This window comes from Corvus cornix, chromosome 12 (genome assembly GCF_000738735.6).
Source record: "Corvus cornix cornix isolate S_Up_H32 chromosome 12, ASM73873v5, whole genome shotgun sequence".
NCBI classification, from domain to species: domain Eukaryota; kingdom Metazoa; phylum Chordata; class Aves; order Passeriformes; family Corvidae; genus Corvus; species Corvus cornix.
The window spans coordinates 1-101,637 of record NC_046342.1 but is presented as its reverse complement, the minus strand read 5'-3'; the positions used below and the strand labels follow the sequence as shown (position 1 = coordinate 101,637).

Genomic DNA, 101,637 nt, shown 5'->3' with positions numbered 1-101,637 from the left:
TCAGTGCCACACATTAAACCAGTCTGATCCAGGCCAAAACTAATCCACGAAGATCTCATGGAATAAGAGAGGATGGTGCCCCCTGAATGTGAGCACAAATAATTAATTTTCTAATTCTGCAGAAAACTTCATGTGAAGTATTCCGTTTCTTTCAGATAAAAATTAGTATTTATTTGGCCCCTGGCTGAAAATCCCTTCAGCAGACTACTTAAGCCAGCACCTTCTTAAACCACAAAACCAACAGGCAGAACACGCAATTCCTTTTCTCTTTTATTGCTCCTGCCAATGTGACTACCTTTACGCAGGCACATTGCTTTCCTAGATTAAAAACTGTTTTATTAATCTGGAAGCAATGTTTTGCCCTCTACCCCTTCTCCTAAGGTTATCCAATTAACACACAGTTATCCTTTTAAGAAGTTTCCACATTTTCTCTTTAACTTTTTTGTTTTTCAGATCTGTGTAAAGGTTACTTGGCAAGAATACATGCACAGGACGTTAAATGGAGACCAACCCACCGCTAAAAGGTAATGCACATAGAACATAATACAGTACTTTGACATCATTTCAAATAAATACCCACATACAAATGTAGTAATTTTAAATGCAACAATATTTCTTATGACTCAATACTGTAACAGAAGATGGAAATATAAGTCCCCACATCTAGGAATAATAACGCTTTTTCCAGCAAACAGAAATCTTTTCCGCACTGTCAATATTAGGTCAATTTGTACTTTTTTTGAGAAGTGGGAGGGCTCCCCTCCGGAAGTACCAATTTAATCAACCACATGAGCCTCACCAAGCCATTGAGAGCCTGACATGGCTTGTTGATGCGCTTCTCTGTTTCTGTTTGTTGAAATCACAAATAGATACAACATGCAAAGGACATCCCGATGTGTTGCAGTTCACATCTGCACACAGCGCCGTGGTTCCTGCACCCATCACCGCACACCGCCCACAGGTAAGAGACATTCCCGACGCATTCCTGGACTGATACCATAAACGTGGTCATACACTGCTCATCTGTTCAATATAAGTCCATTTGGTTCCCAAAGTGTAGTCGGGTTTGTTCAGGTTTGTAGTTTTGTTTTTTTTCCCCTCTATACCCCTGAATTTGCAAGGATTTGCATGATGAAATATCATTGACTAACAGAATTTTTTACAATTCCTTGAATATATAATCTCTATAGTAAGACTACCATTAAAAATGTGCGAAATGGGAGTTCACTCAGCACTTATTGCTCCACATCTTTAACAAATTCCAAACCAGCTATTCCATTCCTCCTAAGTGACAGGACTTAGCCTACGCTACTCTAAGAGTCTCCCCTCAAATGATCAAAGGCACTACTGGCAATAATGAGTGACAGAAAGGCGCTGATAGATAACACCCTATCACTGACCACTTTAGAATTTTTCTTTCTAAATGTACCATAATTTGGCACAATAAAATGAAAAAAGTAACAAAACAATTCCAATTTGGAATTTAACTGGTATAGTTGTATAAAATTCTGTTAATCGATAATACTTCAACTTCCTAAAACCCAGGAATTCTGGAATTTATAGGTAATACTACTTATTTAATATTTTTCAAGTGCCTATTACTGTTTTAACCAGAGCAAAGTCAAGTTTTCTTCTTGTTACATTGAACTATTCCTAAGAATAATAATACAATATGAAAAAAACCCCAGAATTTGAATACCCTGGATTTCTTAATGAACATGGCAGTTAAAAAAATCAGTAATTTAAACATATAAAGCATAACATTTTAATTAAAAAAAAAGATGCTGAAGCACAGCACGTATTTTAGCAGAGCTCCTGCTTTTTTGTTGAAACTTTTCTAATCACAATCTAGAGTCGTTCCCCCCCAAATCTCTGCCACATGCTGATATATAATTCATAAGTCACAAGTTTCAAATTGGAGAGAGACTGTGAGCACAAACCACTGCATTTATATAAACTCTTCTACATAAGTAATTAAAGAAGCTAAAGAAAAATATCAAAAGTGCACAGGTTTAACAATCAGGTAAAAAATGAGCATCTGCAATGAAGTAAATTCCCCCATCCGACATTTCCAGGAGAGCACAGACTAACATGGTGAGCGTTACACTTGAAGTAGGTTTCTTCAGCACTTGTAAGGTTTCTTACTGCAGCAGCACTTATAGGTAAAGCTTGTTTGTTTTATAGCTTCAGGCAGAAAGGGAAGGTTTCAGGTAATATATAGGAAAAGGTGTTTTCAAAAGTTAGGATCAGGTCAGTGGTTTCCATTCTGTGTGCAATGGGCCACCACTTTGAACCAGAGTGAGGAGGGCTAAGAAATGCTGTTGCACTGTTGGAAAGGCCTTCTTCAGGGACTACTCTATAGCTGAAAAATGGAAAAACAAAATAGCATTAGAAAAAAAAAAATCAGTGTTTATTTCTCAATCAACTGAAAACTTAACCCCATGTGCTGCACAGGCAGGTTAGTTGGCTGAGGGTCTGTTAGCTGGCTGGGGGAACTGCAGCCACTCCAGCTCACAGATGCCTTCCCACTGGGTGAACAAGGCTTTGTGGGCTCAGCCTGGAAGCAACAGCTTTGCAGAAAGAAGGATTCTTACAAGTACTGAATAAAGCTTTGCTCTTCAAGCATAAGTTAAAAGCAGTGAGTGTGCAAGAAGTGTTTTCAGTGAAGCTTTAGGTTCTCCAGAAACATGCAGGTCAGTATATCATGCAGGCCTATGCAGAGAATCATCCAGAAGAGCCTGCTTGCAGAGGTAGGTGACGGCTTAAGGAATTTTCCATGCTTTACCCCAACCCATTGAGACTGATACGAAAGACTTACAGCAAATGAACGTCTCAAGAAATTGTTAATCAAGAATTAAAAGACTCAGTCTTAAATACTACCTAAAAATACAAACAGCAGGATCAAGTCACTTTACACCATTCCTCAGTTCTTTTCCTGACAGGATAAACCATAACAGTGATAGACTCAAACAGCAGTCAGGCTGGTTCTTAGGGTTTTTTAAATATTTGCAGAGATGACTGAAAAGGGAAATGATCACTAAGGGTATTGGGCTAATAGCAAAATTGTTCATACTCGGAACTGAAAGAATGAGCCAAGCCTCACAGCAATAGTCACTGTCTGGTAACACCGAAATTGTTACAGAAATTCCAACTAATTTGAAAAAAAACTTAACAATGCATTCAATTAGTTTTCCCAGTTTACCTTTTTGCCATTAGTACTTTTGCAAAAGTACTGTCATTAGGGATACGGAAGCAGCAAAAACTGTGTTAAAGCTCCCTACTATGGTGGAAGCAGAATTGTTACTGAGTCTATTAGTGCAGAGAAAGTTAGCACTCAAAAGCTTGCTTTCACCATGTATTTTTAAATTGTATTTAATGCAGGAATGAGAAGAATAAAGGCCTTTTGGAAGATTGTGCAGCAAAGAGAAAAGCAGGATTGAAAATTATAAAAGACATCTCTTCCAAAACATCAAACCTGCTATTTAGCAATATTAAAGCTCAAATTCAGGAGAATTCAGTATTTTCTAAAAGAAGTAATAACAGACACACAGGGCCTAGTTTCTAAAACCAGAATTGAAATTTGTTTAAACCCCAACCAGTCATGTTTTAGAAATGAATTAGAATTTAATCACTTGGGGGTTTTTTCTTCCTCTCAAGATCAATAAATGCAATTCTGGCTCTGGGCTGCAGCATTTCCATGGTTCCCAGCTTTGTAGCAAAGTTTCATTTGTTTAAAATCTCACTGTATTAATTTAGAAGACTTCCCCCCAACACGACTAAAAATACCTAGGAAGCCAAAATCTCCCATGGTTTCCCCTCAGTGGGAAAACCAGCCATGCTCTTATTAGCTTCTGTTAGCACTGGGATATCTCCTGAGTGTGCACGGGCAGTGCACGGAGCAAGCTGTGAGCATCGACAGGGACGGGCAGAGGAGCACAACCACAGCACAGGGTTAGAATGGCTTTGGGAACCACACTATCCAGCACTCACCAGCACAGGCTCGCATTGCTTTTAGTAGCACTATAGGCATACAAAAGTATTCAAAAGAGTACAAAACAAACAGGGCTTTACATTAAAATAAAGTCTGAGGCTAGGCACTTCAAACTCTGGGTTAAACAAAGAACTGTGCCTTTTAGTGCTCCACAAATTTTCCTCAATTTTAGAAGCAACATTTTCAATCTTTTTCTCTTATGTAGGCACCAATTATGAAGTACACTTTTATACTATCAAACTTATTGTAATTAAGTGGGTAAAAAGGCCCCTTAAATGTTCAATATCAGACAAAGGTTTATTTGTTTTTAAAGATTAGTATGTGCACTAACCTACTTCATAAATCATTATTAGCAGGATGATCTGGATAAATTTCCTGTGCCTCTAATGTAGAGCCCTGTGAAACACATGGCTTGCAGACGGAATGCAGTATCATCTGTGTACTTAAATAAATGATCAGAGCTCTGAAATGCTACCTATTCAGGTTAATACTGAGAGCTGAGAAAAACTGTTTGTGACCAACAATGCTAGACCACAGTCATATTAATTCTACACATATATATTGTGTGGCTACAGCTTCTTTCCTGTACAGGATGTCTCAGACAGGTTCTTTCCAAAGTGTTATGCTTGCAAAGAGCAACATAAGACCACAAAGATCCTTACAGGACATAACTTCTTAAAGATGTACTGTCTACCAGGTAGGATCCCAATTCTTAACATTTTAAATTTTGTATCAGATGGAGTAAATATTGCATATTTTTAATATAATTGTGCAAGTTTCTTCTGATTATCCCTCTGAAGAGAGGGACGCAGAGTGTAAATAATGTACCAAGGTTTTTTCTAGCTTTTATAGCCTATAAAAGCTTTAGGACTTTGGTTAGTGGTGATACAATAGCAAATATTTAACATCTGCTACAACAGGCAAATTAAGTTTGACTCTAGTTTCCAAATGCTCTGCATTCCCAAGACATAGTTCTAATTTTAACCTTTGCTTTTCACCACTTAAGCCAGAGTAACAAGGAAGGTTTTCTGTTTGTTTCTGCCTATAAAAGCATTTATTGAAGTATGCTGCAACCCTGGAGGAAGGATCACATTTGTGCTCTACAGACTACAGTAAGTAACACCAGATACATACTCTATCAGGTGTACTCTTAACACTTACCATAAACAGCAAACCCCAGACATGTTAATTGTGGAAAAAGCTAATTGCTTTCCACTATTAACTTGTTAATAGCATCCCCATACTTACGCATTAGTTACAGTTAAGACCACCATAATACAATCTGTATTACCTGGTTCAACAACATACTAGTACAAATCAACTCACTGCAACGTTAGATAGTGGGGATTTACGCTGACAGTTACAGCATAAAATAAGATGCAGAATATGGTTTTTCTAGACATGTGTCCTAGTCACAATAGATTTTATATTTCTCACTACAAAACACCTGGTTGTTCAGGACAGATCCTTCAGACCTGTCTCCACAGGACCGAACGTGACTTACACTGGGGTTACTGCCCTTGGCTTTGGAGGCAGACTTTGTGCGCACCCTTTTGGACTGCTCATGGTCCAGTTCCAAATGTTCCAGGCGCTGGGTCAAGGCCAGTTTCTGCTGGATAGCCATCCGAAGCAAGGAGTTCAGAGTCTTCTTCTCATCCTCAGCTGCTGCAAGTTGTCGCTGCATTTCATCCAGCTGTGTAACATATTCATCGCATCTGCAATGAAATACATCAATCTTTAGCAATCCTGGTTCCATTATAAGCACCTTCCAATATAAACCCCTGTGTCCCACCTGCACAGCAGTGATAGCTTTGCAGCTGCTTACATACACACTCTTAAATAGGAACTTCAACCAAGCTTATAGACAACCACAACTACTTCTCACTGGGGTTCTTAAAATCCCTTACTCAGCACTTCATGCTCATGCCTTTCAAGATGGTGTATAATTAACAGCATCCTTGAAGAGCGGAAGTATGCAGCCTGATGTAACTGTATTTATGTCTGAATGTCAGCGAGATGTCCTCCTGCAAGTAGACCCCATGCAGTCATACTACTTTTGTCTCTGCTTAACAGAGATCACAGTGGTTCTAAGCTTCAGGTTGGAAAGGGTCTGAGGGCAGCAACAGGAGTGTTGTGAAATGGCCAGTGCTAAAATGGCCATTAATATCAGTTGATGAACACCTGAACTGTGACGTTTGTCACTTTAGACAAAGTCCAAGTAACAAATCTCCAGTGAGGACTAACCAGCACTATTAAAAACAAGCATCTTTCAGAATTCTACTTTAACCTACTCTGATCACGCTATAAATAGTGGCTGTCTTCTCAATAGCAAGTGGCCTTTATATAATTGTTCTCACCATCAAAATCAGTTTTAAAAGAATTAGAGGAACTGAGTTAGTGGGAAGGCTGTGGTAAAGCTGTATGAATGCCTCAAGCTGTTCCATCTACAGTCATTGTCACTGAGCCTGGAAGCTGCTTAACTTGCACCATGAACAACTTGAAAAATTTAAGTCTACATGTAGGTGCATATTCACTGCACAGAGACAAACATTTATGCAGATAGGTAGAGAACTAAATATTCATAGGTACCAGCTGGAATTTACCATCTGTAAAACACAGCTTCTTCATAAAAGCAAAAATATCAGCAGAGAAGTTCCTTCTAATATTGAAATGGAAAAGCCCCTGACTTTAAGGGACGTATATCGTTAGGTAATATAAAGCAGACTGAAAAAAACCCACCAACAAAACAAAACTGGATTGATATGCAGATTCACCAGCTGTGCTTATTCTATCAAGCCTCAAATTCTACTCTCCCTGACTTTAAATACCAGGATTACACCGACATTCCTAATTATATTTGCTTGGGAATAGAAATAGGAAAAAGAAAAAAACCCAGTTTTTTATTTTTGAATACATAGAGAGATTAAACAGTAACTCAGAAATATAAATATAAAACTGCATGAACTATAACTGCACTGCAGCTTTACAGACCAGGAAGTTTGTATGAGTTTAGGGCCCCCACATGCACAGCAATCTGCCCCCTTGCATCTCTGGGCATCCTGCTCTGGAGCTCCTCACAGCCTCTCTCACACTGTGCAGCCTCGGGGAAACCAATTATGTGAGGGGTCTTTCTTTAAAAAAAAAAAAACAAACTCAGGAACCTTAAACTTGTTGGAACACCAACACCTGCCCTTCTCAGCATGGTCAGATGGACCCTACACCAACTCCTAGACTCCAGAGACTGGAAGCCAGACTCAGGGCCAGATCTTGTCCCATTAATACATTTCAGCATTAGAGATGAAGAGAGATGGAAACAGCCCTGGGAAGTCTGAAAATACTAAAATAATCTTGAAAGCATAAGAGCTCTTCCCCTCTGAGGGAAGGTGCCACCAGCTCCAGAAGGAGGGCGTGGCCAGAAAACTGAACAGCTCCCAGCATCCTACTGACTCTGTGCCCTGCTGCTCCAGAGTGTCAGAGAGGTGTTTCCTTCCCTCAGGGGTGGGAGCAGGGCACAGGCTAAAGATTCCTGGGAGGTCTGAGAGGCTATGGGGTTTCCCCCCAGCTTTCAAACACACTCATGACATGTGAGGTGAAAAGCAAGGTCTGGCTATATCAGAAGTGACCTTTCTGATTTCTTTTCTGCACACACCTCAAAACTGATTCCTTCGAAGCTCTGCTAGTGCAAACCAGGGCGCTGTCCAGAACAGCATTACCAATTCCTTGAGGAATGGAATGTGATTGCTTCAGCAAAATATGATCTGTCACTGGAGTGACCTGGCCCTGTTCCCCTTGTTTCACGCTCAGTATTGCTGTCCCAAAAGATTTGGGCAACATAAAAATATGGGGAGGTTTCCCCCTGCCCTTTTCCAGCTTCTGTCTTGTGAATCAAAACATATCCACGTTTTAGTACAGAATATGAAGTTAATGTAGCCCCAAAACTTTCAGCTCAGTGAAGCAGTGTCAAGATTGCTGCTGTCTCGATCTGACATGCAGCAGAGAAGTGTTAATCCAGGCCAGCCAAAGCAAGGGGGGGCAGATCTCTTCATCCCCACCCCACTTGGAACAAAAAGAGGTAAGAAAGAGAAAACAAAACCATTGCAGTAAAGCAGAACAGGGACTTCCCACACTGTCTTACATACATTTTGGTAACATTCCTGCCTCTTGACCAAGCACAGACAATTGTGCCAAAGGCTGACTGGTGACACATAAGCCTGGCATAGTCTAGAAAGCAGTGAAGTCTTTCCCATGTGAGCCAAGCTGTAATTAAAGCCAGAATTTTGACTCCAAAAGATTATTGTAGCAAGTCATTATCTCACAGAGCTTCCTGTCAGCATGAAAGTTTACAACATCAATTGACTGTCCTTAGAAATTACAAGGTATTCACTATTTCAAATACCTATATTGGTTGTTTGGTTTTTTGTTTTCCATAGAACTCTATTCAGGAAGTTCTTTTTTCCTTCCCAACAAAAGGGAAGTGTTATCAGTACCATATATGCAGCTGCAGTTTTTAACTGTGCCTGAGCAACTGTTCTCTCCTATAGAAGAGATGACTGGGGAGAGGCAGGAGTGTTAACTACTCTACCTACACACCATCCTGCATCCTGAACCTGCTTTCCTAAATCTTTAATCCAAAAGGAATCATATAGCCTCAAACTCAAACCTTGTTCTGGTGCACGTATGGCTGTCCAGAACACCACACTGTACAAAGCACAGCAATCATTTACTGGAACAAAGGGGCGAGAATTTTCCTAGAAGTGGCTCAAGATGTTGCACACAGAAATGGACTGGGATCGGCCCCACTTTCTTCCTTCATGCTGCTCGCTGACTCTCAATTTAATTTTCTCAAAAAAAAACCCCAGCAATGTTGCCTCCCTAAGCATCTAGGATGACATAGGCTCTGGACCTGCTTTAGCTGGCAGCAGCAGTTATGGCAGCTTATCTTTGTTCTCTGTGTATTTTTACTGCTTTGTTTGATTGAAAAGAAAAGCTCCTTCCTTTGACAATTCCATTTGCCATGTGCTAGGCTACTTCCCAGCTATATATTCAATAAAATCAGAACAGAAGATGTATTTCGTTTAAAAACACCTTTGAAAGAAAATAATTTAGTTTTCACGCTTTTAGTAAGCATATGAAATTAGTATAAGCCTGTTGTATTTTCACATATTCACAGCTTTAAGTAGATAGTGAACTCAAGGCTTGGATGCTGCCCATTTTCTTACTACTGGTAATTAACAGCATCAAAAAAAGAAGCTTAAGGAAACAACAACTAGAATTTCAAAAACAAAAGAAGCTATATACAAATATGTGGAGGGATGGCAATACTGGCCTTCTGCCTTGCATCTAACCATCCTTCAAGGACTTGAACCCAAATTGCTGGTGGATGAACCTGTGGACCTGTGCTTCATCAGCACCGGCATTGTACTCTGGAAATTGCAGCTTCAGAGATGTTCTCCAGAAAACTAGCAGAAACCTACCGTTTTCTCCCTCTCTCCTTCCTTACTGAAAAGTTAACCAAGACAAGTCTCAAGCTGAACTTCTAAAGTCAGATTTTTCTCATCTTTTGATTTGTGATTTTTTTCCCCTGCAATCAATTTTAAGAAACCTGTGCTTTGATTTGCTTGTAAGGTTGAATAACAAATTCTTACATGCAATCTAGAAATGTATCTTTACCTACAAGACAAGGAGATCATACCTCACTCCCATGCTAAATCATTAGAAAACAGGATATATTCATTTCAAGTTCCCTCAAAGCACTTGGGAGCAGCTCTTTCATCTTGCAAAGAAAGGAATCAGTCTTTCTCCTGACAATATTTTAGAGGAAGATGAATTAATTGATGTCAAATCTGCCACTAACCCTTCTTCTTACACTTAAGTAGGGCTTTATATTGTTCTGCGTTAAAAAAATCTCAATTTTCTTAGCCTACTAAATGGGACCTTAAAAAAAATAACGCAAGCCTACCATAAAATATATTTTGAAAATTAAATATTTTTGCCAGGAAAAGCTACTGGTAGCTCCTAGCTCTCTGCTCTCTACATCACTCTGAAGTGATCTGAATACCACCAGCAGTATCAACCCTGATCTGGGACCCACCGTTCCCAATCACTGTATTCCTATTTGCTGCTGGTGGTCACAATAAACATTGCACAGCACTGGGCACAGCAAATTCAATAAATACTCAACACCACCTTGAAAGTAGCCTTTTGATTCATACACACTTGAACAAAGACCCAAGTGAAGTGAGTTAACTGCAAATATGTGCTCTTTGTACATTACTCATAACTTGACTTACCCTCTGTACAACAATTTTGTTTTAGACATACAGTGTTGTCTAGAGCGCTGCGGCAGTCCATCAGAGCTGGGAGCTGTTAATCCGTGTTGTGCAAGCCTCCCCTTGTCTCCAGCTGAGGTGTTACTGTATTTTCATTACTTATTAAAAATAGCTGATAGTATTGTCAAATTAGTAGGATTAACCTACTTTGAAAAGGAAATTAGGTCAGTTACTATATTCATGCCCAGCCTCCAACTCTCATGTATTGTTACAGTTCTCTTACATCCGACAAAATGAGTATCTTCCTGTGGAAAATACGTGTGCAGCAATCTGCTTTGTCCCACACTTGAACGCAACATTGAAACAAACATGGAGGGGTAAAGGCTCCATCACTCGTTATTAGTCTCTGCTGATACAAACCTCTTGGCCAGAGAAGAAACACAACTCTTACTGTGGGGACTGCTAAGAGGTGCTCCTTTAGCAAGCTGTTTACAACAGTGAGGACAAATTGGGCTGTTACATACTTCTGATACTTGAAAAATGACTAAAAATCAGACCTCAAAACAGTTTTTGAACTTATCTCCACCAAAGCACCTAGGAACACCACTTGCAAGCTTACCCTACCCAAAATGGAGACTTAAATGAAACAGTCACTGAGAGGAATGCACTTGGCCAACCACCAAGCTACTAACCCTCCTTGACCAGGGATCAGGAGTGAAAGGGATGACAGTACCCCACCTGCAGTACTAGGTCGTGATAGCTACTGTGGCATCTGAAACACGGGGCACACTGGGAGAACAGAGCAACTCTTCACGATCTCGTGTAACTGTCACCATCTCAGGCTAGATGCAGACTCCAAGGCCAGGCTGCCATGCTAGGCTCAGGAATGCTCCTAAGACAAAAGGCTCTGAAGGCCACATCTCTACTCACTCCATCCTCAGTTTTTTGAGTCCTCCTTTGTTCCTGGCTCATTTTTTTCACTACAGTTATCAAGCATATCATAATAACTGATAGAAATTACAATTGTTCATTTAGGCAGGGGAGTCTGTTGTACATCTCCAAACACAGCTCACTCTACCTCTATTCACCCACAATTCCCTGTGAGAATGTCAGGACAGAGCTCCTAAGTCTGTTTCTTTCAGAAAAGCTTTTATTCTGCTTCCAATTCCTCCCAGCTTGAAGCTGATCTACAACTAACAAAGGTATTGCAATTTTTGCATATTAATTACACTCCAGAAACAGAGAGGGAGAGGAAAGAAAATAGGACAAATCCAGACTGTACAGGGTATTCCATTCCTTGGCAGAACAAACTGCCACAGTTCAACCTTTAGCATTCCTTGGTTTCCACACTTACTCTATGCATAAATACAGCTGAGGAAGGCTGAATCACCAGGAAGCCAAAGATTATTCAAGGAACATGAGAGCTGCTGCAGAAGTACCTCTGAAAATGAGGAATCCTCATTTGCATCCTTGTGATTCCTTACTATGGTGCTCCTTAGCAGGTGACAGAGAAAACCCTTCTTGGCTTTTTGTTTCCCTTTTTTGAAGTGTCCAGAGACCGAAAAGAAAGAAGCAGCACAGAGCACATACAGACTCCCCCAATCCCTGTGGATTAGCTTAAAAGCAGGTGTCTAGGTTACATTAAACAGCATTCTAAGGCAAGGCCTGGAATGCATTTAGGGACTCATGGCAAATGAACACTGCCAGGGGTGTCCCTGTGAATCCCCCCGAGCTGAAACTGACCATTTTTAGATAAAGTGTACTGGCTCTGTACTGGGCACTGGTGAGGCCACATCTCGGGTACTGCATTCATTTTTTGGGCCCCTCACCTCAAAAGGGGCATTGGAGGGCTGAAGCACATCCAGAGAAGGGCATCAAGGCTAGTGAAAACTCATGAGGAACCGCTGAGGGAGCTGGGTTTGTTTAGTCTTGACAAGAGGAGGCTCAGGGGGGACCCCATCGCTCTCTACAACTGCCTGAAAGGTGGTAGTGAGGTGGGGCCAATTTCTTCTGCCATGCCTGCAGTGAGAGTGAAATGGCCTTGAGCTGAGACAGAGGAGATTCAGAGTAGATATTAAAAAAATGTTTTCACTGTTCAGGTAGCCAGGCATTGGAATAGGCTGCCCAGGAAGGTGGTGGAGTCATCCTCCCTGGAGGTGTTCAAAGAGCATCTGGATCCGGTGCTGGGTGATGTGGTTTAGGGGTTAAGTGGCAGTGCTGGGTTGACAGTTGGACTTGATGATCTTAAAGATCTCTTCGAAACTTGATGATTCAGTGATTCTACGTGTCAGCAGGGTTTTAGGTCTGTTAACACCACAAAGCACAACTAAGAAGCAGAAGCAAGTTCCAAAGACAAAGCAACCAAATCAGCTGACGCAGGTCAATGAAATGACAGACGCCAACTGCAGGATGGACAACTTAAGAATACCAAGATGTTTGCAACATCTTTACCTTTTTCTAGGTCATCAAGGTAAAGCAGAGTCCCATCTTCAGTGTACAATAAATGCTCATTTTGCATTGTTAAATATCACTCCTTCTCAGAGCTAACGGCTTCAAGAACTAGGAATAGCAGGTAATCTCTCAGCCAACTTGAATAAATACTGCCACAACAGCTTTATGTTTTGTAGCAACAGGAGCATATCACAGACACACACATTTGCAAGCAATGACCTTGGGAAAAAGAACGCACCACTCCACTCTCTGCAGGGTGGATGGAAAGGATGTTCAACTCTTCCTCACACAAGCAAATAATTAAATTTTGCTGAGTTCATTATACTCTTTACCTTGTAGCAAACATAGCTCTCAGGGAAGAGAAGGTGGCAGCATCTTCTTTCAAAGCCTTCAGCTCATTTCGCAGCTTCATCATGGTCTCCGTAACCATCGCTTTCTCATTCTCATACTTGCTTTTTAAGTTGGCAAGGGCTACTTCTGCAGTCTGTTGGTTACCAGCGAGAACAGAATCATAACATTTAATGAAACTCTTAATCAAATGGCTGGCTAGAAGATTTTTAATCACTATTCACATAATGAAACATTTACTTTGTACTGGAACTTTAAATTTGTGGTCAACTTTTCTTGTACAGATAAAATAAAATTTCATTTCTGAACACTGGGAACAGACATAGCCATCTCCTACTCCCATTAACCATGTAGCAGCATCAAGGAAGTTACATAATATAGATGTAGTGAAACCTATCTACTAGCAACACAAAGGAACAAAACAATCTACTTAGTATCTCGATATTTAAATGCGTTTGTCAATCACTAGCACAGTTCTCTAACCCTTATAGCATTCTGCCTATCATACATTTGGGACATCTTTATTAAAATGTGAAAAAGAAAACTTAATGTGTCTATTTCATTCTTAAACAACACTACACTTTTTTTAAAGACAATTTCAATTTAACTTTAGAGAAGCGAAGCGTGCCATGTGGTGCTTTAATGGCAGTTATTTTCATCTACTGCACTGCTAATGTTGTTGAATGTGGAATCCCCAAAGACTGATTTTACCTTTCACCCCTGTTATTTTGACCACATTCTTGTATCACATTCTCTCCTTGAAAGGCTCTCTTTTATTTTGCAGTTTGAGAGAGAACAGTACTTAAATTTCAGAACACTTCTAAGGGTAAGTACTAGAATTCTTTCAAGTAGAAAGCAAGATTACCTCTTCATTTTAGGTGTCTTACATTAAATATAACCTGATCTAATTCAGACAGACAGTAGATTGAAGCTACCTTAACCTTAATGAAGTCTCTGGAGTATGTGAGAAGCTGAAGTCAGTTACAGCCCCAGTGCTCGGCTTTAAGTGGGACAGCTGGGTCCCACTTAATGGACCTCTAACGGAACAGCCGGCTTCAGCCTCGGACTAGCTGAATACCAGCAACGAAAGCTCCACAGAGCTGAGGGAATGGCAGAATGACCTCAAAGATAAATTCTCTTGTGCTTATGACCTAATTCCCTGACACTGTAACCTTCAAATCCCTAAGACCTGGTTACCTGTTTGTTGGCTTTCAGCACGGTTCTCAGAGTTGCTATCTGTTCCCTCTTGGTGCTCAGCAAGGACTTCAACTTCAGGATTTCTTCCATGAGAGCTTCCTTGTCTTTGTCCACCACCGGCCCAAGTTCTTGAGTGGCAACGCGCTGCCTGGACAGCTCAGTTGTTCTGTCCACAGCAGCCTGCAGGTGTTTGATCTGATCCCGAATTATAGCAATCAAGTTGTAAATGTTCATCGGTTCCTTTCGAGGATCTGACACAGGGGATGGCAAAGATGACACTGGGGATGGACTGCTGTCACCACTTCCATTCTCTGCCTTTCCCAGCTCAATAGTTAACAGCCCTTTAGAAAGAAGAATGGGAGACCTTCTTCCCTTGGCCTCTGGACTACTGCGTCCACCTTTACCTTCCTTGTAGTAGTCCAGCATCACTCTGTTTGGAGTTTCATTGTTGCACATGCAGACATGGTGGTATAAATTGGCCAGCTCTTCACTGAAGGTGACTAGTTCATCTTGGGCCACGCTGAGGCTGCCCTGTGTTTCTCCAGCAACATCACTGACTTTCTTCAGCTCCTTCTCCAGCCTGGTCATCTGTTCTCTATCGTGCCTGCTGGACTTTTCCAGTGAGGTGATCTTTTCAGTGAGAGCTTGGCTCTCAGTCTCGTATCTACTCTTCTCTTCCTCATACTTAGACTCACATTCTTTGTATTTTGCCTTCAAATTTTTGAGCTCTTCTTTCAGGTCAGTAATTTCTGCCACAGCCACTTTGTACTTGCACTCCAGGATCTCTGGCCCATTGATGTCAACTTCATAATAGTCTCCATCTTCATGGCTATCTCGGTCCTTTTCATTGTCAAGGGCAGACTGACGCTCCTTACTGGCCTGGAGCTTCTTCATGGCGTTCAGATTTTCAGTGAGCCTGCCAACTTTCTCATGCTGCTCTGAGAGGGCTCCCCGTGTATTCTCCAGCTGCTTCTGAGATTCCTGCAGTGTTGTTAACAAAGTAACCTTTTCTCTTTCCATCTGAAATGCAGGAACACAGACATCTATGTCAAGGGAACTGTATCAACTAAATGGTTTTACTCTAAGAGACAACAACTTAGCCAACGGTCCATATGGTTACAGAAAACCAATCACTTGCACATTATGGGACAGGCTATACAGTGTATTCTAAAATTATCTCAAGTACAGTGTTCATTGCCAGTTCTTTCTTATCTCCACTTCAAAATGCACATTTATTCCCTAGCTGAAGGTCTCACTGTGAAAACTTCCTTTCAGCTAAAGACAAGCTGAAGTTTATTGCTATCATCTAAATTATCAAGTAAATTCTAGAAAATATGCAGCTAGTCTATGGTGAAAGCTCAGAACTTCATGAAAGACTCAGAAATACCAAAACTTGTTCAAGCTTCTCCTCTTAAATTTCTCATTTTTAAAAACTGACAGTATTTTTGCAAAGGGCTTTTTCTTATAGAAGATCATTTAAAACATGCTTGACAAAATATTAGTAGGAAACAGAAATGTGTACCTTGTTCTAAACTCTCCAACCTCCTAATTGCACAAATGTAGCACAGAAATGCTTGGTGCTGATTAAGACTTCATGCTCTTTGAACTAATTACAGAAAATATAAGTACAAAACCTCTTTTTGATGAAGGTGATTGGAGTAACTTTCAATTTTGAAACAAACCACTATTGTTCTTGCTAGTGACATAATGAAGTAGACACAGCAAGTACTGCACAGGAGATGCATTAGAACTTTCCACCAAGGAAAGGACATGACTGCCAATTTCACTGCATTGAAAAAAAGGACGGAAAAGAAAAACCTGCGGTTTTTCACTGACAAACATTTAACATCCCGAAATTCTAAATCAATTGAAACCTTTAAAAATACAGTATGAACAGTATGGTGGCCATGTGAGATACTGAAAAGACTGAAATTACATCCCAAATGAACTTTAGGAGCTATTTGGAAGTGCACAGCTCTTTAGGAAACCCATTTACCTGCACAAGCTGCTGTTTTAGCTTCTGGATTTCAGAAATGTTTAATTCACTCAGAAGATCTGAAACCAGACTTGGGGCTGGAGGGAAGCTTTCATTTTTCTTGGGCATTGAAGTACTGTTCTTGCCATTGCTGAGTTTGCTGAGGCAGTTTTGTTCAAATCCATTCATGATTTCATCATTATTGGGCTCTGTGACTTCATCGCTGAACTTCAGCCCATCCAAAGAGATGTTCAGGTGGCTGTTGTACATGGAATCATTGATGTTCATGTAGTGAGACAGCTCCTTCCGAAGGTTGTTCTTCTGCTCCCGCTCTGTCTTCAGTGTCTCCAAGGCCTCCTCAAGCTGGCGCTCAGAGATCTCCTTCAGTCGGATAGCATCTTCCAGCTGACTATTGAGAAACTCTGTTTCCTCTTCAAGCCTTTTGATTTCATGTTTCAAGCCTTCAAACTCCACCTGGAGATATACAAATGGGGGGGAAAACCTCTAATGAAAATGTCTGCCTGCAAGGCAACAAGTCATTTTGCTTTTGAATGTTTAATTTCACTTAAAATATTGTACTAATAGAATACTTTTTCCATTTCTGGAGTCTGGTTTTAGCACTATGACTGTAAACATGGCTTATGTAATTTACCTTCACAGAGCCCATAGAATAAATTCACTAAGCAAACTGTCAAATGAGCTGATCTGTTCCAGTTCAATTAGGACAGGTGGGAGATACAGTGTGTCTGATACAGAGTCATACCAAAACAGGCTTTCCTAGCACTGCATGCAAACATTTGTTTGATTAACAAATTCCCTGGCCAACCTTCCCACAAAGTCAAGCTTCACCTTTCCAAAACCTGGCATGACCAAGGTACACTTCGACACTCTGCTTCACTGCCTTTCGAATACACCACTGGGTTAAAACTGTGATCGAGCTGTGCTTTTATACATTCAAAATAAAATGCTTTAGCATTTCTCTCATCATCATTTCAGCACATCTTGAAAGGGCTACAATTCAGACTCTACACTTGAGACTCATGTTGATGAGTTTGACGGCATGCTATGTATTACCTTTAATACTCCACTTTTCTAAACCTCTCTTGCATTGAAATTATGTACACAAACGATTAATGTAAAATTTTTATTCATTTGGGGGAAGCAGGGAGGAAGCAAACAAAGAATATTTTTCCCTACCCTGAAAGAAAGGAAATCATACCACATGATATGTCACATTATTTATTTTTTGCCAATTGCTAAATGAATTTTAGATGTCAACATAGAGCAACCTGGGAATGGTGAACCACACCCAACTTACAAACCAGGAATCAAGTACGTTAATTCAATGTTGCCTGGGAAAACTTGATGGCTGCTTCTAGTTACATCAGTAACTAGAATAATTAAAAACTAGAATACTTAAAAGTTCATCAAGTAGGATTAGGACAAGGTAGAAAATTAAATAATCCATTGCCATGAAAAGAATGAGCTCTTGGTTCCGTATACTTCCACTGAGATAAAATATTTCAGATTGTAGTCTATTTTCAAAGTTTCCAGAATACAAATACAGCAGTCAATAACTACTAGCAAGTATCAAGATAGCATCTGAGGTTAAATTCAGCTCAGCCCAGAATGGCAGCATTCTCCAATATTGTTATTCTAGAATGTGAACATGGAGCTGGGAACTTTCACCTGCTGAATATGATGAACGAGAAAAAAAGGTAAAACCCAAAAGTAACCAGCTACATAGGTTCGATTTTACCATTTCCCTCTCTCTTCCAGTGTGCCTCTAGAGTACAACAGCCCCTTTTGTCCCTACTACACGATGTCAGGGCACCCAAAACTGCATAATTAGACCAAATATATGCAGGTGAGAACAGGTCCAACCTGGAACCCCATTTTGGGTAGTGAGGCCCAAAGTAATAAAACCTGACATAGAGTTTCACTTGGAGATAAATAAAATACATTCAATATCCCACATATCTAGTTTGACAGGGCAGCTTTCATTGAGAACACTGAAGGAGTTCTGCAGCAAAACCTAAAGAGATTTTACTATGTGCTGACTACAACAGATGATATTAACATTGAGTTTTCTCAAGAACTTTTATTTTAGGAATATTATCATGGAATTGTAAAATCAGAGAATAGTTTGGGCAGGGAGGGACCTTAAAGTTCATTTTGTTCCTCCCCCTGCTGTGGGTAGGAACACCTTCCACTACACCAGGTTGCTCCAAGCCCTGTCCAACCTGGCCTGGAACACTTCCAGGGATGGGGCAGCCGTAGCTGCTCTGGGCTACCTGCGCCAGGGCCTTACCACCCTCACGGCCGAGAATTTCTACTCAATATCCCATCTATCCCTGCCCTCTGGCAGTGGGAAGCCATTCCCCCTAGTCCAAGGTCGCTTTCCAGCTTTCTTGGAGTCCCTTTAGGTACTGGAAGGTCTCCCTGGAGCCTTCTCTTCTTCAGGCTGAACACTCCCAGCTCTCCCAAACTGTTTCCAGAGCAGAGAGGCTCCAGCCCTCGCAGCGTCTTTGCTGTCTATGTCCTTCACTTTCTCAGTTGAACCCTGAGCTTTATTTATGCAATGGGACTGACAAGCACCTGAAGAATAAAAATAGCAAGTCCCACACTGATAGATAAGTGAACCATGCCAAGACCACGCCTAAGCTAATTAGCTCCACAAATGATAATTCCGGGAAGTTCTTAAGAAGTTCCAAGAATGCAGTTTTCTAAAACTGTGGAAATAGCTGGAACTGCACAATTAAATGTGACCTTTCAGACAAGCAGTCACACAGGTGTGACAGTGCAGAGCAACTATAACAGCATTTCAAGTTTATTGAAAGTAACTAGAAGAGAAGAGGAACGCAGAAATGGAGAGAGAATGTAAGGATTAAGCAGCAATTGAAACATACGTTTCAGAAACACCCCCATTTCCAGATACTGTAAAAGGGAAAGGATGGAAGACAGATGGATGGAAGGCATTGTAAAGAGACACTGAAAAACTGCTGTAGCAAAAGGACTAAACCAAGTAACAAAGCAGAGTGATAGAGACTTTGCTTCCATCAGAGAGAGAGAAGGTGATGGAAGGACGTGGAAGTCAAAGTAGATGCAATAAAGTACTATGACTGTATAAATAGTCAGAAGGGACAACTCTTGGTGCTAAAGAGCTTACAGTCTCAAAAGTAGTACAAAGGTAGAAAATAAGTAGTTGGGTGTTCAAATGAGACAGAACCATACTGCAACACAGGAAATTAACTGGTGCTACCGAAGCAATGCTCACTGGTTGGAAAACTTGCCTGATTTTGCTTCAGGACAGACACTTGTTTCTGGAGACAGATGTTTTCCTCTTCAAGCTCAGTGTAGTCTTGGAGCAAACGTGCTTCTCGGAATTTATATTCCTTGATATCATCTCGCAGGCGGGCCCTTTGGATCTCCACATTCTGGTTGACCTGGAAAAACGAACAAACCCCCAAATGATGGCAATTTGGTCAACTACGATTAAATTCCAAAACTTTGTATCTTTTCTTATGTGCGCTAATTAATTAAGTTATATTGAAACAAACTCTTCCCCTCACCCCCTGAAATTACAGAACACCAAGTCATTTACACAATAATTAGATTTTGTTTTCTTGCTTTTCTCACAAATTCTCACCGTTGACTCAGAAAAAAGTCAAGAAACAAGCAAGGAAAGCAGCATTCACACCTGTGTTGCTGTAGTAACCATCAAAAGTTTTCCAGACCAGAAGTCAGTGCCCAAATCTGTTTCCACTTTAACAAGAAGGACCTCCTCACAAGAGAAAGACAGATTCAGATGACTCCAGATGTTCTTATTTGGATACGCATTTGTTGCTGCTTTTCAACAGACATTTTCTTTATGCCCAAAGCAATAAGTGGAAAGTACGATACAATGAATCCTTTTGGAGAGAGACACAGAGTTAAAACTCATGAAATCTAAGATCTCAGGTAGAAAAAATTAGAAACTGGCTGACATAAAATATTCCACTCCCTCAGTTCCAAGACTTATGCAGGACTTAATGAAAGACTTCAAAGAAAAAGTTACCATTGTTTTGAGATAGACAAGAAGTAAAAACCAATATATTGCTGTAGTATGATCTTGGGATCTTTCATGAATATATGCAGACACTTAAATAAAATGAGCTGGAACATATCCAGCTATGGGAATGGCTCACTGTACTTAGCTTTTATTTTTTCCAGTATTATTTTCCTTCAAGCCCTATCTTCAAACACTTAATTCATACAAAGTGAAAAGTATGTTCTAAAACATTAACAGAATTAGCTTCAGATAAAGGCAAACGGAATACAGTTGCCTAGAAAAACAGTATTTTTGCAGCCGTGCCCATGATGCAATGGGGTGGTTTTCCACAGCTCTAAATCAAAACCACTGCTGCCTGCTGACAGAGGCAGCCTGTCACTTCAGCTCGGGCATGGGGACCTGCTGCCTGATCTCACCCATCCTGCAGCCCAGCCAAGCAAGCTTCAGCCTCTGGCCTACAAACTCAAATTCCCTCCAAGCTCTCCACTCCTGGCCAGACACAGGCATGCCAGTGATGGCTAAATATAGCCTCAGCCCTTGAGAGCGTGCAGCAGGGATCCACTGAGTAACCACACAGGTATCAACAGGCACCTACAACACATTGAGATAAGGGAAATGTTTGCAGCAGGAGCATGTGCAAAGATTTGAATCTGGCATGTTCTGAACACAAACACTGAACCACCTGCAATCCTCTAATAAATTTAAATTACAATTCCCTCACATATCAGGTAAAGATTAGACTCCATAAAACTGTCTGCCTGTTTTTAGCCACAAAGAGAGCACAGCTTCACAGCACACTGAGAAATCAAAATTGCTGCAAGCAGACACTACAGTACACCAGTGCAAATTACAAGTTGCAAGTTGCTATAGCCCATATTCCATGCCTGAGCAAGTGTTGTCTGTCTACCTTTGCACAAACCCAGGGTCACAGGGAAAGCTGAGGGCTGACATGAATTCACATCTGTATGTCTCCCTAAAAACTCCAGTGGAGACCTCTTGCCTTTGGCAGAAAGCGCCTTCGGCCAGATAATCTAAACTGTTTAAACCGATTGCAAAAGCCTCGATCAAACAAACCATCATACTATTTTCCCCATTCCCAAGTAAGTGAAATGCAATGGATGACCTCCCACAAAGCTACTGGTGAGCTTCTTTCGCCACCATTCAGGCTGCTTTGCTCTTCTTCCTCCCTGGATGATCTAATCTTTGCAGAGCTCAATGCCTGGAAACTGCCTTTCGAGACTGTCTGGTCTGAGGAAAGAATGGTTTTTGTCCAACCCTGCCTATTTCATTTAACGCAACAGCAAGAGCTCATTATTTAGTGTGAAAGTATTGTCCTGTTTGTCTAGCACAAGAAAAATCATTCTATTTCCATGTGTGCAGGAAAGCCAGATTTAAAAATAGCTCCCTTGTCTCCTGACCAGAGACAGGAGATCTGACCCAGATTTATTGGCTGTTAGCAAGCTGTGCATTTAGCTTACTCTTAGAATTTTTTTGTCAAATAAATGTGCGTGCTTGCAAGCTGCAAGATTTAATCGGATGCCATGTGATCTCATATAGCTGACCAAAGAGTGGGATTTTTCCACAGGAAAGAGAAGCTAAAGCTACTACATCCTTCCTAGATCAGATTTTTCTATTACTCATATAGAAAGTGGTATTCATGTACTTTAAGACAGACGTATATTGCATGTGTTCTCTCTCACAGGTTTCACAGTTCCTCTAGTCTCTATAAAAGGTGAGCTGACCTACTGAAGAGTCTGAACCTTCCTTTGACCCTTATTGCTTCAGCAACTAAGTGGCATCTTTCTTCTTCCTCTGCCTTAAGAACAGCAGAGAAGAGGGGCTGGAATACATGGGAATGTCTGACCAGGTGCTCAGCTGGACCAAGTCACACCTCCACCCAAAAAAACCCCATACAGTGATAATGATATATTAAAATGCTGGGTGGAGAACTCATGGCCCTAAAATCATACTGAGTGTTCATCTACCTGACAAACTCCTCAGCTTCTCAACCCAGAGTACATCGCCACTATGCAAAGCCTCCCATCCATCCTGCCCAGGAAAAAGACCATGATCTGAAAGTGATTTTGCCTGATCAAAAGGCCACAGACTGTCCTGTTCCTGCTACTAGAGAGACTGTCTTCAGCCTTTTCACACTCTCAGCTCAGCCTCAGAAGGGTTCTGCAAGAGGCCCCTCCGAGCGGCACTGGTACTAGAAAGAGCAGGGATTCCTTCAGGACCAGTCTGAATCTGCCCTTGCCTGCATGTCAAAAACACAACTACTGTCCTGCCAATACTGTCAGAAGCCTGCTCCTTAGCACCTGCTTTTTCTATTACACCCCAGCATATAAACAAAGGTGCATGTACTTTGACACTGAGAATTAAAATAATTGAGAGAAAAACATCAGCTAGCTGATTCCCTCCTTTGTTCTGGGCACTACACAGCAGCCTCCAGGTCACCAGGCAAAGAGTGATCTGTCAAGACAAGGTGTGACATTGATATGGGTTCTGGTACTCTGAACTCCATCAGTTCATGATCCGCGGGTCAGTTTGAGCTCTCCGCTGTAGTCAACACACTCACACCTGATTTTACATGTCATTATCATCATCAAGAGCCAAAGCTTAGTTTGCCCAAATTTATTACTAATTCTAGGTTTAGATTTAATTCTTAATGCAGTAAGTATTTCTAGGTATGATCATTCCCTCTTGCGTTATTCTTGGATAATGGAAAAAAAAGATGCAGAGACTTTGGAAGAAACAACAGTGCAGTCAGACAGGACAGCAACTCCTATATATTCTGTTGCTGTGGGTAGAAGAAAACCATATAATCATTTATATTGGAAAAGACCCTTAAGATCATCACCAACCATTAACCTAAAACTGTCAAGTCCATCAAAATCATCAATAAAACATCATCTTACCAACCCACAAACAGCCATTTTTATATTTGGAGCATGTCCAGCAGCTGACTTCCAGTCATGCTGCTCAGTCCAGATGTAACTTGTGTATTTTCACATTATTTTTAGCATTATTATTTTTCTTATACACGTCCATATGCACAGTTCAAAAAAATCAGCAGTGAATCAAGAAGTATTTTCTACACTGCTGTGGGGTATTGTTTGAGCATTCCATCTGGGCCCAGAAGGTGCCAAAAAACCCACAGCTAATCAGTTCTGCAAGAGCCTTTAAGCTCAGACACTTTTCCATTAGAAGGGTTGCCACTGAATCCTTTAACAAGAAGAAATGGGAGAGGTGGAAGAACAAAGCACAAGACAACACTCACTCTGAAATCTTGCAAACCCACATGTTTTGTGGGTTCATAAAGAAAAGGGCTTCATAAAGAAAAATGCAGCTCCAAGCAAAGGTGACTGGAATGTGGCAGTATCCAGAAAGAAAAATCGCCTCCAGTTGCAGTGACACTGGGAGCAGACTGGAACTCTGCCACTTAGCAGACTTTGAGAAGTGACCGGAATCCCTCACAGACACCATGCTACCTCTGAGGTGGGCAGCTTTTCTGTTAAGCTGGTCTCAAAGGTTGGGAAATATAGACAAAGGTTGTGTCTGTGTTTCTAGAACTGCTTCCCTGTCTAAGGACAAGGCTTGATTCCAATTCTGTTCCACGAAGTTAAAGGAGAAGTTGACTGGCCTGTTTGATCACTTGTGACAGTTTGCACCACAAATCTTCTCTGTCATACCCCAACCAGAGGCACCAGTGAATCCACCCACCTCCACAGAAGTAACTCACGTTACCTCATTGATTTTAACACCAAGTATTATCCACATATTTGTTACTATGTCCTAAAAAATATTACATGAGACACTTGCGGCTGAGGTCGCATGGAATAAGTTGAGATTCAGATGTGGGCTCTTAGATAGCCTCCCCTCCTGGCAGGGGAGGCCAGTTGACTAGCTCAGGACTAGACAAGACTAGTCCCCAGTGCTTCAAAGGAAGGTGTAGGAAAGCTCAGGCGTAATAACTGCTGACTGTTTAATCCATCCATCTGTGTCTTACACTCTCGGTAGTTTAACCAGTCTGAATTTAAGCAACGGTTTGAGCTCTCAAAACAATCATTTCTGCACCAGTGCCACAAAGACTTCTGCTGAGCTACAGATTTTATAAGTAATTAAACTCTTTAAGTAACTTCTCAGTGATTATTTCCCCTTAAAAATATGTGGTTTCAGTAGTAAAACACTAAAAGGTCAAAGCTACTTTCAAGTATTATGTTAAGCAACTACATAAAAGCCATCACTTCATGAGAGAAAACACAAGACTAGAAACTTTACTATCCCTCTCTTTGCGCACTTCAGTGTTTTGTTATAATCCCACACCTTCAGAAAATAGGGAGGAAAAAGGGATAAAAAGGGAAATTATGCCACAAATATTTTGCAGCAAGAAAATCTGCTCTGGGAATGAGGCAGAAAAAGTACATCCAAGGGTCTCTGTGATTGGCCTAAACAGGTTTCTCTGCTTTTTAAGGCAGCAATTCTGGAACTGGTACTGCTGGGCAGTACCCACAGCACCAGCATGGCCAAACATGCGGCCATGTGTCTGTCAAATCACCTTTCAGCTCAAGAATCTTCCCCTTTTTTTGGTTACATAGCACCAGAAAATGTAACAAATCCAAGCTGCAGTGCACCCTGTGCATCTTCACTCACCTCCTTCAGTTCCTGTGCAACAGAATTAAGGCGTTCATTCTCAGATTGTGTGTTGGCAAGGACATTTCTGATCTGCTTCAATTCTGTCTGCAACTCCATAACCTTCTTCATGTAGTATTCTTCTTTGGTAGCTGATTCTTGAATCAAGGTCTCCTCTCTGCTCTCTCCATCTGCTGCTACTTTCTTGTGGTTGGTATGGGCCTGTCCAAAAGCCTAGGACAGTCAGAAAACACATCTTTTATCAGTAAACCTATAATTCTGCATAAGTAACTTCAATTTTAAATAGTTGAAAACATTTACCCTCATGTATTTCTTTGAGGCAAAGGAACATAACCTTTTCCTACACCCTCCAGTTCTGGGGTCAGATTTCCAAATGCTACTAAGTGGCCAACACTGTGCCCTTGAAAGTAAACCGCAGCACCCAAACAGCGTTTTGTGATGCAGAATGCTTAAGCAGAACCTTATATAAACCCTTGTGGGAGGAAACAACAATGTACTGACTTGACTCTGCTGTTAAAACAAGACTGGCTTTCAACCAGACGACTGCAAGATGACCAGGCACTGCTGCACGCACATATTCTCTATAGTGGGGTCAGATTTGCTTTTACAAAACCAGAATCACTGACAACACATTTGGTATTAGCAGCCTGTTTCCTTTCCCAGGCTGGGAGCTCCCTGCAGCTGCTCCTGCCTGGAGAATACAGCCCCTCCCCTGGGCTTGGCGACATCGGCAGAGCTGGTCCGGATCCAGGCTAAGCCAGTGGGGTCACGCTGGCTGAAGTAGGTCAGCGGACAATCCCCCAGCCAGCTCGAGACATCAATCGCCAGCAGTGTGCCAGCAAAGGCACTCAGAGGCAGGTCAGAAATCTAACCCACTCAGCACAGCCTGCCTCTGGCTAGTCCTGAAATTGGCATTATTTTGCCTCCTCACATTTCTTTTTGGGGGTTTTCATTTTGCTTAAAACCCTTTCCGGTGATGGCCCTTGTGGTAGTGTTCTCCACATGTGCCCCCAGCCCACACAGACACCCCAGCTGCTGTGGTACGGAACAGCCTGTGGCTATCACTGGCACATGTTGGAGAGCAGAGCTGGCCACTTCCAGCAGTTATATTTGTAACACACTGCCTGGTAGATCAGCCATACTCAATGAGATTAAAAATGCGATCTTCACTCTTGCACCACAATCCAACCCAAGGTGTATTTGGAGCTTTCAGGTGCCCTAGCATCTTTTTGGGATGCCAAAACGTGGCAGATTTTCCTAGACAACATTAATATCAGGCCAAGTCAAGGACAGAGAAGCATCTCATGAAACTCCTTATCTAGTCATGCATTTTCAATTTATCATCTTTTGCCAGCTCTTCAGAAAAATACCGTCAGAGAAGAAAAACAAATCTGCTTTGAAGAGAAACAGATTTCAGTGTTTTATTACTTCTGTGTATTACAGCAGGCACATTAATAACACAGAAACTACTGACTATACCAGGGCTGAAACAGCTGATCAAGTATGCTAGCTCTGCCTACAATTAAAGGCACCCAGATACTGCTCCTATCAGACTAAGTTTTTATCTCCGATAAGCAAGTCAGAGATACAGGAGACATATCCATTGCAGAAATTCTCGCCAGATTCATCAAGATGACCTAAGGGAAATTAAAAAGTATCATATTTCAGACAGAAAGCACCATCTGTGCGAGTCCTTGTCAAATGAATTTCAATAAAGCAGCTTAAAAGCCTAATACCCAAGATCTCCATAAATGTTAAAGGGATAACCAAAAGCATGCCAGCTCCTCAAATAACTTATTACAGGAAAAAAGAATAGTGTAAGATCCACCTTTTATAGACCAGCATGAATGACAAATCTCTGGCACAGAGAAAGGGACAATGGGCATCTCCTTGCCCAGTGAAGTAGCACAATTTGCTCAGCTGCAGGATGCCAAAATAGCAAATGGAAGCTCAGGACACTTAAAGCCACAGCTGATCAGCCAGACCTCAGAGTCCAGGCATAATTCCATCAAGGAGCTCAGTAATGCCACTAAGGGAGGGATTCTTAAGAATAATGACTAATTTGCTTGTGAAAGTTCCAAGGCAGATGCTAGGCCTTGGGTTTCTTTAACATCTGGAAAGAAGCTATCATCATTTTGCCCAAGTCACAATTGACAGCAAGTATTTAAACACAGAAACTGCCACAGAGGATGAGACTGGGCTTTTTTTTTAATCCAATATCCTGTCTTCTACAGAGGCTAATGCCAGATGCTTCAGAGAAAGGTGCAACAAACCACATAATCTCCCCAAGCTGGGGATTGCCTTAAGCCTCGAAGGAGAATGCTTAATGTAAATTTGGAAGAGCTACTAACATTGAGTTATCCATGTAAAATACCCCTTTATTTTTCAGAGGTTTATGCATTTTTGGCCTCAGTAAAATCCTACAGCAATGAATTCTGTATTTAAAATCTTACTCTTACATGACAGTTTTTCATCAGTTTACAGGTTTCCCACATTTCCGTATAAGAATGTGTATTTTTGTTCAGAGGCTTGAAGGTGTGTTGTTAATTCCATGGTCCACTGTCAACCATTCACTGTTTTTTGAGACATCAATCACAACTCTCTTATTCTCTGGTGATGGCAAGGTGAAGTTCAATAAGTTATCACTATTTTTATGTGTGAGAGGTTTTTCCATTCACTACAACAGTGAGGCTCCCATTTCAGAAACTGCCCTTTATTATGGCTTGTCCCAGCTGGCACAGTTGACCCAACCAAATCAGAACTGCTCACACACACTAACAGAAACAAGCTCATGGTCACTCCCACCGAAGGTAGCCGCTGTTCTCTGTGGGCTACAGTTATTTCTGTGCAGTAAGGCTATTATTTGCTTTCAGCCAGCGTGCTTGTGAAGTGTCAGCAGAAACCCTGCCGTTAGCTTGAGTATGACTGTTTGGAGTACAGAACTGTGAGTAAACGGACTCTGACACACAGAGAACATCAGAAACCTCCTTAAGAGCCGTGGTCATCAGGACAGGCAGGCTGGAACAATTCAAGCTGCATGCATTTAAAAGAGAACACTTGAAAAGCACTCCCATTCTAACCAAGCTTTGTTATCTTTCTTGTACGTACTTAGAAACAACCTCAGACATCACTGTTACAAACCATTTTCATAATTCCTGCGTAGAACAGGAAATGTAACTTTTAACAAAATTGTGCAAAATTACAGGGTAATGCAATTACCTGCCATAGCTACAGCCCAGACCTGTCTTAAATCAAGCTAGTAAAAGGAAAACTCACTTTTTACTGCTATGCATGAAACCCCTAAACCTTCATACATCCTGGAGTCCAGCACCTGCCCATCTATTTTTACTTTAACATTATCTAAAACACAGAAGCAGAAGTCAAAGTTACCCTGTTCTTCCTCCTCTTCCAAAACCTCTATTTCCGTCTACTAGGGAAGAAAACTATTCACAGTTGTATTGGAATGATAGGCTTTGGAATATCTCTTCACAAAATAAAAGTTTCTGATGTGAGGGCTGCAAAATGAACATACCAAAAAGCTCACTGTTCAGGACAGTCTTTTCGATAGATGGTTTCAAGGGACCTTTGGAGGACTTGGAGTTTGGGCCGTAAGTCTCATAAAAGAAGGTCTTAGATCGGTCGGCATCATACTTTTGCTATTGCTTGGAGCACGCATTATATTTTCTTGTTTAGCCAAACGTGTAGATCAACTAACTCAGGGAGTTTTGCTTGCTCAAACTAATATAAACGGGGGAATTGTGAGAGATTGGTCACGTGAAAAGGGACATATAGATTCAGGATATACAGATTCTTTGCAGCTTACTGATCTGAGAAGCTGGCTACGTGAGAATGGGCACATAGGCCCTTGCAGCTAGCTGAGCAAGGTCTCATAAGACAATGCACCACACATCCTATGTAACAACTGAAGTTACAGAATATTACATGGATCTTGCTCAGTAACTGAACCACCATTGAGTCTTACTGCTGAACTATGGGTTTATTTGCAGAGCCAGCAAGGTTAGGTTTTGGCAGCAAAACAATGGACATCTGTGGTTAGAAGGCCAGGGAAAAAGGCAGAACTGCTGACCACGAAAGGGGGTCTAAGGAGGGGTTTAGAATCAGCTTAATCGACGTGAACCACTTAGAATGCGCCGTTACGAATATGCATAAAGCTTATTATTGTTAGTATATAAGGAGTTCTGGTACAATCAATAAATCGGATTCCTGCTGATCACTCATATTGAGCGTCTGGGTTTCCCCTCTATCGCGACAGCAAAACACCATGTTCTGCTCAACAGCTGCCTCTAGGAATTACGAGACACTAATGTTAAAGGATTATCAAAGTTCTTATCTTCCAGATTCCCAAGATCAGGGCAAAAGCAAAATCAAAGAGTTCATGAACCGAAATGCTGTCTTGCTATTTACTCAGCTGTGCTTGTCAATGCATGGGAAAGCACTTTGCTGGACAAAGGTTACAATTTACTCACAACTATCTCTTCAGAAAGCTGCACGGGACACACATCAAAAGCCCTCCTTGGGTTTAACACCATCTGAAACCAACATAAATGAACCTCTAACCCCCAACACACAACCTCAAATTCTGTAACAGATAACCCCAAATTCTGTATAGCCATTTACCTCTGGACCAGGCAAACATGAAACACTTCCCACCTGGGGGCTCGCATTTATGTGGTCTGAGGGCAGCGAGCTTAGAGAAGTGCACCAAATCATTTGGATGCTAATTTTTGGCTCTTGCTAATAACCTGCTGCCAAAGCTGCAAATCGACTGAAACCCTGACAGGTTTCCTTTGGTCAAGCTGCCATCCCCTACCAGACATGCCAGTCCACGAGGTCCTTCTCCTCTCTTATTTCAAATACACTAGGCAGCCTTTCCCAAAGGCCAATTATAACATGAAACCCATGGAAAATTTACCATAATTTGCTGGTGAAGGTTTACCAAAATTAGTACTGAAAATGCTATTAAATCAAATTTCACGTTTGCTGAATTACTTACATCAGCAGACTCAAGGCATGTAGAAAACACATGCCAGCATATTCTTAAATAGCCCAGAAAATATTGTTGCTAAATCAAGGAGATTAATACAAATTTAATCTTCAGACAATGATGTCTTAAATCTCAACAATTCAAAGCTCTCCACAACAATTACAAATGGAAAAAAGGATCTGGACAGCAAATGGATGAGGCAGACTCATCCAAAAACTGCAGTGTTACGCAAAATGGTCAAACCCAGCTCACTTCAAATGAAGCCCTGGATCAAACTACATTTAGACTGAGTTTAAAGTACTGATTTCCAAAAGACAGACTTAAGAAAAGGTTAAGCTTCCTCTAGGTTTGATGATTACACAGATTCATCTATTTATGTTGCAGGAGGAACAAGATCTCAATCACGCAGATGCAGATAGTTTTTTGCATGAAACCCAGCACAGTGAAGGATGCTTTCCTATAAAACTCCAAGCTTTGAGAAGAAAGTTTTCCCAATTCTGTGAAGTTTAGCATACTGCTAAGATATCAAGTTCTTAAAAAGATTGTTAAGATTTTAAACATGACCTTTTGAAAGTTCTTTATCACAGCACAGCTGTTCACTGAACGCATGAAATGTGAAGAATCTCTGAAATACGCTTCTTGGAGAATTCCAAATGCTTCTCTCAGAACAGCTGCTGTGATATGGGAGATGCAAAGATTGATCTCAGTCTTGCTCAAAAGCAAGACTCCAGGGCCTTCAGGAAAATCAGAACAGCTCTGCCTTATTAGCCTCTGTGGTCTGTCACTCCTGACCTCTACTTAGCCCAAAAATCATCCAAAGTATGCTGGTTATGGTTCCATATCTTCTGGGACTTCCTGAACTAGACTGCTAAAATCAAGACTAACACAAAATACTGGGATGCCACTATCAAATAAAACCCCCCAAGGTGATGCTGGAAAGGGCTTTTTCTCAACAAACCCAGTGTGATCTCAAACGCTCTACGAACCTCTGCAAAGAGCTGGTGTCCCTAAAGGCCTGTTGAGAGCTGACCAGAATCCAGGTGCTGGACAGGGATCATTAGAGGCTCTGGAGGCTGCCCTGCACTGTCTCTAGGGCACTACCTTCACTCTGTACCTATCTTCTTACACACATTGAACCATGGCAACTAGGGAAGGGCAAAAACAAGTCTCATAGCTGCTTAAAGCAGATATACTGACAGGGAAAGTCACAGCCCACCTGCCCTCAGATGACACAGATGAGGAAACAGAGCAAGTAACATCTCCCTCATACTCAGTCAAAATGACAGGGAGGTTCCTGTGCCATGCAGAAACACACCCAAGCAAGCAGAAAACAACACAAATATATCAGTGAAGGAATTTCATAAGATAAATTGCTTAAAAACTCATTTGTCAAGTAAACCCAAGCTTGTGTTCTCCATTTAAAGAAGTAGGGAGGGGGCAGAGAGACACAATTGCTTATATATGAGCTGAAAAACTAAGGAAGAGGGAGGAAAATCTTAAAAGAGCACAGAACTCCACAATACAAATCAACTTCTGGACATTATCGATCCCCATGCTCATTTCTTCTCAAATGAAGCCTCCCTTACCTGTTCATCTCCTCATTTCTTCCCATTTTCTAGGCTGCGCATCCAGCCACACATGATGCTGAAATGTTAAGCAGCAGGGGCAGTCATTAGTAAATGCCACACTGGCCTTTTCTCTGCAGTGAAACATTGCTATATGATGGTAACCACCCTCAACAGATGAAGCAGCATGAGGCATTAACCCTTTCCTTCACTCAAACAATGATGTTTATGAGATGCTTCAGCACTTCTTGCTATCTCAGTCACATTAACACAGCTGCTGCACCACCACAAGCAGACCAGAACATGGACACATTCCTCCAAGATGCGTGTTAGGAAGAAGAGGAATTAGTTTCAAACTCATTGACAAGAAAAGCCGACATAAATACATGAGAAAGGCAATAAAGGAGAGCTTGTCTGAAAAGAGTTCCTTGACTTTCTCAATCAAGTTTGAAAAGCAGAGTGATGCATGCATGCACCAGGAGAGCAGCACCATGTACATCCATCACCAGAGGAAACACACACAGAGGTGCCTACTCACCTTTGTGGTGAGGTTTGGGAGCACTCTAGCAGATGCGTTTCTATTGCTTTTGTGCTGAAGATCAAGAAGGATTTGCAGAAACTGCCCCTTTTAGAAGGCTATCATTAGCTACTCTCGCAGTAAAAAAATGGTTTACCCATAAAAATTAAACAGAACCCAAGCCCCCAATAAAAAGAGGTGCCATTAATCAAGATGTCCTTTTTTTAAAAACAAGGATAAAAGTCATGAGACTAAACATCAAACAAGACACTTTCCTTCAGTTGCTCTCTACCACTACTCAAGAGTGATTCAAGTCTTTTTTATTTTCAGGAGGCTTTGTACTGATTAACAGAGATCAGCACTCATCCTCCCTTCCATCAGCTGCAGGCACCAAACTGTGATCAAGGTACACATGCTCTCTCCCTTTGGTGTCAAGAGAGCAAAGCCAGCCCTGCCAGGACTCATTACTGTCCACTCTGACCTCCAAGCAGTGGTCTTGGAAAGCTTGGAGTTAAAAGCCAAGGACATTCTTCACAGGCTATTTCATTCACCACTGTCATTCATCACTGCCATGAAAGACTGTGGGCATCACCACCCTCGTGGATGTGAATGCTGCTTTTGATGTGAATGCTACTTTTGTTTCAAAGCTCACGCTATAAATTAGCTAAATACATATCCTCCCAAAATGTGGTCTCTGTCACTCACAAACACATGTGACTACTGACATCAAAAGTACATTTACTGACGGTGTGGAGCATTTCCTCATCCCCAATGTCCTGCTCTGGAGACAGTGGGCAGGACGGTGTCCCCATGGCCACCTCAAAACCTGCCGCTGCTTTCTTCCTTAGTCACCTTCCCAGGAAAGCCACACAGCCAACAGCCCTCTGCACAGCCCTCCAGCAAGTACCAACCAGCAGCTACTCCAGTTGTTCTCAGTGACTGCAATGGGCACTCAGCCAAGGCTTGGGATTCTGGTTTTAGCTGGGGTTTTTTTGTAATAAAAATTACTGTAACTGTAGCAGGGAAGGAGAATTAGAAAGGACCCGATCGCATTCTACTGAGTTTAAACCAGAGAGGAATGGAAGTTTTCGTGAGCATACATTTGTGCTTTCTTATAAATAAAGAAAAGGTGCACGTGAGAGCAGAAAGTCGAGGTGGAATGACACACAAGCCAACAGAAAAAAGTACTCCTTTCAGGATAACTTTATGTCTGATGTGTTAAGGAAAAACATAAAACAAGCTATCCTGAGGCATCCTTCTCTGCTGTGCATCATAACAGATCAATGAACTGCTGCCAGCAACATCTACACAGCTCCAGATGAGACCTCAAAGGAAAGAAAGATGGAGATGTGCAGGAGAAAGAGTTAATGCTGCTGAACATCAGCACCGTTTAGGAGCTTGACAGCAGAGGAGGCTAGAAATTTCTACTTACAAGGGCAAAGGGTGCCCTTACCTGCCCATTGTGGTATCAAAACGCAGCTCAAACTCACTCTTCCCAGAAGTCATGCTGCAGGAAATTTGATCATCAATTGCTAATTTTTAAACCCTTCTGCTAAATTTGATGGAATTATTTATTCATACAGGCCAGTTCACAACATCAGCTGATCCTGTTAAGCAGGTCATTGGGTCATCTTCCCCTGCATATGAAACAAGAAGTGACTGCAAATGGACTCTGAACGGTGGTGTCCTGTTAAGACTGTCGCTCCTCTGCAGGCACTCGAACTAAGCACCTGTCAGGACATGCATTACAAATGACAGTGCAGAAACTTGATGTAGGTATTATCTATAATGAAATAATTTTTAGAAACTGAAAACCAGGAGCAGTGATCTCTAAGTATTACACGCAGCTGACCTTTAAGAATAATTTCACTAAAGCCCATAATTAGTCCTGAGAAGATATGTTATGAACCTTCAAAGGGTGCAGTGGACACTAGAAACTTAGAAGCAGCCTGTTCCTTCTTAAAATGTTAGCTCTTTACTTAAAACTCAACAACATCTTACTGAAATTACACATTTCATAAAGGACAATGCAGGGTTATCTTAAGTACATGCCTCACACAGCCTTTATTGTCATAATTCATAGAAGAAAAAACTTTCTTCTAGTGCTACTAATCAAAAGATACCCAGTGCTATTCAGTAAGCACCTGATCAATAAATCACTGGAAACTGAGCAAACGCATCATGGAGTACCTCTGCTGACATCACTGCCTTCCTCCTCATCTTCACCTTTGATAAGGATAGTAGAATAGAACAATTTTTTTACTCTTATCAAATAAAGGGAACAATGCAGCCTTGCAGAAATAGATAAGGCTGACAAAGCAGAAGCCATGCAAAACAATGATATTGCACTTACTCAAAAGCAGTGGTTGAGAAACAGCCACCTAAAAAGACAACAGAAATTGAAGACCATCAAAGAATACCCCAAAGAACATACAAGGACTTCCAATAATGGGTGCAACTATGTAAAATAAAGTAACACGTACACATGATGTAAGCAGGGATAGCTAATGAATATGTAACCAGTGCGTATGTTAAAAACTCTGTTTACCAGGGCACTTGACAGAGGACGGATCCTCCAAGCGACCGCGGCTGCAATAAAGAATGCCTGCTTTCTAATACTCAAAACTGTGTTAGAAGGTTTCTATCTGGCCAATTTCAATATCACCTTCAACCTACGGACATAACCTGACAGTGAGGTATGTGCTAACTATTGCTCAGTAACACCAGCCATGCACATGCTAATGTGTCCCCTTTCACTGAGCCTTGTGCATCATAATGCTATCTTCAGGGTCAGCTGAAATTTCATTATGGTGCTTGTTTCAGCTGGAGTAGAGTTAATTTCCTTCGCAGTGGCTAGTAAGTGGCTATGTTTTCGATTTGTACTGAACAGAGGGTTGATATAATTTGGTTTTGTTTATTGGTAAGCAGGGCTTACATAGAGACGAGGCCTTTTCTGCTTTTTGTACTGCCATATTGTAAAGAGAGTTGGGACACTAGGAGAAGACACAGCCAGGACAGGTGACCCAAACTGACCAGAGGGATATTCCGGACCATGTGACATCATATTCAGATACATACTCAGGATATAAATCTGGGGGAAGAAGAAGGTTAGGAGGGACATATGAAGTGAAGGCATTTGTCTTCCCAAGTCACCATTGCGCGGGATGGAGCCCTGCTCTCCTGCAGGTGCTGAACACCTGCCCAGTCATGGGAAGCAGTGAATTAATACCTTGCTTTGCATTGCTTGTGTGCACAGCTTTTGCTTTTGTTATTAAACTGTCTTTATCTGAACCCACAAATTTTCTAGCTTTTATCCTTCCGACTGTCTCCCTGATCCCACTGGTAGGGGAGTGAGAGAGTGGCTGTGTGGGGTTTGGAGGCTGGATAGAGTTAAAACACAACAATACCACTAAAAGATTCTGCAACAGCATGAAAGAAAAATCAAATGAGATCTCAGTCCTCTAAACGTGTATGTAGCTGTATTTAAAGTTAGGAGGACTTATACTTACCAAAGACAACTTATAAACTTACTAAAACCAACTTATATTTAGCAAAGCCAGTATATGCATTCTGTCCTTCACATTAGACCAAAATGGAAATAGTTTAACTGCCCCACATATGACTCGCAAGAAAAATCTTTTTTTTCTATTTGAACACAACGGTTTTCCTGAAGTCTGTCGGGCGTATGCACTGGGAATGTGTGTGGCCCTGCAAGTAGCAGGTGTGACCAAGTTCCTCCTGGCAATCTTGGATCTCCAGCCCAGCACCACCACCTCCTTCATCCACAGCCCCAGCCCATGCTCAGCCTGGGACCAGCCACCACTTGGATGCCAGTACACTCATACAGGCCTCAGCTCCTCATTTGTTCCTCACCATGGCAAAAGCTCTCACATTTTCACAAGTTTAGGAGTAGGACTCAAATATCCCCAGGGACCAAACAGAAACCTTAACTAAGCAGCAGGCATAGATTCACAAACAACAGCTCACAGGAGATCTGGCACCTTCAGTGAAATTGTGAGGCTTTTCAAAACATTACATCACTTCCCACCATGTCAGCCCACTCCATACTGACAGCAAGCACTTTCCAAGAGGTCATGCAATGGTGAAGATTTGTGCACACTCCAGGAGAGAGTCCAGTCCTTGGTCTGGCTTTCATTTTGTTAAAATAATGGTTTACACTTTCTTTGGTGAAAGCCCAGCTAACACACAAAATAATTCTACACTGCCTTCCATAAAATGCTGTGGTGTGAGCTGGAGAAGGATTACACCTTCCAGAGTGTCACTGCAGCGCAACCCTGCAGCAGAGCTCACTTATCCTTAGGTGACCATTAAGTAATACACAGTAAGGAAACAAAGTGATGTTGTAGAAATTTGGAGTATCAGGCTGCCCATCTACTGGCGTAAAAGCCTGCTGAACGTGCTTCAATGTGATTAACTCCAGAATTAAAAAAGAGTTACTGCAATATTATGAACTACTTTTCTATAAAAGGAGCATAAAAATAAAGCATAAGATAGAACATCCTTGTTCCCACACAAGAAAGATTACTTACTACATATGAGCACAATCTACTTACGCAACCGATGTTTAATTGCAGGCTTCTACAAGGTCAACCAAGAGTTTAAATTGGCACCAAAGGAACCGCTCCCTGGCTCCGCAGCCAGTGCCAAGAAATTAAGTTTAACCTCTCTCTCACCTCCTCTGCCCCAACCCAGCATTTGAATAATTAGAGAACCGAGAAGATAATTGTTTTAACTGGGAGCAAGATTGAGAGTTTAGGGATGCGAAGACACAGCTTCCACTCGCTCTTTAATTATTGGTAACCAAAGGACCACACACACACACAGAGCGGTGATAGAAAACTCTTTCCATCCTCTTCACTGGCTTTGCTCCCTAACCAAGGACGTTTTATCTGTATGGCTAACAGTAAGCACGAAATCCTTCAGTGATACTCAAGTAAATGTCTTCCTTTTTTTTTTTAATACAATAGCTAATAGCATTAGCATCTCATTGCATGAGGAATCCTCCTAAGAACAATGCTTGCCTGCTGCGCAGGCACACCCACTCTAGAAATAACACAAGGAAGTAAGTTGCATCCTGAAAAACATATGTAATGTACAGCTTATTACCCTGCTGCTTGTTTACCAGCATAGAGGCTTCCTCTGATGTGACAATAGTAGAGGCTTCTGTGAACAAACCCTGCTCTACAAGGAGTCAGAAATACGGCTGCATAAACACAGCCCAGTACATATAAATACCTGTTAGTTGTTGGTAGCAGAACGAACCAGGACATGAGGCACTTTGGGGGAAAACAAAATAAATTTTAAAAACTCAGACTAATTGTTTAAAATACCTGAGCAGATTTTTAATCACTGAAGTATTAAAGGAGACTAATGCTAAGTGTGGAATCACTTCCTGAATATGTCAAAATTACCTGTGCTCATGTGAGCTCTGCTGTTCATGGACCTTTGCATGAAGAGCTTTATAAAAACCTAAACTACTAGTCAGGCTTTTTGGTTTTAGTGGTCTTCCACCATTCTCACACGCACATGCGCACACACGACTGCACAAGGCATATCATCAAATGTACCACTGGTAGCTAGTTCTGCATGGCAAAAGCAGACACTTTCTTGTTATCTAATTGACCTCTCATTAAGGATTTGTTACACCTGAATAACAAACTCATTTCCCCCCTAGAACCTAAGCAAAAATCCAGAGAGTTTAACCCAAATACAATGGCATAATCTTTTGTGTCCTACTAGCACAGTATTTACAACTCCAGAGGAGTCTCGATTCCCTCTGCTTGTAGCCTACGTCCACGCTTCACAGTGAACTACAGCTTGTTCACTTACCATTGCCCATTATGGTCGTGTATTGCTTAAAAAAATAAACATTAGACATATTTGAGCCTCTGTTTTAAGGTCTGGGTTAAAAAGCAAGAAGGGAGAGGGACAAAACTTCTTCTCATAATGCAATTTCTACAAACACCCTGTAGCGAGCAACTGCCAGCTGCAACAGCCACACAGCCAAGTCACTGGTGTGCACCAGTTAATCCGGAGCACCCAGCTCAATCTATACTCCGTGTGGCTGGTGAGGTACTGCCCAGCGCCCTCAGATGTCTGCCTGTCAGTGGTGTCAGTGTCAGAAACAATTCAGGGACAGGGTTTTACCATCACTTAAAAAAGGGAGGACAAGTGCATTTTCATCTGCTCAACTCCATGGGACACTTTCTGGAGTAAAGGGGAGGATTAGGAAAGAGAGAACTACAAAATACGGGAGGAAGTGAAGCCCCGGTGCATGACTTAAACACTGGCAAACAGGAAGCAGAGGCTTCCCTTAGGGCCCCGTCTCTGGAGGGGTCCCAGCAGCACCACACAGGAGGGGAGGAAGCCCCCCAGCACACGGCAGCACAAGCAAGCTGACAGCTATTTTTACAGGGCCCTGTCAGGATTACAGCAGTCTCTGCTTATTTTGGAGCAGAATACCTGTCAAAACAGAGCAATAACAGGCACTTTCCTTACTGGCAAGAGCAAGAGTTTTGGCTAAAACAGCACAACAGAGGGACCTGCACACCGTCACATACGTGCTGAAGATGTTATGGATCCTGCCCCTTTGTCCAAGCCCACTCTAGCAGCATCCAGCGCACCTAAAGTGACCGCACCTAGGTTATCCTCAGATGTGTCACTGCTCTGTGGCCATCTGAGAGGTCCTACATCACCACTTTCTCATGAGACTATCAGCTGCAAAGCAAGTGCCTCTTCTCTCCAAACATTGAAACACTTTTCATGATTTAAGTTCAGTTTTGTTTTCTACCTTATGAGCAAACCCACAGTCTCCAAAGTTCAGGCCTGATGGTACCTTGGGCAGTTTCAGTACCTCTAATGTAGACTCTTTCAAGTGCTATCTTGTTTTAATAATTAAAGAATGTTAGCAAGTACTATCATCAGAAAGATTCCTGCTTGCTTTTTATGCTCCTGGGCCATTCCCTGAAATATAAAGTAAATTCTTGTTCTGTACTATAGATAAAAAAAAAATTCCTTATACCAGTTTCACATTCATTTACCTCCATTTTGTAGATACATGAACACTGTATTTCCAGATACTCACTTTCCAACCACCTGAGGAATGATAAACAGATACCCACCTACCTGGCATCCAGACCTCAGACTTCATCACATACTCCACTCAAATCATAAATATGTCCACATTTGGCATCAAGTAACAAGCAGACACTTATTTCCTGTTATCTCTCAGGCAAACACAAACAACCTAACCTTCCAGCCCTGGGCTTTGTTCATTAACACTGGGTTCTTCGATTACGACGAACAACTTCAGTTCTGCAGAATTTCAAAGGTTTTTTTAAGAACACCAAGGTACTGATGAAATCAAGATTAACACAAGCCTCTTCCTTTATTTCCTTGACATATAATCATCAAAATGAACCTTGAAATTCCACATGAAGCCAGAATAAAATGCATCCCTAACCGTAACCACTTTGACATTCCCAAACAAAACTTGAGGTCTGTCTAAAGCATGGATAAGCTACATTCCTTCTCTAATGGCTGTCAGAGCAACACATTAACTAGCTGTGCCACTGAGAGGGAAAGGCATTCCTCCTCAGTCTACTCAGTAACTCCACAGCCTCATAGGAGCAAAAAGCAAGGGCCTTCCAGCTAACTTATTGACAAGTACCATTTTTGCCATTTTCAGTCATATTTGCTGGCTCAGAAATACAACTTTAGAACAAAGTCTTTCCTGCTTCCACTACCTGCCCTAAATTTTATACCAAGGGCTTAAGTTCTGCTATCATTTACAGGAATGTAAGTGAATGATAGTAGAGATTTTGACTAATAAACACAAGTATAGAAAATGGACCCTATAAAAAGAGATACCTAAGCCATTTTGCATGCTACATAGCTACATCCTGTTTGTATCACGGAAAAACACAAGTACTCAATATATTTGAAATCTTTCCCAGATGTGCAAGTATGCCATTCTGTTCAGGATTTTTTGACACTTTTTTTTTGTACTATTGCTGGTTTTAATAAAACAATTTAAACACACTCAAAAAACCTCACTTAATACAGATACTAATTTTTTTCCATGGTCAGTGCCAAAAAAAAAAAAATTTCAAACCAAAGTCTTCATTCTTCAGCTCTTAATGATTTTAATAAGCATCGTGTGTTGTTCAGTTACAAAAGACTACCAGTTCCAGGCAGTGACTGCAGGGGTCGTGCTGCTATGAATTTCAGATCTCCATTAAGAACCGTTTAGGGCTTGCCCCTCTCGCACTGTGCAAGGCCCTTGTGTTTATATGCCAAGCATTCCCTCAGTTAGAACTCTCCAAACAACCAAAACCATGTCACTTTATGAAATCTTGCAGCTCCTTTGGCCAATTCACGTTTCTTCAATCAGATCTATGTTTAACCCAGAATCTTACAAATTTCCAGTTTATCTATTGGCCCTAAGTGTAGACATCTCCTCACAAGGTTTTAGTCTAACACACACACACAAAGATTGCCATTGTCAATATAGCACAATCTTCACCAGCACAGAACTGCTGCAAAAGCAAAGCTGAAGCAATGCAAGTCACCAGCTGCAGCCAGTGTCCAGCCTGTGCTCTGCACACATGCTGCCTGACAAAAGTCTACACCGTCAAACTGAGAGATCAGTAGCCAAATCTAGCCCAAAGGCAATCTTCCCTACTGCTGAAGGTTCTCCTCCCTGACAATTCAGCAGCATGGCATTGATCCAAATGGGTTGCACATTAAAGACATTAAAGCTTATGTAATTTTATGTATCCTGCCCAAACTATAAGGGAATAAGGCTGTTGGAAACACAAACAGGCTAGAGTAAGAATACAGATGAACAGCCAAGGAAGCTACAAGCTAGAATGCAAAATACAGAAAATCCATGCAGCCAGGTGCAGGGTGCACAAAAGAAAAAAGAATTCATGACAGTATTGGATTTCTAGCTATGAAATGCAGCTACACCAGCAATATGCTTATGTAACAGCAATCAGCTGGCAATCAAAGCACAAAGCCCTTCAACATCAGTATCTTTAACTGCTCCAAGGATAAATTCAAAGGCCACTTGTCACCATAACAGCTGTCCAGCCAGCTCTTCTGTTTTGCCTATGTTTTTGTTTTCTTAGATGGGGAATGTCTGTCACAGATTCATTCATGTCTGTCACCATCCTCCAGCCAGGGGCCCTTCACGTGGTTGCTAACTGAAAATGCATCTTAAAACAGATAAACACGTGACCTCATGTTCAGTAGGAACATAATGCAGGTTTTGTTGCCTCTAATAATAATTTAAACATCTCTTATGAAAGTTCAGTTGCCCAAGGTCACATGCCTGAGAAGGTGATAAGTGTGAACCCCTCTGCCAGCATCCAGCCAGAACCACTCACTCTTACACTTGGGTGAGGACCATATTATTCAGGAGCCACCTACTTCTGGGCTGCAGACAGATCAAGAAAGCCCACACCAGGTCTGATCTTTGTAGTAATGCTACAGACACTGCTATATAGAATCATAAGTGAACAGGATGGTAAAAAAAGTCTTACATAATAAGGATTTTAAGAGGATTTTATGTAATAGTATATTTCAGATCCTGTTGCTAGAATTATCCCACTGAAATTCTCCAAATTATTTTTTTCCCCTCAAGGAATTTGTGTAAAAACATGGAATCAAAGCAAGCTTCTGGATATGTTTCACAGATGAGCTGCCCACAAACTTGTGTCCCCATTACTGCTCCCTCCCTCCATCCTATTTGACTGCACTTTCTTTAAACAAATCCATGTATTTATGAGCAAATAAACATTTTGACTGCATCTTGCTCTACAGACACAGTAGTTCCCCTATGGAGAGGCATAAAAGACTAGTCTTAACAAGGGCTCAAAAGGCAGTCTCCTCCTGTCCCCAAAGATGAAATTTGTTGTTTATTAATCCAGATCAGCAATTGCAAGAGAGGTGAAAAGTCAACCCCCTCGTTGATTTATATTGTGGCAGCAGCCTTATGTAAAATAACAATAATTTTAACTACAGTTTTATGCACACAGCTGCCTTAATCAAAACAAACCAACCCATACTGCCAGGACTGTTTGCTTTGATGCAACACTTACACAGCACACAGCTGGTGGCTAGTGAGTGGACAGCCAACAGCACGGACCCAGCACACACAGTCACAGGCAAAGTCATCTTCCACCACCACAGCATCCAGGGTAAGGACTTCAGCAACAGGAAACCTTCTCGCAAGTTTCATACCAGAGACCATACAAGGAAGTGGTAAATAACTCCTCTACTTCTCCATACACCTCATAGGGGACTTTGGAGTGGGATCTACAGGCAGATGGATTAAAAAGTGTGAGTCCTCTCCACAGACAAACCATCCAGGACCATTGTTGTATGGGTTGGCTGGACAGTGGCCCAAACAATAAGCTGTTTTCATAAAATCAGGGATTCATCCTCTTATGTGGCATGAGGGAGGGATTAAGCCTTAATTTAGCACCATTTAGAAAAGATTACCCTTTAATTGCAATAGGAGTTGGCAGACACTGGCAGCAATGAAAAGCCTTTATCCTGCAAAGCTTCCAAGCGGTCAGTGACAGCTCCCAGGCCAGCAGCAGAGAGCCAGCCCGTGCTGTCCCCAGCCAGCTACTCAAGGCCGCTAGCTGGAATGCAGGGGGCACACAGCTGCATCACAGCTGCAGAGACAAACCCTTCATTCATTGGCATTCAGACTGGGTAGGGCATGTGGGGCTGCCACAGTGCACTGAGGAGCCAAAGCCTTCAGAAGGGCTCAGCTGCCAGTACCACCCAGAGCTCTGCCCGGCAGGACCCAGCTGGTTTGGGCAGAGATCCAGTATCAGGGATATGCCCGCTTCCTGCCTTCTGGTATCAGTCTGGCCAGGTCAGCAGAGGAAGCTTTCCACTGACCTCAGCTCTGCCATTCTCTGGTGACAGGGCAAGAGAGGTGTCATGCTGTATTTTTTGGCAACAAGAACTCTGCTAAAGCAGATGCATGACATGCCTCAGACAGAAGATTGCCAGATCCCTGACAAGGGCTCCCAGTAGCCCATTCCAAATGTCTTCTAATTTGGAGGAAAGCTAAACGCTCTTCCAGAGTGGCACCCAGGAAAATGTAATTCTTGTTCAAACAGATTTTGCTGCAGCAGTAATGTCTGTTTTACATCTGTGCTGGATTAATCCCAGTTTAGGCTGGCATAGGACATCCCAAAGCCTACTTCAGCTTAACTCAACCCAGCTTTATTTTTAAAAGTTCAATGGAAAGTAGTGATTTCTACGCACAGACAAGGCCTTAAACCAAGGTTTAACCCTCCTCCTCTCTACTCCTCACCCATGCCTGGCAGTGCCTGGCATTTTTGACAGCCTCAGGCCTGAAAGATGAAGCCACTGCCCAGCTGGCTGAGTCATCTGAACTTACTGGGAACCAGTGAGGGGAGAAAGAGTTCTACAGGAAGAAGGCTGTGAGCTGGAGAAGAAAATTGTCAGAAAAAGACCAATTAGATGAGGAGCCATGAGAAGTACTAGGTAAAGGGAGAAAGCAAATCTTGTAAGGAGAAGGCAAAGAGTATTTGTCCAAGGGAAACGATAAGAGATGACAGCCAAGACAGTGGCATAGGGTAACAGCGGCAGCAGGATGATCAGCGACTGCAATGGAATTCAGCAGAAAACCAAGGAAAAGGAACAAAACCAAGTGCAGGAGGAAGTAGAGTGGGAAGAAGAGACATGAGCCTGTAGCTGCTTGTCCACTTCAGATATGAATGGGCAGGCTCATCCTCTTTGTGCCCTAACTGCTTCCAGTTTCTCAGCCAAAGGCTGAAGTTTGTCTCCTATGCTGGAAGAAAACCTGACCAGTAATTGTGTCATTTGCTCAGGGCATTCTTTCCTAAACATTTAAGTTTCGAAAGTTCAACACCAAGTAGCCTAGCATTGCACTCAAAAACACCTTAGAAGAAACTTTAGAGTATATTATTAGTTATCCTTGGACACTATTACACTTCTTTGCATTCACTGTCACTGCTACTCTTGCTGCTCAAACGAAACACTGGGTACATCTATACAGGACTAATGTCTAAAGCACAATTAATTCAAAATAAAACTGTGATCCCAACATAGAACTGAGAGTCACATCTTGTACTCAGTGACACACTGAAGCAGACCAGTTTTATTTTTTAAGACTACAAGGAAGAATTCTCTGTCTCTCCAGGAGTTCATTTCATATTTAGAGCTTGAATTTGAGCAAGTTGATTTGTTGCATTATAAACAGACACTAGTTTTATGCCCACAAAGGCCAGAAAGTTAAAGAAAAAAATGAAAGAAATCAAGTAAGACCAACTCTAGCCATCCCCACAGATGTTATTCAAATTCCTCGAACATAACTTTTCCATTATTACTGCAGTCTTTTGCACTGCAATAAGAAAGAGAAACAGACATATACCCATTATCTACAGACCTGAAATTTCAAGACACTACACCAGTAACCCAACAGGAAAACAGTACAACTACACTCTGCTGCAGCACCAGTTCCAAAGCTAGCATTAAGACAGATCTTAAAACGCAAGAAGAGGAGTTAAACAATTCAGGAGTTAAACAATCTAAGCCTGAGCAATGGAGAGCATTCCTGGGTGCACAGACACCAAGTATTGCGCTGTTCCTGATAGCTCTGGAATCCTTCAGAAGTAAAGTCCAGCTTTAGAGCCTCATTGAAGTAAGAGGCAATGGAATAAAACTTGGATCCGCATGAACTCCACATCTCGTGGAGGCTCTGTTCCCTTCTACAGCAGTGCCTACTGAAGATTAAGGCCACATTCTTCATACAAAGCCTAACGTTATGTGCAGTAAGACAAAGCTAACACATGACTAGCACGGTCATGGCAGACAACACTAGCATGGTACCAGGCAACAAATGGAGCCCAGGGCAAGAAAAACAGTTTCATCAAATTAATCACTTTATATGGAGATGACCCTTGTCACAGAGAACAATGATAATAAAAACAAGAAAATACATTTCTCATAACGCACACATAGAAATATAGTGTCAACCTTAATGCTCTTTCAGGCCTGTTGTGGAAAAAAGGGCATACACAGTCACATTGAGAGCGGCAGACCACAGGGCTGATAAATGCTCTTCGAAGCCAGTTCTCACAATTCCCAGAGCCAAGACCCTTAAAAGCAAACAGATGCCTCACAGGGCCTTTGCCAGCCCCAGAAGCCTCCCCAGATGAGCCAGATTCCAAGATGCTCCCCAGCTGCAGTCCCTCACACTGAGGAGCATGAAAGGAATGAATGTCTTAATGTGCTCCCCCAAAACCCTAACAATAGAGAGGTCAAAGGGAACATCAGACCAATTTTAATGTTAACAGGCTTTGTGTCACATTAAAAGGGTCCATTTGCTTCAGTCCCAATAAGTCATTTATATTTTAGGGCACTAGGCCACAAAGGCTACATTAGAACAACAAGCTACAAACCAGTGGAGTAGTTATATTTTTATATATATATATATATATCTGCATATACTAGCAGCTCTCTCCCACCACATTCCTTTACTGTACTCTTATTGTTTGGTTTCTACCTGTTTCCCAAGTGAAATGAGTAGGCATATTTCTCCTTGTCTCCTTCCACAGAGAGGATAAGAACAAGCTGATTTATTATTCAGTGTCAGGTGGAAGAGCTGTCTGAAACATTAAACTGCCAGGAAAGCTGTGCATCCCTACCTTTCACTATTCCATGTGAGCCTGGAAAACAGAATATTTCAACGGGAAAGTTTTCCTCCAAACTTCCAGGACAGACAATGTTCAAGTCCACTATCCCAGCAGCCTTGGCAAAAACATCTACAACGCAGCCCTCAGAGGCCCTCTCTACTTCCTAAAATTCTCCCAGACTTCAGAAAGGAGAAATCACAAGATATGTACTTAAGCCTCATTCAAGCCATGAAGAGTCCTAGCTACAATTTCCCTCCAATTCACTACTGTGCTTACCTCCACTGTGAACCCAGGAGGACACAAAAGTGTAATGGCTCACATGAGTGAAAATTAATCCTGGAATACAGAATTTTTCCCACCCCAGAATCCCACAGAAGTTAAAGGTAACCACAATTCATTCACATCATTTAAGGAGTTTCATTAGCAGTTCACAAGGACAGAGAATAGAATGATGCAGAATACCTGCAGGGGCGAGAGAAGGGCTTCAAAATTGCCAAACATCAGAGTGATTAGTAGGAACACTGTGAGAGCCTACATGCAGGAATAAAGCTATAGAGCCCATTAAATGCCTGGCACTGACAGAAGACAACTAACTCTTCTCTGCATTCCTTTCCTAAGGGGTAATACTGCAAGTGTCATAGTAGTCAGCATTCCTTCAGCCCTCCAGAAGTCCAGACAAATAACTAGTATGTGTCACATGCTCCACTTGGTAAAATCTAGATTCAGCTACTCAATCCTTCAGTGTGTGTATTCACTGACTAAATAGAGCTGGAGGGGATGAATCATAAAAATGAATTCAAACTTTAGAACTTAAACGATGGGGCATATTTTAAAGCACGATATGCAAAAAACATACATACATAAGCAACAAAATAACAGCGCTGTAGAACTGTTGAAACTGAGGATTGGAAGGGAGCTCTGGAGGTCATTTACTCCAGCCTTCCTGCTTAAAGCAGGGTCACCACCAGACATGTGCTCAGGACATTGCCCAGTTGGGATTTCAGTGGCTCCAAAGATGGAGGCCACAGAACCTATGGGCAAAGAATAGAAAATAAGTTACACATGGCACATTGTGTTCATGGTTACTTGTGTATGTGCTAGCGTTCTGTCTTCAGTTTTTCCGGACTGTTCTGCAGCAACACAAATAATACTGGAGGCTAGAGCTGAACAACTCCACAGCTTGATTTGTTCCAAATGACTCAAATCTGCTCTTAAAATATTTCTATGATGACTGAACGATCTTAGAACAAGACTTCATTGTATCCAATGGGGGGAGGGGGAAATGTTTTAAAAGAATCCCACTCCCCAAACACTGCTCTAATTTAGCCATTAAGTGCAAGTGGTCTTCTTTCCCAGGCATTACTTTGGATATTTTGGCTTCAGCCCACCTTTAAGTAGCTTCCCAAATTGGACTCAATTAGTAGAGAACATACATGCAAAAAAAAGAAGTTATTAATAACCCCTAAAAGAAGAAATTTGCAAAAATGCCTTATATGTTGCATTTTGTGTCTGAGTCAAACGTGTCTGAAATAAAGCCTGACAGAGCTTCAGGAGGAAGCAGATGTTATACTCAACCCCGTAAACTGCACCAAGAGCCAGAAGTGTCTAGAGCATACATACGAACCTTCCTACCAGCAGATGCTCCTCATCAGTACGTCCTGAACCCGTTTCATCTACACCAACCACTGCAACCTGACTCTCACTCTCACAAAAAAAAATACAGTCTCTCATCAGTTTCTAAGTCAGCTACGTGCTGCAGTGTGGCACCTTCCCATGGGAACATCCCATCTCTGCTGCTCATCATCACAGCACCTAGCATGCTTACCCCAATAAACCATCTTGAGCAAGAGAAGACAAACACCAAGCTATTCACAGGCAAATCTTGTGTAAGACCACCATCAGCTCTCCACCACTGACAGATTCGACTCATCTGTCTGCAAAGACAAATTTTCATTTGAAGCTGGCTAGAATTTAGTGTTAGTATTTAGAGATAGTTTTCGGAGTATTTAGTCACAAGAGCAGGAGACAGCTCTGTTGTCTGGACATTACTTGCCCCAGGGCAGAACAACATTCTTTCCAGTTAACTATGCTTTAGATAAAGTACCCTGGGCCAAAGCTTATTTCCTTTTAAAGCCAATTGTGCATATACTTGTACACGTGGCACTGCTATAACATTAATATAGTGAATACAGAAATTACCATGTAATGTTTATTACATAAACAAACCCATGCAGCAAGACAGAAAAACCCACACAAGACAAAACCTGGAATACATGCACAGCTGAAAGCAAGTTACACATGGCAATTGCTAACATTTTAAGAATGACAGGCTTGTAACAGGTTATTAATATTAAATTTCAAGTAATACTCCTAATATTTTTTAACTTCTTAAAAAGCTTTTAAAAAAACCTTCACTTCTGAAAGTCTTTTGGTAGAAGCCCCTTGCGAATAGAAAAAGGAGAAACTTTATAAAGGTTACGTCAAGTCCTCTGCTCTCCACCTGCAGCAATTTCACAACCAGCAATAGTCCCAAAACAACCCCAAAGCCCTAAGGATTTACAGAGGAACATACAACTGAAGGCAGGAAGGAGGCTGGAGCTGGTTGATGAACGAAGCAACTACAGTTTCATCTTCCACTGGGGAGTGGGGAGCTCAGACACACCTCCCTGCCACTCTCCCAGTTCTCCAGCCTGTCCAGCTCAGGCTATTCCCAGCCTCAGAGGTTCCCTTCCAAACCTATGAAGACTGAGGCTCTTGAGTGCACAATACATGCAGGAACGGGCAGAGGAGGGCAGGAGAAAACAGCATCCTCGGAGGAAAAAAAATTTAAAAAACCCACCCGAATTGCTGTCTTTTCTATGCATTGCTTCCCTTTTATCTTCTGAACACAAAGCAATTTTAAGACCAAACAGAATTCTCAAAAAGATACATATTAAATTGAAGATTGTGTTCAGCATGCGTAATCAAAAAGGTTCTTAACAAAAGGGCCAAACCTCCATGTAATGGCAAGGAAGGAATTACAAGGAGCCAGAAAAGAGAGCCGTAGCTCTACAACTACACAATACACTTCTGGGAAAGAGGCCTTCAAAAATCCTTTCACAGATCCAACTAAACTCTCCAGGAAAGTTTATTTGTGAAGCAGACACATCACCCTTTTCAAAACTTTAGAAGGGCAAGGGGGATAGGAGGGCTGGGGGAAGATAGGTGGGGTGTGAGACAGCAAAAGGTATCAGAGAAGGTTGCAACATCCTCTACCAGAACAGCTCCAGGAAGGATGCTCCTGTTGAACACAGTACTTGGGCAGCCATGGGGAATATTTTGACAATGCTCAGGATACACAAGTTCTAAGCCCAGTTACTAGCTCATATATTATTTTTGCTCTCCTTTATCCCTTCCCACCATTCAACTGGCAGATGACAATACTTACATAAAAGAGTGAGCTACGCATCCTTTCATTATAAAGAAGTGAATGACCACAGACATCTTTCAAAATCCATTCTTAAAAAGAGCAGTAGATTAAAGGTCTTTTCTTCTTGTGTTTAGCTATGGTTTGCAAAAAAGAGACTCAAGCTTTTTCAGTCTTCTCATAATGCTAGAATTTACCAGACATGCATGTGCATACACATGAAAGGAATAAAAATACAAGTAGCTGCCTCCTGTTACAAGACATTCAGTACATGTTTATACTTTATTAACTCCCAGTATAATACAGAATTCAGCATTGTGTTTGCTATGTGCCACGGGGAAACTTGTATTTACAATTAGGTTTGATGTGCTCAAAGATTTTTCACCAAGGTCACATTAAACCAAGGCAAATCCATCCATTCAGTATTTAACTGCCTGTACTGTAGCACAGTTGTGAGAGACAGCACTGACTCAGGGACTGTATTTATGGAAGTTTCATCAAGAGCAAAGGTGACAAGAATTAGAAGTTCATACCCTAAACAGGATTGAAGAAGGAATGCATGTTAAAATAAGATTAAATTCCAGAAGTAAACATAAAATCTAAAATCCCTTTCCTTCAATTTACTTTTTCACAAATTTAATTAGGGAAACATCCCTAGCAGTCTCATTGACACAGTAAGGAAATATGTGATGTTGTAAACTGATGACACAAGACAGCAGTTTTAAAAGTTTGCTGCTTCAAACAGCAAGTGAGCTATTCCAATTTCATAAGGGTTTTGGCCATTTCCAAAAGGAGAGAGCTCAACATACTACCATCGGTTTAAGTTTAAACAGCTGTGCTCATAAAACAGACATTCCCGTTTCCTGCCCATAAAACATTCCCAACCCAGTTAAAATAAAGGAGGGAGAAAAGACAAAAATCTGGTGCTGCAACTGCAGAACCAAATCCAAGTATTTATGAGGGTGCCTTGCTGAACTTCCAGGCTGCAGTGCCTGTACTCCTACCAAACACCAGGGCACAGCTCCAAGGACATGTTGGCACATAACTTTCCTGCTGATGGGGAATAAAGGTCACTGCAGCTCTGGCCACTAGGTTGCAGGGTCCATCTGCATTTCCATTAGATCTCCCAGCTTGTAAGCAGTTAGAGAACAACACAGACTAAGCTGTTTTTAGAAAAGTTGCACCAGAGGCTCTTAATTTAAAAAAACCTCAAAGCAGCTGCAGAGTTACAGGTGTGGGTTTGTGGATGCATTTGTTTATACTAGGGGTTTAGGATCACAGACATCTGTACAAGGTGAGATGCTCAATTAATAATTCAGATGTGCATATACAAAACCATCTCATGAGTATTAGAAGTCTTAAATTATTTGACATTCAAAATACAGCTACTGGAGTCATGGAATTCCTCCTCTACAGGAGAGGAAAAAGGGAAAATACAAGGGCAGTTCAGGTACTTTCTAGCCTCTCTGGGTCCACATAAGAAACAAGTCACCTTAACTTTCAAGACAACTCTAGGTGTGGGGGTTCTTTTAAAGGCACAATCCCTGCTACTTTGTCATTTAAGATTGGCAACAGTCAATAAACAGAGAGTGCGCAAAGCCAAGATGTTGTCAATGAAAACCTGTATTTAAGGCTACAGGGGCAGATTTCTCCTGTTTGTCTCCCCTGAACAGGTTTGCTGCACAGGTAAGGGCACAGATCTTGGCACATTCTGTGTGAGCCCAACACATGGCAGAAAATGTTTTCTTAAGTCCCTGTCACTTCAGTAAGTCTCTCTGGCAAGACTGTCGTAACTCACCTACGAAACAAAGTTGTATTGGACTGGTCTCTGTTCCCACTGACTTCCCAGAGGATCTCATCACAACTGAATAATCACATGTTAGATGGATCACACTCATTAGGAAAAGTACCTGATAATTCTGCCCTCATAGGCTCTATGAAACCTTTGCAGCTGACATGACAGGCCAGCTAAGTGCCTTCCTACCCACCTGAAATGTTTTGATCACTCAAATGCCAGAAGGAAAAGACAGTCATACCCTAAGTAGACTGAAAAATTCAGAAATGTTTGCCAAATGCAATCATACCAAAATAAGCAAGGTTTAGATTTAAGTAAAATTCTTAATAAAGATACACAACGAAAGAAATACATCCAGTGTGACACTTTAAATTGCAATCTACTGCATTGTGCTACTTCTCACAGAATCATAGAATATTCTGAGTTGGAAGGGACTCACAAGGATCACCAGTCCAACTCTTAAGTGAATGGCCCATACAGGGATTGAACCCACAACCTTGGCACCATACTCTGACCAATGCAGCTTATCTCAAGGAACACCTCCCCAAACACACATCTAATAACCAACCCTGCCAGAGTAAGAGGATTTTTCAATTTAACAAACTATTCTGGTTTGCATGCACTTCAAGCTAACTAATTTCCACTTTGTTGAATGTACATTTTGTGTAGCTATGCTGTATGCTACAGAGCCCAACTGCACATCAGCCTTTAATCTTTTATGTACACATATGACAGATTTTTACATTACGAGATCTCATTCATCTCAAACACCAACCAGTCATTCAAATTTACAAACAACCATCCATGTTGTTATGAAAGACCAAAAAGCTGGCCATCAAAAGCTAGAGCCGTTACACTGATTTAAGATCATAGAGCTTATAATTCCATTATAATGGGGAGGAAAGAAAATCAGCATATTTTTCTAGAGGACGAAGCCAGCACAAAGCCATCTTGAGCATACTGATGCTTCAGAGAATGCATAAAGGTTTGCATTTTCTTATACATTTGGTCACACTAAATATGCTGCTGTATTTGTAATGCAAATTCTTCTTTAAAATCCTCTGCCCACCACCACAGCTGTACGATGCGGAAGAATACCCCAGTACTGCTGAGTGACAGAGGGAAAACCATTACCAGGTGTGTAAACTGGACTTCTAGAATGAGAAATGTCAGAGTTGGAAGCCACAAAAGCTTTAAGACAAAGAGAATCACATAGAAGGCATTTGCTGAGACAAAATAACACCTCTTGTTATAGGTCAAGCCTTGCTGTTAGTGATAGTACAGCTATTAAATTGTGTACGTTTGTAAAAAATTCAAAAGCGACAGAAGAAAATTTGAATTGGAAATAAACAGATCAATCCCTGTTCTTCACTTCAAGAGAAATTATTTCTGTGAAAAATTATTATCCAGTTAAAACACATGGGAACATTTGATTTTAGCCATTTCTTGGTTAAAACCATATACTTTTTGAAAGCATCCCCAAAAGGGAGCCAAGTGGAATTGCTTTGCACAGCTGTTGAACACCGTGAACCAAGATACAAGTTAGAAGCTTTTACTCACGTGGATACAAGTCTCAGCTACTGTTTTAAACTGAGCCAGAGAAAAATTTAAATCAGGACCACGGCTGGATGATTTCTGCTGAATCAGAGACCTAAATTTATTTAGGGAGGTATGTTTTGGCAAGATGACCTTCCTTCACTTGATAGTATGCACCAAAGCTGAGGACACACGCTACATGACACGCTTGTTTCTGCTCATAGCCTGTTGGGTGGGGACAGTCACACTCATCCAACAACAGCCAACTTCTATTTCAAAGGCCAAATGCTCTCTCCAAACAACATTGGAGAAAACCACTAAATAATCATATACTGACTGCTTGAAAATGCATTCTTTCCATCTCCTTCCTAACACTGCACTGTTGAGAAGTTTCACACAGCTTCCAAGAGCTAGAGGGCTGAGTGGACTACAGACATGTCATGCTACTCAGCCACTCTGGGCAGCACAGCCAAATTTCTCCCTCAAAACACACACAGCCTTATGCAGCAAGATGTGAGAAAATCCCTTATGGTTTAGAGTTACCCATTCATAGAACAGAACAAGTTCCAAAAAAACATCATCCTTCATCATCAGAAAATACAGAGAATTTTGACCTCGGAGACTAAAATCAGATGTAACAAACTCTCTGTGCACAGGAAGCAATGAATCTTGTTTGGTTTGGGCAGGTTAGATGCCAGTTATGGTCTTAGGTCAGTATACTTCTCTGTCTTGAAGTCAGAGATGAACTACAGGCCCAGTTCTGCGCAGCACTGACAGGCTGAACCATGAAGAAGGACTTCCTAATGAACTTACCAAATACTGTCTTGCTGCCTACAGCACAGCACTCCGCACCATGCTGGGAGCTCGCCAAGCTTCACACTGCACACCGGCAGCATTTGAGGGGTGAAAAGAAAAAATGTAAGGAGACCAAGGACTGCAGCACACAACAGAGTCTGGTCCATCCAGCACAACTCAGCACCCCACCAGACACACCACTTGTTTCAGTGAGAGCTGTATAGGTCCTCATATGGCACAGCTGCTTCCCGAACACGGACACAGGACTGCAGAGAATCCACATCCATTCCCACACTGACCTTCAACTATGTCGGGGCCAAACATTCCCAATTAGCCCCATGTCCAGGCACACATCTAGACACCACGTGGGTCCCTGCTTGCCCAGAGCCCTAGCAGCAAAACCACCTGTTTGTGGCCAAGACAGACCACACCTTTTAGCAGACTCCTCAGGCAAGTCCCCACTCCAAAGTAAGGTGAGCCTGACATCCGCTGCCTAGTGTATATTTTAGCCAGATTAGTAAAAACAGCTGAGAAGAGAGAAGGGGGAGGAAAGTAGGAGGTAGAAAGAAGGAAAATGAGCTGGAGAATGGGGAAACTAAGAAAAAAAGCCAGTTTGCAGTTATTGTACTTAAAACTTCTGCTCTTCTCTGAAATGGAGGCTCCTCCATTCATTTGGATGCCAAAGTTGATTTATGTCATTTCCCTCTGCTGAGGTTTTGCAGATCATATTTCAAACCCACATTATATTCCTCTGTTGCTGGGTTACCAAATCTGAACAAACAATTCTCTGCAGTCTGCCAAAAGCAGAGAAAGAAAGCAAATGAATGCCTGGAGTATGCATCACCCTCTGGAAGTCATCTTACGGTCCCATGCTGCTACAGATTAGTCACAAGCTCACATACCATAGACTGAAAGAGGAAATGGTGAACCTGTTAAGTCCGGGGGCAGTGCACAGACTTGAGAACCACTGCTCCCATCCTCCTGCCCCCTCCTAGTAAAATCAGGCAATTTTCCAAATCATTAGCATTCTTTTGCAGACTAGAAGAAATACAGTCCTAAGTCAAAGGGATAAATTGGGTATTAATACCCCTGAAACTAGCAAGCACATTCCCATAGATTTTGTAAGGATGAATCAAGATTTGAAATGAGGAAACCGCAACAGCCCATGTGACAAAACACAGGCGACTGTAGGTTTGAGACTTTCAGTTTCCAGGCAGGATGTCTGCCACATCAGGGGCTGCACAAACTTCTGCCTTAGGGTTGTGGGAACACACAGATGTCCCCCACTGTGAAGCCCTCTGGGTTCACTCCAGCCCTCAGCAATATTGCTTGGAAGGAATCTTCCCCTGCAGCACCTGTGCAGAGAGGCCACCAGCATGCAGCTTTTGGTCTAGTGTTTCTTATGCTAAGATGGTCTGCCCCTGTTCTCTGAACACCCAGGCAGCCTCCCATCCCACCTTCAAGCCCCAGCTCTCAGGTGCCTTCATCTGGGACTGCACATTGAAGGATGCCAAATGCAAGGCTCTAATGAATAATTTATTTGTGTAAAGACAAGAAATGTTGCAAGAGAGACTACATCCCAGGACAGACCTCAACCAAAGCCACCAGCCTGACAATAACACTGCCACTGCAGCATCCCCAGGACTGCTAATTCCCAGCAGCCAGGCCAGACAGACCCCGCTCACTGTGCAGCTGCTGTCTGTGCTGCTCAGGCAGCAGCTTCACCGCCAAGCTCAGCAGCAAGACTAGCTTAAGATGCTCCTCTCATTCCTTGTTTGCTGCTGCTTTAACAGACTCCGGGTGAGGTGGTACCTGCACAACCACGTGCAACACGCCTGTGACCCAAACTGGGGTATTGGCCTAATTCAAGAACAAAACCAAAAAAAAAAAAAAAAAGAAAAAGAACAAAGAAAATCTGGCTCGGTTCCACAGTGTAATTTTACTATATCCCCCACACAGGACAGCAAATGCTCAGTGCTGCCACACTTCCAAGGAAAAAACAGGCAGCAAATTGCACTACCGCTGCCAAACATTGAAACCTTGGGTTTAACTTAATGTAGAAACTTAGAAACAAATTATCTAATGCTTGCTGGAGGTCAGGGACAGCCCTCACTCTGGGCCAAGGCACACACAAACACCACAAACCAAAAGTAAAACGTGACTTTTCCCCAAGACCCAGCTCTCAGCTGAGACTACACCAGTTTAGGGAAAACCACTTCTGCAGAAACATGGGGGTTTTTTAAATAATTCCACCTGAAGGTCCTTACTATTCACCCAAACATTTATGGATATTCTAATACATAAGGTATAGTTAATTTTATCAGAAAAAGCCCAAGAAGAACATTCAGCAATTTCATAAAATAATCTGAAATCATCACTTCAAGAATATTATGTCATATTTTTAAGAAAGGCAGTTCAAGGAACACTAGCAAAGAAAATTAATTTAGTAACATGAAGCGTTACAGGTTACTATTTCTAGTACACCAGGAAAAATTGGAACATTTGATTTTTCCCATTTTGTTTTTTTCGTAAGTAAGGATATGTGAGAAATGTAGCTTTTCCAAAACACAGTACTAAGTGTCTATATCACTGCAAACATCAGATTACTGTTAGGTGTGCCTCTATTCTTCACGAAAAGCAACTATGATTTATCAAAATATAAGAGGTTTAATTTACACAGGACTATTTTGCTTACCCTACCCACAGTTTTCAGTCTGATTTGACAGTAGAGACAGCAAGTGTGTTCTAACATTTCAAGTGTGGCAGGTGTTGGACTCCAAGTAACAATCACCATTAAGTCCCCAAGACAGATTCACGAAAGTATAACATTTTCTATTAGTATGTGCAAAATTGGTATCAGTTTCATAAATTCAATTTGCAGTTGTACTTTCCCTAGTCTAGATTTACATATGTATAACCAGAATTAAATTTCACCTAAACAGGTCTATTTAAAGAAACATTTAATTTATGCATTAAATCCTTTGATTTTAACAGTGCTGCAAAGTTAGAGGTGATCTCAAATGACATTAATGTCCTTTCCTTTCAGCAGGAATCAATATATCATCTGAATATGTATTAGGAAGAGGTTGCAGAGGTGTACCTGAGGCCTTAGAGGTATACCTTAGAGGTAACTGAACAGCATTATTTACCATGATTAAACAGAAAGACTTGGTCAATTCAGCATTGATTCATGAGCACAGAGGGTCTAATCCCAGTCTGTCATGGGTTTGTTAGGTAACTTTAGCCTAGCCGTTTCTTCCCTCTCTGCCCTTATGTTCTTACACACAATATGAGCACAGCAGTACAACTGGCAAAATGCTTTGATAAATCCAGTGGGGAGAATCACTGCTACGTCAGCGAGCAGTTTACAATGTCTGTCTACAAGGCACACAACACTACATGAGGTAGACAGGAAAGAGAATGATTTCTCCTTCACTTCTGAAGATGCACAGTTAAATGTTACGTTAATAACATGTAACATAACAAAATGTTAAACCAGCCTGGATAAAATATACCCAATTAACTAGTACATATGTAAGTCAATTAAGCAAAGCAAAACTTCTGTCAGCGATCACAGATCCCGTACACTCCACCTCAACATAAACAGTACAAATACTACAGCCCGGGACACATTACCTTAGCTGCATCATACACCCCACTTGAGCTTCACAGGAAATGAAGCAGCAAGGTGTTACCTGAATGTTTCTTTCAAAGTCAGCTTGCAAATTTACCCAGGAATCATCCACAGAGAAGTCATAAAGCAGCATTAAAGTCAATACGTGACTCTTAAAGGCAAAAAACAAAAACAAGGGCCACTGTTACCATACAAAGAAATTAAGAGCCCTGTGCAGATCATTGCCAGTATTCTCGTAAGTTTGTTCTCCGCTTAAAAACCACAAACCATATACATCACGCTAACTGTGACATACTGACACGTGCTTTTAGACTTTAAGGATAGACATAGTTTACTTATGAACTTTCACATTATTACAGAAATAATTAATCATAACACCCATGTTTTCCAAGGGTTTAAACACAATTCTACCACCACCAATACAACATAACCACTTAATCAGAAAGGAGCTTTGGACAGCAGCCAGTTTCATAACTGAGCTAGTAGGTGGTTATAAATCTGACATCTCAAGCAACTCCAGAGTACTGAGAGAAACAGATAACCTCTTTTTCAAGCATGCCTTCCATGCCACATTCCCCAACAAATCATCAGGAAAGAAATAACTGAATCCTCAGACAACCACTTTTGTGAGCTGGAGTGTACAAAGAGGTGATCGTCCATGTAGGAAAAAAGTCCCAGCTCAGGTAGGTAGGCAGCCCTGTAATTTATACAGTTAGCACCATCACAAAGGCTTGCAGGGTGACTTACCAGCTGAAACACAGCCTACAGAAAAAAATTTGTTAGTTCACCTCCTAGAGGGAGTAAAAAACGAATAAAATCATTTGTTCACAACACAATGTAGTATTTCACTACAAGAAAACCAGTATCCTATTTCTCTGAACTACGGAAAACATTTATCATAATCTTTATTACAGTTTGACATTAATTCCCTTTTACAAAAGCAAAGGTGGTACTGAAAATAACAATAAGTCTACCTGGGGAGACAGTTTGCATTTCAGTTTTGTTCTGTCAAATAAAATTATAGAAGAAATGCAGCACAAAGTACCTTAAAAGATATATGAGATCAAGTCAGCACACATACAAATAAAAGAACAAACTTAGAGAAGACTTGACCCCAGTTAAAAAGGGGTTCGTGCGGAGGCTCAGCAGTGCAAGGACAGAGCTGCTCCCCACTTTCACCAGGACACCTTGGATCGCAAATACTGAGAGTACAGAGATCTTTACAAAATGGGGTATAGCTCTGACCAAAGACACTCGCCAAAGGGGTACAACAGTGAAGGTTAAGGGTCTGAATTTCTGCCACATCAGGGATTGTGTGGCAGGGAGGAGAACCTGGCCAGAAAGATCTGATGACTGTAGCAGAAAAGCCTGTACTTTCAACAAACTGCATTACAAAGTTCCCACGCTCAAAACCCATTTACCTATGGTATGAACAGGGCCATGATACAGGGATGCTTCATAGTATTAAACAAATTAAAGCATATCCAAATCTGCAATACCCAGCAGGACAGAAGACCGCTGTGTGCTTGCCCCGCACCCTGCTTTGTGCCACTTAGCTCTCTCAACATAGATGAACAAAGTAAGATCTACAGAGACTAAAAGGGCTATATTTTAAAAGGCTGCATGAAGTCACAGTTAAGAAGCAAGAGATGGAAAGCAATCCTGTTCTAGTTTGACATCAATCTCCCAAGATTCCCACATTCCCCAAGAACAACTTAAGTAAGCCAAGGTGGAGTCCCTTTAGGTTGGAGCTTGACACGAAGTAAGTCTTGTATGCAGCACTCCTCTAGCTGAGTGTGGGAAAAACAAGAAGTTGCATAAAACAGCAAAGATGATAAACTCCTCCTCTGAGCATATGCTTCATACATCTGGCTAAAGGTTTACAAGATCTACAGCAGACCAGACTCCTGCACAGCATCACAAGAAAACTAGAGGAGCAATGCTCTTTCTCCGAGTAGGCTATCACAGTCCTCAAGCTGTTCCCAGAATTGTCTGCCTCCCAGGTTTTGACTTAATTAGAATGGAACATGCACGCACAAAGCAAATCATTCAAAATGTTAAAAGCAAAAAGGAGTGAGTCATTGCTGATTCTGCCTTTTTTTTTTTCCCTTTTCTTTTAAATCTCTTTTACAAGCTTCTCAATTGTTACAGCCCTAAAAGAATGAAAAGACAATATCATCAAGCCTTTTTCCATCTGAAAGTCAAAACATATAATGTCCAAACACACATGGCACAGCCCAGTGACTAAAGCACTACCTGTGACCAAGGCAACCTGGCTCCCACCGGTGTGTCAGGCACTGCCTTGCTGAATAAGGTTGGGCCATCACCTCTCCATGCCAGCCGTGTTTTGCATCCCACATACCAGCTGGGTTTACTGACTTTTCTCTCCCTTGAGCTCAACTCCACAGCTGCCTCTGCCCTTGACTTCCAAGTTTCTGCTCCTGTATGCTGCGTAACCATGCTGGTCTCAAGTGGCTCTAGGAACAGCAGCACATCAGTTCAGCTTGCATATTTAGTTAACAAGTTTATAGCCATGTAATTCAAAGTAATTAACCTCTTTGCTTATGCTTGTTTAACACAATAAAAGCAAAAGAAAGCTTTATTTACAAGACCAAAAGACATACAGTACACAGGAAGGGAGGGCATTCACCGATTCAGGTGATTTTGTACCAGTCTGTTAAAAGGATTTACTTTCCCTTTGAAATACTGTATTCTGACTTTACTTAAAATCCATTTCCAACTGAGTAAGTTAATGCTAAGCCCCATTGGGTACTATTTTCACAGGTCAAATAAATCCACCTATATGCACCTCTTAGGGGCTATATCAGATGTTTTGTAATCAAGGCAAGGCCTAAATCAGTTTAAAAGCAGCACAAGGTTTGCCTGCATGCCAAATCACGGAACCAAACAAGGCTATAGGCAGGACAAGTTCCCATGGGCCATGCCCTGCAGTGGGCTGACGGGATCAGCTCATAAGGAACACAAGCCACCATTTTCAGACTGTCCCCCGGGCAGCACTTTTCCCACATTCTACACCTAGAGGAGATCTTGCATGAGAAAAACTTAATGTGTCAATTGCCTAACACAGCGTTTCTATTGATAAACTGTACAGATTAGATCTGGAATTTCCTTTACAAAATAACGTAATTAAAAAATATGCCAACGGCAGGACCTGCAACAAAACAAAGCTATGTGAACTGAAGTCTGCCATATTATTTTCGTGGTGGTCCCCAGTGAGGAAGTGATTAACACCAACGTAAGATTTCTCCTTCCACACAAAAGCAGGCATATGACAGCATCGCCACCGCACCCTGGTCCCGGCCATCGCCCCCCGCCGCCTGCTCGGGTTTCTCCCGGGGGCGCGGTGGAGGCAGCCCCAGCCCCGGGGAGGGGCAACCCCTGCCCGGCTCCTCGCCCTACAGCAGCCCTGGGGTGGCCCACCTACCGGACCCCGAGGCGGAACGGAAGGGGACGGGAAGAGAAAGAAAAGCGTTTACCCACCTCCCTCCCACGTTCCCCTTCACAGGAGCGGGGGTCGGGGCAGAAAGGCCTTTTTTTCCATCCCTTCCCTGTCGTGGCCCGGCCTGCAGCCAGGCGCCTCGGAGCTGTCATTTTCGGGAAGCGTGCAACCGCCCTGTCGGAGCCAGGCCGAAGCCTGGGAACCCGCCGGTCGCCCCTCAGCAGCCCCGGGGCCCCTCAACCTGCCGCCCCCACTCTCACCGCTCCGCGCCGCCTTCGCCCCTCCACCCGCCACGGCCGCGCTCGGGCCCAGGCCGCCAACCTGCCGCCGCCCCCGCCTCACCTCCTTCAGCTGCTCCATCTCGGTGCGGATGGTCTCATACTCCAGCTCCAGCTCCTCATACTGCTGCTTCAGCTGCTGCTTCTCCTCCAGCACTGCCAGCCCGTACTCCGCCGCCTGGATCTTCTCCCGGGTGGTCTCGCCCAGCTCCTGGAAGAGACGCTTGATCTCGCTCCGCAGCCACTCGGGCTCCGACTCCATCACCAGTCGGGCGTACTCCTCCTCTTCCATGGCCAGCGACATGTCGGCGGGGGGGCCGCCGGCCGCCGAGGCGGATGGGCGAAGGGGCGAACGCGCAGCCCGTCTTCCGCTCCTAACAGCGGCAGGGCCCGCAGGCGGCCATGGCAGGGCCCGCTCGGGCCGCCATCGACGGGCCAGGCGCGCGCTGCTCCCGCCGCGGATCCTCCCTGAATCCCGCCCGCCGCCGCACTCGCCGCAAGCGCCGAACGCAGTGAAATCATTCAAAAGGCACGGCCGGGCCGGCGCCCCGCGGCACGCTGGGAGCGGGAGTCCCCGGCAACCGCCGCGCCGCGCACCGCACAGCTCGCCGGACTACAGCTCCCGGCATGCATCGTGATGGGCAAGGGTTGTGGCGGGCGGAGGGGAGAGGGACCTCTGCCGGGCGGCGCGGGTAGCGCGGCGGGGAGAGTGTAGGGCAGGCGGTGCCCGGGGGCGGCCCAGCCCGACAGGGAACGCACCCCGGGACCCTTCCCCCCCCGCCAGTGCCCCCGGACACACATTCGGGCACAGGCCCCCGGACCACGGGCACATACCCCGTGCACACAGCCGGTGCACACCCCCCGACGGCCCGGACCACGCTCAGGAGGGCTTTCGGGGTGGGTTTGAGAAAGCGCCGGGATCGACTCGGTATGAAAGATGGGGCCTGTGCACCTGAGCGTGTTGGGGGGAAGACGTTCCGATGCGGCGGGCGGTGCCACAGCAGCACGGAGAGAACAGAAGGTCACAGGAGAAGGCTGGCACCAGTCCCACGCCATACCGAGAGCTTCCAGCATCTCACTGTTCCCGGTGTTTTGCATCTAGAGCTGTAATTCCTGCTGCAAGGCGTTCTCCGCCCACCCACAGGGACCAAACCGTGTCTCCCGCGACATCCTGAGGATAACCACGGCTACGGGACAAGGTGTCTGAGCTACCCGATGAAAGGACCGATAGGACGGACCCACCGCCGTGACCAGCCGTGGGACAGTTACACTTGGGCAGCTGTACTGTGCTGCCTGGAAAGGATTTGCCGGCCTGTGAGGAAAATCCCATCAGCCTTTGCTTCAAGTTACACCCATTGGGCACAGTTGGTGGCAAAGGTACAGGGATTGGGACACTCTTTGGGGCACCACGGGTAGAACTGATTTCTAAAGCGTTATGAAGACTGAGCAGAGGCAAACCTCTACTAGTTGGGCCATTGCAATTCCTAAACAGCTCCATAAAGGTGGAATGTGTGTGCCCCTGTGGGGTGGGGAGATGCTTCACTTCCGTGGTCAGGGGATCCCTGCAGCTTCACCCTCCCTTCATACGGCAAGTACAGCTTGGACGTTCTTCCAGCGTCAAAAACAATTGGTAATGAACTGGTGAGCAAATAGCAAGCATAATAAAAACAATTACATGTTTGAGCACTCCACAAGGTCTCAAACATAAAGCAACATATTTGCTCACAGCTGCAGGGTTTTTTCAAGCTACTTTGAACTTCTACCTGTGCACTTATCCCTTTAATAAGCTGTGTAATGGCTGAATGCTGCCTGTTAGTCACGAGGCTGCTTCCGTCAAGTTTTCTTCAGGGCCCTGGCACTGCCTGGAGCTCCCTGTGCATCAAGTGCAGGTATGCATTTGTCCCGTGAGCACTGATGTGACACTCAAACAGTCACCTGGACCTTAGAAGTAGTAAATCAATGTCCTCAGCCTATAGTGTGCATGTGAAATTCCTTTAGTTTTTTATTTTCAGAATTCTCAGGAAAAGGCATTTTCACTCTCGTGTGCCTCTGTACCATCACGACTGTCACAGAATGTTTTTAGGGGGTTTAAATACTCTGATTCTTTTATAAAGCTAAGTGAGGAAAATAACAGTGTTGCCTCTCCTCCACACTCTGTTTTTCACTATTAGGATTTCTTCATGGCCTTTCAGGTTTTTCTTTTGTCTGCCCAAGTAGGTAGCATTGCTAGTCCCACCCATTTACAATTGATTCTTCATTAAGATATTTTTAATAATAAATACTGGCTTTTTTTCTTTTACCTCATACTTTCTGAGCCTTCATTCCAGGTTTTCTCTGCAACTCTGGGCTCAAGCACATTTGCTACCCTTCAGTACTCCTCCCTCTCCTAAACTGAAACCTGCATGTAATGACTTGCTCTCAGGACACAGAGCGTCAGTTCACATCCTGAATATTTCTGGGATTACAAGTGAATTGTGACATCTGACCAGTTTGGGGGGGTTAATAGAGATGAGCTGATCAACTCGTCATAGCACAAGGGTCTTCACTGTGTAATTTGTTTTCTAGGTCATTTCTAGAACTATAGCTTGTTGCTAGGTTTCACACTTTTTTATTTTATAAACTGCCCAAGATGCAAAGGCAGAATTTATAAATACTGCAATAGCTAATTCAAAATCATTTCTGCCCAGTTTCAGAAAACCAGAGTCACTTGTCAAAGTTAAGGTTCCCATCATCCTTCAAGGTAATGATGCAGGGTAATAAAAGCTTGTAATGAGTGGAGGAGTGCAGCCTGGCCAGTGCCCATCACCTGCTCCTGAGCACAGCCAGAGACCACTGCCCATTTCCCCAGGCCACTGTCCCCAAACTCCATGAATGCAAAGGCTTGGCTGCCACCCCACTGATTCAAGGTGTCATGGCCAAGTGTATCTTGGTGATACAGACTTGCGCAACAGCTGGAGATTGTTGCTCTTGTTTTTCCTGTTGAGATTTTAAAGCTATCCACTGAGAACAAAGTGGTAGAATTATACAGGAACCATCTTGAATGCTAAAATAAATTTGAGTAGCGTTTCTTCCACAAGAAGAAACACTACCCTCGAGCGGATCAACACTCCTACCCAACTTAGTGTCATCTGCAAAGTTACTGGGGCTGCACTCAATCCCCACATCCAGATCATCAATAAAGTTGTTAAACAGGACCAGCCCCAAAATCGAGCCCTGGGGAACACCACTAGTGTCCGGCCCCAACTGGGTTTAGCTCCATTCACCACAACTCTTTGGGTCTGGCTATCCAGCCAGTTTTTTACCTATTGAAGAGTCCACCCATCCAAGCTGCAAGCAGCCAGTTTTTCTAGGAGGATGCTATGGGAGACAGTGTCAAATGCTTTCCTGAAGTCTAGATGGACACATCCATAGCCTTTCCCTCTCTACTAAGTGGGTTACTTTGCCATAGAAGAAGATCATGTTGGTCAAGCAGGACCTTGCTTTCACAAATCCATGTTGGCTGATCCCCTTGTCCTGCATGTACCGTGTAATGGCACTCAGGATGATCAGCTCCATAAACTTTCCTGGAACCAAGGTAAAGGCTGACAAGCCTGGAGTTCCTTGGATCCTTCCTTGATCCCTTCCAACCCTTCTTGCAGATGGGTGTTACATTTGCTAATTTTCAGTCAGCTGGAACTTCTTCAGTTAACAAGGACTGCTGGCAGATAATTGAGAGTGGTTTGGCAAGTTCTTTCACCAGTTCCCTCATTACTCTGGGATGGATCCAATCAGGGCCCATAGGCTTGTGAGTGTCTAACTGGCAGAGCAGATCACTAACCATCTCCTCCTGCGTTACAGGGGCTTCACTCAGCTCCCCATCCCTGAGTTCTAGCTTTGAAGGCTGGTTATCCTGAGGACTACTGGTCTTGATTTTAAAGACTGAGACAAAGAAGGCTGTTAACATTCTTGTTGCTAGTGCAAGAGGTCCTTTGTTTAACTGTTATTTCAGCTAAACCCCCTTCATCCAGTCCTTTGTATTTGCTAACCTGTCTGTTTGGAGTTAGCATTGTGTGACAGCAGGTCTTGTCTCCCCAAGCCCAGCCAGCCCATCTGCTAGGGCAAGTCTCACTGAAGCTTGGTGGGCAATCCAAAGTGCTGGAAGGTGGGAAAGCAAACATCAGAGAGGACACACCCTGGAGTTAGATGCTCAGAGACAGAAGGTGCAGCTGCCTAGGAAGATCTGTCATCACGGAGGGAACGCAGGTGAAGAGATGGGGCTCAGCAGAGCAGTGTGGAGGAGTGAGGACCTGACCAAAAGATGCATCATAGCAGAGAAGACTCCACACCTACTTTGTTGAAAGCCAGTAGGTCTTGCACTGGTATAAACAGGTTTAATCGTATATTGAAGTGTTGAGTGATTCCCTCAAATATTTAGTCATTAAAAAAATCCAAGGACAGAAGTTTGTGGGTGCAAGATACATCACAGCAAAGTAACTGAAATGAACCCTCCCTAAGTTTGATGAGGACAAACCTTTTCCCCAGCACACCAGCAGCATTCAGAGGGTTTTGCTTACATTTTGACGTACTGCTTAATGCTCCTCTCTCAGACAGCGGCATTTGCCAATAACTAAGGAAATACTGACAGTAACAGGAAGGCTGCCTTAGATCGATTATGGTGCCAGTTATATGCCAGGATGGCTCTTGATACAGTCATTGTTTCCCAAGTATAACACTTATATTTTAATTTCTTCAAGCACAGTTTACAATGTTCTTCTGTATTAAAGAATCTGATCTGGCAGCTTGCCACAAGCAGAGATTTTTGGTTTTATTTTAGAATAAAGACAACATGAGATTATAAGGGATTTACCCAGTTTTGAACAAAAATAAGATTCATTTGAAAGTGATACTTTAAAGGCAAAAATGTCACATAGTAAGTCTTCCCTCACCCTATAGCATCACTGAGTCAATACACACTTTCATAACTTCTTAAGAACATTATTAGCTGTGATTTCTTCAGAGTAATGGGATCGTGCCTTTCATAATTACACTTACTCCCTAGCCTTGGGGTGTTTCCAAATGAAGGTGAGCATGATCAGACCTGAGACAAGAGCAGAGGGAAGAAAGGGCGTGGAGGTTATTAAGCAGGAGAAAAAGAGAAGAGCAATTACTCAAAAAGCCAAAGCTTTTCTGGAAAAATTGTCAAAAAGGAAAAGTCATTTCAGCATAGGAGTACCAAACAGGCAAGAGAGCGCAGGACATCTGTGCCGGTTTGGACAAATTCAGAGGAAAATATCCTCTGATAGAAGGCAGGCTACAACCATCCCGTCCCCCACGAGGTTTGGGGGAAAAAAAAAATTTCCTCAGAGGAAAGTGAAAGAGATAAAAAACTATTTATTTAACAAACACACTAGAAAAGGATAATAATGCTAAATAATAAAACCTCTCGCTGTGAAGAGAAACCTGGGAAGATTTCAGAGTCCTTCTGTAGGTGTGGTCTCTTTCCTCCTCCTCGGAGCTTGGTTGATGTGCGCCCACCTCCTGGGCCTCAGTGGAAAATTCTCCCAACGTGTTCTGATGTTGAAACAGTCCAGAAGAGAAGAAGGGAAAAAAACAACGTCCCAGGAAAACAAAGTTCAACTCTCCGTCTCCCTCTGGAGAAAAGGAGCCGAAAGCTGGCTGAAAAGCAAGAAGGGTGCTTCCTCTGCTCTTGGCTGCTGCAGCAGGAGAACGCAGAGGAGTGTGCATCTGTGTCCTTGAACAACTGTTTTGAAAAGTTCATTCTGTTTTTTCCTCTCCCCCCTCTCAGGCTCAGTTTAAAGGCACATAAAGGCACAAAATTAATTTCTGGGCATAAAGCAGCGATAGGGGATACACATCATAAAGTCGCCCCAAGACAACATCGATGCCACAGAAGAAGCAGCCATGTAACTGCCAGAGGTGGCTGTAATAACCAAGAGTGTTATTAGTTGGTTAGTAATAAACCAATGTTCATACAGTTCTTGAGCTTCTGAAAGACAAGGGAAAAACAGGGCAGAAGTAAAGAAATAACTGGGGAGAGGATGGCAGCAACAGGCAAAGGCGGGGTAAACCTGTTTTCTTTGGCTTTCAGGTGATGACTACCAGGAAGAGATGAAAAAAATACTGTCTTCTGTTTAGTTTCTGCTGCCTGTTGTCTTTTCCTGCCCTAACTGCTCGCACAGCGCTGCCCATATCTCTGTGCAGGTCTTGTAACAGAATTCCAAGACAAACCATCCCACAGTGGGAAGCATAAGTGAACTTCCATGGAGCCAAGCGCACCAGGGCAGGGGAAGGCAGCCAGTGGGGACACCAAGAGGGATTCATGGAATCACAGAACAGTTTGGATTGGAAGGGACATTAAAGATCATCTTGTTCCAACTCCTCCAACTCCATGGGCAGGGACACCTTCCACTAGACCAGGTTGCTCCAAACCCAATCCAGTCTGGCCTTGAATGCTTCCAGGGATGGGGCCACCACAGCTTCTCTGGGCAACCTGTGGCAGGGCCTCACCACCCTCATCGGGGGCAGTTCTTTCCCAATACCGCATCTAACCCTGGTCTCTGTCAGTGTGAAGCCATTCTCCCTTGTCCTGTCACTCCAGGCCTTTGTCCAAAGTTTGTCTCCAGCTCTTTTGGAACCCTCTTGGGGAAGTGGGGAGGGGGCTCTAAGGTCTCCCTGGAGCCCTCTCTTCTCCAGGCTGAACAGCCCCAACTCAGCCTTTCAGTTTTGGTGGATTCTCAGTCCATGTGACAGCCTTGCAAGAGGCAATCCTGTCCCTCCCCATGCAGGGACCAGATAATGCTCCCACTCAGCATCCAGGCCAGCTCCAGGCTGTTTGCATCAGGGCTGGGCCACAGAATGTCGTTGCTTTCTCACCATTGTATAAAAAAGTCCTAAAAATGGAGGCACCCTGTTTTTCTGCATCAGTATGGTGGGGATCAGCTCATCCAGGAGAAAAAACCTCTCCAATTTCGACCTAGGTATCCAAATTTCGAGAGTTCAGTTTGCTAGTGTAGCTTGCCAAGGGGGTGGTGCCTTGGAATTCAGATCTTTCATTCTAAGGTGGGGTTCGGGTAGCTCTTGTAGGTTTGAATAGGTTTTAAACTTTGACCAGATCATTTATGAACCTGGTTACAGTTCCACTGAAGCTAATACACAGTTTAGATGAACAAGTAGATCAGAGAAAATTCACGGCTAGGTGAAAATGAACTTAAAATCCTCTAGACTGTTCAGTACAGGTAGCCTATGCCAGAGAAAAAAAAACCATTCTTTTTCAAAGTATTAAAACTCATTCTGGAGAAAAAAAAAGGAATCACCTTGGAAATATCCAAAGGGGGTTTTAGGAGAATAAAAGCTTTTTCCTTCTCTTTTACACAACAACCACAGTCAATTCCAGAGAAATAGTCTGTCAGCACCAACATACTTAATGAAGATTGCAGTAATGACTTGAATGCTCTTTCCCTGTTTATCACAGCTATGAGGATTAAAATTTAGCATACTATTGCTCAGTATACTATGTATTTCTCTTTGGTTGAAGTCTCTATACGCAGATTGTCAAAAAAAATTTAAAAAGACCCCCAAAACACAAAAAAAACCCGAAACAAAAATCCACCCTGCCAAAAAAAAAAAAAACAAAACGCCAGTATGAAGGAAACCAGATCCCAGTACCTAAAGGAAGCTGGTATCTCCATCCTCAGGCTATTATCATAGGGACTATGACTGTTGACTTAAGGTGACGTCTGTCATCTGCAACAAAATTTCCAAGCAAAGATCCGAATCAGCTGATGAATTAGCACAAATGCTCAGATCGCTCTGGCTGGTGGGAGAGGGAGAAAGGAGAGAGGAAAGAGAGAGAGAGAGATTTTCAGATTTCAGCTTTACTCTGGTATTTAAGTCCATCTGTGTTGCCCTCAGAATTACAGTTGCTAGAGCTGTTACTGCCTTCAATTTTGCTCACTGCCAGTTAAAATGCTCCTCTTCCCTTCACAGAAGCCATTTCTCTTTCCAGCAGCATGAGAAAGACAGGCAAAGGAAAAGCAACTTCCCCAGGTGGCAAACTGTCGCCTCTACTGGCAAGAGCCCTTGGTCCCAGGCTTCCACAGCAGAACTGCTGCCCTTTATCTCTCTGCCGTTCCACACGATGCTGCCTTTAGGTCTGGGGAAACAAATCTTTAAAACATCAGGCACAACCCATTTGCACAAGCACGGATTCACAGGAGCTGCAGTCCCAGTACAGACAGTTGTGAGCGGGTAGCAAAAGTGAAGCTAAAAGAGGCTATAGTCAGGGAGACATTCCAAGTGAGCTGTATGGACCATGGACATGGGTCTGAGCTGGTGGAAGATGATGTGGTGTACGGGACTGAGTGATTCCAGCAGCCAGATAAGCTAAAATAAGCATGCTACTGATTATTCTCTACAAACCAGAGAAGGCAATAAAGAGATGTGTAATTAGCCAAGGATGGATGAGCTTCCAGAAGTCAGGCCAGAATTAACTAAGTTCAGATAATTTGTAGGAAATAAATGACAGAGAGATAGCTCTCCCTCCTTATCTAAATATGTTTTCTCCAAACAGGAAGTAGCTTGGAAAGAACAGTTTAGGTTTCTCTGTCGTAAATTGTGGATGCAAATGCACTTCCCGCTCTGCTGAGCTACTGTGGAAAGCATGGAAGGGAAGGTGGTAATTCGTTTTTCCAGACCAGGAATACGGTAGGCATTGCTGAAGAAGGTGATGGAGAAATTGCCTAAGACAGAAAAGCTTAACAAGCAGGTCTGGAGGAACTGGCATCAGGTGAAAAGCTTAACACCTTGCTGGCAGAAATGCATGTGGTATCTCCCCCATATGAGGAGTAGTGGGAGGGTCACCTACATCCTTTCATGTGCTCTGGAAAACCAGATCAGTTTATTTGACATGAGCATGCAAAATGAGGGAGGATTAACTCCTCTCCCTTTGCTTTAGCTCCTTCTCTCTAAAATGGGGCTCAAAATACCCCCTCTCTCCACAGGGCTGAAAAAAGATGCTGTGAAACCTGTGCTGTGTGCCATAGCCAGAAGGATTTGGTAATTTTTAACAGTTATCATGGATGCAGGAGGTAAGACTTGAGTCGCCCACTACGAGTGAAAAGAAAGTAATTTATTAACCACTTATTCATGGTTGCTCTTTGCTGCTCAGCTTGGTTGAGCTGAAGGAAGTCCTGAGAAAACATATTTTTCAAGAAAGGTTACCAAATCTGACAGTCTTCATCTGCATTGTAACTTCCATTGGAACACTGAGAGAGGGATCTGGAATGTATATACAGTCCTGGGATCAGCAGGTTTTTAATGGCTAATGCATTTTCTGCAGATGTACAAAGTGTCATCTGACATAGGTGTACTCCACATGGATCTTATTTCCCAGTAACTGGATTGTAACTGATAGGCTGCTGTGCCTCTTGGAAAGTATGTGCCTTGATTGGAAAGTATTGGGGTCTTCAGTGCCTTTAAGGGGGAATAGAAAACTTGTATCTATGGCAGAGATATGTGGGGTTAATCAGGCATTAACAACTTAGGCGGGAAAGCATTTTCTGGGGATTAGTGACCAGCTGGGAGAAACCAAAGGCCTAAGAAACCCTGATTATTAGTGTATAGGCCTTGTTCTTTCTCAAGGTCATTAGTAGGGCTATAGGGTACGGCTAGATCAGAGTCCAAATATCCATTCAAAGGTGCCCTCCGGCCCCTGAGGCGTTTGTGCCTGGTTTGCAGCCAGCTGTGAATAAACAGGTACTGGTGAGAAGGTTTTGAATGCGTTCAGAGACCATGTTTGAATGAGGGACAAAAGGTTCACAGATCAGGTAAGTTTTAATCTTTTCCGTTTATAATATCCATCAATTAATTTATTTTACAATAAAGGCTTTACCCTTGAGTTTATTAGAAGCAGTTTTGCTGGTGTCAGTCCCCAAAGATGACTGTACCTTGGTGTCTCAGATTTCTTGCCTGGCATACCCACTGGCAATGGGTATGAGAGATGTTTCACAGAAGAAGTGGGAATTGCAGGATAACCTACCCAAATGGAGTCTTTATTGCTTTAGTATGAAATTTGAAAGCTTAATTTTTCATTATTTTTATACGCACACTTTGTGTACATACACATAGGTATGTGCATACAGAAAGAGAGAGGGAAACAAAGGGATGACAGTGAGGTCCACAGAGCTCTGATCATTCTGGACCAAATGGTTGGATTATTTCACCGTGTCTCTCTGGCTCCCCCAGACAGGTGGCGCAGCACGGCTTTGAGTTTTCAAGCAGGCCTGACAATTGCAAACATCCTCCTGGTTTTTTGCCTTTATCTTGAAATCTAGAGCTGAGGCGGGAAACACCTTGGGGTCATCCCCGGCTCTTCAGTACTGGGGGAGGCTGAGGCCTGGATCTGGCGGCCTGAGGAATCGGGGGGAAGTCATAGTGAATGCTTGGAAGCGCAGGCCGGGGTTTGGATGGGGCTGAGGGCAGGGATGGGGGGTCCGGGTCAGCGCCACCACTCCGCCGTGCTTGCCCCAGGCCCGCCCGGCGACCGGTGATGCAGGAGGAGCACGAATGCCATTGGCGAACGGGCCGTGATATGGCCAATGGAAGCGCGAAGCGGGCGGGGCGGTGGCGCCGGGGATCTGCTGGGCACCAGGTGACGTCAGGTGTCGCACGGGTCATCGTTGGCAGCTCGCTCGGGCGCGTTAAGGCAGGGACTCTGTTGGCTCCAGGCAACTGAGCAGAGATGGTGCTCGTTGCAGCCTGTGGTGAAGAGCATGGTGAAGCAGCTGTCCTGCAGCAGCCCATGAAGGTCCACACCTACCGACATCCACCTGCAGCCTTTGGAGGAGCCCAATGCCCTAGCAGGGGGGTGTGCCTGAGAGAGACTGTGACGCTGTGCTGGAGCAGGTTCCTGGCAGGACTTGTGGCCTTGAGGAGAATCCATGCTGGAGCAGCCTGTTTCTGAAGGACTGACCCCATAGAAAAGACCCATGCTGCAGCAGTTTGTGAAGAACTGCAGCCCATGGAAAGGACCCATGCTGAAGAAATTTGTGGAAGATTGTCTCCTATGAGTGGGACTCCATACTGGAGCAGGATGAGGAGGAAGGAGCAACGGACAATACGTAATGAGCTGATGACAATCCACATTCCATGTCCTGCTGTGAGGTGTGTTGCTCAGAGCCTCCCAGAGCCTCAGTGTCTCTCTTTCATGGCTCTCAGGCATAGTGGAAGGGTGACAATCCCCCATCCTTCCAGCTTTTACAGAGACAGGAGGCAGGCATGGGGGCAGGAGTCAGGAGTGGAGGAGACCCTGATCTAAAACCATTCTGGACAGAGGATGAGATCAGCCCTGGAGCAGCTCGATGTGCTCAAAATGCCTTCCTATGTCAGGGGTGTCACTTGTCCTCCCTTCCCCTTCTCTCCTCAGTGAAACAGCTTACTTCTCTCCATCTCTCCCTGGTTCGTGGCCTGCTCCATCCCACATCTCACTCAGCAGCCCCACAGTGGTCTGGTCTCAGGTTGTGACTGCCCTGTCAGGAACACGCACTGGCCATGGAGAGATGTGGGAGGGGCTGTCAGAGGACTGGCTTCTCCTGACATGCCGGGTGGAGACCAACCACAGTCCAGGGAAAGGAAGAGCCTTCCTGGCTGCAATATGGAGTCTCTGTAGTGCACTGAGGGGTTTCCTCGGAAAAGCTCCTGAGGGGGAAGAAGGGTGAGAGACACGAGAGCTATGTGCATTAGGGGAAGTTTGTAGCTGTTTAATGCGGTGGTTTTCCAGAACAAAACCGTGTCGGTCCTGATGGGTCAGGGATGGGACACGAAGTAAGAAGGGAGAGCAAGCGGTTTTTGCTGGGTGGACAACCAGGTCTCAAATGATGAATTCCTGGGTCTCCCATGTAGCCTCGTTACCTTTCCTGCAAAGGAGGGACACCATGAACCATGCTGACAGCCAGGGAGTTCACCCCTACGGAGCTGCTGCTGCAACCCCTGGACCAACCTACATGCCCGTAAATCTTACAGCAGGTGATGGGAGGTAGAGCTCACCTGCGCTTCCACCACCAAAATCCCCCGGCAGAGGCTATGGCCACAAGAAGCAGCACTGCAATGGTGATGCTGGCAGTTGGAGCTCTGCTGCGGTTTTCTGAGACAGGGAGAGAAGAGGGCATCTGTGTGAGGATGGCAACACCAGTCAGGAGCTGCCTATCACAGGGCCAGTGGCTGCTATCTGCAGCCTGCATCCCATCACCCATGGGTGGCACCTACCCCACGGGATGAGAAGGGCGCGGGTGCCCAGGCTCTGGTGGCGCACACGGCAGACATAGCTGTGCCCATCACGGGGGGTCACGGCCAGGACGCTGCGGAGCTGGTAGGTGAGGTCAGCATTGGGCAGGACGGCGCTGGTGTTGAGCACCGGGCCCGGAGGCACCTCCTGGCCATCCCGCAGCCACGCCACGCTGATGGGACGGGGGTAGAAGCCAGTGACGTGGCAAACGAGCAGCAGCTGGTCTAGGCTGGGGGTGCGGGCGAAGACCGTGGCCACAGGCAGCTCTGGGGAATGAGAGCAAAGGGGTGGGGCAAGCTTCGTTGTCTGGGGGGCTTTGGGGCGGCTGTTGCAGGGTCAGGGTGGTCTCACCTTGTCTCTCCAGTGCTGCCCTCCCATACCGCTTCAGGGAGAGGACGTTGCTCTGGCAGATCTTGATGGAGAGAAGGTACTCCAAGAGCACTGTGACGGACTTCTGCCTGTTGAGGCTCTTGCTGACCAGCTCTGCCAGCTGGAATGGCTGCCGGGCCTCCCAGCGCTGTTTATCTACCTCAAAAGCTACGAGGTCTCTGCCATCCCAGCCGATATCCAGGAAGCCCCGGCTTGTCCTGTTGGGGTACAGCGCACAGCCTGCACGTAACTGGACCACCAATGGGTCTGCCAAGGGCAAAGCCAGTGGAGAGGTCTCATGAGCGTGTGAAACGTGGGAGGCATGAGGTGGGATGTGGCTGAGGGCACATACAGGGGTGCAGTGGAGAGCGGGGTGCAATGGGCAGCAGGGCATAAGGCCATGCTTCAGGAGACCCTGGACACCCTGCAAGCCCTCAGGCCCCTTGGAAGAATGGAGTGGATACCAGTGTGGAGTGCTTGCTTAGAAAGAATTCTGTTCCCCAAAATACTTGCCCCCAGTTTTCTCTTTCATGATCTTTGCTGTGTCAATCCTGCAGCTCCAGTAAATTTGGCGGCAGCTCCCTGACATGCAGAGGGGTTCCCTGTGCCAGATGGCAGAAGCCCCAAGGAGTATTTTTGGTCTGCTGCCCTATTAACTTCCTGCCAGTTCCAGCAGCTGCAGTGTTTCAGGAGCTGTTGCACCCTGTGAGACACCGTGCAAATGCCATCCTGATGGGGAGGAGGCCACAGACGGAACCTGGGGAGAAGGACTAGGGCTCTGGCAGGGCTCGTTCCCATACTCACAGTGCTGTTTGGTCTGCTGAACTGTGTCGTGCACAAATCGGATCATATTGCGCAGAGCGACTCTATACTGGGACAATATCTTTTCCCCGTCACCCTCGGTTGCAGCCTGGCTGGCCCAGGACCAGTAGAAGTGGATGCTCCAGTTGGCAGGATCCAGTGCAAAGATGGGTATGTCCTCTACGACTGCCACGCATGACACCTCAGCAGAGCTGATGTTGGCAAAGAAGCTAGTCAGGAGGTACTGGATAACCTGTGGCTCTGCTAGGAGAAAGGATGGAGATGGGAAAGGGTGCAGGAAGGAGATGTGTGGAGGTGCTAAAGGGAAAACGGGGGAAGTGGAGGTGCTGGAGGCGGAACAGGGGATTCAGACTAGATAATAAGAAAGATCTTTTTTAGTGCGAGGGGTAGTGAGACACTGGCACATGTTACCCAGACATATGGTGGATGCCCCATCCCTGGAAACATTCAAGGCCAGGTTGTTCGGGGCTCTGAGCAGGGAAGGTGCCCGCGCCCATGGCAGAGGGGTTGGACTGAATAGCCTTTAAAGGTCCTTTTCACTCCAAATCATTCTGCACTTCTATGATCATTTTCATAGGATCATATGAGCTTTTCATTCTGCTCAGGGTCGCCTTCCTGTCTGAACTTCCTCTGACTTCACTGCTCTTTTTCCTTCTCTATTTTACTTTCAACAAAGTGGTTGTTTCCTGCAGAGGATTTTAGGCATTTTGTCCCCTCCCCTCCATGCCTCCCTCCTGGCCAGTGCTGCTCTCTGACTGTGCAGAGCAGATGAAGGGGCACCTCGCTGCTCATTTGGGGTGATGTTTCCCCCCAGGACAAGCACCTGTGCCAGGACCTGTATCTGCCAAAGACCTGCACATAGTGCAGAGGATATAGAGGATGGTTGGAAGGAAAGGGTATCTTGTCCAGGTTTGGGGCTCCCTGATAGAGCCAGGACATCAGCCCAGAGATCAATCCGGCGTTTCCGTGTCTGATGCTGCCTGCCCTGGAAGCATAAGGTCTCACGGGGTTGTGGTAAAACACTCTGTGTGACAGCAGTGCCCAAAACAGCCTCTTGCAGGTGCAGCTCCCTAACGAACGAGGGGCTGCCGGAAGGGGCCCTCAGCACCACGTGGAGCTGAGACCTGCCTGGCACCCATGGGCTCCCTGCGGGGGGAGGACATCTTGGGGGGAAACTCAACACCCAAGGCCCGGCTGGGGACCACTCTTGTCTCATCTGCTTGTGATCCAAGGCCCTGTGTTGGAGCTGGTGGGGCAGAAGTCTTGAGCTGGAGGCAGGAAGAGAGAGGGTGGGCAAGGACAAACATGTTCGGGTGGTGCACAGTAGGAGGTGGCCCTCCAATGCTGGGGATCATCTGTCCCCCTCATACGGCACAGTGGCCTGGCCATGCCTCCCCTGAGGAGAATTTGTGGGGTCCTCTGACAGGGTGTTGAGGGGGGGGGTGAAAGCAGTTGAGGTGAGCCAGAGCTCCCACTTACCCTCTGGGTCTGCCCACATCCCAGGGAGGAAGATCGGGAGAAAGAGGAAGAGGAGGAGGTGAGGGGGCTGCATGGTGCACGCGGCAAGGCTGAAAAAGCAGCAGCAGTGACCGTGGGAGGAGGAAGAACCTGTGGGATCCCAAGCTTCAACCCAGCCCAGCCGTCACTGCAGTGGCTCTCCACCAATAGGAGAATGAATGTGTCAGGGAGGGGCCCAGAGGTCCCAAGCTGAAGGCTGGGGACGTGTGGGAGGGACAAAAGATGGAATAAGGTCTTGAGCATGAAGTGCCGTGACAGGCTGGGGCTGGGAAAAGCCTAGCCAGAAGGAGAAGGCAGGGAAAGAGAGTCCCAGGAAACAGCACTAGGAAAAAAGATTTTCAAGGATCTAAGCTGGGTTCTCCTGACTCCCCCTCCCCACAAATTTTACATTGTCCTATCCCTGTTCTTGTGGGATGCATCAGCTCCAATGCAGGTGACAATGGCTTTTGGATTTCAGACCTGACTGGAGAAAGATGGTTGCTGTCCTCTCAGCCCCCACATAGGGAGAAGGGATACTTTGGGTCACCCCCTTTCCCATTCCTGGCACCTCCAGCTCAGGCTACTCCTGCATCACTTGCCTAATTCTGGGGATGGGGCTCCCAAGGAGGAGTTGACAAGCTGTTCCACTTAGTCCCGAGCTGTAGGACACTGCTGGGGAGCCCCAACTCTGCTCTAAACACCTGGGGATGGGCCTGGCAACTCCCCTTTCCTTCCCAGCAGCTTTGGTGTGGAATCCGGTCCGCCTCCCCAAGAGTCCCCTGTGCATGGGAACAGAAATGGTGGGAGCTATCCCCCTGCTCTGTCCCCACTGGCACCAGTGTCCTGTGCTGGAGGGACAATGGGGTGACCAGAGTCAGCCTCTCCCCCACAATGTCCCTGATCGACTGCTTCTCCCCGACTCCTCTCCTCAGCATGCAGTTTCTCTTCCCCTTTTTTGGGTGGTGCCTGCACTGGGGGGGAAGGCAGAACCAAAACCACAGCCAAGGGGAAGTCTGAGGGGTGCACCTCGGTAGCATCCAAATACTGAATCTTTTCCCTTCCACGGAGCTGTCCCAGAGAGAAGTCGGGCTGCTGCGGTGGCCTGGTAGGCCCAGAAATGGCCCCAACTTCCCCAGCGGCATGACACAGGGGATGTCCGCCTATACCACAAAGTCCGCATCCCTCCCACTCGTCCTAGACCCAAAGGAGAGTGTTTGGCTGTCAGGATGGCAAAGCACAGTCACGGGGCAGCCAGGGAGGGAAGAGACAAGGGGACTTTTGTCTCTGCAGTCCTGTGAGGTGATCACTTGTCCCCATGGTCTCCCCTAAGATGACTGTTGGCCACTTCCTGCTGAGCAGCTGAGAGGCCGTTCACAGCCCTCTGTCCTGCACAGGTGCATGTGACACTACTGGTGTCTGAGTTGCTGATGGGACAGGACCGGGCACCTGGCTTGTGCAGGTGGTCACGATGTGTTTTGCCCCCTCAGAATTTCCTCCAGATGTCTCCCACTGTTGCAGTGGATCTGCTTTAAAGTTCTGCTTTAGCCCTTGCACTTTTCTATTGAATATACTTCTCATGTTCGGAGCTTTTTTCACTTTCCTTTTTACTCACAACTTCTTCCTCCTTCGTATTGTCACTTCTCTGGTCTGAAAATGACCCAAGGGGACAGAGGGTTGTTGGTCCACACAGGCTGTTGGTCTTCACAGTCCTCTCGAGTGACCGTGGTCCTCAGAGTCACCCCCAGGTTACCACTGGTCCCCACAGTTCTCTCAGGTGACATTGGTCCTTACAGTCCTCTCAAGTGATTACTGGTCCTCACTTTCCCCCTGCCCTAGGGGACTGTAGGACTTTGAAGTGCTCATGTGGCCCCCGGTCCTCAAAGACCCCACAGGTGACATTGGTCCTTGCAATCTCCCCTGGGGTGAAGGCTGTAACCCCCTGAGCTGTGCCTGGGTGAGTTGGGGCGGGGTGGACAGCGATGCAGTGCCACTGGGTGTCACTCTGGGTGGGTGAGTGGGTGGGCAGCAGCACCCAGTGCACTGGGCTGGGATGAGGTGCCTTAAGAACCCTCTTAAAATGCCTGGGTGAGGTGTGTTATTGTAAGGTCTCTTAGGGAATGTGAGCAAACACTTGCAGACACCTCCCTGGTACCAGGTGTTTGTGGGTGTGGTACTCTAGGGTCTCTTGGGAGGTCATTCACATGAACACCTTTCCTCAACAGGTTTCCTCACTGGCTGCACCTGCTCTCCTGGTCTGCCCTGTCCCATGAGTGCTGCAGGATGTTCCACTCTGCTTGAGAGAGAAATTGCCCCATTTGCCTGTGGATGCCAAGGCTGCAGGGAGGCATGCCTGCACCTAAGAGTTTCATCTGTCTGTCCCAAGTCAGCAGGGGCTGGGAGAGGCTTGGTGTCACTCCTCTTGCAGTGAGGTCCTTGAGCCCTGTCATGTCAGCAGGTGACTCTGGCTCCCAGAGAAATGCAGTCCTGACCCCAGCTTTGTGGTTTCCAGGGTCTGGCCAGGAGAGAACAAACACCATTGGATTTGTGGTGGACATGGCAACAAGGCAGCCAGGTTTTCTGGCTTGCACACGGCTGCCAGACTTATCCTGGGAAACTTTGCAGGAAGGTGTCCAATAAAACCAAACCTTTTGAAGCTACATGTTCAAGTTGATTGGGAGCATGAACTACATGCCTTTCTGTGTGTGTGTGTGTGTGCTACCTTTGATGGGACACGGGCTTCCTTTTTCTCCTTTATTAGGAGCCTCGGGGTCACTTTACCCCCGTGTGCACAGTTGCTTATTTCTATGCAATATGTAAGAATATGTTCATATACGGACAGGCACACATGTACTGTTTTTTCCCCGTGCTTTGGTGCTTTCTGCAATTAGTGCCAATAATTCAGTGGTGTTTCAGCTTCCATACGTGGCTGATCAAAACCTCTCCAAGCCCACGCAACTGCTAAGGAAAAGCACGTGAGCTTAGTGAAAATATGAATGGTTTATTTTCATTTCATACACATCTGCAGCTCCCACACATTACACCAGAGTTTCAGTGTTACTCAGCACTTTGTAAAGCCATTTCTGGCCAGGTTCTGTTAGTCTGTATGGAACAGCTCAGTCTCAGCGCAAATATTTCTGGAATATGGTTAATAAAGGCAATTTTTAGGGAAAAAAAAATACCAGAAAGTGACAGTAGAAGGGTACAGCTTTCCACCTTCTGACAAAAGTGTTACTGAACCAGAACTGGGAGAATTTGCCATTGGGCATCGAGGTGCCCTCGAGCGTCAGTGGGTGCACTGGCCAGTGCCACAAGCTAAGAGATGATCACGTGTAACAAGTGAGGAGGTCTCCGACTTGCATTTGTGTCTGTTTAGAAAATTCAAGTGAGTCAAACGCTGCCCAGGTTTCTCTTGTGCATCTCTGAATTGAGTTAGTCTTGTAATTGGCAATGCCCAGAACTTAGGTGAAGCAGAAAAAGGTAGTTCTTGTTGCTGTGAAGGCAGTGGAAGGGAATGGGGACTGTTGGCTCCCTTCTGAGCTAAGCTTCTTTGCTCAGGATGGAGTTCCTGGACTCTGATTCCTCCATCTGCTGGTGCTTTCTGAAATGAGAGGGGAGCAGCTGATGGATGCTCCATGGCAGAGACCTTGTGGGAGTGCAAGACAGCATCTGGCAGGGCCAAAGCAAGAGCTTTGCTGCTCAGTGCAGAAATCCCCTGGGCATCTCCTCCCCTCCTTTCTCACTGCTGCTCCATGGGACAGACAGGGACTCACCTTTGTCTCCACACCCAAAGCACTGACATGGCAGCTACGGCCATGGCTGCAAGCAGCCCAGCCACGAGCCCTGTGATCAGCACCACTTCTGAGTCCCCTGGGAAACATAAGGAGAAGCTGCCATGAACTTTCTGGGGTTTGCTCCATCTTGCAGGGCAGGGTGGCTCAGGAGCCCCATGTCATTCCCCACGGGTGGCACCTACCCCACGGGATGAGAAGGGCGCGGGTGCCCAGGCTCTGGTGGCGCACACGGCAGACATAGCTGTGCCCATCACGGGGGGTCACGGCCAGGATGCTGCGGAGCTGGTAGGTGAGGTCAGCGTTGGGCAGGACGGTGCTGGTGTTGAGCACCGGGCCCGGAGGCACCTCCTGGCCATCCCGCAGCCACGCCACGCTGATGGGACGGGGGTAGAAGCCAGTGACGTGGCAAACGAGCAGCAGCTGGTCTAGGCTGGGGGTGTGGGCGAAGACCGTGGCCACAGGCAGCTCTGGGGAATGAGAGCAAAGGGGTGGGGCAAGCCAGGATGGGGCAAGCCCCGTTGGGGCACAGCTTGGCCCCAGTGTGGGGGGGCTTTGGGGCAGCTGTTGCAGGATCAGGGTGGTCTCACCTTGTCTCTCTAGAGCTGCCCTCCCATACTGCAGTAACACCTCCATGTCATCGACACAAGTCTCATTGAAGAGAATTTCCACCAGCTCACTGAAGGCAGTGTAGTTCTGGAGAGATGACTGGACATACCGTGACAAGCTGGTGTCCTGGGAGAGGGTCCAGGTGGCATTCTCTGTGTCCAACTGGAGGAAATCCTGACCATTGTAACCCACATAGGCAAAGGCTCGGGAGGTTCTGTTGGGGTAGAGCTCGCAGCCTGCCATGCACTGAACCACAAAGGGGTCTGGTGGGGCAGAGAGGAGAGAGAGGTTGCATGAGGGGCTGGGATTACCTTCCTGCAGACATGGTCAGTGTCTCCTATACAGCAGCAGCACTATCACATCCTTCCCCACTTCCCAGCTGCTGGGAAAGGGGATGCAGTGAAGACTGGGCACTCACAGGGGACGTCCCTTTGCCTGGCCCCTTCATTGACCAGATGGTTGAACTGCTGCAAGTAGATCTTAACCAGGTTCTCAATGGTGTCCCAGTCCGCTTGGGGCAGGGCTGGGCGCAGCCAGGGCTGGTAGAAGCGGATGGAGAATGTGTGTTTATCAAGAGACCCGAGTTCGATGTCTTCCAGCAGGCCCAGCCCTTCTGTGTCCACAAATGAAGTGTTTTGGAAGGTGGTGGTCTGGAGCAGCCGGATAGTGAAGGTCCCTACATGAGACAATGGTTGACAGGGAGGAGATGTGACTGGGAGAAGAGGGCTGAGCAAAGTGGAGGGGCTGAGGGATGGGTCCTGGAGGTTGCAGGGATCCATGGGCCCCCCATAAGCCCCTTACACCCTTTACAGCCCCAGTTCCCATCCCCTGCACCCACCTGGCGTGGCTACATCCCTGCTGGGGAGGAGATGTGGAGCCAGGGGACAAGTGAGGAAGCGAGTACCCAAGGTGGGTGGGGAGCAAGAAGCCTCTCCCCTATAGAGTCCCATGGAGGTAGAGGTATATGAGCCAGGGGTCCTACTTACCCTCCAGGTTTGCCCATGTCCCAGAGAGGAGGAAGAGGTGGAGGAGGAGAGAGAGAAGGCAGCAGCAAGGGGACTGCATGGTTCCAGCAGTGAGGCCCAGAGTGTGCAGCAGAGGGTGCAGCAGCAGGAAGAAGAGACTGCTGAGAGATGTGGCCTCGGATGTCTCCTCAGACTGGCTCTGCCTGGGCATCTCTGCTGGTGCTAGTGGCCCTGGCAGCCAATGGGGCTGGCACTGAGGTTTAGGGGAGGGCTCTGAGGTTCCCACTTGGAGTGAGCTGGGGCATCCTGAGTATGGCTGTGAGTGCTGGGGGAATTTGATTGGGAGCAAGGTCATCCCATTGCATGCAGGAGCAGTCCCTCATTGCTGCAGCAGCACCTTGCCAATCAGGGTGATGTGGGTGAACTGAGTCTTCTTTTCTACCCCCCTTTCGGGTGGACGTGTCACTTGGCCATGCGCTGCATCCATTGTCCTGATAGGAGTGTCCCTTACTCGTGCCTGGCATATCTGGCCCCGCATAGAACAGGCATTGCCACCTGCTCTGTGCTGCCAGGTGGGTTCACAACAACGTGGCTGTCTTTCCCACAGGGGGCAGGCAAACCCTATTCCCACCATGGGGCCTCACGTCTGGGCTCTCTGTGCTCCCAGGCTGTGCACTGGTCCCATGCCTCTTTGTTACCTCCCAACTGTCCCACAGCCAGGCCACTGTGATGGCAACAGTTATATAAGCCAGCGATGTGGCAAACCTGCAGGCGAGCTGGGCCATGGCCTTGGAAAGCTGTGAGGGGTGAGAGGGATGAAGAAAAGTTGATGGCAATATCCCTTGACCCCTCAGCACTGCTGGTCTGATCCTGGGGAAGGGACTTCCCAGGGTTGAGGTAATGAGCAGTTCCAGCCTGGACCACAGCTGTGGGGTCAGGGATGGCTGCAAGGACAGCTGGAGGAAGCAGTCCTCCAGGAGCTCTTCTTGGGGTGCAAGAAGCGAAGAGCAGCTATAGTGTGGTGGTCGCCGCCAAGGGGAAAGATGGGCTGCAGGGGCTGGAAAGGACCGTTTCCCATTGACAGTCATCAGACTCCTGGAGCAGTGGCACTCGGCTGGACAGGATCTTCGAACTGGGATGGGGATGAGACCCCCACCATCGGGCCCATTCCAGGGAGTTGCAGTGGATATGCAGCTTCCCCCTTTCCATGGAGCTCCATCTATGCCATGGAGCCTGGGAGCTGCCTCTCTGCTTCCCTGCACCCCACAGTGTCGGGGAGCCTGAACTCTGCCCTAAACACCCCCACAGGGGAGGGCCTGAGGATTGGCTGCAGCCTGGCAACTCCCCTTTCCTTCCCAGCAGCTTTGGTGAGGAATCCGGTCCACCTCCCCAAGAGTCCCCTGTGCATGGGAACAGAAATGGTGGGAGCCATGCCCCTGCTCTGTCCAAACTGGCACCAGTGTCCTGTGCTGGAGGGACGATGGGGTGACCAGAGACAGCCTCCCCCCACGATGTCCCCTATCCACTGCTCCTCCATCACCTGCAGTTTCTCTCCCCCTTTCCTGGGGGCTGCTCATGTTGAGGGCAAAGGCAGAGCTGAAACCACAGCCGAGGAGAGGTCTGAAGTGGGGTGACCCCATAACAACCAAACACAACAGGAGCAGGGGTATCCACGCTGGTATGTGACCCTTCCAAGCGCAACTGGGACCAGGTGTCACTGCTCCATGTTGCCATTTTTGGTGTCTCCCTCTGTAGGGACATGGGGAAGGCCCATATGGGGCTGCTGCAGGCTGAGCTCCAGCACCCCATGGCACTGAGTCAGACATGAGGACAAAAGGACACCGAACCCCTTCCCTTCCACGGAGCTGTCCCAGAGAGAAGTCGGGCTGCTGCGGTGGCCTGGTAGGCCCAGAAATGGCCCCAACTTCCCCAGTGGCATGACACAGGGGATGTCTGCCTATACCACAAAGTCCGCATCCCTCCCACTCGTCCTAGACCCAAAGGAGAGTGTTTGGCTGTCAGGATGGCAAAGCACAGTCACGGGGCAGCCAGGGAGGGAAGAGACAAGGGGACTTTTGTCTCTGCAGTCCTGTGAGGTGATCACTTGTCCCCATGGTCTCCCCTAAGATGACTGTTGGCCACTTCCTGCTGAGCAGCTGAGAGGCCGTTCACAGCCCTCTGTCCTGCACAGGTGCATGTGACAAAACTCAAATAACAAGCAGTCCCCAGTAGGTCCAGATGAGGTGCATCAATCTACTTCTATCTACTCATATTTCATTTCTCCTTACTGGTGGAAGTAATCACTAGATACAAAATTGCTAAATCCCACAAACTCCAGGGGACCAAAAACGGTCACTTCATTTGAAGTAGACCAATTTGGCTTTGTTCCTGCCCATTCCCAAGCTCAGCTTCCCCTCAGACTTCTCCTGCTCATTACAGCTGCAAGTCACACTCAATGCCACCAGCCAAGCACCAGGAAGTGCAGAGAACAGGGTCTGTGCACAGCAAGGCCTCTTGCTTTGCCTGTGCTCGCCCCTGGCTTCTCTGCGGGATTGCAGTCCCCTCAGGGGCAAGAGGGGGTGGTCCTGGCTGGCAGGTGATGCCCCCATCCTGCTGCTCACCCACCCCCTCAGGGGGAGAGGGCAGAGAGTCACAAAGGCAAATGTGAGAAAACACTCAGAGGTCAAGATACAGATGGTTTAACAAGGGAAAGAAACTCTCTCAGGAAACACTTCTTCACCACATCACACTGTGGCCAAGGCTGGAAGGGAACTCTGGAGACCATTGGGCCCAAGCCCTTGCCCAAGTGGAGTCACCTACAGCCAGCTGCCCAGGACCACATTCAAGTATCCCCAAGGTAGGAAAACCTCCCTGCTCAACCTCTGCCATGGCTTGGTCTCTCTCACACAGAAGAAGTGTTTCCTGATGGGGAACAGAACCTCCTGTGTCCCAGGTCAAACTTTCTGCCTCTGGGCCTGCCCTTGGGCACCAGTGCCAAGAGCCAGGCTCTGGTGTCCCAGCTCTCTCCCTCCAGGCATTTGAACATTGATAAAATGCCTCCTTGAGCCTTCTCTTCTCCAGGCTGCACATTGCCAGCTCTTGGTAAAGGTCCTTTTTTATGCTAAGATCAGGGAAGTGGGATGTCATCTTCTGACATAAGCAGTGATAAATATCAACTCAGGGATAACTGCTCTTACTTACGGCTTGTTATCAACCCTTCATCCCTTTCCTGGTCCCCCCTCGCCCTGTGCATCTCATTGCACAGTCCTCTGGCAGAAGGGATTGAATTGGTACACACAGCCTTGACTTAGGTTTGTGGGAAAGGACTAAGGAGAAAAAGATAAATGGAACCAGTTTCATAACTGTTCCATTCTTCTTGGAGGGAAAGCTTCGTTCCACTGCTGAGGGTAGTCCAGACCAGAACAGGTCAGTATGGAGGGTGGATGCCTGTGGGCCAGGGTGGAACAAGCCAAAGGGCCCAGGTGTTGCACTGTCTGACTCAGAGCATAGTCTTCTCCTGCCAGGCAAGTTACCTGAGACACAGTTAAACAGCCACATGCTGCTCCTGGTACAGTACCAACCCCTCAGTGTTCCATGTGAGACTGGGCAGGTATGTGCTCAAGGGGTCCCGGTTCAGGGGGTGGTTCCAGAATGATAGATCATTTAAAAAGCATAATCATGGCAGCAAAAAGCTGCCTGAGCATGGACTTGGCATGTCTGAAATCTTCAATTCCAGCCTCATCCCATTACATAGTGAATGCATAAAAAATTACCCAAGTTGTAGTGTAGTGGCAATATCTAATGCAAAGTATTACCCATAATCTTGACCTTTTTAATGCTGTGAAGCATAGCACTGGAGTCCATCTTGCATTAGAAACCTCTGCTTCTTCTTGGAGGGAAAGAGTATCTTCTGCATGGGTAAGTCTGATTAAAATAACGCACAGTTCCAAGCTGATGCTTGTTTTATTAGAATACCACATAACGTGAAATTCACAATTTATGACCCTTAAAGATCAAAATCTTAAAAGTTTCTTGCTCTCTTCTGAACCCTCTGAGCTGTGAAGAAAACCCCAGCATGTTGTTCTAACCCAACATCTTCAGAACGTTACTTTGAAAATATTAGCAAAGTAGAAATTAATTTAAAGCATTTAATAGCTGAGACAGGCAACGTGAAAAGCTGAATTACAGAAGAAACAGTGCAACCCAACATTCATACTACAAATCTACCTTTCCACAACAATTAGTACTTCCAGGTCAGTTTTTTCCACCAAAAAGATGTTGTAGTGGCGAAAAGATGATGCTGGGGAAACAATAACAACAAAAAGAGCACATTAGACTTTAAATACTTCTCTGAAAATTGGGAAAGAGCTAATCTAATTTCTATCCCACAGAAAGACACAATGCCACTACAAAACAATACAGGAGGAAACTGAAAAAATAGAGGCAACAATGGATAACTTGTGCACTAATGGTCTGGTCTCAGTCATTAAAGGAATGGCACACACTACAAATAACAAGGAGTTTTATTTTCTAAAAAACTAACGAAGAAACAACCAACCAAACAGCAGCTACCAACGTCCAACTGGTGCCATGCAGTGATGGACAGCACTCACACGATCCAGCCTCAGCAGCACAAGAGAACTCCTTTGGGCAGCCAGCAGGTGTCTGCACAGTGACACCAATTTCCATTTAAAACGGTGCCTTTGGGAGTCAGAGTTACAAAGTCCAGATTTGCTCAGTGGCCAAATAAAGGTCACATGCACCTTCATGGGGCTGAAGGACCATCCGGGAAGGCCCTTTTAGCTGGCACTTCTCAGCTGAGAGAAGCCACTTTGTATAAGGGCTGTGATGGAGGTTCAGTGACCCTCTCTTATCAGGAGTTTTTTTCCCAAAGACAGCTCAGAAGAGGAACATTTAGTGGGAATGCTGCCCCTTAGCACGAGAAAGTGACATCCCCTTTTTTTTTGCCTTGGGAGACTTTGGTTTAACCACAGAAAAGATGTCTCCATCCTTCAAAATGATAGAGAACCACCCAGAACTGACAGAATCAGCCTTTGACACAGGCTTGGACAGAGCCAGGACTGCATCTGCTCATCTGTGCAGGATTAGTACCTTCTCCAGAATTTTGAAAGACCTCTTCCTTCTGACTTCATGTTTCCTTTCTTTCCTGTTTGGTCCACTTGCTGCTGCATCAGCTGCACTGCACCCTCAGCCTGACTGGCTACTCTTTCTTCGAGGGCAAATTCCACAGGTTCCCCTGTAAGAAACAGCAGCAAGAACAAAACCACAACCTTGCTTCTCTACACACTCCCTGCATACCCAATGGAATGAAACCCAGTGGGATCCAGGAATTCCTTACTCACAGAAACTCATTTGGTCACAGTCTTTAGTATGGGATGCCGGGCTAAACTCAAGCCCATTTGCATTGGAGGAATTCTAAAAGGAAAAGGAACCCAAGAACTGTTACATAATGCTAAATTCTATTGTACAGAGATTTTTGTTTGCTTGCTTCCTAAAAGTATTAAAAAGCAAGGTCTACAGTCTTTGTTGTGTGGATTCATTTGAGAATTTTTTTCTGCTACTATGAGGACCTTCTTCACCAAGGTATTGTTACACCTCCCTCCTCAGGACATAACATAAAGCTGTAATTCATTTAGAAGGCTTTAGCATACCAGACAGTGAACTAATAGTAGCTATGCAATAGGCAGAGATTTCAAAAAACATGAACAGAAGAGCTGTGGGAAACAATAGCCCCTGGACAGTGCAGGCCCCTGGATATTAGCCCTTCTAAGACGTAATCCTGGGACACAGACTTAACTTGGAAGGGACAAAAATGAAAAGTGCCAGAAGCAAGAGGTGGGCCAGGAATACCCATTAGGAAGGTGATCAGCAAAGTACCACAAAGACCAAGATAAGCATATAAAACCACAACAAATCAGCAGGTAAGCTTCTACAAGAGAGTAAACCCTAAAAGAAAGGCGGATCCTGATGGTGTTTCCCTTGCACTAATCTCAGAACCATTTAGGTTGGAAAAACCCTGTAAGATTAAGTCCAACTGCTAACCCAGCACTGCCAAGGCCATCACTAAACCATGTCCCCAAATACCACAGCTAAGCTCAGGTGAACACAAAATTCCAAACCTTTGATGGCCTGAGATTTTTGCAGTTTAGTCTGAGAGCATTAACGAAGTTTGGAAAATTCTCTGGAGTGACAGGCCAAGCATCTCTTTCTTTCTTTGACTTTTACTGATGCACTGTGTAAGTGGAAAGATATGCAGGTTTGACCACATTCATCCTGACCAGATGTCACCATCACAGGCCTGGGAGACATTTGGATGACAGCTGAAAATGCCATCCACTGAACAGTCACGTGCCTGTGGCACTTCTATGCTCCTCATTCCGAATCCAGTGCACACGTCCCAAAGTCAATCCCGCATGTTCGATGTAGACAGATTTCATTCCTGTTTAATGAGACCCTTCCCTTCTTGAGAAGCATTATAAAACACCAGGTGAATTTGAAACCAAAGCCATACACTGTTGATAAACTGAGCAAGAGCCTTGGAAGAACGACCAGAAAAACTCCGATAAAGTACAGGAGCTACTGACATGTTTTTATCCTAAACCTAATCTTTCTTCTCATCCCGAATTAAAAGAAAAAAACCAAACAAAACCCAAATGGAAAGCATGTCATGGAAGTACTTGGCTCTCAACTTCTAAAAATGCACGTTAGGAAGAAGAATTCTGGCCATGATTTCACACAGTATTTGTGACACCCGATCTAGCGTTCATCAACAGAACAGTTTGTGTCCAGACATCGCTCTTGGCGCAATGGCGCCTTGACTAGTGCAATTTCAAGGATAAGTCATGATGATGGCACAAGCAGCTGTTCTGGAGAAGGTTCCTCTCACCTGAGTTGCTATTTGCTGAGTTGATTTGTGCATCACAGTTCCAGTTTACCCGGAAAGCACTCAACACATGCCCTCCCATATTAGTTAACACAAGAGGACCTTGCACCGATCTCTGCCACCTGCCATATTATTTTTCAGGGTCCAACCTGCTAACCTGGAGCTCCAGCTTTCAAGGACTCTGGTATCTTGAAAACTGTACAAGCAACAGAGGAATTTTGGAGACCCTGATTGTAACAAAAAGCATCTTTCAGAAGATGACCCTTATCTGACCAACAGAGTGTTTCAAGTACCTGAGAAAAGAAGCCAGAGAGGGCATGTGCAGACACCTGCAAATGTAAGCGGGGGGGGGATGATAAAAGTTTTAGAGACAAATAAATCTGCTTGTTTTAGAGAAGTTATTCTTTACTGCATGCTCCCAATGAGTTACCAGGTAGTCTTCTTCCTATCCTGAAAATCCGACAAACCTGTCAAAAAACCCTGTTCTGAAAGAAAATTTTGGGCTTCCTTTGTGGGCAAACCCAAGAGAAAGGTGTTTGCCTCCTTGGAAAAAAACTCTCTTCCAAAGAGTTAGAGAGGGGGAACAGGCCAGGAAGGTGGTAGCATGGCAGGGATTTCAATTAAATTTAGAACGAGCATCCAGGAAACAGATGAAGTGCACATGGGCGGATGCACAAGAGCCAGGAGGACACAGGCATTAGGCCATCTCTAAGAGCAGCTCTGTCAGGGCAGCCTCAGAGCCCGTGGGCTAAAAGAGAAAGAATCTTCTCCTCCTAACAAGGTTTTTGGAGAAACAGTGGCTTTAGAGAGCAACAGCCAATCCCTCTGGAACAATCCTGTCATGAATCTGCCTTCTGGTGCTATAGCAAGAAAAGGCATGGCACTGTTTCAGGAACAGGGTGATGCCTGCATGGCCATCAGCAAACAGAAGGACACTGGTGGGGAGTGGCACATGGTCACAGCAAAGCCAGTGGTAAGATGCCAGCACCCACTGCTGGCCCTTTGTGGAGTTCTCCATAAAGGGGCATCTGAGATGACAGAGGACTGGAGTACTGGAGAAAAGGCAGGGCATCCCTCAGGCTCAGCTCTCAGGGGCTGAGCTTACCCCTGAGCTTGTGGCTCAACAGTCAGAAAAGTTTGTGTCGCCTCAAAAAAATATAACTCATCCATTTGCTAAGTCTGGTGACGAGTCAAAAATATCAAAAATTATGAGGGTGAAGCAGGGAAAAAGGGGACAAATGACCTGCAGGGATTTTCATGCTTGCCACTGTAAGGGTCCAGGACTAAATAGGTGGTGGTGTCTGTTTCTGAATATCCTCTTGCTTACCTTTTTAAATCCATGCTCTGGTTTACTCATGTGGTGAACACCGTCAGCTCCAGTTCTAAAGATAAGTAAGTAAAAACTGAGTTTACAAAAAGTCACAAAAAGGAAGCAATCCTGTAAATGGCTACTCCAAGTATTTCACTAGAAACCAGGACTTTAGTACCTCTACTCAAGATACATACCTTTAATCTATATTAGTACTCATGTTTCAAAGTCTTCCTTAAAAATGAAAATAGGCACTCTTTCTGCTTTTCTACTAAGACAAACAAGCAATTAAAGAGAAAAAGTGTTACATGAAAAGGGGGATGAGCAGGTATCTGAGAAAGCTTGTGAATCCTAAAAGGTTTACAAGGGCAGGTAGCAAAGAACCACAGAAAAATCTGGCAAGACTTGGTCACAGAGCATTAAAATGGCAGAGGAAACTGTATGGGGAAGTATGAAGGGATGTACATGCAGAGAAACCATCCTGGCTTCGCTTGGGGTGATCGGTATCACTGGGAGTATCACTTGGAGATTCTGATTTCTCAACACTCAGTAGCACGCCAAGAAAACCCAAATCCCCCAAGAGATTTTAGAAGCAAAAGAGCTTGTCCAGAGAGAAGAGAAGACAGAGCTGGTCTCACTACAGCAGACACACTCCTTCCCGGGGCAGGGAAGATGCTCAGCCTGAATGAGCTCTTCAGCCTAAGAGTGTAACAACTGGAAAAAAAAATTACATAAGGCTTGAAGATAGCGCTCACCAATTTGATTTTGAATTCAAGCATACACTTAAGAACTACAGATTGTTACAATCGTAACTGCTGTGGCAATATACAGGCCCTAGAGAGAACTGCCAGACTGGACCATGAAACAGCCCTTTTTGGCCTTGTATTTTATTAATCTACAGCTTGCATCTTGGCTAAAAGAAATCAAAAAGCATTCTGAATCCTGGGCTCATTCCTCCCTCATTTCCAACAGCTGTACCGTGACTAGAAACAGGCCAGGGGGCCAGGGGTGGGATTAAAGGACTACATCTGTATGAGCAGGAAAAGAACTGGCTTCAGACTTTGTTAAAATCTCTGCATGAAACACATTTGGGAATTGGGTAGGAAATAAGGCAACAAGGTAGACGATTGTATACGGTCTGTACGCAGTAGGGGAAAGGTACGCATAAACACTTCCAACCAGTGATGGATCTGGGACTGTTTGCCACATAGTCCTGAGGATTCGGTACCAGTATAGATTTTCTTCTTTTAAAAAAAAAAAAAATACACTCTCTAAAGAAAGAAGCCTGACAGCCTGTAACTGGGTCTCTGAGAGGTAGTCAAGAACTAAGCCCAAGGTCAGCCGTGAACCAGCCTGTACCCTCATGCTGAACGCGTCCAACAACACCCTGAGCTGAATTAGGCAGAGCTCTGACAAATCACTGCCCTCAAGCAGTGATCTCTCCCCTCTGCTCAAGGCTGCTGAGGCTGCTCTGCATGCCCTGTCTGGACTGGAAACCCCAGCACACATGACTGGGAGTCAGTGGAGTGAACCCAGCAAAGGGCCACGATGCAAACACGATGATGGGATTGGGGAATTTTTTCTAAGTGGAAAGGCTCAGAGATGAGGCTGTTCAGCCTGGAGAAGGCTTGGGTGGGATCTTACCAATGTACACCTGATGGGAGGGAATGAAGAACAGGGAGCCAGGCTCTCCTCAGCCCTCTTGTCTTCTGGCAGGACAAGAGGTAAAGGACACAAATTGCAAAACATGAAATCAAATCTGAACACAAGAAAAACCTTTTTGACTAGAACGGGGGTCGTACACTGCAACTGGCTCCCCACAGTTGCACTGGTTCCACCCTCAGAGTCTACTCGAGACCTGAAGGAACTTGCTTAGGGTGACCCTGCTTGAGCAGGATGGGTTGGACTCTATGATATCAAAGGACCTGTCCAACCTCAACCATTCTGTAAAATCCAGAGACAGAGACCTACTTGGGAATCACCATGAAAAGTTCAGCTACCGAAGAAACAAACGGTGAAGTTGTGCAAAAATACTCCTGTGTACGCACAACACGTGCGATTTCGGGAGACTTTAAAGCACTTGAAAAAGAGCAAGTTCCAACGTGTTTTGCCACCGGCCTCGAGCCAAGAGGGCAGCATTCATCAGCTGGCTCAATGGAGCATCCTGGGAAGCAGGTGGAAAACTTGTTTCAGTTCTTCCCTTGCTGTCCCAGGCTCAGGTGTGCAAGCTAGTGCACTGCTCTATCTGGCCGCTGAGGTATGACCTCACTGTGACTTAAAAGGGATAGGAACACAGTGGAGTTAAACAGGCAGAGCTCTGGTCAATGGTACGGGAACTTGGAAAGCACGGGACCACTTCTTTCCCAATATGAACAATGATGCTTACATTCTGTTACCTACAGAAGAGAAGGAAGAAGAAAAATGGGGCAAAGGATTGCACAGAAATTAAATATGAGGAAGGTACAAGAGACATTAAAAACATTAATATGTGTCCTGGCATACTCCTTTGGAGTCAACTCACCTGTCCACACATGGCTGTGGCCATGAGGTCTCAGCTCTGACTTCCACTCTTCTCCTCTTCACTGCTTCTTCCACTGCGGTACTTTCTGACATTTCATCTCTTCTCTTGACCTTCAAACATTGCAAATTTGGTACTGATAACTGATTTTGACTTCTCTATTTCAGAACAAAATTCATAATTAATATACATTCATATTTTGCAAGACTTGTTTCTGCTTATACACTGAAAGCCAAAAAAGGATTCAGGACTAAAATAAGCACTGGGAGGCCAGCCACAGAATTATGCTCAACAGTTTTAAACAAAATATTTCTTTCTAGGACATCCTATTTCCTCCATTTTTGGAGGACCGCCAAGGAATGTAAGGAGCAGGAATGCAGAGGTAGAAAAATTCCTTGGGGGAATTTGGATTTGAATTATTCTTCATTAATTCGCTCCATCTTCAGACACTTACCACGTTGAAAATAAACCTACCCTGAGCTCTCATTACACAAAAACTTCTCAAATAAGCTTAACTTTGCTGTTTATGACATACACAGTACCTAGGGAACTACTTAATTACTCAGCAATATCAACCTCACAGACTTTTCCAGTGAAGAAAACACTGGACAGCTCACTCAGTCAGGCTCGCACAAAATTCATGGAACTGAAAGCAGCAGGGTCCTCTCAGGTCCTGATATAGGACTGCATTCCAAGCCCAGCAGAACTGCCAGAAGAACCTCTCTCCCCTTGGATGGTTCTAGGTGAGAATTCAGTGCCACTTTACACTGACTAACTGCTAGAGATAGGAGAACTCTAGCATTGCCAAAAAACATGTGTTCTGCTCCTCAAGAATAGTTAGAATATAAATTAAACAACAAAACAAAACCAAATGCACAACTTACAAGCTCATCGCTGCCCTTGTTTACTTCTTTACCTGCAACAGAGGTATAAAATTTGGTGAATATTTAGACTGGACTTTCTTTAACCAACTGAAGAATACATTTTTGCACTGCACTTCTTCTTCTGGGAGCAAGATAAACTACTGTGAAACAGTCTGGACCTGAATATGATACACTGAAATAGAAAACCTTCAAATACAGCTCTTTCTGAACCAGAATTCCTGGCTATGAACACCAGGTATCAATGGGATGGGACAGTTGCTCATCTTGAAGACGTCAAAGGCGTCTTCAGAAGAGAAGGGCCCAACGAACAGTTAGCGTCTCGCCGTGCTTTGGGCACCAGATAGAAGATGCAAAGACATCTGGAACACAGCCTCTAGAGAATACTGGCCAGCTATAGGACATATGGGATTCACACCTATTTCCCTGAAGAAAAATCCTCACCAACAGAAACTTGAGACATCAAGTCTGAAAGTAACAGTGCCTTACATATTCCTAATTTTAGAATAGCAATGCTGTACTATCTGGAGAGGGCAATTAAATACTGAAGCAGGTATACAGGGAAGTGAGCAAACTCTCCACAGTTATAAGATTTTACATCCAAACATGGGATGTTTGATAGGGAAAACAAATAGGCGAGACTAAGAAATTACTAGTTGGCCATTTTATAAAGATCAGGTTACCTGCTAAGCAGTCATAAAAAAAACCAGTAACTTTTTTCAGAGCCTGATAATCAGAACAGGAAATAGTAAGAATACTCAGTTTTCACAACAGGGGAGTTTAAATGAAGAGTCCCCCAGAGGCCTTAGCTGTGGCCTGAGGTTGTTCAAGGAATTCACAGAAAACCTGGAAAACGAGACACTATGGAGGTGAAAATGTTTTCTAATTATACAAAGGACATTATTACCACAATTACTATCATTATTTTTTTATAAAAATCCATTCTTTCTTTAGGAAAATAGCAATGAAGAGTGTGATGTTCGACATCAACAAATGTAGTCAAGCACAAGGAAGAAAACCATGCGTTCCATATACAGTGCCAGCTCCAGCCCAGTGACTGACATTAAAAAAATGAAGGTTGGGAGCCACTGGGCAACGCTTCACAAAAATACCAGCTAAAGAGTCAGCAGTGGTTGGAAAGACAAAGGAAAATTCAGGGAAAAGCAATACGAGACAATAAAGAGCACCCTGTTATGCTCTATTTCAAACTCCCTGTACAGTCACACCACATGCGGTTTTGCTCTCTCTGATTCAGGTACAGTAGGCGAAGGAAAAGAGAAAAGCAAGACATAGATGTTTCCAGAAATTACCCAAACATAACCGCAGTGACTTACCGCAAGAGAAGTTTTGCTGAAATGAGTTCAATTCTAGATACAACGTGCAAATGTAGGGATAAGGCACAAGATGGACATTCTCATGTTTGAATTTCATCTTTGATACTTGCTCCCATTTACTCAAATCTGAGAAGAATGGCAAGATAAGGCACAAGATGGACATTCTCATGTTTGAATTTCATCTTTGATACTCGCTCCCATTTACTCAAATCTGAGAAGAATGGCAAAACTTAAAAACACAACACAAACATTTCAAAGGAGCACAAGTCCTGACAATGTCTTTTAAAGCTTCAAAAGTCACAGCACACTACACATGCGCACAAGGAAGCAAATACGGCCTTGTTACTATGAACTTGTGAAACTGCACCAGTAACGCGCTACAGGAAACACTTATCCAGGTGACACCGCCCCATCAGTCACCTGTATTAATAGCATTCCCTTAACTGTGTTTGCTCTCAGTCTTGACACCCTCCTGCAAAAAAAACATGTCAGGCTCTTCCAAACCTATGAATACAAAAAACCCTCAGAAGTCTTCCTAATTAAAAGGGAGTTATATTAAAATTTTATTTTAAAATGGAAAAGGATTGGGATTTGTAGAAGCAGCATCATTAAATTTACTTCACAGTTCAAAATGGGGGGAAAAAGGTAACTGACAGATAAGTTACAGCCATTCCTTTATGCAGGTGCAGTTCTGACATCCAGGAGCTTCTGCCTGGAAGAACAAACGGTGCTGGACTTAAGTCTCCCCACACACCTCTGATCTCAGGGAGAAACAGGTGAAACAAATACCGTTAGTCTACATTTGCTAGCAGAAACTAACACCCCAGGGACAGAAGATGATGAAACATTGATACAATCAGTTCCTTTAAGGAATGAAATTGCCTGGTTTTTGGCTTGAAGGACTCCTAGCTGGTGATTAATAAAGAGCCACTCTACAGAGAGGAGCCCGAGACACCAACTGCAAGACGACTTCTCGTGCCAGACCTCTGAGCTCACAGTTCTCTACCAGGCCCAGCGCTAGCTGAGCATCTGGATGGACTTGCAAGTTCTAGAAATACAAGTTTGCGAACCAAACATTCCTCAACGCACAGGCAAAACTGGCTGAGCTTTAGAGAAGCAAACCAATAATGTCGGTTGGGTTGGGTGTCTCCCGTATAATGATGCTCTCGGCTACCCTCTCTTCTTGACAGCAACAGGACTAAGTTGCTGTCGTATGTACCTGCTTTGGACAGAGAAAGAGGATGGCCTCATTCCTGCCTGCTATTAGGCGGCATAATGCAGTCTTCTAAGACAGGAGTGGAATGCCTTGGAGGTGTTCATTACCCCTGGGCACTCAGAATCACGGGAGGTGATGCCAGATCTGATCCAAAAGCTGACAACACCTTTAGGACTGGAAAACCCTAACATTTAACTGAGTTACTTTTCTCTTCCACAGGAGCCCCAGGAGAGTAACTTCTTGACCCATTACACTACAGCAACTGCAACAGAAATATTAATGGTCACAATTTCTTTAATCAAATTATTGTCAATTTAAATTAATACTCTGCAGAATACATAGCAGATGCAGCTAAATTCTTTGCAGTTGCGCAAGCCAGGAGAAAAAAAAAATGAAGGCCAGTCTTCGTGCATTCTGATGAAAAAACACCTAGAAAGCAGAGGAGCCTGTAGTACGGCTGCTAGCTAGAATAATCCAATCTCAAATGCCTCAGCACTTACATATCAAAAGTAAAATCCCAGGAAACTACACTCCTCAAAACCTGTGCATGCCAATATTCGAGTATCAGCTTCTGTACGATTATGCCGTGCAATCGCACAGAGCTTTTACAGTGCTGTCTGCGGACAGCGGGCCAGACTGATGGCAGCTCAATGCCTCTGCAAACTTTAGGGAAGACGGAAAAGATCCGCTGACCGGTCCCACAGGAGCGAGGGGGGTGAGCACGGTAAGGTGAATACTATGCAGACGACATTTGCTTCACATTTGTTTCTAGGCTTCAAAGATGTACACTAAGAGGGGACCAGGATAACTGGGTGACAGTCCTGCAGGCTTTGCGCCTTCAAAAGTCTGTCTGGACTTCCAATTATCCCAGCTCAACCACTGCTCCTTGTAAAGCTCACTATGTGAGGTGCTTTTGGCTTCTCCCAGCCATCTCTGTGGAAACACGAGCACAGACTCACACTCGCTCCCACCCTCCATCCCCAAAGGCTCACCATGGTTTAACCTTTGAGGGACCTCACAAGAACAGCACTGTGAGTTTCCCTGCCCATGGGCCAGCATTGCTGGGCCTGGAAGGAGCGTATTGCGTTCCACGAACCTTTGGGAACGATGCACTGGGTGCGCTTGCGAGCGCATGAGGTGGGCTTCCTGGCACTTTATATACACCTTGATTTGCTCTGGCTAAACCTCATTTGGAACGCAGGGGCATTTGGACGAAAACACCGCAAAACACTCTTGTCACATCAGTTCTCTGGTGAAAGTAACACCTCAGGTGTTCCCAATACTTTCAGCCAACGTCAAACCACAAAGATCAAAGTATTCCTACTCCAGCTAAAGATCTGCACACTCCTACACATAAATGTTGAATTATGCAATGCCCAAGAGATACGAGCCATTGAATCTTTTACGAGTAGGAAAGAAAGGATACACGGAAAGATGGTGAAGTGGTCCGTAGAAAATGGATGCAAATCATCAAGATTTCCAAGGATTACTCGAATCACTTCCTGGAGAGGCCAAAAAAATAAACAAAGGAAAACTGTTAAAAACATAGTCACAATTCCACCATCAAGTATGCTTTCAAGGCTTGGGAAAAAATTAACATTACTTTACAGTTTGCATGAATCACGGAAGACCAGGTTCTAGATATTCTGCTTTTCCTCCTCCCCTTCTTCGCCCCACTCCCTCCTATCATTTCAAAGTGCACTGCACTGACAGACTCATAGAAATTCAGGTGAATGAGTATCTTAATCTTGAACTAACATAGAAGAATTACTATGGGAAGTGGAGGTGTGCTTTTAAATTTAGTAAGTTTTAAGTTTAAAAAGTAACTTTTTTTCCCCAGCAAAACACACATAGCATTTACCTGTTTTGAAAATAAACATATTCCTCTTTCTCTGAATATTGACCCAAATCAGTTACTAGGGAACTGCAGTTAAGCCCCAACGAACTCCTCCTCTACAAACACAAAACTTTCTAGTAATACCTTTCAATATTTTCAAAAGTGAAAAAAACCCCTGTAATTCTTCATATCACTTAAAATCAGCATATCTTCTTCACTAATATTTTTTGTGCTATTACTGTACTCGGAACGTTTTTAAAAACTAAGTCATAGGAAGGGGCATTTTTAAGCAGGCAGTATATTGATCTCAATTTCTCAGTAATGGCAGGGGCTTTCTTCCGTCTCAGGAAGACAACAACAATGGAACTCATCAATTTTGACCGTCGGTTTGTGCTTGGACACAAAGCAATGGCATCATTAAAAGAACACCCATTGGTTCCACAGAGAGTTGCAAGGAGAGCACATGCAATTTAGCATTAGATTTGCCTCCATCAAGCCAGCTCACCTGAAAAACCAAGAGGGTTTTACAGCTAGTCAAGCCTGACAACTTGAAAGTGACAGTCAGGTTTGAGGTTGAGACTGAAAGCCTGGGAAAGAGCTCCTGCAAGAATGACTCTGAAGAGGAATCTAGACAGGACCTGGGTGCAACTAGCTCAACAAACAGGAGTTTCCATTTGTGCAATTTCAACAGTCAGTAGCTTCTTTGGAATATTTCAAATAAAAGCATGACTCTTCTACATTAAATTTTGCCTGTCGAAGAACATTTTTCATTTATGTAATTTTTCTTTTTTTCACCCTCAGACTCTCCAGGGAAGCTCCCCATTACTCACACTCGAAATGACATTCTCAGTCCCATAACAAGCATATGATTTGTTCAGCCTAACACCCATTTAAGGACCTGCCTCAGCTCCTACCTCTGACTCCTTGGCAGCACTTTCAGTGAGATTGAGGTTAGGAGGGCTGTGAAACAAAGAGAGAGTTTGAACCATCCCAGTCAAAATGCAATGAAGCTACATTTCATGCAAGAGTTTAAAGAGCAACAAAACATAATTCCCACTGAACAGGAAAAAGTACTTAGCAGGCAGGTAAATTCCTAATCTATTACTCTTAAACATCCTTCATCCACAAGGATTGTTCCTTGTGAACTTTCTATCCGCTTGTGTTCTTTGTGCCTGAGGATACAACGGATGAGAGATCAGATCTCTTCAATCAATCCTCAGTAACCCTCAGGACAGTTTTTTTGACATTCTGCTTCAGGGACTGAAAGGAGGAACTAGCAGCACATGTCTGTTAATCCCCTTCTGTGCAAGCCTGCAGAGAAATGGCCCTTCACAGCACCGGAGCTAGGCCCTGCGATGCTGGGAGTTGTGTACCGCCTACCTCAAACTGTTCCCAAATACCAACTACAGCTTCTGGAAGCCATCTTCTCAGAAGCTGTTTGCTGCCAGGTATCAGCCAATAATCAAACGCACAGGGAGAGAGAAGGTCTTAAAGAAAATCTGAACCTATTAAAAAGTAAACAAATTACATAAAGGTCACTCGGAAATAAGTAAATAGAGTACAAGGAATCCTGGCATGCAAGTATTCTCTGGTCTACGGTCTGGCAGGCAGCCACGATCACAATTCAGGGGCCAGAACATGGACAGACACAAGAAGTCCCTCTTCGAAAAGGTTCTCTCCTGGCTCTGTAAGGAACGACTCGATGAAAGGAATTACTTGGCGTCAAAGCAGAAGGACATATACCACCCACCCAAGGCTTATGCTGTGGTCATGAATCATCAGGGAAACAAAAGCACCATTCTGGAAAGGATACTGCCATGGTGGCAAGGAAATGAGGGCGGAAAGAATGGAAGAAGGCAAGGCACTAATGACAAGGATGTCAGACCTGCTCTCTGACTGCAGGGGATTCACTGGTTGGGCTGGGATCAAAGGCATGAGAGGGACTGAAGAAGAGGACATGGTTTTCTTTTAAGCCTATGTAGCAGCTTGCATGTGCTTGTGTTTTGGATTTGTGCTGAAAACGGTGTTGAGAACGCATGGATACTTTTAGTTACTGCTGAGCAGTACTTATCCAGCATCAAAGGCTTTTCTGCTCCTCATGCATCCCACCAGTGAGCAGGCTGGGAGTGCGCACAAAGCTGGGAGAGAACGAGGATGGTACGGCTAACACCAACCAACTCAAGGGATATTCCGGACCCTAGGATGTTGTGTTCGGGAATAAAACACAAGGAAGAACAATACGGGGGAAACGCCGTGGCGGGTTTTTTCCCAAGCAACCGTTACGCATGACAGAGCCCCGCTTTTCTGAAGATTAAACACCTGCCTACCCACGGGAGGCAGTGAATAAACTAAACTCGTTATTCTCCTTCACTTACATATGTGTCTTTCGCTTTACTCATTGAATGAATTGTCTTTATCTTAACCCGTAAGTTTTACTTTTACACTTTTACCCTTCCAGTTCTCTCCCTCACTCCACTGCAGAGCAAGCTGCCACGTGATGCTCAGTTGCCAGACAGCATTAAAACATTACAAAGGCTCTAAAGTTTCTCAAAAGCTTACAGAATTTCAAAATGCTATCTGTAAAAAGTGACTCTTTTTACACCGAACAGCACAAAATTCCCACAAGGTAGTGAAACAGGAGCGTTTGCTACAGCTCAAATTACCCAGCACGTGGAAGTGCAGCAGCAGCTTTTAAACGGCCACTTTGTTGGTCAGTGAAAGATAGGCAGGAAGCGAGTAGCCCCCAGGGTATGAATTTAAGGTCTTGTATCAACTCACTGCCACATGCAGTCAAAAAACTGCAGGCTGACTTCCTGGCTTTAATACACGTACCTGCTGAAGTTGCCATACCGGATTTTAAATTTGTACACAAGCCTGCCAGCATGAAGAAATCTTGTTTCGGGCAACGGATAGGCGAATGGTTTCAACGACATCTCTCTCTCTCTCTCCCTGAATGCCGGGACTAGGAAAGCAAGAGAGACAAAGGTTAATTCCTATAACCCTCGTTATGTCTCGTTCTGTCATATGAAAAGTTTACACGCAGTTTTTCTTCCAGAGGACATCTGCAGCGAGAACTCTCTTACTAGTCAGCAAACGCCTGATCTGAGTGTTCCTTCCAATAGCGAGGTGTTTTTGAGCAGGATCCGAGGACAGACCTGGAACAGACGGCCACCTCGTCTTCAGCTGCACAGCCCTGGAACTATCTCTGCCGAGGTCCCCGGAGCTCTACCGGCAAAACTAATGCAAACTATCTCCCTCCTCCCCCCCCCCCCCCTCCTCCTGCAGAGCCCTGTGGGGCCCGCGATCGGCACCGGCTGCGCGAGAGACCTCGCTGCCGCGGATCCCCGCAACGCCCGCGAGTCTGGCCCGCGAGAACGCGTTTCTCCCCACCCCCGCCGCACCCTTCCGCTGCCCCGCGGCCGGGCACTGCCCGGCTGCTCCCGAGGTGAGGTGGAGAGCCCAGGCCCGCTGGGGCAAGATCAGACCTCGCTGCGGATGCCGGTCCGGTGTCTGGCCTGCCAGACGCGAGATGCCGCCGCCTTCCTAGGCTCGGGGGCGGCCTGAAAGGCCTCCGGATAGCTCCGGCTCCTACCGGCCACGCTCCGCTCCACGACCACCGGGCCCGCCGCGCCCACCAAGCCCTCGCCTCGGGCGGGGCCGGACCGGGGCTGCGGACTGGGCGGTGCCGAGCGGAGCCGAATGGCGCTCAGCCGAGCACAGCCGAACCGAGCCGAATGGAGCCGAACCAAGGCGAGCCCAGCCTACTGCAGCCAAGCCCAGCTGCAGGTGAGGGGGAAGGACATGGCCCAAAGCCATGGGGCTCTGCAGCCCCTTTCCTCTGAGGGGTAGCGGGGCAGGACGTGCTGGTGGCGGGTGCTGGAGTTGCCCGGGTCTAGACTGCTGAGGTGGCATCTCAGATGAGCCAGAGGCTCCAGGAGACGTTACACCTGCTGCGAGAGGGGCTAGGGGTCGATCCTTAGCTGCTACAGCATCTCTTTCTTTTCCCTTTCTGAGCCACACAGCTCCCTGTTCCACTTCTTCTGCAGCCCCTGTTGTCCTCCCTTTATAGCCGGAACATTTTATATACTACATCTCTTTAAGAAAGACTAGCACTAAAAGGTCTTCCCTTTTCCCACAGTGTTGATATCCAGGGACTGATACAGCATCCTTCACCATCCAGTCAGTGAGATGAAGTCCAATTCCTGTAAGCAGCTGCCCGATGGCGCCCCTCAGTATTGCTAAAGACACGATACAGAGAATAATTCAGCAGCTGCAGAACAATTTTAAATTGATTTTCACTGGTTTTTTGTTTTAAAAAAGCAAAATAAGCTTAGGGAGTCAGGAAGTAAATCAATTTTATGCACAAGCAAGACATCGGTAACTATGCAGAAATGATGTTCTAGCAGATAACCTGGTGGAAAACACAGCTTCGCTAATGACTCTAGCCTTCACTAATAATGACGAGCCCAGCATTCTGAGGTGCATCTCAGCAAGAAGGGCTGTGTCCTGTTTGAGCTGCTCTTCAATAGCAGATGGGAGGCTCTAAGTTGGTTCTAGAACAGTAGAACAGCACCCTCAGGAATCCTGCACTACTGCCAGATAAAGTGACCTCAAAAGCTGGAGATACAATTCAATTTTTTTTTTTTTTTTAATTA

General features: G+C 44.8%; 3 protein-coding genes across 9 annotated transcripts; all 3 read right to left on the bottom strand.

The window, feature by feature from the left end:
- Positions 1-253: 253 nt before the first annotated feature.
- BICD2 (BICD cargo adaptor 2) lies at positions 254-61,152 on the bottom strand. 2 transcript variants are annotated; one of them, XM_039559112.1, is made up of 8 exons: positions 60,718-61,151; positions 24,936-25,148; positions 19,525-19,677; positions 16,253-16,705; positions 14,257-15,276; positions 13,044-13,195; positions 5,496-5,706; positions 258-2,362 (listed from the first exon to the last, which is right to left on the bottom strand). In XM_039559112.1, the coding sequence occupies exons 1-8, from the start codon at positions 60,955-60,957 to the stop codon at positions 2,357-2,359; spliced, it is 2,448 nt and encodes an 815-aa protein (XP_039415046.1). In that variant the 5' UTR covers positions 60,958-61,151; the 3' UTR covers positions 258-2,356. The 2 variants fall into 2 exon arrangements, with proteins under 2 accessions (XP_039415045.1, XP_039415046.1); XM_039559111.1 differs by having other exon boundaries at positions 254-5,706; positions 60,718-61,152.
- A 9,857-nt stretch (positions 61,153-71,009) lies between these two features.
- Positions 71,010-81,209, bottom strand: LOC104695757. The gene is made up of 11 exons (XM_039559140.1): positions 81,005-81,209; positions 80,437-80,694; positions 80,000-80,281; positions 79,595-79,879; positions 79,392-79,488; positions 75,604-75,767; positions 74,107-74,367; positions 73,285-73,569; positions 72,915-73,199; positions 72,696-72,792; positions 71,010-71,439 (listed from the first exon to the last, which is right to left on the bottom strand). The coding sequence occupies exons 1-11, from the start codon at positions 81,192-81,194 to the stop codon at positions 71,010-71,012; spliced, it is 2,634 nt and encodes an 877-aa protein (XP_039415074.1). The 5' UTR covers positions 81,195-81,209.
- A 3,718-nt stretch (positions 81,210-84,927) lies between these two features.
- Positions 84,928-100,744, bottom strand: MAJIN (membrane anchored junction protein). Of its 6 annotated transcripts, none has more exons than XM_039559113.1 (11): positions 100,468-100,744; positions 99,815-99,944; positions 97,897-97,942; positions 96,572-96,647; positions 93,930-94,055; positions 92,599-92,630; positions 91,718-91,872; positions 89,215-89,269; positions 86,347-86,419; positions 86,096-86,240; positions 84,928-85,283 (listed from the first exon to the last, which is right to left on the bottom strand). In XM_039559113.1, the coding sequence occupies exons 2-11, from the start codon at positions 99,913-99,915 to the stop codon at positions 85,238-85,240; spliced, it is 855 nt and encodes a 284-aa protein (XP_039415047.1). In that variant the 5' UTR covers positions 99,916-99,944; positions 100,468-100,744; the 3' UTR covers positions 84,928-85,237. The 6 variants fall into 6 exon arrangements, with proteins under 6 accessions (XP_039415047.1, XP_010407993.1, XP_019147603.1 ...); XM_010409691.4 differs by lacking the exon at positions 100,468-100,744 and adding an exon at positions 100,066-100,224; XM_019292058.2 differs by lacking the exon at positions 100,468-100,744 and adding an exon at positions 100,066-100,224 and having other exon boundaries at positions 91,718-91,827.
- Positions 100,745-101,637: the final 893 nt, after the last annotated feature.

Excerpts from the sequence above, each read along its gene's own strand:
- BICD2 (XM_039559111.1), bottom strand. The coding sequence starts at position 60,957 with ATGTCGCTGGCCATGGAAGAGGAGGAGTACGCCCGACTGGTGATGGAG. Across the intron at positions 25,149-60,717 it reads AGATGGAGCAGCTGAAGGAG|GCTTTTGGACAGGCCCATAC; the intron begins GTGAGGCGGGGG and ends TGACTGTCCTAG. Across the intron at positions 15,277-16,252 it reads TAAAACAGCAGCTTGTGCAG|ATGGAAAGAGAAAAGGTTAC; the intron begins GTAAATGGGTTT and ends CCTGCATTTCAG.
- MAJIN (XM_039559113.1), bottom strand. The coding sequence starts at position 99,915 with ATGTCGTTGAAACCATTCGCCTATCCGTTGCCCGAAACAAGATTTCTT. Across the intron at positions 91,873-92,598 it reads ACAAGGGCAGCGATGAGCTT|AGAAGTCAAAATCAGTTATC; the intron begins GTAAGTTGTGCA and ends GTTCTGAAATAG. Across the intron at positions 86,420-89,214 it reads CAGAGCATGGATTTAAAAAG|AATTCCTCCAATGCAAATGG; the intron begins GTAAGCAAGAGG and ends TTTTCCTTTTAG.
- LOC104695757 (XM_039559140.1), bottom strand. The coding sequence starts at position 81,194 with ATGCCCAGGCAGAGCCAGTCTGAGGAGACATCCGAGGCCACATCTCTC. Across the intron at positions 79,880-79,999 it reads GGCAGCTCTAGAGAGACAAG|AGCTGCCTGTGGCCACGGTC; the intron begins GTGAGACCACCC and ends CTCATTCCCCAG. Across the intron at positions 73,200-73,284 it reads GGCAGCACTGGAGAGACAAG|AGCTGCCTGTGGCCACGGTC; the intron begins GTGAGACCACCC and ends CTCATTCCCCAG.